At 43.3% G+C, this 122,154-nt stretch overlaps 1 protein-coding gene and 1 pseudogene across 1 annotated transcript; both read right to left on the bottom strand.

The window, feature by feature from the left end:
* Positions 1-17,709: 17,709 nt before the first annotated feature.
* On the bottom strand, positions 17,710-18,948 carry LOC100672539 (UPF0690 protein C1orf52-like; annotated as a pseudogene).
* A 23,079-nt stretch (positions 18,949-42,027) lies between these two features.
* Positions 42,028-101,443, bottom strand: IGF2BP1 (insulin like growth factor 2 mRNA binding protein 1). Its single transcript, XM_003414656.4, has 15 exons — positions 101,204-101,443; positions 99,987-100,047; positions 75,581-75,629; positions 74,997-75,048; positions 70,761-70,824; positions 64,028-64,309; positions 63,030-63,164; positions 61,419-61,541; positions 60,378-60,513; positions 58,797-58,919; positions 58,260-58,379; positions 56,808-56,882; positions 55,900-56,031; positions 55,551-55,664; positions 42,028-48,141 (listed from the first exon to the last, which is right to left on the bottom strand). The coding sequence occupies exons 1-15, from the start codon at positions 101,376-101,378 to the stop codon at positions 48,049-48,051; spliced, it is 1,734 nt and encodes a 577-aa protein (XP_003414704.1). The 5' UTR covers positions 101,379-101,443; the 3' UTR covers positions 42,028-48,048.
* Positions 101,444-122,154: the final 20,711 nt, after the last annotated feature.

Below are 122,154 nucleotides of genomic sequence, written 5' to 3'. Positions count from 1 at the left end.
AATAAAGATGTGGAAAACTTTTCCTGTCTCTAGTGGCCACAATAACTGCAAGCTGTCCGTTTTCATTATATCCTAATGATTTTAGTTATTTTCTGTTGTCTTTTTTTTTATTTTATTAGTTCATTTTCTCCCCATAGGATAAACGTAGTCTGTTGAATCTGCTTGATAGCTGAAGGCACTTTGTGTTTGAACAGTCTATTGAAGGAGAAAGAATTGGAGTAGAATTGATTGTTGAAGGACCTTTTGCAATCCCCACTTTTCTAAAACAGAACATCCTTCTTCCTCAGCTACCATTAAACTTTATTTTAAAAAAAAGAACAGTGTAAATCACAAAACTCAAAATTTATGTTATACGTGGAAGCTGGCTCATAAACAACTTGTCTTTTCACAAAAATATCATTATTCCAAGTGTAAATGAAGTGCCCTGGAACAATTTCAGATTCTTAGTGATGGCCTCTCACTAACCCTAAATCCTTTGTGGTTGTATAACATACTGTTTGTGGTTACCCAGCTCACCTCTGCCTAAATCTTACAGAAGCGTGAGTCACCAACTGCTGAAAGCTTCCCACAAATTTTGGGGTGGGTCAAATAAATGGAATAGATTAAGAAAGAAAGAAATAACAGAGAATGAAACGCAAGAGTGGTCTATAACCTTGGTATAGGTGAGTCCCAAAGTCAGCTTGGAGCTTCTCCGCAGCCAGCAGAAGAGAGAAACCCTGGTGGGGGGGAGCTCTGAAGTAGCAATTGCAGGTACTATTTTTCAGCTCTGTACTGAAACAGCTCTAAAAGGGATGCCATCCTCTCTTTGACATGATTAATCAGTAAATAGTGTACTGACCATCTGCACGTAGTGAAAAGAGAACGTTTATGTAGTACCTCGTTCCTTACAAAGGGCTTTCACACACATTATTTTCCTTAATTCAACCTTCTGCAACACCACTGTGCGCCCCTTCACAGACGTGAAGTCCAAGCCTGTGAGAGATTTCATGACTTGCTCAAACTTTCCTGACAAGTGCTGGAGTTAGGACTTGTACCCAGGAGATCTGTCTCTAAAGCTGGTGCTGGTTCCACTGCACCCCTGCATCAACCAGCTCTGTCTAAGCAGGGTAGCTCTTCCTTCCCCCAGCAGCTCTTCTGGTGACTTGGAAGGGGGCCGATGGGTAATTCAGCCATAACTTCTGCCTCACAGATGTGTATGAACTGTGATTGCGATTCTAAGGCCCGCTCCACAGTGGTTGCTGACTGTCCTTTCCTGCTCTGAAGGTGATTGTCAGGAAATGATTAGCTAAGTAATGGTGTGTTTTTCCTTTTTTAGTTTGATCAGCTAAGAGCTCTCATACCAGTTCTCCATGACAAAGCCAGACTGTGATCCCTGGGTGCCTAGACCCTGAGCCAAGCAGAGTGTCTGCTGCCCTGAGGGGCAGAGAAGAGATGGCTCCTCAAGACCACCTGGAACCCTGACAGCTGCCCAGATACTGTCTGGGGTCAGCTCAAGTGTAGCCTCTCTCAAGGCCTTTCATTGGGGCTGGAACTATTTTACCACAATGGCAGGGCCTTCAACTTTCCCCTAGCTGTGAGACCATTTCTGGGTGTCACCTTTGGCAAATTGGCAAGTTCTTAAGTAACTTGAATCTTCCTTATTTTGTTCATTGCAACCACTTCTAATGCCCAGTGTAGCCACCTCTAACACTTGGTCTTGCTGGGCCAAAGGCCAACCTCTTCTTCTCTGCCAATCAGGCTCCTAATTGTTCCTTGTGAGAGAAGCTTAGAGTGGCCCACAAGGAACTCAGAAAACTGTCACCATAATCAAGATTAGAAAAAAAAAAAAGATGAACTCTGGAGCCCCTGCCTACCTGTTATACCTACCTATACCTTGGGTAAGATCCTTACGCCACAGATGGGTCTTTTGACAGGTATTCTTGAAAAACTGTTTCATCTGTGAATCCTGACCCAATTAAAACAGTATTTTTTGCTAGGAAGCAGGATGCTCAGGGAAGGAGGAAGTAGGGTTGTTTCCATCACCCCACCAAGGTAATGGTACCTGTTAGTAACTTCTTAGCCCCAGAGGACTTTCTTTAATGCTATTTTACTCGCTCCTTTACACCCTTATGTAATTCCATTATAAAATCCATAAACCCATTGTCTTCGAGTCAAATTCTGACTCTCAGCAACATGATGTCTTTAAATTCTCCACTCTCTGCACATCTTTTCTTTCTCTCCAGACCTAAATACATGAGAATGAACCTGCATCTCTTCCAAGGTCTTGTTGGCATGACAGAGCACATTGAAGAAAATCATTTTTCTAGGTTGGGATGAGATGAATGGTTTGAGCAGCAGAGTACAAGAGCTGAGTGGCTCTGAGCTCAATGACACCATCCTACACTTGCCCACTAATGCCTATTTTTAGGTTGCATGAAGCATCATATTTCCGTTTGAAGCAAACACCACCAGTTCTAACCTTGGATCAAAATGCCTGCAATTGTTTGGAATCCTAGTTTGGAATATCCTACTCTTGGGAAATGGATTTGAAACATCAGGATTCAAATGATACTGCTCTCTCTATGCCAAACTCCTCTATGTGGCTTGACCTGGGGCTGAGTCTGGGAAGAAGCTGGGGTGTAGTGTTCAGGGGGCCTTGGGGAAAGATTTCCTTCCAGGTAATAGAGATACATAGGGGGAGGAGCACCTGCCCCACTGCCCACTTTTGGAGCTACCACTGCAGAAAAGAAACACTAGCTAGGACAGTGGAGGGGGAAAATGGCACAAGCTTGGGTCCTCAGTGACACTGGTGAGTCACTAAAACCTCAGAGGAGCAGGGTCCCCTGGCTTCTGGCAAATTGCCTAAGTCATCTTAGTCAGGTGTTACTTGCAGCTGAAAAGATTCTTAACTGATATGAAGCAGGAGTTTATCCAGTTCTTAGATTCACATCTATAGAACACTGAGAAAGGACAAAGAGGCATTTACGGGATTCCACAGTTTCTAATACGGACGATCAGAGGAGGCAGGGTGGAGGTGACAGGGCCCTAAGCCAAGATGTAAGGGACCTGCCTCTGACCCCACTCCATCTGCATCCTTCTCTGTGTGCCCTTGGGCAAGTCACTTCACCTCTCTGGGCCTTAATGTCTACTCTCTCTCCTCACCCTATCTTTTTCCTATAATATGTAGAGACTCTTAAAGTCTCTCTACCTTCTCCTCTCACCAACACCCAGAATTAGGATAGAGATTGAAAAAACCAAACCCACCGCCATTAAGTCGATTCCAACTTGTAGTGGACCCATAGGTTTCCAAGGTTGTAAATCTTTATAGAAGTAGACTGCCAGATCTTTCTCCTGTGGAGTGACTGGTGGATTCGAACTGCTGACCTTTCAGTTAGCAGCCGAGTGCTTTAACCGCTGTGCCACCAGGGCTTCTCTAGGATAAAGATAGGAAGGAGAAATATTAATTTACATATTTATGACATTTTTCAAGTGGCTCGAAGAGATAAAAACTATACTAGATGACAAAAACAAGACCAAAGGAATCTTGACTGTCTAGTAATGACTGAGCTTACTCTGATGAATTTTACAAGGGTAAGAGTACCAAGAGGGAGTCCTTGGGTAGCACACACTGTTAAGCGCTTGACTATTAGCCAAAAGGTTGGTGGTTTGAACTCACCAAGATGCACCTCAGAAGACAGGCCTGGCAATCTGCTTCCAAAAGGTCACAGTCTTGAAAACCCAGTGGAGTAGTTCTATTCTGCACACATGGGGTCACTATGAGTCAGAATGACTCCACGGCAACCAATAGCAACAACAAACTGTCAAGGGGGCCACTCAGATTGAAAACGCTGATGCTCCATTACAGAGAAAGGGCTTCAGAGCGTAGTCGCAGTGGCTGTGAAAAAGGTGGGTGAGTTGATGTCATCTCTAAGTTCATTACTAGTCAAGATAGGACCTCATTGGGGTCCCTTCTCTTCCCTATAGTGCAAGTCTCATCTGTTTCCTGGGTTCTTCCCTGCCTACTTCTTGATCCTCACTCTAGTAATCACTCCCTCTATCTCCTATATCTTCAACTTGCCCCTCTCTACTGGACTCTTATGGGCAATATTTCAACATGCTCAAGTCTATTTTATTAAAAAAGAAAATTCCTCCCCAGTTTTTTCTTCAGCTACTGCTCTCTCTCCTCCACAGCAAGATTTCTCTCAAGAGTTGTCTGTCCTTGTTGCTACCATTCCTCATTCCTCAATCTCCCCAATATGGATTCTACATCCCTGTGTCACAAAAATTGCTTTTGCTAAGGTCACCAGTGACCTTCATGTTGCTAAATCTAACGCACACTTTTCAATCTTCATTTTTCTCAACCTCTCAGCTATCTCTTCCACAATCCCTAGGGTAGATACACTGCCTTGTGGTCACCTGCTAATGAATATACCACATATGATAGATTGCATTATTGTTCTCAATTACTCACTCTTCCTTGTATCTGTGCCCTTTGTGATGTGACTTTGCATTTCCTCCCAGTAGAGATGTAGCATACTTTCCCACTTCTTTGTTGTTGGCCTTGGCCACATGACTTGCTTTGGCCAATGGGGCAGAGGAGGAAGTGATGATGTGACCGAATGAGCCCAGAACTTTGGAGGCACCTCCTGTTTCCACTTGCTTTGCTTACCCTACTACTATCACCTTGAGAAGAAAATGCCTTGGTTCCAGAAGAATGAGAGACACGTGGGCAATGGAGGTGTCCTCCAGAATTCTGTGGATTCTGGGTTGGGACTCCTCAGCCCCATGTTCCAAGCACACTGTTACTGCAACTCTGCTCCCTTGGCTTCGGGCAGCCCTATTCTCCCAGTCCATCAGAGAGGTGACCCATTCTTCTGCCCCTTGGACATAGCAACCCTATCCCCTCAGCTTTGGGGGTTAGCCCCATCATCTTGGCCAAACTGAACGACAGCCCCACACTTCGAATGGGATATGGTGCAGATGTGACTCTCTAAAACGTAGGAGGCTGTGGCTCCACTCTTTGAGATCTAGAAGACCATAGCTCCAGCCTTTGAAACCAAGTCAGTGCTGCTTCCTGTGTTCCTTTCAACCATTCTGTTGATCTCCAACTTCTCCAGGGATGGTCCTTTTCTTTTCTTAAAGGACAACAGATGTAGCTTCTCAGGCACCTATAGAATTCCAAGGGGCAGGTAGCTTTCTTTCCTTTCATCCTGTCTCTGCCCTCTTCAGTCTAAATTGATGGATTTTCTTCTGTGATAGTTGGTTCAGTCCATCAGTCACAGGCTTTATCTCTTTAACTAAAGATTGAGTCACCAACTTCATGGTGAAAATTCTAGAACACACGTCCAGAGTTTGTATGACAGAATTTTCCAAATCTTTAAGTTCTGTTTTCATTTTTCACAGTTCGTTTTTAAGTCCATTTCTTTCCTCTTGCATTTTATTATAAGCAGCAAGGAGAAACTGCATAGCCCCTTTAAGATCTTGCTTAGAGATTTCATCAGCCACATATCTAAGTACATCACTTACAAGTTCTACCTTCCACCAAACATTTGAATATAATCCAGACAAGTTCTTTGCCACTGCATAAAAAGCATGGCCCTTCCTCCATTGTCCAGTCACACGTTCATCATTTTCTTTTAAAGCCTCACCTGAAGCACATTTAACTTTCACATGTCTAACAACATTCTGTTGATGGCACCATATGTGTTCTCTAAGGTGATAGGAAATTTCTCTATGGTTCTCCTCACTTTTCTTCTGAGCCCTCACCAGAATTGCCTTTGACATCCATAATTCTACCAAGGGTCTCTTCGAGGCAATCCAGGCTTTTACTATTAGGCACCCTAAAACTCTTCCAAAACCACTTCCACATTGTAGGCATTTGTTAGAGCAGCACCTCCACTTCTAGGTACCAAATTCCATCTTAGTTATCTAGTGCTGCTTTAACAGAAATACCACAAGCAGGTGGCTTTAACAAACAGAAATTTATTTTCTCACAGTTTTGGAGGCTAGAAGTCCAAAACCAGGCTGCTGGCTCTAGGGAAAGGGTTCTCTTCTGCCACCTCTAAGGGGAAGTCCTTGTCTCTTCAGCTTTTATCCCTTGGCTCCTTGGTGAGCTGCATGTGGCATGGCATCTATCTTCTCTCATCTCTTCTTGCTCACTTGCTTGTTTAATCTTTTATAGCTCAAAAGAGAGTAACTTAAGACACGTTCTACATTAATACTGTCTCATTAACATAACAAAATCCATTCCCAAATGGGATTGTAACCACAGGTATAGGGGTTAGGATTCACAGCACACATTTTGGGGGGACACAATTCAAAGTATAACACTGTGAGTGTCTATAAGGAATTGAGATCTCCTTATCAAGAAACACAGACTCTCAACAATGTGACTTGAACAAATTAGAGGTTTTATCTTGCATAGCAAAAATCCAGAGGAAAATAATTCAGGTCTGGGAAGGTGGCTTTACAATGCCAGGAACTCAGGATGCTTCAGCTCCTCACTCTACTATCCCTAGGGGGAGGTGCCATTCTCATGCTTACATGATGGCTGCTAAAGTTGGAGCCATCACCTCCACATCCCTAGAAACAGGAAGGAGAAAGCGAAAAGGCCAGGTACAAAAGTCTAAGATCACTGGTTGAGTCTACCACTCTTAAATAAGTCAGTGACTTCCACTTACATGTCATTGGCTAGAATTGTGTCACATAATCACCCTTAGCTTCAAGACAGACTGGGAAATGTAGTTTTTTTAACTGGACTCACTGACACCCTGAATAAAATTGAGATTCTCTTACTAAGAAAGAAGGGCAGAATGGATATTGGGAGGCATCAATCAGTCCCTGTCACACCCAGAAAAGACTTTGCCACTTGGGCTTGGGAACATATACAACAAGTAAGAAAGAAGACAATACTAATTCCTCTAGTAGGAGGTATCTATTCTTTGCCCAAGGCAGGGTTTGAATTTGAGCCCTTTTTCTATAAAGCCAACTAAGTAAATTTCTTTAATAACTTGCTATCACAGACTGAGCTTGCACTGCTTACCTGTGGAAAACTTCAACTACCAAGCTAATGTAAAAACTGATTCAGAACACATAGATTCCATATGACTCCAAAAGAGTCAACCAAAAAATGGCACCATAAGGACATATTCACAACCCAGGATATTAATGGGAATCCCAAAAGATAGAATACCCAAAAAGCTACTCCACCAAAGATAAATTCATAAATAAAAATTACAAAGCATATGAAGAAACCCAACACCATAAGAGATAGTTAGCAAATGCAACAAATTGTGAAGTAGAAATAATAAGACAATTTGGTATAGATTTTAAGATGAGTGTGTTTGTGTTTTTCAAAAGATTAAAGAAGAATTTGAATCCATAAGACAAAGGCAGAACATTATGGGAAAAACAACAGGCAGGTTTGAAAAGGTTCAAATAGAAATTCTGTAAGTGAAAAAAAGTCATTAAAATTAAAACCAGTGGACAGATAAAAAAACAAATTGGACTTACCTAAAAAGAGATTCCATGAACTTGAAGATGGAGAGATTTCCTCAGAATGCTGTGAAGAGAATTAAAGATATTGAAAAAAGAAAAAATAGGATAAGAAACATTAAGGTTAAACGAGAAAAAATAGATCCAAAAAATATTTAACAGGAGTTCCAGTAGAAAATAGCAATAATGGAGGGTCACAATATTCAGAGTTAATGGCCAAAAATTTTCCAGAATTAAAGAAAGGGGTATGTACCCTCCATTTGAAAAGAGCATACCAACTTCTGAGCAGAATATAAATAAACCCACATATTGCAGTGAAGCTGTAGAAGATCAAAGATTAAAATGAAAAATTTTAAACTACCAGAGAAAAAAAGGCAAGTACTAATAGACTTATGATTAGGAAATGATACTCAGACTGGCAGCATCCTGTTTATTAGCAACAATAGATGTCAGAAGACAATGGAGTCATATTTTCAAAGAGCTGTGGGAAAATAACTGTCAGCACTTAGAATCTTAAACCTAACTTGAAGCGTGAGGTGAAATAGTCATTTTCAGATCCACAAAGATTAAGAGGGTCTTTGACCCCCAGATTCTCCATGAGACACCTACTAAGGGATGCACTTCAATGAAGAAAAATGAGCCCAGAAATTAGAAAAACAGTAAGCAATCAATAAACAAATATTTATAAATACATGAATTTATATTTGACAATGATTGAATATAAATGAATAATTTGTGTACATTTGAAAACCCAAAACTAAATCTAAAATATGTAAATATTTGTAAGCCTAAATATTAAAACAAGAGCATGAAATACGGAAATTGAAAGTTCAGAGTAAAATTCAAAAGGGTGCTAATATCCTAGTTCAGAAGGAGAAGAGATATTTTGACTCACATTAGATTTTGATGGAAAAATGTAAGGGTACGTACGTATGTGAAAAATGTTAAGAAGAGAGGAGGGGCCAAGATGGCTGACTAGGTAGAGGCTACCTCGGATCCCTCTTGCAACAAAGACTCGGAAAAACAAGTGAATGGATCACATAAATGACAATCTACGAACCCTGACCATTAAACACAGATCTGAAGAGTTGACCTGAGTGACAGAGACTGAGAGCGAACAACCACGGGGAAGCAGCGACTGTTTTCGGAGCCTGGAGCCAGTGTCCCAGTCAGGAAACCTTGGCGCCGGGCTTTGGACTGGATGCAGGGAAGCTGAGCACCGCATCCTGTGACGGCGCAAACACGGGGCACAGCCCTAGCCCCCTGAACTGACCTCGGGGGAAGCCCAGCCAGTGCACGCAGGCAGTGCAATGACGCAGCTGACAGGAGGAGAAGTCACCGGGAGGCAGTGACTGGTTTTGGAGCCGGGAGTGCAGCGCCCCAGCAGGGGAACCTTGGCGCTGGGCTTTAGACTGGGAGCAGAGGAACTAACCACAGCTACACTGGAATTTCCTGAGCCAGAGAGTGAACTGCACTGCAGTTTTTCTTTCCTTTTTTTTTTTTTTTTTTTTGGTCTTTTCCTAACCCATTCTCCTGGCCTGAGAGAAGCAGCTACAAAAAACCCAGGGACCAAAAATCCTTCCCTAATTGGACTAAAAACACAGAACCAGCTCTAGCCAAGCATATGTGATCCACAGTCTTGGGCTTTCATCCCTACAAGGAACAAGGTGGTTATTACAGTGCAAAGGCATTTCTGATAGGGATCTGACTGTAATTGTTTTAGCGGATTACTGGAAAGACAAGTTTCCCAGGTCTGATATCTCTGCGTATTCAGCAGAGCCCTCACTGACCCACAACAGGGAACTGAGGGCTGAAGCTCCCCCCAGACCACCTAGCCTCCTGCCCTAGGGGTCTAAAGAGGGTGACATCTACCAATTTGCAGAGGTACTTGCATTGGGGGCCTAAGGTACAGCTGCAGAGCCCACCACCAAGGTGCTTTAGGAATAGAGACACACTTACCTCACTGACACTTGGGGGAAGCCTGTCAGCATCCTGCCCCCCCGGAGTGTGAACCCCTGCTGCTACTAGAATCTGGTGCACACAACTATCACCACTACTTCTCTAGCTGGATAGGTGACAGTCTGCACCACACACTTGATGACCCAAAATCAGATTCTACTCAAGAATAGTGAATAGACTCAGGCATATATACCTGGCAACAGCCCAAACCAGCTGGTAATAGGACATAAGTGAGTCAAGGGCTATAACAATCAAGACAGCACAATCTAGTAGCCCATCTACGTATATTGAAAGCAAACAAAACAAGATAAGACTCAGTGAGCAAATATAGAATAAATCACTACAATATCTTAGTGATGGCTTGGAGACAGCAGTCGATATCAAACCACATAAAGAAGCAGACCATGATTGCTTCTACAACTCCCCAGACTAAAGAATCAAAATCTTTCCCAAATGAAGATACAATCCTGGAATTGCCAGATACAGAATATAAAAAACTAATTTACAGAATGCTTCAAGACATCAGGGATGACCTCAGAAATGAAATAAAGCAAGCAACAGAAAAAGCCAAGGAACACACTGATAAAGCAGTTGAAGAATTCAAAAAGATTATTCAAGAACATAGTGGAAAAATTAATAAGTTGCAAGAATCCATAGAGAGCATTCAGAAATCCAAAAGATTAACAATAAAATTACAGAATTAGACAACGCAATAGGAAGTCAGAGGAGCAGACTCAAGCAATTAGAATGCAGAGTGGGAGATCTAGAGGACCAGGGAATTGACACCAATATAGCTGAAAAAAAATCAGATAAAAGAATTTAAAAAAATGAAGAATCATGTGGGACTCCATCAAGAAGAATAACTTGCGTGTGATTGGAGTCCCAGAACAGGGAAGGATAACAGAAACACAGAGAGAATAGTTGAATATCTGTTGGCAGAAAACTTCCCTGACATCATGAAAGACGAAAGGATATCTATCCAAGATGCTCATCGAACCCCATTTAAGATTGATCCAAAAAGAAAATCACCAAGACATATTATCAACAAACTTGCCAAAACCAAACATAAAGAGAAAGTTTTAAAAGCAGCCAGGGATAAAAAAAAAAAGGTCTCCTACAAAGGATAATCAATAAGAATAAGCTCAGACTACTCAGCAGAAACCATGCAGTCAAGAAGGCAATGGGATGACATATATAGAGCACTGAAGGAGAAAAACTGCCAGCCAAGGATCATATATCCAGCAAAACTCTCTCTGAAATATGAAGGCGAAATTAAGACATTTACAGATAAACACAAGCTTAGAGAATTTGCAAAAACCAAACCAAAGCTACAAGAAATACTAAAGGAAATTGTTTAGGCAGAAAACCAATAATATCAGATACCAGCACAACACAAGGTAACAGAACAGAGCATCCTGATATCAACTCAAATAGGGAAATCACAAAACAAATTAAGATTAATTAAAAAAAAACAAACGCTAAAACAGGGAATCATTGAAGTCAATATGTAAAAGATCACAATAATCAAAAAGAGGGACTAAATACAGGTGGCATAGAACTGCCATATGGAGAGGGATACAAGGCGATAAAGGACATTACAAGTTAGGTTTTTACTTAGAAAAATAAGGGTAAATATTAAGGTAACCACAAAGAGGTACAACAACTCCATTAACTCAAAATAAAAACCAAGAAAAACATAACAACTCAGCAAACATAATGTTAGTCAAATACTATGAAAATGAGGAACACACAATTTACAAAGAAAAACGTGTCAGCAAAAAAAAAAAAAGTGGAAAAATGAAATTGTCAACAACACACATAAAAAGGCATCAAAATGACAGCACTAAACACATACTTATCTATAATTACTCTGAATGTAAATGGACTAAACGCACCAATAAAGAGAGAGTCTCAGACTGGATAAAGAAACACGATCCGTCTGTATGCTGCCTATAAGAGACACACCTTAGACTTAGAGACACAAACAAACTAAAACTCAAAGGATGGAAAAAAATACATCAAGCGAACAATAAGCAAAAAAGAGCAGGAGTAGCAATATTAATTTCTGACAAAATAGACTTTAAAGTTAAATCCACCACAAAGGATAAAGAAGGACACTACATAATGATAAAAGGGACAATTGACCTGGAAGATATAACCATATTAATTATTTATGCACCCAATGACAGGGCTGCAAGATACATAAACCTTAACAGAACTGAAAAGTGAGATAGACACCTCCACAGTTATAGTAGGAGACTTCAACACACCACTTTCGGAGAAGGACAGGACATCCAGTAAGAAGCTCAACAGAGACATGGAAGACCTAACTGCTACAATCAACCAACTTGACCTCGTTGACTTACACAGAACACTCCACCCAACTGCTGCAAAGTATACTTTTTCTTCTAGCGTACATGGAACATTCTCTAGAATAGACCACATATTAGGTCATAAAACAAACCTTTGCAGAATCCAAAACATCAAAATATTACAAAGCATCTTCTCAGACCACAAGGCCATAAAAGTGGAAATCAATAACAGAAAAATTAGGGAATAGAAATTAAATACTTGGAAACTGAACAATACCCTGCTGAAAAAAGACTGGGTTATAGAAGACATTAAGGAGGGAATAAAGAAATTCATAGAATGCAACAAGAATGAAAATACTTCCTATCAAAACCTCTGAGACACAGCAAAAGCAGTGCTCAGAGGTCAATTTATATCAATAAATGCACACATACAAAAAGAAGAAAGAGCCAAAATCAGAGAACTGTCCCTACAACTTGAACAAATAGAAAGTGAGCAACAAAAGAATCCATCAGGCACCAGAAGAAAACAAATAATAAAAATTAGAGCTGAACTAAATGAATTAGAGAACAGAAAAACAATTGAAAGAATTAACAAAGCCAAAAGCTGGTTCTTTGAAAAAATGGATAAACCATCGGCCAGACTGACTAAAGAAATACAGGAAAGGAAACAAATAACCCGAATAAGAAATGAGATGGGCCACATCACAACAGACCCAACTGAAATTAAAAGAATCATATCAGATTATTACGAAAAATTGTACTCTAACAAATTTGAAAACCCAGAAGAAATGGATGAATTCCTAGAAAAACACTACCTACCTAAACTACCACAATCAGAAGTAGAACAACTAAATAGACCCATAACAAAAAAAGAGATTGAAACGGTAATCAAAAAAACTCCCAACAAAAAAATGCCCTGGCCCAGATGGCTTTACAGCAGAGTTCTACCAAACTATCAGAGAAGAGTTAACACCACTACTACTAAAGGTATTTCAAAGCATAGAAAATGACGGAATACTACCCAACTCATTCTATGAAGCCACCATCTCCCTGACACCAAAACCAGGTAAAGACAACACAAAAAAAGAAAATTACAGACCTATATCCCTCATGAACATAGATGCAAAAATCCTCAACAAAATTCTAGCCAACAGAATTCAACAACATATCAAAAAAATAATCCACCACGACCAAGTGGGATTTATACCAGGTATGCAAGGCTGGTTTAATATTAGAAAAATCATCAATGTAATCCACCATATAAATAAAACAAAAGACAAAAACCACACGATCTTATCAATTGATGCAGAAGAGGCATTTGACAAAGTCCAACACCCATTTATGATTTAAAAAAACTCTCAGCAAAATAGGAATTGAAGGAAAATTCCTCAACATAATAAAGGGCATCTATACAAAGCCAACATAACTAAATGGAGAGAGCCTGAAAGCATTTCCCTTGAGAACGGGAACCAGACAAGGATGCCGTTTATCACCGCTCTTATTCAACATTGTGCTAGAGGTCCTAGCCAGAGCAATTAGGCTAGACAAAGAAATAAAGGGCATCCGGATTGGCAAGGAGGAAGTAAAATTATCTCTATTTGCAGATGACATGATCCTATACACAGAAAACCCTAAGGAATCCTCCAGAAAACTACTGAAACTAATAGAAGAGTTTGGCAGAGTCTCAGGTTATAAGATAAACATACAAAAATCACCTGGATTCCTCTACACCAACAAAAAGAACATCGAAGAGGAAATAACCAAATCAATACCATTCACAGTAGCCCCCAAGAAGATAAAATACTTAGGAATAAATCTTACCAAAGATGTAAAAGACCTATATAAAGAAAACTACAAAGTACTACTACACTAAAAAGGACCTACTTAAGTGGAAAAACATACCTTGCTCATGGATAGGAAGACTTAACATAGTAAAAATGTCTATTCTACCAAAAGCCATCTGTACATACGATGCACTTCCGATCCAAATTCCAATGACATTTTCTAATGTGATGGAGAAACAAATCACCAACTTCATATGGAAGGGGAAGAAGCCTCGGATAAGTAAAGCATTACTGAAAAAGAAGAAGAAAGGGGGAGGCCTCACTCTACCTGATTTTAGAACCTATTATACAGCCACAGTAGTCAAAACAGCCTGGTACTGGTACAACAACAGGCACATAGACCAGTGGAACAGAATTGAGAACCCAGATATAAATCCATCCACATATGAGCAGCTGATATTTGACAAAGGCCCAGTGTCAGTTAATTGGGGAAAAGATACTCTTTTTAACAAATGGTGCTGGCATTACTGGATATCCATTTGCAAAAAAATGAAACAGGACCCATACCTCACACCATACACAAAACTAACTCCAAGTGGATCAAAGAGCTAAATATAAAGACTAAAACGATAAAGATTAGGGAAGAAAAAATAGGGACAATGTTAGGAACCCTAATACAAGGCATAAACAGAATACAAAACATTACCAAAAATGACGAAGAGAAACCAAATAACTGGGAGCTCCTAAAATCAAACACCTATGCTCATCTAAAGACTTCACCAAAAGAGTTAAAAGACCACCTACAGATTGGGAAAGAATTTTCAGCTATGACATCTCCGACCAGCGCCTGATCTCTAAAATCTATATGATTCTGTTAAAACTCAACCACAAAAAGACAAACAACCCAATCAAGAAGTGGGCAAAGGATATGAACACACACTTCACTAAAGAAGATATTCAGGCAGCTAACAGATACATGAGAAAATGCTCTCGATCATTAGCCATTAGAGAAATGCAAATTAAAACAAGATGAGATTCCATCTCACTCCAACAAGGCTGGCATTAATCCAAAAAATACAAAATAATAAATGTTGGAGAGGCCGCAGAGAGATTGGAACTCTCATACACTGCTGGTGGGAATGTAAAATGATACAACCACTTTGGAAATCTATCTGGTGTTTTCTTAAAAAGTTAGAAATAGAACTACCATTCAACCCAGAAATCCCACTCCTCGGAATATACCCTAGAAAAATAAGAGCCTTCACACAAACAGATATATGCACACCCATGTTTATTGCAGCTCTGTTTACAATAGCAAAAAGCTGGAAGCAACCAAGGTATCCATCAACGGATGAATGGATAAATAAATTGTGGTATATTCACACAATGGAATACTACGCATCGATAAAGAACAGTGACGAATCTGTGAAACATTTCATAGCATGGAGGAACCTGGAAGGCATTATGCTGAGCGAAATTAGTCAGAAGCAAAAGGACAAATATTGTGTAAGACCACTATTATAAGATCTTGAGAAATAGTATAAACTGAGAAGAACACATACTTGTGTGGTTATGAGCGGGGGAGGGAGCGAGGGTGGGAGAGGATTATTTACTGATTAGTTAGTAGATAAGAACTACTATAGGTGAAGGGAAGGACAATACTCAATACACAGAAGGTCAGTTCAACTGGACTGGACCAAAAGCAAAGAAGTTTCCTGGATAAACTGAATGCTTCAAAGGTCAGCGGAGCAAGGGCGGGGGTTTGGGGACTATGGCTTAAGGGGACTTCTAAGTCAATTGCCAAAATAATTCTATTATGAAAACATTCTGCATCCCACTTTGAAATGGGGCGTCTGGGGTCTTAAATGCTAACAAGCGGCCATCTAAGATGCATCAATTGGTCTCAACCCACCTGGATCAAAGGAGAATGAAGAACACCAAGGTCACACGACAACTAAGAGCCCAAGAGACAGAAAGGGCCACATGAACCAGAGACTTACATCATCCTGAGACCAGAAGAACTAGATGGTGACCGGCCACAACCGATGACTGCCCTGACAGGGAGCACAACAGAGAACCCCTGAGGGAGCAGGAGATCAGTGGGATGCAGACCCCAAATTCTCATAAAAAGATCAGACTTAATGGTCTGACTGAGACTAGAGGAATCCCGGCGGTCATGGTCCCCAAACCTTCTGTTGGCCCAGGACAGGAACCATTCCCGAAGACAACTCATCAGACATGGAAGGGACTGGACAATGGGTTGGAGAGAGATGCTGATGAAGAGTGAGCTACTTGTATCAGGTGGACACTTGAGACTGTGTTGGCATCTCCTGTCTGGAGGGGAGATAGGAGGGTAGAGAGGGTTAGAAACTGGCAAAATTGTCACGAAAGGAGAGACTGGAAGGGCTGACTCATTAGGGGGAGAGTAGGTGGGAGTATGGAGTAAGGTGTATATAAGCTTATATGTGACAGACTGACTTGATTTGTAAACATTCACTTAAAGCTCAATAAAAATTATTTTAAAAAAATAAATGATTATGCATTATCACAGTTCAGCAATTCTTGGTCATAATCATTTAATTTTTTAAAAGTAAATTTTAAGTCTTTTTGTATATTTTCAACTAGAGAGATATATTTTTAAAACTTTTAAATGTCTTAATTTATAGATACCACTGATAATAAACAGTGTTAATAACCCTTTTTTAAAAAAAGTAAGAAGAATGATTACAATATAGAAATAAGCTGTTTCTCTCCCAAACCAATAGTGAGGGAGGGAAACCAAAAAAACCTTTTTAATGCAACAGAAAAGCAGTAGAGGGCAAAGAGGTAAAAAGTATGGTTATCAGAAAACCCCTGTCTTAGGTCAGGATAGAGGCTTCTCCTGATTCACATAGCTGCAGGGGCTTGCAAACCCAAGATTGGCAGGTGAGAAAGCAAGGCTCTTCCTCACAGGCTGTGAAGACCAACGAACCCCAAGATAAGCAGGCAAGACCACAGGTAAGCTGCTAGCTCAAGTCCCAAGAACCAGAGATCAGACAAACAGGAGCCAGCTGCAAGATTCAGCGACAGCAAAAGCCCACGAGCCTTGCCAGGATGTCCACTTATATTCAATGCAGACCACATGCTCAAGGAAATCCCCTTTCAAATGACTGGCTACTCACATCGGATCCCATCATGAGGGTGATCACATTATATCAAATCTCTACATGGAAGTGATCACATCATACGACTGCCAAACCACTGAGAATCATAAGTTGACACACAGTCTTAACTATCATAACCCCTAATAAGGTGTTAGGAAACCCTGGTGGTGTAGTGGTTAAGTGCTATGGCTGTTAACCAAAAGGTTAGTGGTTTGAATCCAACAGGCACTCCTTGGAAACTCTACGGGGCAGTTCTACCCTGTCCTATAAGGCCATTATCGGCAACGGGTTAATAAGATGTTAGAATTACCCCAAATATATTAGAAATCATGATAACATGAATGGACTAAACTCATGTAAAAGAGTCTGTAAATTAGTATTTTTTAAAAATGGGCTATATGATGTTTGTAAGGCATACTCAAAAACAAAACAAAAAAAAACATCAAAGTCAAATACGAAAGATGGAAAAAAAACTTACTAAGTAAATGAATAACTAAAAGAAATTTGGTAAAGTAATGCTAAAATCTGACAAAATAAAATTTTAGGCAGTGAATATTAACAGGGATAAAGAGTAAATTTTCTTGATTATGAACACTCTGATAAGAATAGAAAACAATCAGGAAATCACCTGTCCTTTTGATATCAAAAAGTGGAAAGAAATAAAGGAAAAATTGACAAATGTCCAATTATAGGCTTTAATATACTTTTTGCAGAAAATGTTCAAGTAGACAAAATTCTAGTGAGGATTTAGAAAAACTGAAAAACACAATTAAAAACCTGATAAAAATGTTTGTGTGTGTGTGTATACACAAATATATATGCTCACACACATATATGTGCCCTAAAGATAAAGAATACATTCGTTTGTTTGTCTTTAATATTGGAGAAGCTACTTGATCTCTTTTTGTTGTAAAAGGAGGACAAGAATACTTACTTTAATAGGTTAAGGAACAGATAAAGCACCTGACCAAAGGAGGCACTCCCTAACGGTAATACTTTTATAAGCTAAAATGTCACCTGGCAAACAGGGTACTTACCACAAGTATTTGAATGTTAATGTTATGCAATCATAGTAATATCAAATAAGTACTTTTATTTCCATGATCTGTTTATACTGTACAAACACTGTTGAAAAGCACTCTACAAGTCCACAGTACATTTTACATTTACTTTAAAAATATATCCCTTTATAAAATATCTGTAGAACATTGGCATATACACACGTAACAAAACTCTCAAAGCACATCACCAATTTTGTGATAACAAGAATGCGTCCAAGTGTCATCAATTCCACAACCACAAGTCACCATTTGAGTTTTAAATGCGTACACAGGTTTCAAATAAAAAACGAATTCTTCAGTGGAAAATTCCTAGGACAATACCTACTAATTAACACACATACTTTCACAGAGATGTTGTGTATCAATTTAATTTGTCCAAAGAAACATTTCGACAATTTTCACAGTCCAGAAATTCTTGTCATTTGTTTTCTACTTTTTTCTTTTTTGCTGGTTCTCCTGATTCCATCTTGCCCCTTTTAGACCTATGCGCTTCTTTTTCATCATCTGATTCCATTGTCCTCTCTCTCTGGTAGAAGCCTGGCTTTCTTAGCATCCTGGGGGGACATCACCATGGTTCTCATATATTGCCACATCCAGCTCTGGAGGTGGTGGTTTCTTCTCAGCAGTGTAGGTCTCCGGAGGTGGTACATAGTTTGACTTCCATATTTTGAATTCTTTTGGAGGCACAAAAGAATCCAGTCTCAGAGACACCACGCCAAGGCTGATCGCTTCAGGAGGCTGCAGCAGACACCGTCCTGGAGGCAGCACCATAGGCGCTTCGGCGTCAAAGGGAAGGGGTCTCGGGGAGAAGCTCCTCCGGCGCCTTGACGACGTGCTCTCCCAGTCTGTCCGCTTGTTGAGCGGACCGCAGAGAAAGGCCGGGCGAGGCGCGCTCCATAGCTGCTCCTCGGGTCCCGCAGCCGCTCCTCCGCCCTGTTGGCACAGCCGCCCGCAGGCTTCGCGGGACTGGGGGCCCTGCGTCTTGTCTCCTCCGGCTCGCTGTCGTCTTCCTCGGACGAGGAGCCTTGAGCTGCTCCTCCTTAAGCCGTGAAATAACTCAAGGGGATCTTCTCTTCAACAGCCACAACTGCGTCGCGCGGTGACCAAGCGAGAACACGTTTTTTTAAATACGCACATGGTGCCTTACCCATTTACCCCTTGCCGTCTAGTCGATTCCAGCTCATAGCGACCCTATAGGACAGAGTAGAACTGCCCCATAGGGTTTCCAAGCAGCGCCTGGTGGATTGGAACTGCCGGTGTTTTGGTTAGCAGCACCATGGAATTCCCACTCACTGTGCTGTCTCAGGTATCCAATGCTGATATAACAGAAATACCACAAGTGGATGACTTTAATGAAGAGGAATTTATTCTCTCACAGCCAGGAGGCTAGAAGTCCGAATTTAGGGTGCCTGCTCCAGGGGAAGTCTTTCTCCCTCTGTCAGATCTGGGAGAAGATCCTTGTCATCAATCTTCCTCGGTGGGGGAGCTTCTCAGCTCAGGGACTTCATGCCACCAAGAAAGAAGAGCCAGGAGAATAGTGTGTCCTTTGGACCCAGGAAGGCAAAAGTCCAAAATGGGTCTCCTACACTCATGTACATTGCAGCATTAATCACAATAGCCAAAAGGTGGAAACAACTCAAATGTCTATCAACAGATGAACGGATAAAAAAAAAAAATCATATATCCATACAATGGAATAGTACTGGGCCGTAAAGACAAATGAAGTTCTGATACATTTTAGGACATGAATGAACCTTATAAACGTTATGCCAGGAGTGAAATAAATCAGACACAAAAGGACACATATTGTATAATCCCACTTACATGAAATATCCAGAATAGACAAATGTATAGAGACAAAAGTTTAATAGGGGTTATTAGGGGTTAGGGTAGGGGGAAGGGGAAAAGATATTACTTAAGGGGTACCGCGTTTCTGTTTAGAGTGATCAAAAGCATTTAAAAATGGAGAGGTGATGGTTGCACAACACGGTAAATGTCACTAATTCACTGAATTATACGCTTAAAAATGGTTACAATGGAAAATAAAATTTTAAAAATTATGGCTGACTCTGGTAATTTGAAAAATATTTCTAATGTTGTAGCATTGGTGAAGAACTTTTGAGGAAGAATGATGAAAGCTGCTGATAGTAGCATTGGTAAGGTACCTCAAGAAGAAATGAGCCTATAAAAGAAACGGCTGGTTTGCAAATAGAGTTGAGGGGAAATAGAGGTGGTGCTGAAATTTTGGGACTTCAGAATGAAAACTGTTTATTCCTACCATATGAAAGGCATGGCCATGAAAACAGCCTCAGGACAAACACCAAATAGCTGATGCTGCCATTAAGACACAGGCTGTATCAGTCACATTTTGCTGCATGACAAATCACCCCAAAACTTAATGGCTTAAAGCAACAAGGATTTTTATTATTTCTCATGATTCTATGGGATGACTGAGCAGCTTTTCTGGTCCAGACTGGCTAGCTGGGCTGGGGCTGAATGATCTAAGAAAGCCTCACTCACCTGTTTGGTAGTTGGCAGACTGAGTGATTTAAGGAGACCACAGCTGAAGCTGCTGGTCTCTGCTCCATGTGGCTACCCTAGGCTTCTTCACATGTGGTAGAAGAGTTTTTTAAGAACAGGAAGAGAAAGTGAACCCTTTTTAGTCTCTGTTTTCATCACTTTGCAAAGAGCAAGTCACCTGGCTAAACCCAGATTGAAAGAGTGAGATGGGAGGACTTGCAAAATCACAATGCAAAGTGGTGTGCATACAGAATTGAAGGAATTTTTGTCTAATTTTGCTATCTACCACACAGCCACACAGCCTTCCAGCATAGACCAGAGCAAGGGTGTGGCTATCACACCCTTTCATTAATACCTCTGAAAGGATTAAGGTGGTGCCTATAGGCCTATTCACCTACACAAAAGGGTTTCTAGAATGATTGAGTGTGGTGCCACAGAAGCCTGATATGTCTGTTAGTAAGTTCCTGTTATTAAGTCTACAGAGAAGTAAGAAAGAATTGTGGGTGTGGCTTTTGGCCCATGAAATTGACTGAAACCAAATACATAGAAACAAATCAGTTTTGAGAGAGCTATTTTGGCAAAGTGCCCCAACCTAGAAGGAAAGACCCCCACTTTCTACAAGTGAGACGGAAACTAAGAAAAAGTCTCTCAGCCAACGCAAAGGTCATATTCTTCAATTTCCACCTTCAGCATCAGCTGAGTGTGGCAAATTTCTCATAAAATCTATTCTCACATCTCTTAGATATGATTTCTTGTGGTCAACCCACATTTACACATCCAGAGTGGACAGACATTGGTGAACAGTCTGGGCTGTCCTGAGAACAATCTGTGATCCCAAAAAGACTCTTTTCTAGGAGTAAGGCCACACTCTAAAAATAAAGGCAAAGCTGAAATTGACCCACCAAAACAAAGCCTAAAATCAAACTTCAACAAGATAGGGCTCTCTATTAGTAATTTAATTGCCTGCCAGAACAAAATATAATATTCTTTATGGGAATATATTATAATTCAGGTCCTGTACAACGTATCACTCAGAATGCCTAACATAAAATTAAAAAATTACTAGACAGGCAAGGAAGCAGAAAAAAAAAGTAGCCAATAATCTAAAGATAAAAGTCCATACAAGCAATTTTTTCCTTTTATTGGTAGCTTCCTCATGCAATTTCTAACTCTGTGATATACTAGAGTTCATTTTTCGCTCTGAGTTACCTAATTAACAACTCTAGGGTTGCTATAGGGTCCCGATGAGTCGAAATCAACTCGATGGGAATGGGTTTTTTTTTTTTTATTGTGCTGTAAGTGAAAGTTTACAAATCACTTTGCTATACACCCCTAATTGCTCTCCCTCTGATGAGGTAGCACAGTTCTTCCCTCCACTCTCTCTCCTCATGTCCATTTGGGTAGCTTCTGGCACCCTCTGCCCTCTCATCTCCCCTCCAGACAGGAGATGCCAACATAGTCTGAAGTGTCCACCTGGTGCAAGTAGCTCACTCATCAGCATCTCTCTCCAACCCATTGTCCAGTCCAATCCATGTCTGACGAGTTGGCTTCAGGAATGGTTCCTGTCTTAGGATAACAGAAGGTCTGGTGACCATGGCTTCCGGGGTCCTTCTAGTTCCCATCTGACCATTAAGTCTGGTCTTTTTACGAGAATTTGGGGTCTGCATCCCACTGCTCTTCTGCTCCCTCAGGGGTTCTCTTTTGGGTTCCCTGTCAGGGCAGTCATCAGTTGTGGCTGGGCACCATCTAGTTCTTCTGGTCTCAGACTGGTGTAGTCTCTTGTTTACGTGATCCTTTCTGTCTCTTAGGTTCATAATTACCTTGTGTCTTTGGTGTTCTTCATTCTTCCTTGCTCCCGGTAGGCTGAGACCAATTGATGAATCTCAGATGGCCGCTTGCTAGCGTTTAAGACCCTAGACGCCACTCTCCAAAGTGGGATGCAGAATGTTTTCTTAATAGATTTTATTATGCCAATTGACTTAGATGTCCCCTGAAACCATGGTCCTCAAACCCCCACCCCTGCTACGCTGGCCTTTGAAGCGTTCAGTTTATTCAGGAAACTTCTTTGCTTTTGGTTTAGTCCAGTTGTGTTGACCTCTCCCATATTGTGTATTGTCTTTCCCTTCACCTAAAATAAAACTTATCTACTATCTAATTAGTACCTCCTCCCTCCTTCCCTCCTTCCCCCCCTCATAACCATCAAAGAATATTTTCCTCTCTGTTTAAATTCTCCAGTTCTTATAATAGTAGTCTTAAACAATATTTGTCCTTTTGCAATTGACTAATTTCACTCAACACAATGTCTTCCAGATTTCTCCATGTTATGAAATGTTTCATGGATTCATCACTGTTCTTTATCAATGCGTAGTATTCCATTGTGTGAATAAACCATGATTTATTTATCCATTCATCCATTGATGGGCACCTTGGTTGCTTCCAACTTTTTGCTATTGTAAACAGTGCTGCAATGAACATGGGTGTGCATATATCTGTTTGTTTAAAGGCTCTTATTTCTCTAGGATATGTTCCAAGGGGTGAGATTGCTGGATTGTATGGTAGTTCTATTTCTAGTTTTTTAAGGAAGGGCCAAATCGATTTCCAAAGTGGTTGTACCATGGGAACGGGTTTTTTTGGTTTATATCCAGATAACAATTCTTTATATCAATTTTTCATATTAAATTCTATCTTTTCAAATAACTAATATGGTTTCTCTCTTCTCACTGGGCCAAGCAAAAAGAATAACAACAGCAATAAATTGAAACATATCAACTATGTTAATATTCGTGAATCCATAATGATACTTTTCAAAAATTTTTGCCCGTAGAGGATGCTTGGAAACCAACTCATTATTCTGAAAACTGGTAAATAAAGGTGCAAAATTCAAGTATTTATGCTATCCTTTCTATATGAACTGTTACTTGTGGTCACTAAATAATTGATGAAAAAATTTCATTATAGAAGGAGTCTAGTTAATAAAGAAGGAATGATAGAATTAGATATCAAAATATTGCAATCCCTAATGAAATAATGAAGATTGTAAGTGGCTCCTAAAACCATCAGGTGAAAAACTAACAGGAAAGTTTATAATTGCTGTTAACACCTGAATCTGCTGATCAATACTAACACTATAAAAAGAAAAACAAGTAGACATTACGTCACCACTGATAGACATACTTAATACCACTTATAAAGAATTTTCACACACACCAAATCCAAACCTCAACCTGACCAACCCAATAAATCTACTACCAATTTATAGGAAATACAAGATGGAAAGGAACTTATTAAACAACAGGAGTGCCACCAGCAAAACCAGAATGTGGGAAATTCTATATAAGTGACCTCATTTCTTCAACAAGAACAACAAAAAATTTTCAAGGAAAAAAAAAAAAGATGGAGGGAAAACATAGATTAATGGAGATTTCAGAAGTATATCAACAAAATGCAATGTATGGACCTTATTAGACCCTGATTTGAACAAAACAATTGTTTTTTTTAAAGGAAAGAAAATCATGAATGAGAATCAGAAAAACGTGAAGTATTGAATATTTGATGCTGTTAAATAACTGTTAATTTCTAAATGATGTAAGGCTATTATGGTTATTTTAAGTTCTTATTTTTTAGAGTTACATAACTGTTAATGGGGTTTGCTCAAAATAATCCAGTGGTAGAGATGGAGGTAGTGGGTAAGGGTATAGATGAAACAAGAATGCCTATGAGCAGATAATTGCTGAAACTGGGTGATGGGTATAATGGGCTCATTATATTCTTTTTTCTTCTTAATATTTGGCATTTGCTATCACAAAATGTTTTAAAAATAAGATAACTTTAAAAAAAAGGGAATGAGGTAAAAGGGGAGTTTGGTGACAAAAATATTTGTTTTTCTGAAATAGGAAAAAATTTTAAAGAAATTTAAAATAACACCATTGTATTAAAATCCATACTAGTTATGGGGTAGCCATGAGTTAGAGCCAACTGAAAGGCAACTAACAACGACACCAATAAAAAAAAAAAAAAAAAAAAAACTGCTGCTTTATATCAGGCTAGAGAGGTCACTGAGTCCTTTCCCTCCTTTTGAGAGTATTATATGAAATTATGAGTTTTCTTCTAGATGGTTTTTTTCTTTACGTTGATAACCCTTTTCATGAATGAAATACCTAACAACAACAAAAAATCAATGTTAGTAACAGTTAAAAAATAAAAGTATCCCCACAGAAAATCTCATCAGTGATGTAGAGGACTAACCTGAAAATTTCTCTGAAAATACTGAGGAAAAAACAGAAATGAAACAATTTGTGAAAAGATATCAGATATTGAGAATAGACAATTGAATTCTGCCTGTCAATAATTGGTGTATTTTTTTTTTTATCAGTAGCCAGTGAGTAAGACACACACTGGTCCAGACATCAGAGAGGCAAAACTTAATCTTCCATTAATAATCTTTTAATAGAAGGTGATTTAGGGCAGCATGATTCTATTTCTTACTCTTCCTCCCTCCCAGGTCTTCAGACTATAAAATATTGCTTGTGAATTTTTTATAACTCTTCACTTCTCAACTTTCACAAATCTCTTAATTTTTTCTGGTCTTGTTTTATGTGGTAGACATTTTTGGTTTGTTCACCCAGTTGTCAAGTCGATTCCGACCCCATGAGTTGGAATTGACTCAACGGCACTGGGTTTGGTTTGGTTTTTTTCACCCAGTCCTTGTCTCTGGGAGAGGTTGTGCCAGACAGAGGTGCCCCAGGCAGTCTGGTAATCTGACACTTCTTCACACCTGTGTTTTTTTAATTTGGTTAAGTGTCTATGTGGTGGGGTTGGATGGGTGCTGTCTACTTTAGAGACATTAGGGAGACCCCTGGGAGGTGAGCAGTTAACTGGGACCTTATTTTCCATTTATTCCAGAGATGTTTTAGCTCTCCTTACAGAGATTCATTAGGATTTTGTTGGATATCCTGGTACCCAGAAGGGATATCCAAGAGACAAGCAAGAGTCCCATTAAATCTCAAGCCACAGCTGCTTCCCAGTCATTTCAGGTTCTTTGTGCCAAGAAACCAGCAGTAAAGGGCTCTTCATCCTTGCCGGTGTAATTGACCCCAAGCATCAGGAGGAAGTCAGCATTTCTTTTCTTCATATTTTAGCCTCTCTGATACCAGAATACCTGTTACAATCACTGGCATGTCTTGAATCATTGTAAGTCCAGTGGCATTTGGGATGTGACTGTCACCACCTAGAGCCTCAAACTTAGTTATTTCTGGGGGCAGGACCAGATAAATACAACTCTTCAACTTTTCAGTCCACAAACCATTTAAGAACCGTTAGACTTCTCTGATGGTTGCCTGAAAACCTTACATCTTCTCCTAGGATCCCTTGTCTGTAACTGGGATTTCTTTTGGGGGTGATGAAAATGTTCTAAAATTAGATCATGGTGTTAGATGCACAACTCTAATATAGAGAAGCCACTGAATTGTACACTTTAAACGGGTAAATTTTATGGTATGTGACTTGTATCTCAAACTGTTACAAAAAAAAAATGAAGGCATTTTTCTCTCATGGCTATATATAAAACAATGTTACATCTAACAATCTATGGCATCTTAGCATTGATTAAATGTGGTAATTTATTTCCTAATTATCACAGCAATCTTGGGTCTTAAGTATTAATATACCAAATTATAGGTATGAGAACAGCCTTTTTCCATCCTGGACTTAAACTTAACTCTGTGTTGTTGTTAGGTGCTGTTGAGTTGCTTTTGACTCAGAGTGACCCCATGTACAACAGAACAAAACACTGCCCAGTCCTCTGCCATCCTCACAGTCGTTGCTATGTTTCAGCCCATTATTGAAGCCGCTGTGTCAATCCATCTTGTTGACGGTCATCCTCTTTTTCACTGACCTTCTACTTTACCAAGCATGATGTCCTTCTCCAGGGACTGGTCCCTTCTGATAACAGGTCCAAAGTATGTGAGACCAAGTCTCACCATCCTGGCTTCTAAGGAGCATTCTGGCTGTGCATCTTCCAAGATGGGTTTGTTCATTCTTTTGGCAGTCCATGGTGTCTTAGGCTGGGTTTTCTACAGAAGCAAAACCAGTAAAGCGTATAAATATATATACAGAGAGAGATTTATATCAAGGAAATGGCTCACACAGTTGTAGAGGCTGGAATGTCCCAAGTCCGTGGGTCAGGAAAGAGGCTTCTCCTGGTTCACGTATCTGCAGGGGCTGGTGCACCCAAGATTGGCAGGCCAGAGCAGGGTTGTTGCTCACAGTCTGTAAAGACTGACAAATCTCAAGACTGGCAGGCAAGATCTCAGGTAAGCTGCTAGCTCAGGTCCAAAGAACTATAGGTCAAATGAACAGGAGCCAGCTGCAGGATCCCCAAGCCCTGCCTGAATATTCATGCACACTCAATCCAGGCCACACGCCCAAGGAGACTCCCCTTCAACTGATTGGCTATTTACAGCAGATACCATCATGACGGTGATGAAATCTCAACCGGCAAGTGATCACAACATTCTACAACTGCCAAAACACTGAGAATCATGGCCCAGCCAAGTTTACATGCAGTCTTAACCACCACACATGTTATATTCAATATTCTTCATTAGTACCATAATTCAAAGGCATCAATCTTCTTCTGTCTTCTTTACTCATTGTCATTGTCCAACTTTCACAAATCAGGCAATTGAAAATACCATGGCTTGGGTCAGGTGCGCCTTAGTCCTCAAGGTGACATCTTTGTTTTTAACACTTTCAAGAGGTCTTCTGCAACAGCTTTGCCCAATACATTGTTTGACTTCGTGACTGCTGCTTCCATGGACATTGATTGTGGGTCCACGTAAAATGAAATTATCGATAACTTCAATATTTTCTCCATCTATTATGATGTCTTTGTTATTGGTCCACTTGTGAAGATTTTTGTTTTCCTTATGCTGAGGTATAATCCACACTGAAGTCTTTGATCTTCATCAGTAAGTTCTTCAAGTCCTCTTCACTTTCAGCAAGCAAGGTTGTGCCATCTGTGTATCACAGGTTGTTAATGAGTCTTCCTCCTGTCCTGATGCCACGTTCTTCTTCATAGGGTCCAGCTGCTCAGATTATTTGCTCAGCATACAGACTGAATAAATATGATGAAACAATACAACCCTGATGCACACCTTTCCTGACTTTAAACCACAAAGCAGCCCCTTGTTGTGTTCAAATGACTGCCTCTTGGTATACGTACATTTTCCACGTGAGCACAAGTAAGTGTTCTGGAATTTCCACTCTTTGCAATTTTACCCATAATTTGTTATGATCCACACAGTCCAATGCCTTTGCATAGTCAATATAACACAGCTAAACATCTTTCTGGTAGTCTTTTGTTTTCAGCCTAGACTCATCTGTCATCAGCAATGATATCCCTCGTTCCACGTCCTCTTCTGAATCCAGCTTGAATTTCTCGCAGTTCCCGGCTGATGTACTGCTGCAACTGCTTTTGAATGATCTTCAGCAAAATTTTACTTTCATGTGATATGAATGACATTGTTCGATAATTTCCGCATTTGGCTGGATCACCTTTCTTGGGAATAGGCATAAACATGGATCTATTCCAGTCAGTTGACCAGGTAGCTGTCTTCCAAATTTCTGTCATAGACGAGTTAGCACTTCTAGCACTGCATCCATTTGTTGAAACATCTCATTTGGTATTCCGTCAATTCCTGGAGCCTTGTTTTTCATCAATATCTTCAGTGTAGCTTGGATTTCTTCCTTCTGTATTATCAGTTCTTGATCATATGCTATCTCCTGAAATGACTGAACATTGACCAATTCTTTTTGGTATAGTGGCTCTGTGTATTCCTTCCATCTTCTTTTGATGCTTCCTGTGCTGTTCAGTATTTTGCCCATAGACTCCTTCAATATTGCAATTCAAAATTGAATTTTTCCTTCTGTTCTTTCAGCTTGAGAAATGCTGGGTGTGTTCTTCCCTTTCATTTTTCTAATTCCAGGTCTTTGCACGTGTCATAATACTTTACACTGTCTCCTTGAGCCACCCTTTGAAATCTTCTGTTCAGCTCTTTTACTTCATCATTTCTTCCATTTGCCTTAGATACTTGACGTTGAAGAGCAAGCTTCAAATTCTCTTCTGACATCCATTTTGGTCTTTTTCTTTCCTGTGTTTTTAATGATCTCTTGCTTTCTTCAGGTATGATATCCTTGATGTCATTTCACAGCTCATCTGGTCTTTGGTCATTAGTGTTCATATTGTCAAATCTATTCTTGAGATGGTCTGTAAATTCAGATGGGATATACTCAAGGTCCTACTTTGGCTCTCATGGACATGTTCTAATTTTCTTCAGCTTCAACTTGAACTTGCATATGAGCAATTGATGGTTTGTTCCACAGTTGGCCCCTGGCCTTCTTCTGGCTGATTATATTGAGCTTTTCCATCATCTCTTTCCACAGATGCAGTCGATTTGATTTCTGTGTATTCCATTTGGCGAGGTCCACATGTATAGTTGCCATTTACGTTGTTGATAGAAGGTATTTGCAATAAAGAAGTCGTTGGTCTTGCAAAATTCTATCGTGTGGTCTCCATTATAAATCCAGGCCAGGGTTACAGTGGCCCTAAGGGAAGTTAGTTTCTCCTATTGTCATCCATGTGTGCCTATCATATCATGGAAACTCCACTCCAGAGGATGCTATTTTGTTGTGGGTGTAAAGATCAATTGCAACAAGCCCTGACTGGTCTTTACCTGTTCTTCTTCCATGCTCATGTCATCAGCCAAGGTGGTCACGACCAGGATGGCTTGAACCAAGGTGTCAGTCATTAGGTAACCAAGTGATTTTCACTTCTTCCCATTCACCACAACTGGCAGGGTACCCTCGCCGGCTAGAGAAGGAGCTAAACCTCTATAGTCTCACTGGGCCTTTGCCCAAAACTATCTCTGATGTTCCTCCTTTCCCACTCATTGTAAGAGTGGACCTCAGTACATTTCTGTAAAAATGATGGCCTTGATCACCATTACTATTTTATCTGTGGTTACAGCCACTGGTTAGAAGAAAGCACAGAAGGGCATGGAATGCTTTTCTTAACTTTATGGGGGCCTCCCCCCTTTATCTGTAACTACCAACACAAACCATCAGGGTGTCAAAGACAACGGTCAGGGACCACTTGACCCCCTTGTCACCAAACACTTCTGTAACCAGGTGCACGACTGTCCACCAGGGTCCTATTCCATACCTGGTCAGCCTGTGGGACCTTGCTTATCTTTCTCCAAAAGGGCATTGTGACCATATCAGCCTCCAGGAACCCCCCCCCCAAAAAAAATCCATTGCCGTCGATTCCGACTCATAGCGACTCTATAGGACAGAGTAGAACTGCCCCATAGGGTTTCCAAGGAGGGCCTGGAGGATTCGAACTGCTGACCTTTTGGTTAGCAGCCAAACTCTTAACCACTGTGCCACCAGGGTTTCCCAACCTCCAGGAGGAAGGGTTAAAAATCCAATGTATGCTGAGTGAATTAAGTCAATCACAAAAGGACAAATATTGTACGAGGCCACTACTGTAAAAACTCATGAAAAGGTTTACATACAAAAAGAAATAATCTTTGATGGTTATGAGGGAGGGGAGGGGTGGGGATGGAAAAAACACTTAATAGACAATAAATAAGTGGAAACTTTAGTGAAGGGTAAGACAGTACACAATACTGGGGAAGCCAGCACAACCTGTACAAGGCAAGGTCATGGTAGCTCCATAGATACACCCAAACTCCCTGAAGGACCAAATCGCTGGGCTGAGGGCTGTGGGAACCATGGTCTCAGGGAATATCTAGCTTAACTGGCATAACATAGCTTATAAAGAATATGCTTTGCATTCTACTTTGGTGAGTACTGTCTGGGGTCTTAAAAGCCTGTGAGCAGCCATCTAGAGTACTGCACCCGTCTCACTCCTTTGGGAGCAAGGAAAACATAGAAAACTAAAGATGCAAGGGAAGGATTAGTCCAAAGGACTAATGGACCACAATTACCATAGCCTCCACCAGGCAGAATCCAATACAATGAGATGGTGCCCAGCTACTACTACTGACTGCTCTGACAGGGATCACAATAGAGGGTTCTGGACAGAGCTGGAGAAAAATGTAGAACAAAAATTCTAATTCAAAAAGAAAGACCAGACTTGCTGGCCTAACAGAGATTGGAGAAACCATGAGAGTATGGCCCCAGGACACCCTTTCAGCTCAGTAATGACGTCACTCCTGAGGTTCACCCTTCAGCCAAAGATTGAATAGACCCATGAAAAAAACAAGACTAAAGGGGCACACCAGCCCTGGGGCGGGGACTAGAAAGCAGGAGGGGACAAAAAAACTGGTAATAGGGAACCCAGGATTAAGAAGGGAGAGTGTTGACATGCCATGGGGTTGTTAACCAGAGTCATAGAACAATGTGTGTACTAACTGTTTAATGAGAAACTAGTTTGTTCTGTAAACCTTCATCTGATGTACAATAAAATAATAAAAATCCAATGCAGTCAATCTGTCAGGAGTAGTTGGGGTCAAAGTTCCATGTAATGTGGCCCCTTTTACAGCAAGACAAATGGACCAACCTTTGCCAACTTCTGCAAGCAGTGTAAGTTTTCTATCAGGAACATAGAGTTTCTACTTTGTAAAAGGCAGCTCTTTCTCCTTCACTGCCAGAGAAATTCAGAGTTGTGAATCCACTCACATGGTTTTAAGACACTCTACTTTGACAAACAGGCCCTGAATTTTGGTGGGGCTTCTCAGGCAGCCCTGCTGGCTGGCAACCGAAGACACTAAGAACATGACCTTTAACTCACTATTCAACAAGACATCACTATACAGTGAAAATTCTGGACATCAGAGGTATTTTCTAACACTTTATAAACATTCACAGTTCAAACATGTAACACATTTTAGTATCAGTTACACATTTTTACAACAATGCATGGGGAATTAGCTACAGCCTCACTTGTGAAGTTACTTTAGCTTTTTTTTTCTCCTCTCTTCATTGTAAGTTTTTTGCCCAAACTTCTTTAGGCACTTCCTTACAGAGACACAGACCAAAGAATTTTAACACAGGCAGCTACACAGTAGCTGGAAGCTCAGGGAAGACGGTGAGGAGGATGCAGAGGGAGCCACTTGTACTAGGAAGCACAGTTTTACACTCACTTTTCGTTTTTGTGGCCATTCACTCGGCCTCAAATGCCCTTTTAACAACTTAAGGTACCAAACAACCAGCTGGCTTCAATCCTACCTCTACTGTTGGACCGCCAAACTTTTACCAACAGATAAGCATAATGCTATCAGATCCCAGGAGTCCTATCCCCTAACTCAGCCTGCATAGCCCCTGAATAGGTAGGACAGTTGGAGGATTCTACTCCTCCCCTGCCGTCCTCCCCTTAGGTGAGGGCTGCACTCCCAGGCCTTGGAGAATGTATATTATCCCCTTGTGGTGAGCACAGATGAAAAATGGGCTTGTTGAGGACCGTATCTCCCAGTAATTAATTGCTCTTATCCAGTGATGAGATCACAAACTCTTATTTACTTTCACGGCAGATAGGATAAACATGAATAGAGTAAGATTCATCGTGGGGTCAGTCTCTCTCAGACCTTCATCCCAGGGGTAGCTGACACAGGAAATCTCTTCTGCATACATAAGGCTCCGAGTTTATGTTGCAGGTGAAAGACCATGAGACAAAGGGGTTTTATACTTCACAGTGCATGGAAACAAGCAAATGGGTAAGACGAAAGGGCCTTGTTCAGGTGTACCTGGCCTGACCATCCTGTTGCCAAGCTTTGTTCAAATTTAAACAGCCTGGTAATGCTGTGTTCATCGGTGCGTGACTAGAAAGAACAACTTTTCCCCTACTCGTTACAGGATTAAATTACTTTAGTACAATTAAGCAATCATAGGTTGTCTTAGAGAAATTTATTCTGAGTTCAGAACAAAGAGGAAGCTTTTCCTGACAAGCAGAGAAGACTAGGAGAGAGACCCAATTCAAGCTTCCTTATCAGATCGTGCTCTGAGCCCAAGGCCTCAGCTTAGGCAGGCTGGATAGGAATCGTAAAAACAGACCACTCTCCCAATACCCCTAAACCTGGCCCACGCAGCTCGAGTCTTCTTTTAAGGGCACTGTAACTTTATGCGCCCGGTGTTGGGTGTCAAATTTGTCAAGTTCACACACTCAAGGTAAAACAAGACCAAGACCAAGGTCTGATTGACTTGATCAATAAAGATACGACAAACCATTCTTAGATTTAGAAAGTTTATTACTGACATAACCCATTGCCATTGAATGGATTCTGACTCAGGGCAACCGCATATGTTAGAGAGTAGAATTGCTCCATAGGAGTTTCTTGGCTGTAATCTTTACAGAAGCAGATTGCCAGACCTTTCTTCTCTGGTACCCCTGGCTAAGTTCAAACCACCAAACTTTAGTCTACTAGTCAAGCACAAACTGCATCACCCAGGGACCTTACTCATATACCTTACATAGACAACCAAAAGAATAAGCCAAAGGTTCTCAGCAATCCTGCTCTTCCACACCAAAAAAGGATGACACTGAAGCAAAAGGGGCCCAAAAGTTGCAACATGAGTTGTGGGATACCTGTTGCTTAGGTGCCAATTCTAGACTCCAGCTAAGCAATTTTATATACTGCAGCTCTGTTCTGAGGGGGACACAGCGTAGAGCCTCATGCCTCATCAGAACATAGAAGGGGATGAGAAACTCTCCCTCTCAGGAAAGAGAGGGATGAAGGTAGCAGATGACCTCCCTCTGGGAGTCACAAGGCATTCTGCCAAGACTCAGCTAATCTGAAGTTCAAGCCTTCACATGTATAAAAACCCACTGCCGTTGAGCCGATTCCGACTCATAGCGACCCTATAGGACAGAGTAGAACTGCCCCATAGGGTTTCCAAGGAGGGCCTGGAGGATTCGAACTGCTGACCTTTTGGTTAGCAGCCATACTCTTAACCACTGTGCCACCAGGGTTTCCCAACCTCCAGGAGGAAGGGTTAAAAATCCAATGTATGCTGAGTGAATTAAGTCAATCACAAAAGGACAAATATTGTACGAGGCCACTACTGTAAAAACTCATGAAAAGGTTTACATACAAAAAGAAATAATCTTTGATGGTTATGAGGGAGGGGAGGGGTGGGGATGGAAAAAACACTTAATAGACAATAAATAAGTGGAAACTTTAGTGAAGGGTAAGACAGTACACAATACTGGGGAAGCCAGCACAACCTGTACAAGGCAAGGTCATGGTAGCTCCATAGATACACCCAAACTCCCTGAAGGACCAAATCGCTGGGCTGAGGGCTGTGGGAACCATGGTCTCAGGGAATATCTAGCTTAACTGGCATAACATAGCTTATAAAGAATATGCTTTGCATTCTACTTTGGTGAGTACTGTCTGGGGTCTTAAAAGCCTGTGAGCAGCCATCTAGAGTACTGCACCCGTCTCACTCCTTTGGGAGCAAGGAAAACATAGAAAACTAAAGATACAAGGGAAGGATTAGTCCAAAGGACTAATGGACCACAACTACCATAGCCTCCACCAGGCAGAATCCAGTACAATGAGATGGTGCCCAGCTACTACTACTGACTGCTCTGACAGGGATCACAATAGAGGGTTCTGGACAGAGCTGGAGAAAAATGTAGAACAAAAATTCTAATTCAAAAAGAAAGTCCAGACTTGCTGGCCTAACAGAGATTGGAGAAACCATGAGAGTATGGCCCCAGGACACCCTTTCAGCTCAGTAATGACGTCACTCCTGAGGTTCACCCTTCAGCCAAAGATTGAATAGACCCATGAAAAAAACAAGACTAAAGGGGCACACCAGCCCTGGGGCGGGGACTAGAAAGCAGGAGGGGACAAAAAAACTGGTAATAGGGAACCCAGGATTAAGAAGGGAGAGTGTTGACATGCCATGGGGTTGTTAACCAGAGTCATAGAACAATGTATGTACTAACTGTTTAATGAGAAACTAGTTTGTTCTGTAAACCTTCATCTGATGTACAATAAAATAATAAAAATCCAATGCAGTCAATCTGTCAGGAGTAGTTGGGGTCAAAGTTCCATGTAATGTGGCCCCTTTTACAGCAAGACAAATGGACCAACCTTTGCCAACTTCTGCAAGCAGTGTAAGTTTTCTATCAGGAACATAGAGTTTCTACTTTGTAAAAGGCAGCTCTTTCTCCTTCACTGCCAGAGAAATTCAGAGTTGTGAATCCACTCACATGGTTTTAAGACACTCTACTTTGACAAACAGGTCCTGAATTTTGGTGGGGCTTCTCAGGCAGCCCTGCTGGCTGGCAACCGAAGACACTAAGAACATGACCTTTAACTCACTATTCAACAAGACATCACTATACAGTGAAAATTCTGGACATCAGAGGTATTTTCTAACACTTTATAAACATTCACAGTTCAAACATGTAACACATTTTAGTATCAGTTACACATTTTTACAACAATACATAGTGAATTAGCTGGAGCCTCACCTGTAAAGTTACTTTAGCTTTTTTTTTTTTCTCCTCTCTTCATTGTAAGTTTTTTGCCCAAACTTCTTTAGGCACTTCCTTACAGAAACACAGACCAAAGAATTTTAACACTGGCAGCTACACAGTAGCTGGAAGCTCAGGGAAGACGGTGAGGAGGATGCAGAGGGAGCCACTTGTACTAGGAAGCACAGTTTTACACTCACTTTTCGTTTTTGTGGCCATTCACTCGGCCTCAAATGCCCTTTTAACAACTTAAGGTACCAAACAACCAGCTGGCTTCAATCCTACCTCTACTGTTGGACCGCCAAACTTTTACCAACAGATAAGCATAATGCTATCAGATCCCAGGAGTCCTATCCCCTAACTCAGCCTGCATAGCCCCTGAATAGGTAGGACAGTTGGAGGATTCTACTCCTCCCCTGCCGTCCTCCCCTTAGGTGAGGGCTGCACTCCCAGGCCTTGGAGAATGTATATTATCCCCTTGTGGTGAGCACAGATGAAAAATGGGCTTGTTGAGGACCGTATCTCCCAGTAATTAATTGATCTTATCCAGTGATGAGATCACAAACTCTTATTTACTTACACAGCAGATAGGATAAACATGAATAGAGTAAGATTCATCGTGGGGTCAGTCTCCCTCAGACCTTCATCCCAGGGGTAGCTGACACAGGAAATCTCTTCTGCATACATAAGGCTCCGAGTTTATGTTGCAGGTGAAAGACCATGAGACAAAGCGGTTTTATACTTCACAGTGCATGGAAACAAGCAAATGGGTAAGACGAAAGGGCCTTGTTCAGGTGTACCTGGCCTGACCATCCTGTTGCCAAGCTTTGTTCAAATTTAAACAGCCTGGTAATGCTGTGTTCATCGGTGCATGACTAGGAAGAACAACTTTTCCCCTACTCGTTACAGGATTAAATTACTTTAGTACAATTAAGCAATCATAGGTTGTCTTAGAGAAATTTATTTTGAGTTCAGAACAAGGAGGAAGCTTTTCCTGACAAGCAGAGAAGACTAGGAGAGAGACCCAATTCAAGCTTCCTTATCAGATCGTGCTCTGAGCCCAAGGCCTCAGCTTAGGCAGGCTGGATAGGAATCGTAAAAACAGACCACTCTCCCAATACCCCTAAACCTGGCCCACGCAGCTCGAGTCTTCTTTTAAGGGCACTGTAACTTTATGCGCCCGGTGTTGGGTGTCAAATTTGTCAAGTTCACACACTCAAGGTAAAACAAGACCAAGACCAAGGTCTGATTGACTTGATCAATAAAGATACGACAAACCATTCTTAGATTTAGAAAGTTTATTACTGACATAACCCATTGCCATTGAATGGATTCTGACTCAGGGCAACCGCATATGTTAGAGAGTAGAATTGCTCCATAGGAGTTTCTTGGCTGTAATCTTTACAGAAGCAGATTGCCAGACCCTTCTTCTCTGGTACCACTGGCTAAGTTCAAACCACCAAACTTTAGTCTACTAGTCAAGCACAAACTGCATCACCCAGGGACCTTACTCATATACCTTACATAGACAACCAAAAGAATAAGCCAAAGGTTCTCAGCAATCCTGCTCTTCCACACCAAAAAAGGATGACACTGAAGCAAAAGGGGCCCAAAAGTTGCAACATGAGTTGTGGGATACCTGTTGCTTAGGTGCCAATTCTAGACTCCAGCTAAGCAATTTTATATACTGCAGCTCTGTTCTGAGGGGGACACAGCGTAGAGCCTCATGCCTCATCAGAACATAGAAGGGGATGAGAAACTCTCCCTCTCAGGAAAGAGAGGGATGAAGGTAGCAGATGACCTCCCTCTCTGGGAGTCACAAGGCATTCTGCCAAGACTCAGCTAATCTGAAGTTCGAGCCTTCACCTGTATAAAGACCCGCTGCCGTTGAGTCGATTCCGACTCATAGCGACCCTATAGGACAGAGTAGCTTTTGGTTAGCAGCTGTAGCACTTACCTACTACGCCACCAGGATTTCCTTCACCTGTATAGATGTATAGATACATGCAAAGTCACCATGGCACCATGACAGGGATATAGAAATGAACAAAACAAAGATCCTTACTTGCATGGAGCTTAGTTTCTAGTGAGGGATGGAGGAAACAAGTTAGAAGCCAGAATGGTGGACGAAGGAGGAGGTGTAATTGGAACACAGCATGAGGGGGATTTGTGGGTAGCTGGTAATGTCCTTTTTCTTGACCTGGTATTGGTTACATGAGTGGATTTACTTTGTAATAATTCATTGATTAATTCACTTACGATTTATGTACTTTTCTGTGTTTGTGAAGTTTGGGAGTCCCCAAGACCATTCTCACTTCTGACACCAACTGCAAGTTCAGAGGTCCCCAAGACCACCGTCAGGTTCAATAATTCACAGAACTCACTGAAAGCTGTTACACTCACGGTTATAGTTTATTACAGCAAAGGGATACAGATTAAAACCAGTCAAGAGGTGCATGGGGCAGAGACCAGGAGAGTTCCAAGCGCAAAGCTTCCAGTTGTCCTCTCCCAGTAGAATGAATCATGGACAACGCCAACTTCTCCCAGCAATGCTGTGTGACAATACGCACATGGAAATGCCAACCAAGGAAGTGCACCCAAGCCATGGTGTCCAGAGTTTTTTACTGGGGCTCAGTCACAGAGACATGGTTGACTGACCATGTCGTTTATCTTAGTTTTCAGCCTCTACATAGGTCGAACTGATAGCACTTGACCCAAAACCCCCGCCACAAATCACATTGTTAGCATAGACTATCTGCCATGGCTTAATGTCCCCCGATAAACATACTTTCATGGGGCAGGACATCCCAAGGGTTTAGATATTAATCCCCCAGGAGCAGAGGGCAAAGGCCAAGTCTCTCATTGTGCAAAGTTAACTCTTTACCGAACAGTGTCATGCTTAAATAAAACAGTAAAAGTAAAATATATAAATTAGCATATAATATAGTGTATATGTACGTGTGTACGTGTGTGTATATATATATATACAGACATAGTATGTCGGACAGTGGTAAATGCTGGAGACAAAATTCAAACTGAGAGAGGGAACAAGCATGTTAAGTTTGGGAAAGGAGCTGCAGTTTTAAGTAGTGTGGTCAGGGAAGGCCTCTCAGAGGGTGGAATTTCCAGAAAGGCCTAACAATGATAATCTTGCCCTACCTACCATCACCAGCTTTCAGCTCAGGCCTCTTGCTGCCATCTCCCTTGCTTTTTCTCTCCATTTTTTTTTTTAATCACTTTTTAAAAATTAGTATCTATATATAGTCTCATCATAAGCATGCTCACACATTCCTCAGCTGCCTCCCCCAACCCTAACATGTTTTAATTCTGGGTTATCATAGATATAATTTCTTTTTCTTTGGTCTTATTTTTGTTAAGACAGCAAACTCTCATGTATCTCTTGCAGTTAAATCTCCTGGATTTGTCTCTCCTCTTATTTAAGTATTTCACTCAAAACTATTTTCATTTTTGGCAAGCTATGTCTGGATGTTAGCCTAGTGTCTGAATGCTAGCACATCTATATCTATCCTCTATCTCCGTGTTTCTTTTCTACTTTATATCACTTTCTTCCTTTTTTTTTTCTTTTTCCACTCTGAAGATTTCATCACTGAGGTCCTCTGATTCTCTAATTCAGTCTCTGGCTATATTCATTCTGCTACTTAGTCCATTATTCCATCTATTATGTTCTTCTCTCAGCTATATTTCCAAACCTAGTATTTCTTTTTCTGTTTGTTTTCTTCTTAAAGGCTCATGATTTTGATGTGTTTATTAGGCTAATATTTTAATTATTAGGTGTGCATTCTAATATTTGTCATCCCAGTGCAATTTGTAATTCAGTATGATTTTTTAAAAATAGTTCTACTCATTAAATCTTTTTTAGCCTGTGAGTTCATTTTCCCCTGGGTATTGGGCTACTGTGGTAGGCAATGCATGTGGCGGTAGGCCAGGCCCTAGTCCGTGCAGGTGATTGAGCCCTACTAGGGTGGACAGCCACAGGCAGCAAACACCAGTCAATCCTCCCCAGCCCACAGAACTCCTCGGCAAAAACCTTCCTGGAAAGGTAGCTGGGATGAGATGATCATCCTCAGGTCTTTGCTGAAATTCCACCCTCTGATGCCTTTCATGACCACCCTATTCAAAACTGTAGCTCCTTCCCCACCTCTGCAGGTTTCACCCGTTTGGAAGGGGACGAGTGGGCCATCTATATAATTATGTAACTTCAAATTGAGGAAGAATAGCCATTTTGACAATATTTTTTCATTCTAAATTATTACTCAATTTTTTTTAATCTTTGAGGATTTCAATTTTTCCTCAATGTAACCCATACCAATTTCTCCCTAAGATTATTCCTGGGTTATTTAATAATTTTTGTTAGTACCGTGAATGGAATGTCTTTTAAATTTTTACTTGCAACTTCGTTTTGTGTTTTTCCTTAGGATATTTATATTTAAATGTCCCTTCACTGAACTGATTTCTTCATTACTACTGTTTATCAATGAACTGTTTTTGGATTTCCTGAAAAATGCAATCATTTTAGTTGCGTACTGCTTGCTGGCAGTGTTGTGCTCTGATGTCAAAGTGGATCAATGGCATGAAGTGCTGGCTACAGATCCTGAAGAGGGAGCCCCGCATAAAACACAGCACTTCTTCCAGAACCAGAAACAAGTTGCCACTGAGCCGATTCCGACTCATAGTGACCCTGTAAGACAGAGTAGAACTGCCCCATAGGGTTTCCAAAGAGCGCCTGGTGGATTCGAACTGCTGACCTTTTGGTTAGCAGCCAAGCTCTTAACCACTGCACCACCAGGGCTCCTCTTCCAGAACAGATGCCACCATTTCCCGACCAGGTTCAAGTTGGCTCTCCATTTCAAGGGTCACGTCATATGCTACCCCCTACCTGAAGGACTGAAAATCTTGGAATGGACAGTTGTTCAGCCCCAGGGATTAGCTTAGGCTCTGCAAACAATATGAAATGGATCTCTGTGAAGTGGCAATGTGTAGAATGGCAAAATGTTGCTCAGGGCTGGGAAAACAGGCCAATGAGTGGAAGCAACAATGGGGAACAAATCAAAGACTCACCTGGGCATCTTGGAATGGTCCAGTTATGAGTGACAGAATGAACAGCAAATCCTTCAGGAAGTGGTGATATTGGCTAGATGCAAAGCAATGGAAAAGTGGTCAATGGGTAGATTCGGTTGTAACTGGAATGTGGCCATCAGAAGCTGGGGCCCAGAGGAAATCACACTCACCAGTGGGGCAAGGGATGCGGGAAGGTCCCACAGTGGGCCATAGGAAGATTCTTCACCAGAGGAGACCTTCAGTAACAGATTCAAGTGCAAAGAGGTGAGGGGTCAGCAATGCAAACTGGGAAATCTGGATCAGAATCACAGGCTTGGAAGGGAGCATTCAGAGAGGACAGGAGTGGAGAGCCAGAGGGCAAATGCATGGTATACATCTGTCCCTAACCCCAGAACTCTTCTAGCCAGGTGCCAGAAGCTATGTCTTGGGACCACCTTCTCCTTCCCCACTGACCAGAACCTTTATAATCATCATCGTGATGACTGAATTAGGGTTAGAAATGGTGTTGATCTTCCTCACGAAGGACTGTTGCATTGCCTCCAATATAAGTGCAAACACCTGTGCTGTTGGCTATATCTTTATTCAGCCGAATAAAGCTGGGTGAGGGGGGACTCTGTGGCTGAAATCGGAGTCTTAATCTTTTCTCAACATGAAGGTTTTTTTTTGTTTGTTTTGCAAAGATTTTCATTAGCTGTATTGTTAACAGTACAGATTCTGGAACAAAATGGTCAATGTAACTTTGGTAGCATAACCTCTCTGATCCTCAGTTCCTTCATCTATTAATGGGAATAATTAAAAATTTGTTTCAGGACTGTTGTGAGGATTAAATAAATAATCCATCAAATAAAGCCTTTAATGCATTGTAAGCTCTCAATAAATATTGGCCATTATCAGAAATAGACATCCATGGAGTTCCATTCCCATTGTTAGCCATCTAAGTATTTCTGCAACAAGGCAGGGAACAAAGAAATATACACTTCAGATACAAAGCTTCCACCGACTAGAAAGGCAGCTCCCAACACTGATCGAATGGTTTGGGAAGGTATAATTAATTTCACCACCAAGTGTAGTCCAGTGACCTTAAGCCATTCAGATTCACATTTAAACTTTTCAAACAAGATTGGGTTAAGTAGGAAAGAAAAAGAAAGGAAGTGGGGAAGAGGGTGGGAAGGAGGAAGAAAAGGAGAGCTACCAGGTTAGAGCAGGTGTCATGAAGACTGACACACCTTCATCACCTCCGGTGCAGCTATTGCTCTGAATAGTGATTTTGTGACCTTTTAATGGTGGAGAGGCCTTATTCCAAACACCTAACCCCCTGCCCCCAATACGCAAAGCACAATAAGAGCAGGGCACCATTTAAAAACCACTGCTGTATTGCTGTCCTGTAAATGCAAGAAAAGTATCTACTTTGTGCTTGAGTGACTTGGGTCCATGGGAACCAGGGCTCTTGCGCTGAAATCGAACCCTGAAGATCCAAGCATCTCAGCTCCCAGACCCAGAAAACCCTCCCCGAGACACAGACACACTCAGCTTTCAATATGTTTCCTTTTATTCTGAAATTTAAACAGTAGAATAAAGTGGTTTGTGATTGAAACAACCTTCACGGAAAGGAACACTGGAGTGCTCGACCGTCCATCAAAAGAATAAATTCCAAAAGTCTGAACCAGTTGCCCCACCTCCCAGGGACAAAGTAAAGAACAGATGAAACGGTGGGAGGAAGGGTACAATCAAAATCCAGGTGGTGGTGGCTGGTAGATTTCCAGAAAAGTACAATATTCAAAGTCGCCGCAATTACAGAATAGGGTAGCACTTATTTTTAAAAAACAATCACAAGCAGGAGTACCCCCCTCCAGCCCTCACCCTGATTCACATTCACAAAAAAAAAACTGTTCTCTGAGTAAATAGACACCAATTCACTTCATCTCAGGGGAGGGTGCTCTTTTGGCTTACTCTGGGGTTCCTAGGACCAGGATCAAGATTGTAGAGAAAGGGGGACCACAGGGGTGGCAGAGGATATTATTCACTATGCGAACTCATTACCTGCTGAAATTCATTTTGAACACCTTTACATAGCAGTGAGTTATATAAATTTTGCACAGAAAGGTTACAAATGACCCCCCAAACCCCACTGGGGGAAATGGTGAGTAAAGACTTAGCCCAATACACACAAAGTCTTAGTTCTTTGTGGGGGGAACTGAAGTCACCTGGCTGGAAGGAGGAACGGTGAGAAGCACAGGTAGGACTCATTGGCAGACACAGGGTGGGGGGTGAGGCAGGCCAGGGGGCAGACTGTGAAAGCTGTACCTGTTAGAAGAGCACATTATCTTAAACAAGTGAAGAAAATCACCAAAGAGTGAAACTTATTCACGGGGGAAAAAGAGGAAAGCTTGGGGGAATTAAAATAATCCAGTGGTCACTGGAAAATGTCTCCCTTTTTTTTTTTTAATTTTTTTACCTTTTTTTTGTTTAGTTTTTTTATTTTATTTTTTGGAAAGTATTTTTAAGGTAATATTTTTTTTTCCTTTGGAAAAAGAAATCTTTTTCCCCCCTAACCTAAGCAAGTGGAGTTGCCACTACCTAATTTATCTCTATTGTTTAGCTAAGAGGTAGATAAAACAAAAGTGAAATGGGACTTCTATGAGGAGGTCCATTAGAAGGTGGGGAGGGGCTGGGATGGCCCACTGGAGCTTCCCGACTACAAACACAGCCTGAGCAGGTCCAGAGGACCAGGTCCCGGACTCTCACGGCAAAGGGTCCTGCACCACCTCTTCTCCTACCAGAGCCCACTGTCCCCTTGAAGACTAAGAAGGCGGGGGGGGGGGGGAGCTGTGCAGGTGGAGCATCTCAGAGAGACCCTGTTCAAGAGGTCTTAGATCTGGCTTCCCCAGGCTTCCTGACTTTGGGGCTAAGTGGTGAGTTCGAGGCCAAGCCCCAGCTCTCACTCCAACTAGCCCCCTCTGGTGGAAGGGAGGGGGCAATTCCTTTCCTCACCATCTGGTCCAACAGAGCTATAGCAGGTGACAGAGGGACAAGCTGGAGGGAAAGGAGTGAAAAATGGGACCCCAGGGCAAGGATAGGGAGAAAAGGGGAGACTTGATGGCCAGCCCTCCCAACCCATTCGGTATGAGTGGGGGAATCCTGGCAGGCCTGCCTGTTCCCCAAGGACAAACCTTTCATGGCACAAGCCTCAACTCACTTCTCCTGGCTGGGATTCATTCTATAGGATTCATACCCTTATGCCTGAGTCCCTGCCCTTGGCTCCGATCTTACTGTAAGGATTGAGGTAGTTAATCCATTTATACTCGTAGTATCCATCACCTGTGGTTACTCAAAACACATGCTCCCAAGGAGCTTCCTGCTATTTCATTTAAGAAAAAAAAATTCTTTTGTCAGTCCAGATTCAACCATCCTAAGGCGCCAGTCATGGCATTATCAGACTGTGCCCCAGTGAGGTGCACAGGTCAGGGTCAGGGCTCTTGCCCTCACCCACTCAACCACCTTCAGTCATGAGGCCTCCTCCCTGCCCTGCACCCCATAGAGAAGCCTGATGTATCCGAAGGAAAGACACTGAAGTTTTTTAGCTGGTGTTACTCTAAGCCTGAATTCAAGAGAAATGTTCTGCATCTAAATCATTGAGATACTTGGAAGAAAAATGGCTTTTATGTCCCCTGGCATTGCTGAGGATTTTTCTTCAATCTTCCTGTAAGTACTGTGTCAGGCTGGGCTGTTTTCCTTCTACCAGTTTTCAGCGAACAGGCAAACCAGTTGTATGGCTTGAATGTCAAAGCCACTAGGATCTCCTCATAAACACTTCAGGGGAAAAAAAGGAAGAGATCCCCCATCTCTGGATGAGAGATGGAAGGCAAGCGTTGTCTAGAGGTGCCAGCTTCTTTTGTGAAGCAGGAAGGCTCAAGTGGTTCCCCAGGGGCTCTGTGAGGTAGTTATATAGCACTGCTGTTTCTCCATTTGGCAGAGGGTATGTCTGGGGTGGGAGGAGGGGAAGGCACCCTTGAGAGCTAACTGATGCCCCTCCTCACTGCCAGTCTGCCAGGCCTGAAGGGAACCTGCGGTGCTATCTCTACAGTGGGGGCGGGGGATTGAGGGCAATCCCACAAGGAGGAGCTTGACTATGTGGAGCCCCAAACTTCCCCTCTTTCCCCAAAGTGCAACCAGGACCCCTTTCTTAGCTCCCTACCCCTTGGCAAGTATCCCTCCCAAGTCCCTCAGGAGACTCAGAAGGAAAGGGACTTGTCTTTAGCTTGCTCTGCTTCCAGGAGCCCTCCCCTCTCAGGCAGCCCAGGTACATGTTGAAAGATGGCTATTGCTTTGATATCAGAAACGGCCTCTCTCAGCCTCTGTCTGTCTGTCTTTGGCACAGAGGAAAACGGACACATAGAATCAACTGGAGTATTTTCCTCCAGTGTTCTCTGGGTTTTACATGGGGTCTTTTCTGCCAATCGTGAGGCATAAATAAGAGAATAGCTCCCAACTGCCCCTGGAAGCGGAGAGCTTAGGGAAAAAAAAAAGATTCCTAAAGACTGGGAGGAGGGGAGGAAAGAGCAGAAGGGTGATAAAACTCCCTGTCCCTAAAAATGGCTATCTCCTACCCAGACCCCTTGACAGGAGCTGAGTCCACAACCCAAACCAAAAAAGGCAAACAGACCCTCAAGGGGATTAAAGCCATTAGGTGTAACTGGCAGATGCAGCTTCAAAGCAAGTTAGTGATCAAACCATTTTGGTTTTTTATGTGTTTCAAAGGAAAAAAAAAAAATCCTAAAGAGATGGTCCTTTCTTAAAAAATATGTATGTAGCACATATATATATACATATCTTAAGAGTACAGAAGTGTTTTTTTTTTTTTCCAAAGCCACTTTTCTCAAATTATATCATTCAAATCTCCCAAGTGCTTTTCGCTACAGCTTGTGATCTCACTAAGGAAATGGAGGTGCTGTGCAGGAGGGCAAGGAGTTGCCCCAAGACCTTGCCTGTGGGTCAAAGGAGGACCCACAGAAACAGGCCCTTCATCCTGCTAAACCTTAACCACCAAATCATACTCCTTTTGCTTCCTGGTAGTGTAACTTCCCCGATTTTCCTGCTGGGCAAAGAAAAACGATGAGTGAAGCCTTGCCTAATCCAATTAAGTTTTATAGTTCCGTGCCACGCTTCCTTAAAGCTGGTCTCTTCTGGGAGTGGGATCAGCCAAAGGATAAAGCGAGCTTAAGGTGTGAAGGGAGCAGGATCCCAAGGAAACTGAACACTGCAACAATCACATTTCAGGTACTGTGGGAATTTCTCTCTCTCTTTTTTTCTTCTGATGATCATTTGAACCAGATTATCAAAGCATGCTTGCTGCTGGAACTTCACTTTAAATCACTAAACGGCCGACGTCTGAATGTTTGTTCTCTGCTTTATTCTGAGATAAAGCATAGAGAGCCAGAGATGGAAAGTAACTGGGAGACCCTTTCTGAGGTTAGAACAGATGGGAAGCGTAATTATACTGGCCTGATATTATCCCTAAATGCTTTCCTGCTTCCTCCTTTCTTTGGGGTAGACCGTTCTGGGCACTACAAAGGAATGGCATGGGGAGAAGGCAATTAGACCACGCACGAGGCAGGAACCTGTCCTCGGTCATGATGTAACAGCCTGCCCCCTCTTGCCACCCACCACCCTAAATCAAGAATTCCCTACATTTGATCCACTTTTAGGATCAATCAGATCAACTGAAAGAAGATAGGGAGATGGGGGGAGGGAGGCAGTTGTCTATCTGTTTGCCCACTGGTCTATGGATATAAACCAAGAAGAACAGCAAGATGGGATTGAAGTGAAACAAGCAAAAATGAAAAGCATTCCAATGACAAACCAGATGGACCTCTCGGAAAGTGAGAGGGTGGCCTTGTCTTTCTTCCATGAATGGAATTTTGGCTCCCATATTTTTGGACAGAGAAATATAGATTTTTTTAAGGGTATATTTTTAGTTATTATTTCTCTCCTCGATAAAACGGAGGCAATATTTTTAAAATATCTCGACAGCACCTCTGGTGGGAAAGACTGGCTGGGATGTCCTTTAACCAAAGCGGGAGAGAGGGAAGAAGGTTAAGGGCCTATTGTTGGGCACTGTTGTTTTGCCCTTGGGGGCCCCGCAGCTCTGCTAGGCCTTCTAATCCTATCAAGTAGGATTTTCCAGCAGGGGCCAGCAGTTTGGGGCTCTAGAAGCCAGAGGTCAGAGCCTGGCAAGGCAGCCCTGCCCCTCTAGGCCTTCTTTCTCAGCCCCAGTCTTTCCCAGGGTGCCAGTCCCTGCTACCTTTCCCACTGGAACTCTTCTCCATAGAGTTCCTAAAGGGTTACTGGCTCATGTTGTAAGAAATTATGAAACATAACTTTCTCATTTTTTCTTTTCATTAAAAAAATAAAATATTCAAGACTATCAGCTTCTCTTTTGCTTTGTTTTTCTCTTTTATATAAAATATCAGCAAGCCGCAAAGAAAAAAAAAAAAGATCAAAAAATTAAAAAAAAAGGGGGGGGACAAAAAGGAAAATAATTGCTGAGGTAACTTCATACCTTGAGGTAGTTTACTTCACGCACAGCATTGCCTGACTCCGCCCACACGTCATGGTTTTCCTGTTGTTACTGTTGTTGTTGCAATGTCAGGAGGAAGGGAACTCCATGCATGGGCTTCTCCACATGCAGAGGTCTTCCTCCCTTCCCAGCACACTTGATAGCATTTTCCAGGGTAGCTAAAATGCATCACTTGGCTAACATTCACCGAAAATCAGTATATTAGGAGGGCAGGCCTAACCTCATTTAACTTATGGCTCTTGTCCTCCACAGGGCTAAACTTCACATGGGATCTTACTGAACCTAGTAAATTAATAAATTAAGCTCATTAACCCCTTCACGCATAAAGTTGCTGGTATTTTGAATTTTGTTTTTCAGGCACACATTTCATCATGCCAACAATGCTTTCTGGAGGCAGAAGCCATCTGTTAAATATGCCTCTAGGATAAAAACAGAGAAGCAAGCACTCTCCAAATTACTGAATATTCAAAATATTTGCCAGATGATGGACTTTAGCTTTCTCGGGAGCTCAGGGTTGGGTTCCAAGTCCCGCCACCACCAAGGGAACAGTGCCGTGGGGGGGAGTGCCCCGCAACCCCTGCCTCTGGGAACCAGCCCTAATGGGAGCACATGGGCTGGGCTGAGGGCACCATGGCAGCTTTTGGGGCCACTCAAGTCCTCCATGGAACTGAGACTTTATCAAGGGGAATTAGCATCCCCTTCCCAGTGCTCGTATCCAATCATTAAAATAGACTTTAAAAAAATATAAAATCCGCCTGAGAATAATGGGAATCAGAGACAATCATCAGCCCCACCCCATTGCACATTTGGTACCACCCATGTGAACCTGGACATGATATGCGACCCATATGGTGAGAGGAAAGTGAGTGGGGCAGGGACCTTGGGGTGGAGAGGACTCCAACAGAGTGAGGGAAATTTAATTGTGCCAATTTTTCAGGACAGTGATTTAGAACAGATCAGCCACAAGGGCACTCCTTTTAAACGTGGATTACTATATATTTTAATCATCTTTTTCTCCCATTCTTTATTCCTTGCTGTCCCTTGGTTGGACAGGAAAAGACTGGGATTGAACTATTGCCACTGGCACCTCCTCTCCCTTTAAGTCTGTATTATAAGCAAAGTAATGCAACAGTTCCCATTTTTCCCATTAGCAGTAAAGATAAAGCAATTAGTATGAGCATAGAGAAGGGCGTGTCAGGACATGAGAACGGAAGTATTTTAATCATACAAACCAAGTAAAAGGAGAAGAGCAGAAAGACTTTAGGGGCAAGAAGCAAACCATCCTTTGTATCTTTTAAAAGACTGAAGGAAATTTTATTTCATTTCCCAGTGGGGTCTGACCTATCCTCTCAGTGGGGCCTGGAGAACTCACCTAATCCACGTTTAAAAGCACCCTGAGATAGAATTTCAGTGGTGACACCCTGAAAGGTAGGCAGTGTTAGGTCAACTGGCTGGGTGTTTGGAGTCAAGATCAGGGTTCCTCACTGGAACATCTTTCTCAAGCCAAGTGGGCAAACCTGATCTACAGTCGGGCTTCCATATCCCTGATTCCCACTCATTCTCAGGCCTACATTGAACGTGCACTCTCGACTTCCATTTGTTGTCCTGGATTTGCTGGGATGGGAAATGGCTGGTCACTTCCTCCGTACCTGGGCCTGGTTACTCTGTCCCTTCTGGTGCTGCTGCTTAACTTGAGCCAGGATGTCTCGGATCTTCCGCTGAGCCATCTGCACAATAATCAAGAAAGAGGGAGGGAGGGAGTGAGGACCTCCATAGGCAAGTAGACATACTTATATGGGGAGCAAGGCCATCGGAATCCAAAGGCAGCACATGGGACTCAGCAGAGAGGTATGGAGGAGACTGGAGGTTAGGGAGACCCTGAGCACGAACTTGATAATACAGCAAATACCGGAAGCAGGGTGGAGGAGAAATAGTAGTATAAATCCATTCATCTGAACTGTAAAATTGGTGTGGCAGGGGCATCTGACCTCCTCTAACCTCACAAGGGGGAAAGATAATCAAGATCAACAACCCAAGGCTGAAGCCTATGATACATACTTCCCCTTTCCAACCCTTGTACCAATTTTGACACCACCCAGCCCTCTCACAGCACTCTCCACTTCCTCTGCTGGGTCTGATAATTTGTTGCAATGGCCACACAGAACTCACAGACAATACTCATGAATATGGGGATTTTTAGGGAAAGTAAGAGGTTACAACTCAGGATCAGGATTGGCTCAGGACACAGTTCTCTGCTCAGGACAGTTTCTTAACCATGCCCACAGGCAGGCCTCTTCCTGGCCCTCAGACTCTCAATGCTAGGATCTCTTGGGCTGGCCCGGCCTCTGCCCAGCTCAGGCAAGTGTTACGAAGCTCTTTAGCTCCACTGATAAGGGCCCAGAGACACCCCACTCTGCCAGTAAGCCTCAGCTGAAGGCGCTCAGCTCTTTTGCTCTGTTCCATCAGTCAGTGAGCTCAACTTTGTCGAGAAGTGTCTGGAGGCATCCACTTGGCCAGCGAGCCTCCTTCCTGAGGGTGCTCAGCTTTCTCGCTCTATGGGCCAGGGAGCCCAATGCACCGCTTCCTGTCAGTCTCCTGGTTCTGCTGCTGCTAGTCCTCTGCCACACTTGCCACCACTTCTTGCCGTCATATGCTATCTCTGGTGTTACAATTCTCAGTCTCCTGGGTCTAGGAGTTTCTCAGCACAGGGACCCCAGTTCAAAAGATGCACTCTGTCCCTAGTTCTTTTTTGGTGGTGACAAGCCCCACCCGCCCACACTCTGGGATTGGCTCTCTTTTAAGCCTAACTGGGATGGCAAAACTGACCAATCCCCTCGTTACAGTTCCATATAGCTTATTTGCATGGTTCCACTCCCACAAGGGTGCTATGCACCTTATTTGCATTACTAGCAAGTTTTTCAATCCCCTCGGTAGCCAACAAGCACCTTATGTGCATAGTCCCACCCAAACATTTGGTGGGAGTTACAAGACGATGGCTAGAAAGGCCAGAGAAAAGAGATTCATCACATTGCACACCAAATCTGGCCTTTTCTAATCATGGTTCTTTCGTACTTGGAGGATAACATCCCCCTCCAATCATTTTACCAGTCCAAAACAATCATTAACAATTAGACCTTCAGTAGGGCAAAGAGTCTTCAGGGTGAGGTTACTCAGATACCAGCCATTCAGGTCTGCTGCAGGTGTCCATCTGGTCAGCTTCTTCAAAAGTCATCTCAGCTTCACCTTTCCTGGCCTCTGATAAAATTTAACTGAGGGATGATTATTCCCTTGCTCTGAGCCTCAGGAGGTATCAGCATAGCAAAATCTTTAAAGGACTTTAGTTTAGGCCACTGTACTCCAGTCAAGCTGTGCCCTCCCCCTTAGTCCACTCTTTCAGTCAACTGCTTCTACAATTACAGTTTTTACAATCACAATTAACCCTGTTAACAATCAACACTCACAACTGAATCATATAATCCTATCAGCATCTTCCCCTACCCTCTCTTCCCCCAGGCTCATCAGGAAAAGAGAAATCTATTCAGTGGGGATCCTCCCTCCTCCCCCTCATTTAATGTAAGCACACTCACGAAAGTGTGTAAGCCAGCCACTTCATGCCTTTATTTCCTCCACCCCCCATTTTAGATAGACAAAGTTTAAATTGCCCATCCCTACCAAACCATCCCTATCAAACATTGATATCCTAGGCATTAGTGAGCTGAAATAGACTGGTATTGGCCATTTTGAATTGGACAATCATATAGTCTACTATGCTGGAAATGACAGCTCAAAGAGGAATGGTGTTGCATTCATTGTCAAAAAGAACGTTTCGAGATCTATCCTGAAGTACAACGCTATCAGTGATAGGATAATATTCATATGCCTACAAGGAGGACCAGTTAATACAACTATTATTCAAATTTATGCGCCAACCACTAGGGCCAAAGATGAAGAAATAGAAGATTTTTATCAGCTACTGCAGTCTGCAATTGATTGAACATGCAATCAAGATGCATTGATAATTACTGGCGATTGGAATGCAAAAGTTGGAAACCAAGAAGAAGGATCAGTAGTTGGAAAATACGGCCTTGGTGATAGAAACAATGTCAGAGATAGAATGGTAGAATTTTGCAAGACCAATGATTTCTTCATTGCAAATACCTTTCTTCACCAACATAAACGGCGACTATACACGTGGACCTCGCCAGATGCAACACACAGAAATCAAATTGACTACATCTGTGGAAATGGACGTTGGAAAAGCTCAATATCCTCAGTTAGAACAAGGCCAGGGGCCGACTGTGGAACAGACCATCAATTGCTCATAAGCAAGTTAAAGCTGAAACTGAAGAAAATCACAGCAAGTCCACGAGAGCCAAAATACGACCTTGAGTTATGTCCCACCTGAATTTAGAGACCATCTCAAGAACAGATTTGATGCATTGAACACTAGTGACCAAAAACCAGACGAGTTGTGGAAGGACATCATCCATGAAGAAAGCAAGAGGTCACTGAAAAGACAGGAAACAAAGAAAAGACCAAGAAGGATGTCAGAGGAGACTCTAAAACTTGCTCTTGAGCATTGAGCAGCTAAAGCAAAAGAAGAACTGATGAAATAAAAGAATTGAACAGAAGATTTCAAAGGGCCTCTTGAGAAGACAAAGTGAGTGCTATAATGACATGTGCAAAGAGCTGGAGATGGAAAACCACAAGGGAGGAACATGCTCGGCATTTCTCAAGCTGAAAGAACTGAAGAAAAAATTCAAGCCTCAAGTTGCATAGTGAAGGATTCCACTGGGAAAATATTAAACGATGCAGAAAGCATCAAAAGAAGATGGAAGGAATACACCGAGTCATTATACCAAAAAGAATTAGTCGATATTCAACCATTTCAAGAGGTGGCATATGATCAGGAACCAATGGTACTGAAGGAAGAAGTCTAAGCTGCTCTGATAGCATTGGCGAAAAACAAGGCTCCAGGAATTGATGGAATATCAATTGAGATGTTTCAACAAACAGATGCAGTGCTGGAGGTGCTCACTTGTCTATGCCAGGAAATATGGAAGACAGCGTCCTGGCCATCTGACTGGAAGAGATCCATATTTATGCCTATTCCCAAGAAAGGTGATCCAGCCGAATGTGGAAATTATACAACAATATCATTAATATCACACACAAGCAAAATTCTGCTGAAGATCATCCAAACATGGCTGCAGCGATGTAAGTATATCGACAGGGAACTGCCAGAAATTCAGGCCAGTTTCAGAAGAGGACGTGGAACCAGGGATATCATTGCTGATGTCAGATGGATCCTGGCTGAAAGCAGAGAATACCAGAGGGATGTTTACCTGTGTCTGACTATGCAAAGGCATTCGACTGTGTGGATCATAACAAACTATGGATAACACTGGGAAGAATGGGAATTCCAGAACACTTAATTGTGCTCATGAAGAACCTTTACATAGCTCAAGAGGCAGTTGTTCAGACAGAACAAGGGATACTGATTGGTTTAAAGTCAGGAAAGGTGTGCATCAGGGTTGTATTCTTTCACCATACCTATTTAATCTGTATGCTGAACAAATAATATGAGAAGCTGGACTATATTAAGAAGAACGGGGCATCGGGATTGGAGGAAGACTCATTAACAACCTCTGTTATGCAGATAACACAACCTTGCTTGCTGAAAGTGAAGAGGACTTGAAGCACTCAAAGACCACAGCCTTCAGTATGGATTACACCTCAACATAGAGAAAACAAAAATCCTCACAACTGGACCAGTGAGCAACATCACGATAAACAGAGAAAAGACTGAAGTTGTCAAGGATTTCATTTTACTGGGATCCACAATCAACAACCATGGAAGCAGCAGTCAAGAAATCAAAAGATGCATTGCATTGGGCAAATCTGCTGCAAAGGACCTCTTCAAAGTGTTGAAGGACAAAGATGTCACCCTGAAGACTAAGGTGCGCCTGACCCAAGCCATGGTATTTTCAATTGCATCATATGCATGTGAAAGCTGCACAATGAATAAGGAAGACCAAAGAAGAGTTGACGTCTTTGAATTGTGGTGTTGGCAAAGAATATTGAATATACCATGGACTGCCAAGAGAACGAACAAATCTGACTTGGAAGAAGTGCGGCCAGAATGCTCCTTAGAGGCAAGGATGACGAGGCTGCGTCTTATGTACTTTGGACATGTTGCCAGGAGGGATTAGTCCCTGGAGAAGGACACCATGCTTGGCAGAGTACAGGGTCAGCAGAAAAGAGGAAGACCCTCAACGAGGTGGATTGACACAGTGGCTGCAACAATGAGCTCAAGCAAAACAACGATTTTAAGGATGGTGCAGTGTTTCGTTCTGTTGTGCACAGGGTTGCTATGAGTCGGAACTGACTCAACGGCACCTAACAACAACATCAAACCAGTACTTTAAGGAGACTACGAGCATGTTCCTTGACCTGAAGAATCTTCTGTTCTGGTTGGAATTTTGCGCATCTACATCCACAAGCAAAGTCCAGTCCAGAGCAAGCCAACGAATTGCAACAATCTACGCCAGTTCACCGTGTCAAATACCTTTTCTTCATTCAATAGTTTTCATTAGCTCACCCCCAGACTTCCAAGCTAGGTCACAATGGGTACCCATCATAGGCTTAGCAGTTCACACACACCTCCCAGTACTTCAGAGCAGCCAGCCCCTTCTCTCTCTCTGTCTCTCATCTCTAGCCCTCATGGGCTACTTCAACAGGTACCAATGGAACATGTCCAAACCCAGCCCATCACTTTATTGCTGTACCTCCCCTACTTCCACTCATCAAGTGGAACACAAATGAGGATACCAAGCTGTCTACTCTCTGGCTCCCTTTAACTTCTAGTCCTGGAAAGGGGCTCTTCTGAGGGGCACTGACTTTTCCTGCCTCTACAGCAGACAACAGCAAAGTCTTCTCAAGTTCAAAAAGCAAAAGTCATTTTTTTCCCCTGTAGTTCTTCTTTCATATGCAAATCTCCTGCTGTCTCAGCAATTCTGGTAGGTCTGCCTGTCTTTTCAAATGCAACTTTTCTGTCTCAGTGGGGCTCAGGTTTTTGACCTAACCCCCCAACACTCTATACACAGAGCTAGTACACTGAAGTCAACAGTCTGTGTTTTTTTGGGCAAGTTCTAGTTCCTTTTAGCATATTCAGTCAAGTACTGACTGAAGACAGAGTTACACACTCTCTCTGTAACACCAAATATTGATCTGCATCATACATGTAGGTCTGTTTTACAACACTAGGTAGGAGAAACAATAACCACAGTACATTCAAATAAACATATAACCTCTTTTAGAACATTCCAGTTTCATCTAATCTTCTCCACTCTTTGACTATCTACCCATTCACATGCATATAGTCTTGTGCCTCTGGCTGGGTGGAACCAGAAGACCTTGGCCTCCTATCAATCATCTTGTTTAATTGGCCTGGCTTCTGCCCCAAGCCGCTCCAGATGTGGCTTTTCACCCCTGCAGGTGCAATTAGAAAACCCGGGTGGCGCAGTGGTTAAGCGGTTGAGTGCTAGGGCTGCTAACCAAAAGGTCAGCAGTTCAAATCCACCAGGTGCTCCTTGGAAACTCTATGGGGCAGTTCTACTCTGTCCTATAGGGTTGCGAGATGGCGTGGACAGAGAAAGCTGAGTGCCTCTGGGCCCCTTTGTTCTTTCTCTAACATAGTCCCATGCTTCTGAGTCTGAAACCCACTTCTGAAACCAACTGGTATTGAGGTTCCCCCCTGCTCTGGGATTGGGTCTTTTCTAAGACCAGTGGAATGGCAAAACTGACCAATCACCTCATTAAGGTTCCACAGACCTTATCTACATGGTCCCACTCCTCTTATTTGCATTATTAGCAAGCCGTCTAATCCCTTTGGTGGGCCACAAGCATCTTATTTGCATAGTGCCACCCAATCCTTTGGTGGGAGTCACAAGACCACGGCTAGAAGGGCCATGTAAAAAGGATCCATTGCACCACAAGAACTTAAACCTTGACAAAATTTAAAAATTAGTAAGTTGACATACGAATGTTACTGAACCTAAAGTGGAACTCATGGAGTTTCAAGGCAGAAGTATATTATGTGTTGTCAAAAGGTCATAAATCAGGAAGCACATCACAAATCTACTACCCATATAAATATCCCCAAGAAAGAGAGTAGGACGCCTGGATATGGGTTAACAAACTGGTGACATGAATAAGATTCATTGTGCAAATGGATGAAATATCAAAGGATCAGTATTTTTACTCTTCTTACAATTTTCTTTTCTAGAATAGTTTTATAGGGCAAATCAACTACAAAATGGGACTCACTTCATAGAAAGTTACCAGAATGGCTCTTTCCCACAAATGGAGTGTTTGGTTTCTTGATTTTAGACAAAGTTGGACTAGAATGGGGAAAGGACATGGAATCAATTACTCTACCCACCCCATGCTTGATGCTTTACATAGGGACGGTACTTTGAAAAATGCAACCCAGGGTATTATTACTACAGTTATTATGATTACTCCATGAACAAGACTGAGTGATAGATCATACCAGAAGAATTCAATTTCCTTTTTTATCCAGTACAAAAGGAGTTACGGAAGGACTAAAGTTAGACAACAGGAAAGGCTTCTGATATATAATGAGTAACATATACTATAGATAACTAAAAAACCAAACCATCAGTTGATGCTGACTCATAGCAACCCTGTACAACTGAGGAGGACTGCCCCATAGAGTTTCCAAGGAGAGCTAGTGGAATCGAACTGCTGACCTTTTGGTTAGCAGCCATAGTTCTTAACCACTACACCAGCAGGTTTCCACGTACACATTTAGATACATACATACATATATACACACACGTGCATGTATATATACATGTACACACATACATATATACATATATATACGTAATACATATGAAAGTTGTCAAATCACTTTCCCAAAAAGTCTTAAGAGGGCATAAAACATCTTCGCACCACAGCCTTACACTTGGAAGAGGGGAATGATCCAGCCCAGAGGCAGGCAGATGAAGTTGAGGCCAAGGGACTTGTCAAGGTCATGAAGGTCAATCTCTGGCATCTCTGCTCCCTGGGCTTCTGTGGTCCTCCCAAGATGGGGGAGCACCATACATACCTGGCTGGCATAGAAATGCCCGATGATCTTGACAATAACCTGGTCATTCTCATCAGGAGTCTGGTCTCTTGGCACCACCACCTCAGCTGCTGTCAAATTCTGCAACTCGTTCACCTGACAGGGAGCAGAGAGGAGCTCAGGGTGCCATCGAGAAAGCATGAGTGGGGCTGGAAGGAGGGGCACAGGGCAGGTGACTCAGTGGGTAGAAACTGGAGGAGTCAGGAGCTTGGGGAATAAAATCAAGTAAAGGTATAAACTGGGGAATCCTGAGGTTGATCAAGACAAGGGGCAAAAGGCCAGGGCAGAGCTGTTGGGTTTGGAGACTGAGGCTCAGAGCCTCATGGCTCACCGTTTTGCCACCTTTGCCAATGACCCGGCCAGCTGCTGATGCGGGCACACGGATGTGGGTCTCCAATTTTACTTCTTCCTTCGGACCAAAGAAGTTCTCTTCCTTGAGTTTGCCATAGATTCTTCCCTGAGCCTAGGAAGACAAAGTGATTGTTAATCAGATAGCCATCTATACTGACAAAAGGGGAAGACGATCGATGTGAAGCACAGCTCTCAAGCTCCGCCCAACCCTGTTCTGGCTCCTAGGCCACCCCACTCTAGGTGGATTAACCATCTAAGCTAGGTGACAGGCAAGAGTCAGCAGGATAGAGAGTATTACAAGTTATAAGTAACCGATTATTTGCCAAAGGACAATTATGAGTAAGTCCTTTGGGGTCGGGGATGTTTGCGTTTATTTGAGCATGGCAATGACAAGAATTCAAGTGCTGAATGAGAAATAATCAAGTCACTCAGAGGACAGGCCTGACATTGCACAACAGCCTGGAGAGCTGCCCTGTTTCTCTATCCTCACCTAGGTTGAGTTAAGCTATTAGCTCTTTGGCTGTCTGACCAGGAGGAACTAAAGATGCAGTAGGGACGTAATGAAGATGAGGGGATTTGGCATGAAAGGCCTTCATTAGTAACTAAGGAGGAGTAAAGGCAGAAGCCCTCAGACTTCCTTCTTTCCCACGTTCCTGTTGAGCTTCAGGAAGTTAAGAGAGAAGTAGAAGTCAACAGAAACCAAGTTTGATGCCAATGTGAAAGCAGCCTTATGGCACTGTATGCAACGGCCCTGTATCCTGCAAGGAAAGCTTAATGATGTGACATGGATTTGACAGTAATGGGAAGTTGTCCCAACCTTTTTCAGACACTCCCACCCTGAAGTCCCCACCCTCAAGTACCCAGCTTAGAAAACAATAAAATCGAAACCTTGAATTGGGCCTCTGGGGGTCCAGTGATGATGACCATTCGAACTTTGGAGTCAGGAGTTTCAGGAGGGGCAATCTACAAAGCAAACAGCTGGTCAAATAGGTACCCTCTACAGGAAGACCCCACTCATCTCCACCTCCTCTAGGCTCCCTACCATCGCCCCCACTTCCACTACCCATTTCTGAGGACCAGGGGAAGGAAGAACCATAGACCCTGAATCCCAAGGTCACTGCCCCTTGTTATGGACTGAATTGTGTCCACCAAAAATATGTGTTGTAAATCCTAGCCTCTATGTCTGTGGTTATAATCCATTTGGCAATGGGTTCTTTGTTATGTTAATGAGACAGGAATAATGTAGGGTGTATCTTAGAGTTAGTCTCTTCTGAGATATAGAAGAGATTAAATGAGCAAGCTAGAGAAGCACAGATGGGGGAAGACTGATGCCAAGCCACATGGAGATCTCTAAGAAACCAGGAAGGATGCTGAAAAAACAAGGACCTTCCCTCAGAGCCAAGAGAGAGACAGGGAGAGCTTTCCCCTAGAGCCAGCACCCTGAATTGGGGGTTCTAGCCTCCTAAACTGTGACAAAGTGAATTTACGTTTGTTAAAACCACCCACCTGTGGTATTTACTGCCACAGCGGCACTAGATAACTAAGACACCTCTGCATACGGAAACTGTTATAAGAGCACAGGAGGTCGGTGAGGAAGGACTCCCCATCCCCATCCCTCTCACTCTTTTGGGGGGAGGGGATTTCGATGGAGTCCTGCGGAGAGGCAAGGACACAAATAAGATGGCCAACTGGGAGAGGGGCGGAGACTGTACCTTCAATGAAGAAAAATCAGTGCTTTTGCCCAAAGCTTTTAAGGCCACGAAAACAAATGGACAAAGGTTTGTGAATTTAACAGTTCCTCTGCTCTGTCTCACTATGCCAGATTCTCCCTTCTCTCTCCCCTGGACCTCAGCCAAGGAAGATAAAAAAGACAACTAACACTTACTGAGCAACTCCTGTGTTCCAGGCACTGACTGAGCCGGGGACTTTGGGACTTTAGCTGCATTATTTCCCAACATTATGACAACCATTGTATTGACAAGGAAACTGAGGCTCTGATTACACAGCTTATGGCCGGGAGGGGTGCGTGAGAGGGTGGGGCTGGGATTCAAACCCAAGTTGGTGTGTGGCAGAACCTATATTCTCTTTCTAAGCCACATCACTTCCTCATTCCTAGCCTGAAAACACATGACCCAGAGCACTGAAGTCACTCCACCAAAGAGCAGGCAAGGTCAAGAGTAAAGGGGACTACGGCTGTACAAGGGGAGAGGTACCTAACATGATACACAAAAATCCTCCTGGAATTCTCAAAAGAATGTGGGGATTGTGAGAACAAATATAAGGATGATAGAAACATAGCATTCTCCCATCCCAGGAACTGAGGCCCACAGGGCAGATCACCTTGATGGAGGCGCTGGCAAACCGGGAGAGCTGTTTGATGTGCTGGCCCTTCTTCCCAATGATGGCGCCTACCGCCTGGGCAGGAATGAACACCTGCACCATCTCCTGCTCTGGAGCCTGCTGCCAAGACAGGATGTGTTACCAAGGGGCCCTGTGGGCAGAGCCAAGCCTGGGCAGAACCTGGGAGTCCCCACTCCCCTGCCTTGTACTCTCAAAGAGAAAGGGGTGCAGGGACTGGCAAAGGACAGGGCTAAAGGAAAGAAGCCAGGCAAGGGCAAGGGGAAAGAAAGAGTAAGGTAAGAGTGCCGCCAGCATCCAGGCCAGCACCCTGGGCTGCCCCCCGCCCTTCCCAGGGTTGGCATTCTGAAGAGTCAGTGCCAGTGGCTAGGAGCAATGCAGGGGAGGGGTGACTCCTCAGGCCTCCCCTTCCCTGTCCCTGCAAACTTGCCATGCATCAGACTCCCACAGGGAGTTGGACACATTAAGACAGACCATAGATGGGCCTAGGCGTCCCCTGTAATAAGACTTTCCACCTACCATAAAGGAGCTATAGGGGGCGGCACCAGTGACGCTGCTGGGCGGTGGTGGGACCGCACTGGATGAGGCTGGGAAAAGGCCCACAGCAGCCAGGTTCAGGCCAGGGATCAGGTGAGACTGCAGCTGAGGAAAAAGAGGAGGAACAGGTCAGCTCACCTGACAGAGCCTGGCCATCCCTCGTTGGCATGTGGCCCTGGCTGAACCAGGAGGGCAAGCACCCTCAGGGAGAGTGGGCCAAAAGCAGGACAACTACGTGTTTTGCATAAAAACCTACCTGACTTTGTGGTTGTCACACAAACACTCACATGCACACTTACCGTGTGAAGTACTAAGTGATGAGGTATTCTCACTGGGCTAAGAATGAATAACTCCAACCAGAACAGCCAATCACAGTTTTGTACCCTTAGAAATCCTTCGTCTCTGACTGTTTACTCGACTTTGATAGAGACAACGATAGAATCATAACCCTGTATCGTAACATTCTTGTGGTTGGAAGAAGAGGCAGGGACAGATCCCCATTTGACTTCTGGGACTCAGTGGTTCTTAACTTTTTTGGTTGTGGACCCCACTTCTCCCTGCCTTTAAAACTTACAGACCCTTCTCCCCATTAAAAAACACAGAAGCACAAACTTTACACATAATTATAGGAACAACGCAGGCCTCAGACGCCCAAGCTTGGCCCCTCGCTCTCATCACAAGAATCTGTGACGCTCAGATGAAGAAAGCCTATTCCTTAAATAAAATTTAAAAGCCTGTTTCTGATGAATTGAGGTCCAAAAGTACAGTTGACTCTCATTATTCACAGTAGCTCTGTTCTATAGAGTCACAGCGAACACTGAATTAGGAGATAATGAACCATCACTCCTAAGGGAAACACAGTTAGGTTCCTGCAAGACTCTCATCACAACATTTTTGTCAACCAATCGACCCATTATCTTGTTTTATCTGTATTTCTTATTTAATATGTATCGTTGATTCATTAGCATTGAACTCACGTCCAAAGCCATTCATGCCTGAACGCAGCTAGTCTAACGCTTGCATTCTCTCTGTAGGGCACATGATGCACTTCTCGAGCTTAGGAAAACTAGACAGCACTTCAGCACTATGATGAAATCACCAAAGAGAAGCACAAAAATGTGAAAAATGTAGCACTAGACGAGTGCAAAAAGGACACTTGTTTACAGTATGCAAGCTGAAACATGAAGGCACCATGTCGCCTTGTTAAACCTTAGCTAAGAGCATATGCGTCAAGCAACTCAAATTTTTTGCCATTCTCTGCATGCCTGTGAATGCCCATGAAAGCAACACATGTATTTGAGTTTACAAATAAATTTCAGTAAGTAAGCCAATTTGTAAATACAGAATCTGTGAATAATGAGAATCAACTGTGTCCAGCATGTTCCCCAAGGCTACATAGCACACACAGCATGCACGTCCGTCACATTGCCCACCCACTTCCACTTGTCTGTGGAAATGGAAGCCTTCAGCCCTCAGCCTTCAAACTGAAGGAAAACCCAAAGCCCTGAGATTCAGGGAAGTTTGAGTAGAGGTGCCATCTCCTCAGTACCACACAACACTTACACTCATGGCAGCCACATCATTTTCATAGGCCTCTCGAACTTTCTTCATGATTTCCTGCTCGGCCCTGCAGCAGTTCTCAATGGCCCCCTTCACAGTGATAGTCCTCTCAGGGTTATATAGGGTGAGGTCCTGCAACCTGGGCAGGCAGAGAAGAGCAGTCAGTCTTCCCCTGACAGCCAGGACTAAGCCTGGGCTGAGGACAAGAACCTACCATGGCACAACTCAATTTGGGGGCTGTTTACCTTCTGGCAAATAGCTCTCTTGTCTCTGGCCTTTGGGTTCCCAGTTTGTTACTGGGGGCAGGGGGTAAGGTGGAGGGAGATAAGACTACCCAACCGAAAACCCTTAATTTTCAATGAACCCCCTCACAGACAGGTTTTCATCACTGGTCAAGCAGGAAGGAGGCTCAGGACGAAGTTTCCCCAGTGGCTCCAGGTAACCCATTTTCCCCACCATTTTGGACCACAGCAGTTACTTTCCCCACGGATAAGTCTCTGATGAAATGAAGAGACACAGTTCTTGCAAAGGGGCTAACTCACTCCCTTAATTTCCATTATTCCCGGAGAGGCAGCCCACCACATAGATGAAGGCATACACTCTTCTCAGCAAAGGACCACATTCTCATGTCCTTTTTTATGATTCTCAAAGATCTGCTTCTTATCGTGGCAGAGAGGCCTGAAACCCCCGAGTCCCAGCTCTTTCCTACAAGCTCTTTCCTTGAGATACAGAGAAAGAGAAGAAACTATAAAATGGGGAGGGAAGAGAACTCAGAATTCCAACAACAGGCAGCACCCTCACAACTACCCCCCCGACACACACAAGGCAATGGTGGTGGGCCAGCTCCAGCCCTTCTATATACGTAAGAAAAATGTATATTTTTCTTTGATTTGCCAACTTCTTTGATTATTCTCTTCAATAGACAGAAAGTACATTCAATTTAAGGGGGCAAGTGTTAAGGCTCAATAATGGAATGCTGCCAACCCCAGCCCTATGGGTCTGCACGCATCCCACTTGTATGCATGGAAACAGAGAAAGCCTTACGAGGAGATAGTGATTTTCGTCTCTGTGTCCTGCTCCACCTTCTTCAGGTTACGCCCTTCCTTGCCAATGAGACGCCCCACAAAGTTATTATGGGCCAAGATCTTCAGGGGAACCTCATCAGCCCTTAAAAAGACAGGACAAGAAGCAGAGAGATAAGAACTTCTTAAGTGTTAGGGCAACACTGAGACCAACCGTCATGCCATCCCAGACTTGGGGTTTTCAGGATAAGCCACAGGACAAAAGAAAGTGTTAAAAAGATTACAAAAATCAAATGAGTGGTTGCTTAGGAATAGTGCGGTGGGAAAGGAACAGTGGATTAGCCGACAAAGGGAAATAAGGGAACTTTTGAAGGTAATAATTTTTTTTTATCATGGTAAAAATATATGTAACATTTGCCATTGCAATATTTTTACATGTACAATTCAGTGACAATAATTATGTTCACCATGCTGTGGGAGTAATGAGTCTTAATCATTATCTTAATCATGGTATTTTCACAGTTATATACGTATAAAAGGTATCAGGTGCCCAGCTACCATTACTGAACATATTGATGAAAGATTCTATAGAAGAATCCTGATCAAAAGGGGGAAATGCAGAACAGAACTTCAAATTTGCATGGAATCCAGGCTTCCTGGAGCCACAGAGGCTGGGTGAACCTTCCAACTATTGCCCTAAGGTAATTTTTAAACCTTAAACCAAAAATATCCCCTGAAAACTTCTTTAAATCGAATAATAATTTAGTTTAGTAAAGAACGTCTTCCCTGAGCACTGTGCTGTTTTAAGAACTAATTATATGAGATCAGATTGACAAGAGAAACTAGAAAGATTAGATATGAAACTTAGGGGGAAGTTTATGTTAACGGGGGAGAAATAATTTGGAAAAGGTGGGCGAGGATGGCTGCACAACTTGAAGAATGTAATCAATGCCACTGAATTGTACACGCAGAAATCGCTGAGTTGCTGTATGTTCTGCTGTGAATATTCTCAACAAGAACAACACAAATAAAATAAACTCTTAAAAAAATCAAACGTTATATTTTAAAAATGTGTGTAGTTTATGGCTTGTCAATTATACCCCAATAAGGCTGTAAAAAGACAATAAGGCTGTAAAAATAAGATGATAAGACAATATGGCTGTAAAAATATGGGCCAGTTCTACTCTGTCCTATAGGGTCGGAACATGTGTGTGTGGGTAGATTCCTCACAACTTTGTTTCACAATAAGGAAAACTTTAAAACAATCCAAACACCCACCAAGAAACAGGGAATTGGCTAAATGACTATGGCTAACCATACCATGGAATTCCATGCAGCTACACAGAGAATGAAATATGTTATTAAGTACTGACACAGAAAATGAAAAAGCAAATGAAAGAACAGCACGTTCGGTATGCTCCTAACGCACACACCTACATACACATCCTTGCACATGTACAGAATTTTCAGGATGGTATACAGGGTGTTACACGGGGAGTAAGAAGGAAGATTTTATTTTTTCAGCTTAGCTCCTTTTGTGTAATTTTTAACTATGTCTCTGTATTATTGCTATTAAAAAGCGGGAGGGGGCACTTTGTAGTCCCTGAAGTTCCAAGAACAGACGAAACCTTACGTTTTGGTGTCCTTTGCCTCTTTATGCATAATCTCTAAGATCATCTTACAGGCGGAGGAGCAGCCCTCAGGGGTCGAGTGGACGCTGATGGCCTTCTCGGCCGCACCTGCATTCTCCTTCCTGTGTACGTCTATCCTAAGGACCACAGGAAAAAGCTTGTCAGTGATTCCCAGTGCAACTCAAGGTCTTCTGGCTCCCCCACTTCTCCTCAACTGAAGGCACAGAATCTGCTCTCCTTGGAACGAGGCCCATTAAGTACAGAATCAGGAAGTCAGAGAATAGGGCAGTGAAATAGGACCAGTTTTGCTATCCTGGATTCTGTCTCAGATCTGCAATTTCTCAAGCAGGAGGTGGCTGGGAATGAGAACTCAGTCCTGCAGGTACCACATGAATCTAACGGTGGGGATGACCAGCCCACAGCTCCAGGGCTGCAACTCCCCTTGTATCCTGTATGTTCCCACTGACACAAATGTGAAGGAAAGGAAGATATACCATCCCGAACTAAAAGTAAAACTTGCGTGACCTGTTCTTTTTCACTGTGCTAACAGCTATATTAATTGGTTACACTAATCCATGAAACTACTCAGTTATAAAGGTTAGAGAAAACGAATAATTGGCCAGCCCTGTTGCCACCAAGAAACGGTCATGAAATCACAGTGTTAAGATGGGCTGACTCACCTACACTGTGTTTGGCTGGTAAGGCTGAGAAATAATAGAACACTTTTTTGCTAACGGTAGTACCTGGACCCAGCCAATGTCACCAAATGGTGCACCCCAGGCCCATTCTACCTCCCCACCGGCCTGCCCTAACACAGGGAGGATGGGATTAAAATCAGTGACCCCTGAATGAGAAGAGAAGAGAACAAGTTTCAAGCAACAGTTCCTAAGAGGTCAATGTTGACAGCCCTTGGAGTATCCCCAGGAGGTACCTTGCCTCCCCAGTACCAGCCACTGTTCTCTAGCACCCAGTTTCCATTCCTCAGCAGGGGAAGACTCACTTGGACTGGGTCTGTTTTGTGATGTTGCGGATGGTGGCACCCTCCTTGCCAATGATAGCGCCTACATACTGGGTGGGCACCAGGAGCCGCAAGGGGATGTCCACTTGTTGCTGCTTGGCTGGGGCCCCTGCTGCCACAGGTGAGCCTTGCCGGGGCTGACCCCGGGAGCCAAAGCCTCCTCGGCGCCCATTCTCAGGACCCTGTGCTACCTGCTCATCAGGAATGTAAGAGACCTTCAAGGCGTGGTTCTCCAGCTGGTGGCCATTCAGCTTCATGATGGCTCTGGGGACAGAGGAATACACAGATCACTCTAATCCATCCTAATGACACAAAATACCTTCCATGTGCAAGCCATTCGACTGGGGTACAGTGTGGAACACACTAAAGAAAGAGAGATAACCACCATGTCACCTCAGGGAATCTTCTAGTCTAAGTGGCATAAAAAACCAAAAGGAAAAATAAATACGTTATTACACTGTGATTCCTAATGTTTGGCTGGACCCCTGGAGGTGTAGCGGTTAAAGGCTACAGCTACTAACCAAAAGGTTGGCAGTTCAAATCTACCAGCTACTCCTTGGAAAACCTATTGGGTAGTTCTACTCTGTCCTGTAGGGTCACCATGAGTCAGAATCTACTTGATTGCAATGCTTTTTTTTTTTTTTTTTTTTAATATTTGGTTGGGGCTTTATGGTTAACAAAGGCCTTCCACATAGATTATCAGAAAAGCAGGCTTCTGATCCAAGCGGGAACATACAGTCCTCCCTGTCTAAAAGGAAGACCCAGGCATAGATCTCAAGCATCTCCCATGTCTAAGCTACCACACATCTGAAATAGCTCGAAAAAGTGGTCACACAGACTTTCTGGATTGGGGAATCTTAAGAAAGGGTGAGGAGACCAAGCACTAACGACTGCAAATTCACAATATTATAGATAATTAAACTAAGTCAAAGAAGGTCGAAATGTATGCACATAGAATCCAAATGTCACCCCTGCCCTAGAAGATGGCGGAGTAGTCAGATGCTTCAAGTGGTCCCTCTTACAACAAGGACCTGAAAAAACAAGTGACTCAATTATATATGTCAATCTAGGAGCCCTGAACATCAAAAGCAAAGTTGAGGAATTGGACCTGAGCGGCAGGGGAAGGAGAGATAGTTCAGAAGCAGCGAGGAGTTGCCAGACCTAACCCAGCAGGAACCAGCACCTTACAGACTGGAGCCACTGGAGCAAGCTCAGTGAGACAAGCAGTGGCATTCAGGGTGCATTTTCCACATCAAGAGAGACCAAGTGGTTCACTCACGCCTCCAGTGTCAGCGAAAAGGAGCTCTTTAGGCATAAGATAAGTACTTGCATCTAATCTATCTGGTGGACCAAAAAACAGCCCTTTGGAAAAAACTCTCTCCCATTTAACTGACCCTTCCCCACTCTACCCCAGGTCCCAAGCCAACTTCAGTGATATTCGCTTTCCCTGGGCTGGAAGTAAGACCTGCTGAGCACCCTGAGCCATCTTATCAGCCCTGGAGAACAAACAAATTAGCAAACGGGGAATAAAATAATCTGCCAGCTCCTGTAAGCTGGGAACTCAGGGCAGAAACAGCTCCTTTGCCTAGGCATAGGCATAAGCAGTCCATGGACTTTGACCGTCTTTCACCCCTGCATAGACCTATGTGGACCCACTTCGACAGTGTAGGCCCTCATTACCACAGTACAACAGGGTATATACCTGAAGTCTAACTTCAACTGTTTCAGCTATATGGTGGAGACGCAAGTTCGTGATGTTTGACGCCACTCTGCCTATTAAGCAGGGTCCTCACCTACCCACATAAGGGGCCTGAGGACTGGTGGTTTCACCCATGCCACCCAGCCACCCTCAACAGGAGTCCAAGGACAAGTGGTGCCTCCCAGTCCTTACAGCCAACAGCACTGGGTGCCCATAATCCAGCTGCAAAACCCACCCGGCCAGGCACTCCAGAGAATAAGGGCACACTTTCTTCACAGACACTCAGAGGTGGTTGTCACTCCCGTCTTGCTCAGCAAATGACCCCCTGATGCAACTAGATACTTGTGCCGATACCAATCACCCCACTCTTCTAAGCCTGTAGGTGAGAACCTGCATCACACGCTTGGTGACTGACTACCTGGACACCTGAGCTGAATCCATACAAGAATAGTAAATGACCTCCTGAGCTCATACCTAGTAACCGTTCTACCCACCTGGTGACAGGACATTAGAGCTTCGAAGGCACCAATAATGAAACTAGCTCATTCAAGCAGCCTATTTGGGCATATCAAAACAAAACAAGAAGCTAAGACACAGTAAGAAAACATAAAATAAATAAATACAATAAATTATTGATGGCTTGGAGACAACAGTCAGTATCAAATCATATAAAGAGGCAGACCATGATGGCTTCAGCATGCTCCCAAAACAAATAATCAAGAGATCTTCCAGATGAAGAGAACTTCCTGGAACCACCAAAGGTAGAATACAAAAGATTAATATACAGAACTCCTCAAGACATCCGGAAGGAGTTCAGGCAAAAGGTAGAACAAGCCAAGGAATGCACGGCCTTAGCATCAGAGGAACTTAAGAAGATTGGAGAAGAGCATAAGGACAAATTTAATAGGCTGCAAAAATCCATAGAGAGACAGCAAACAGAATTCAGAAGATTAACAGTAAAATTTCAGAATGAGACAACTCAATAGAAAGCCACAGGAGCAGAATTAAGGCAATGGAAGTCAAAATTAGTGAGACTGAAGATAAAGCACTTGACACCAACACATTTGAGGGAAAATCAGATTAAAAAAATTTAAAAAATGACGACACCTTAAGAAATATGTGGGACTATCAAGAGGAATAACCTACAAGTGACTGGAGTACCAGAATGCAGGGTACAACAGAAAATACAGACAGAATTGTTGAAGATTTGTTGGCAGAAAACTTCCCTGATATTGTGAAAGATCAGAAGATATCTATCCAAGATGCTCATCGAGCCCCACACAAGGCAGACTCCAAAAGAAAGTCACCAAGACACATTATAATCAAACTTGCCAAAACCAAAAATAAAGACAGAATTTTAAGAGCGGCTAGGGATAAACGAAAAGTCACCTACAAAGGAGAGCCAATAAGAATAAGCTCGGACTACTCAGCAGAAACCATTCAGGCAAGAAGGGAATGGGATAACATATATACAGCCTTGAAGGAAAAAACTGCTAGCCAACAATTATATATCCAGCAAAACTGTCTCTCAAATATGAAGGCAAAATTAAGGCATTTCCAGATAAACAGAAGTTTAGAGAATTTGGAAAAACCAAACCAAAACTACAAGAAATACTAAAGGGAGTCCTTCAGTTAGAAAATCAGTAACATCAGATAACAACCCAAGACTACAACACAGGACAGAGCAACCAGGTATCAACCCAGATAGGGAAATCACAAAAATAAACCAAAGCCAAAATGCTCCAAACGGGGAAACAGAGACGTCACTATGTAAAATCTGACAATATTACATCAAAAAAGTGGGACTAAAAAATGTAGTCATAGATCTTTCATATGGAGAGGAAGTCAAGGTGATACAAAGAAATAAAATTTTGCTTTAAACTTAGAAAAACAGGGGTAAATATTAAGGTAACCACAAAGGAAACTAACAATCCTATGCATCAAAATAAAAAACACAGACTCAGCAAATACAAAAGCAACAACAATGAAAAAGAGAAAAGGACAATACATAAAGAAAAACTACTCAGCACAGAAAATTAAATGGAAAAAAGAAACTGTCAACAACACACACAAAAAAAGACATCAAAATGACAGCACTGAACTCATACCTGTCAATAATTACACTGAACATAAATGGACTAAATGCACCAATAAAGGAACAGAGAGCGGCAGAATGGATAAAACAACATGATCCGTCTATATGCTGCCTACAAGAGACACACCTTAGACTTAAAGACACAAAAGTAAAACTCAAAGGACGGAAAATATATATCAAGCAAACAAAACAAGCTTTACAGTAAAATCGACCACAAAGGATAAGGAAGAACACTATGTAATGATTAAAGCGTCAATAAACCAGGAAGATATAGCCATAATAAATATTTACACACCCAAAAACAGGGCTCCAAAATACATAAAACAAACTCTAACAGCGTTGAAAAGAGAGGTAGATAGCTTCACAATTATAGCAGGAGACTCCAACACACCACTTTCAGTGAAGGACACAGAACATCCGGAAAGCAGCTCAATAAAGACACGGAAGATCTAAATGCCACAATTAACCAACCTGACCTCGCAGGCATATACAGAACACTCCACCCAACAGCAGCCACGTATACTTTCTTTTCCAACACACACGGAAACATTCTCCAGAATAGCTCCACATATTAGATCATAAAGCTGCCGTAATAGGCTCCAAAACATCCATATATTACAAAGCATCTTTTCTGACCATAAAGCCATAAAATAGAAATCAATAACAGAAAAAGCAAGGAAAAAAAGAACCAAACACATGGAAACTGAACAACACCTTGTGCAAAAACTACTGGGTTATATTAAGGACAGAACAAAGACATTTATAGAAATCAAATGAGTATATGAAAACACTTCCAGAACCTTTGGGACACAGCAAAAGCAGTGTTAGGAGGTCAATTTATAGCAATGAGTGCACGCATCCAAAAAGAAGGGCCAAAAATCAAAGAATTATCCCTACAACTTGAACAAATAGAAAGAGAGCAGCAAAAGAAGACCTCAGGCACCAGAAAAAATCAAATAATAAAAATTAAAGCAGAATTAAATGAAACAGAGAACAGAAATACAATTGAAAGAGTTAATAAAACCCTGCCCTAGCATACCCTAGGAAACACTGGTGGCATAGTGGTTAAGTGCTACAGCTGCTAACCAAGAGGTTGGCAGTTCAAATCCGCCAGGCACTCCTTGGAAAACTCTATGGGGTGGTTCTATTCTGTCCTATAGGGTCACTATGAGTCAGAATCAACTTGACGGCAGTGGGTTTGGTTTTTGGGTGGAGCATACCCTAATGAAATGTGGGACAAAGGACACCAGTATTGAATCTTGGTTCCACGGCTCAGTTATGTGAGCTGGGTGACTGACAACCACTCTAAGTCTAGAGCCAAGTTTCATCATCTGTAAAGCAGGAAATCCATACCTGCCCTGCCTATTGTACAGCTCTTGCATTTCGGTCTGTGATTCACTTTGAACTATTTTTTGTGTCTCATATAAGGTTGGGGCTGGCGTAGTTGTTAAGTGCTATTAAGTGCTATGGCAGCTAACCAAAGGGTTGGCAGTGTGAATCCACCAGGCGCTCCTTGGAAACTCTATAGGGCAGTTCTACTCTGTCCTACAGGGTCGCTATGAGTCAGAATCGACTCGACGGCACTGGGTCTGGGTGGGCATAAGGTAGGCGTCTAAATTCTTCTTTTTGCACATGGATATCAAATTGTCCCGGTACCATTTATCGAAGACTCTTTCCCACTAGATTTTCTTAGCATGTTTGTCAAAAATCAGTGGGCCATAAAAATGTAAAAAATATGCTTATTTCTGGACCCTCAGTTCTAGTCTATCGGTTTTATGTCTGTCTTTATACCAGCACCACACTCTCTTGATTACCGTAGCTTTGAAATAAGTTCTAAAATCAGGAAATTTAAGTTCTCTAACTCTACTGTTCTTTTTCAAGATTGTTTGGCTCTTCTAGGTCCCTTGCATTTCTACCGAATTTTAGGATCAACTTGTCAATTTTTGCAAAACAAAACTACTGCCTATCTTGCAGGAGTCATGTGAAGTTCAAATACAACTGATATATGAAAGGAAGTAATGAGTTTAAGTATTACCAGGGGTGGCTACAAAGAGGCTGAATGAGATTGATGGGAGGGGACAAGCCACCATCCACGCACAACACACCAGCAGGTAGTGGGCAATGAGCGAGCGTTGATATGATTTTTAAAGCCAGGCAAAGGAGCCTAGACTGGCCACAAGGGGCAGTAGAAACCTCCAGAAAATTCTGAGCCCAGGAGATATCTACAAGAAAATGGTAGGGATTTGAAGTGGTGAGATATAAAGTATCACTAGATTGATGTTAACAGAAGGAATAGAGGCAGCACATTGGGGGGATAAAAGCAAGAACACCATCAAAGGCAAAATGTGGGAAAAGGCCTAAAATGGGATCGTATATGAATAAATGCTTGAAATATACAGAGTGTCTGTACTAGCGGATGAAAAGTGTAACTGTTCAACTAAAGGGCTAAGGAGTTAGAATAGAGGCTGAGATGGCACTGAGAGGACCCCATGCAAGCATAAAATACAGGCATGATGATCAATGGAATAAAATGTCTGCTCCCCTATGGGGACATTAGCAAATCCTTTTTTATTCCTGTGGTTTCCTCTCATCATCACTAGATGGCGCCATCAACACAGCAAAGAATCCTGCAATCCCTGGGCAACCAGAGACCTATCAGAAGTCAATCTTTTCTCCACATAGGATTTCCCACCTTCCCTTGGGAGGTCTTTGGGTCCCTCCCTTCAATGGAGTTGCTATCAATCCTGATAAGTTTCTGGACCTTTGAAATCACTAGACCAAAGGACAAGGAGACACACACCCTGAAAACACCTTTTATGAGGGGGTCTGGGTGTTGGCTGCGCCAGTATCAGAGACCAGGCTGTGCCCCTCCCCAACACCCTACACAGAACCCTCACAGCCCCACTTTTCAGCTCACTCACTGCCTGGTCTGCTCGCGGTTGGAATAGGTGACATTCACCACTGCTGTCTCGCTCTCGGTGTTCACTGGGAAGCAAAACAGAGGCCAGGGTTAGATACAGCAGTGAAACCTAGAGGCCCTACCGATGACTCCTGCAAGGAGTTTTAAAGCTTTCATTTCCAACCTCAGTTTTCTATGCTGTCAGGTCAAGAAGGCATCTAGCAAACTATCCAAGAGTTTTCAAAATGCTTGAATGAAAAGACTCAACATTTCCCTTTTGGGTCCCTTTCACCAGAGCTACTGGAAAAGTCAAGTTAACCTTCTTTTATTTTCCTTTCCTTGTTTTCTTTGCATTTTCCCACCTAGCTCTCTAAAGAGCTGGATATACAAAAGGGTGTGGTCACCATATCACCAGTTCTGTCCCCTACCTGGGAGATAAACTTACCGTTGGAAAGTTAAACTAGTTAAAAATCAACAAACACTAGCTGAGATTAACAATCTGTAGAGGTAAACACCCCAAGAAATAGTTTGGGTAGATATGGCTGGAGAGACTTGGGGAACACCCAAATCTATTCTAGGGGACTAGTGTATCCTCGGAGCCCTGGTGGCGCAGTGGTTAAAAGCTTGGCTGCGAACCAAAAAGTCGGCAGTTTGAATTCTGCTGCTTGGAAACCCTATGGGGCAGCTCTACTCTGTCCTATAGTGTTGCTATCAGTCAAAATCGACTTGACAGCAATAGTGTACCCTCAAGGAATGCAACCACAGAAGTGTATGTAAGTGTATTATGACCTAAAAAATGGGCTGTCAGGAGAGTGGCTGTTGTGGAGTTTGGAGGGGGAAAAAATACCCAAACAAGGATTATGTCTGCGTAAGTATATCTAAACCTTTTCAGGGAAAAGGATTTCCTGACATGCATATTCCAAACATCACAGCCATGGAGACAGACATATTGGGCCATCATAATTTCATAACACCTGCCATTGATTCCACCAAAGCTGCTGGCTGTGATTATGAGCAATCTTTTGATTTTCAACTGGATTCCCCACATACTCTTTCCTACAGGGAGGAGAATATGTTGGCCAGCTAACAATGAGGCAATCTGGACACGTATCTCTTACTCTAAATTAATGAAATTAACCTTCTGTCTTATGCATCAGGGTCTCGTGAATTTGGATCTCCGGGCCTGGTCAACCCTTGGGTGGGACGCACTGACAAAAAAACAAGCTTCTGTTGCCACAACACTGAGGAAAAGGCACTTGGCCACAAAATCTCAGTGCAAATTGCTGAGCTTGAGCCCCCTGGCATTCATCAGTATTTTTGTGACTGGAAGTACAACAGTGAATGAACCAACACCACTGTCTTCATGAGGCTTACATTCTATTAAGAGAAGAAACGAATAAACATAATAAATAGGCAAATTATAAAGAAAATTAGAAGGTCATGGGTGCTATGAAGAAAAATTGGTGGGAGGGAGGGGTGAGAGTAATTTTAAATAGGGAGGACAAAGTGCACCTTGCTGAGAAAGCGACATTTGAGCAGATTTGAAAACTCTGCCCAATGTCCAACAAATCAAATGTTTCCCATCCTGATTTCTCCACGTAGCAGATACATAGTGCGTTTTAGCTCCCTGGCGAGCCTTGGATCCATTTAAACTAGTGTTGACTCCTGCTCGGGCTCCCAGTGAAGCTCAGCATAGGCTCCCACACACTTCTCCATCTTGCCCTTCATTTGTCCAAGTGTAATTCAGTCGTTAGTGTAAGCTGCGCACAGCACTGTACAATGGCTATCAGTGAATCACTTGCATCCTAGCATTTATAACAAGCTACAGGATTAGGGCAGGATAGAACCCGTTTGATTGGTTCAGCACTTTACCTTTGAGCAGGTGAATTTTTTTTTTTGTTGTACTTTAGATGAAGGTTTACAAACTAGTTTCTCATTAAACAATACACACAGTTTTGTGACATTAGTTGCCAAGCCCATGACACGTCAATACTCTTCTCTCTACCTTGGGTTCCCAGTTACCAGCTTTCCTGTCCTCTCCTGCCTTCTCATCCCCGTCCCTGAGCCGGTGTGCCCATTTAGTCTTGTTTTGTTTTAAGGGCCTGTCTAATCTTTGGCTGAAGGGTGAACCTCAGGAGTGACTTCAGTACTGAGTTAAAAGGGTGTCCAAGAGCCATATTCTTGGGGTTTCTCCAGTCTCTGTCAGGCTAGTAAGTCTGGTCTTTTTTTGTGAGTTAGAATTTTATTCTACATTTTTCTCCAGCTCTGTCTGGGGCCCTCTATTGTGATCCCTGTTAGAGCAGTTGGTGGTGGTAGCCAGGCACCATCTGGTTGTGCTGGGTTCGGTCTGGTGGAGGCTGTAGTACTTGGGGACTATCAGTCATTCGGACTAATCTCTCCTTTGTATCTTTGGTTTTCTCCATTCTCCCTTGCTCCGGATGGGGTGAGATCAGTAGAGTATCTCAGATGGCTGCTCACAAGCTTTTAAGACCCCAAATACTACTCACCAATGTTTAATCATAGTAATACCTATCTCATGAGATTCTGAAGATTAAACAATACATGTGTTTAGAAGCATGTCTGATATATAGTTAACTGTCCATAAATGTTTATTTTTCCTCACCTTCAAGGCAAGTCTCCATTACCCTAGGGCTGATCCTTTTCTTTTTGTGTGTGTTTGCTTTTTTTTTTTTTAATTAATTTTTACTGTGCTTTAAGTGAAAGTTTACAAATCAAGTCAGTCTCTCATATAAAAATTTATATACACCCTGCTATACTCTCCTAATTGCTCTCCCCCTAATTAAACAGCACTCTCCTTGCCTCCACTCTCTCTCCTCATGTCCATCTGGGCAGCTTCTGGGTCCCTCTACCCTCTCATCTCCCCTCCAGGGAGGAGATACCAACATAGTTTCATGTGTCTACTTGATCCAAGAAGCCCATTCTTCACGAGCATCCCTCTCCAACCCATTGTCCAGTCCAATCCCTGTCTGAAGAGTTGGCTTTGGGAATGGTTCCTGTCCTGGGCCAACAGAAGGTCTGGGGGCCATGACCACCAGGGTCCTTCTAGTCTCAGTCAGACCATTAAGTCTGGTCTTTTTATGAGAATTTGGGGTCTGCATTCCACTGCTCTCCTGCTCCCTCAGGGGTTCTCTGTTGTGCTCCCTGTCAGGGCACTCATCAGTTGTGGCCAGGCACCATCTAGTTTTTCTGGTCTCAGGCTGATGTAGTCTCTGGTTTATGTGGTCCTTTCTGTCTTGTAGGCTCATAGTTACCTTGTGTCTTTCATGTTCTTCATTCATCCTTGCTCCGGGTCAGTTGAGACCAATTAATGCATCTTAGATGGCCGCTTGCTAGCATTTAAGACCCCAGATGCCACTCTCCAAAGTGGGATGCAGAATGTTTTCTTAATAGATTTTATTAGGGCAGGTGAATATTTTGATCAATTTTAATCACTGGCAAGCTTGCCCCTTTCCACAAGAATTTGGAGATGAACATTTAAATCTTTGGCAAGGTAGTTATCTATTCATTTATTGAAGATCTCAAAAATGGAACTAATATTTTGTCTACCCAAAGACCAAGCTCTATCTTATGTCCAACCAAAATCACTCCATATTTCATTTAAATTCAAATCCTCTGAAAAGAACTTGTAATTCTAGCAAAATGGAGAAACCTCAAAAATTATAGCAAAATTTTTTATGACCTAGAGCTCCTTTTTTTTCCCCTTATGTGGGCCCACTCTTATAAGATTTTGCCTGTACACCAAACTGTATTAACTACGTAATAAACCCTCTCCCTATTTTTTTTAATTGACCAAAGGCATGTATGTAGGGGCCAATCAGAATTTTCAACAAGAAAGAGATGACCAGTTGCTTACGCCAGCTAAAAACTAAGAAATAAGAAGCTGTTTAAAGTTACTCATCAACTTATTTAGGCTGAATGTATAATTTCCACTCTTAAACTATTTCTAAGATCTTGGGCTTTCTATTTCTACCTTGATTGGACCCCTAGGAGCCTGGGGACTCCACAATGGAAAGGAGTGACTTTGCTCAATCCTCTCATTAAACAGAAGAGAAACCTGGTTCCAGAGAAGAGCAGCAAAATTAGAATCAGGTGTCTGGGTCCCCCATCCAATTTATCTCCCTCCATACCACATCCTGACTTTCTTCTTTGGGTCTTCCAATTAGATTTGGTGATGGACAGGAAAGCAGAGCAGATCCCCCAAACTCTTCCAGCCCGCCACCTCCACTCCCTGTCTTACCTTGCTCGCAGTTCTCTACTGTACCATATTGAGCCAGCAGACTGTCTAGTACCTACAGGGGCAGAGGGAAAGGAGGAAGGTTACTCTGAGCATCCCAGGAGCTGTCACAAAACCAGCCACTGAGCACCTCTCACTCGGAGAACTGCAGCACAGGCAGAGCCTTAGGTGGTGGTTGGGCCTGCTCAGTTTGTCCATTCTGGGGTACTAATCCTGATGGCAACATCAATCAAGGGGTATCTTCACAGGAATATACTCAAGTTCCACAGTAAAGACCTTTTGGAAGCAGACTTAGGCCACCTGAGTCCCTAAATCAACTTATGCCATCACCAAGTTTGGGACTCTGGGAACACCCTTCCTGTATCCCTAGTGCCTCTCACCACAGGGACAGACCAAAGGGCTAACAATGGTGGAGAGTCTGGGGTAGAAGATGACACCCAACCAACCTCAGCACTATTATCTTCGCACAGCCTGGTTGCACAGTACTGAAGACCTCCAATGTCTCATCTCTCCAACTCAGGCTGATCCAGACTCACCTTCCAGTCTCCACTCCCCAACCCCATTTAGAGTTCTTCCCGAACACTTACCTCCCATCGGAGCTGGGGTGGAATATTTCGAATCTGAATTTTTCGACTCCTAAAATAAACAGAGAACAGGGTTAGAGAAAGCTCTGGATACTTTAGGGCTCTACAGCCTTGAGGAAATCCTGGTGGCGTAGTGGTTAAGAGCTACAGCTAACCAAAAGATCAGCAGTTCAAATCTACCAGGTGTTCCTAGGACACCATAAGGGTCAGTTCTACTCTGTCCCATAGGGTCACTATGAGTCAGAATCGACTCAATGGCAATGGGTTTGTTTTTGTTGCTGTTATTATTAATAGCCTTAAAGTTTCTCATCCTTGTTCCCAGTCTTTATCACTCTGCTTTCTGGTCACCAACAGCAGTCTTAGAAGCCAAGAATGGTAACGTTCTGGGAATGGAGATGTGGGACAGGGGTGACTTGCCTTAGAGAGTAAAATTATTCAACAACGCTGCCATAGATAGGAATGTGGAATCAGATGCTCTGAGGACCTGGGTAACATAATTTCCTAAAATTCCTAACTGCTTTTGTCTCACTGCTGTCCTCATTAGCTTAGCTTTCTCACTCATTCCTTTATTCAGTAAGCACTGACAATACAAAGCTAAATATGACACTAGTAAATTCATTTATCAACTATTTAATTGGGACCTATTGGCTATGTCATCGTGGATGTTGTCCTAGGTGCTGGGGACACAGCAATAAACAAAATGCCTGGGCTCAAGACGGTCACAATTTATTAGGAGAGGAATGTATGAAAATAAATTACAGTCGGATAGTACAGCAGTTAAGAAGCCTGCAGATATGGGCTTAAACCTATGCTCCACTTACAAGCACAGATCTTAAAATGTTATTTAACTTTTCTGAGGCCTAATTTCCTCCTTCGTAAAACAGCCATAACACCTATACACAGATGGTAGAGGATGATGTTAGATAATATTTATAAAGAGCTTTAGAGCAAAGGGCTTGGAATAAGCGCTTAAATAAAGTATAATAATAACTCCACCTTAAAGATATTAAAGTGAGAGTGATTAACACAAACACACACACAACCTAGCATCCTGTCCAACCCTCCCCCCACTACCAACTTCTCCCTCCCATCTTTAAAATGCCTCTTAGAATCGTAATCTTCCCTGAGGAAGGCTTTTAGTGTTGCCTCCAGGGCAATCGGCTCACTACCCAAATCCAAATGATGTCCTAATCCCTAGATTTAAAACATGTAAATTAACTTGATCTGTGTTGGTCAATTATCATTTATGTCTTTGTAAATCCTCAATCAAACTTTTAGGCCAGGGACATACATGGTCCATCCAATTTTCAGTGGCACTGTTGTTGTTACCAGTTGTGACTCATAGCGACCTAGTGATTGAGGGCATGGAAATCCAGCTCCAGCCCCTAAACTATCTCTGATGGAGAGTTAGTCTGTTAAGCCACTTAAAACTTCAGCCTCAGTCTCCCTATCTGACATGCAATTGGGATCATGTCAGGTCTTGCCAGGCTCCCAGGGACCAGGGGAAGGGATGGTAAACTTAACTATAAATGTTTCAATCTTGGCTCTGTCCTGACCCAGCTAACTTTTCTCTGACCTCAGTGTCTCCAGCTGTGAAATGAAAACCAAAGGGTATCTAAGACTCCTCCCTACTCTCCAATTCTATGAGTCTTTAAAATTCTATGGAGTCTTTAGCAATGAAATATATTAAGGAAATTGGAATGAAATAACCAGGGGAGAAAGATGGACACATGTTGAACAGAACTTTTGTTTCTCTTTGACTTTCTACATTGGTCGGTGTATAAACATGACTTAGGATGACAGCTGGGCAAAATAGTTAAGGATCAAAAACAAATTTAGTTCCAGGTCCTTGGATCCCACCAGGTCACCTTCTTGTGACTCAAAATTTATTGACCAAGAGGAAACTCCACAGCATCTGCCCTGGTGAGGGATTTCCTGTACAACTCATTTGGTGACCAAGTGAACAGAAAGAAACCCTCACGATGGAGATCAAACAGTTGAGAACTCGGGAATAAAGGTGTCTACACCACTAGAAGATTGAGAACACTGACCTAGCTTAACACTGATAACCAAACCAAACCCAATGCTGTCGACTCGATTCTGACTCATAGCAACCCTATGGGACAGAACAGAACTGCCCCATAGGGCTTCCAAGGCGGTACATCTTTATGGAAGCAGACTGCTACATCATTCTCCCGCAGAGTGGCTGGTGGGTTTGAACCCTGGGCCTTTTGGATAGCGAGTGCTTTAACCACTGCGCCACCAGAGTTCCTTTAACACTGATAACAGGGGTCACCCAAACCCAGAACCTCTCCTAGGCAAACCCTTTAGGCTGACGAAGTTCTCTGGGAGTTCAAGCCAATAAAGGCCTAAAGCAACTGTAGTGCAGCCCAGTTTGATGCTTGCTCTTTCAAGATGGTCCGTTAGTATCACCTAAGGTCAAAGGTCAAAAATTCCCACCTCCAACTTTAAACTCTCAGTTTTAGGGGCTTTTTTTTTCAGGAGGGTTAGGGGTTAGGTGGCAGTGATGAAATCAAATCTCTGCTTGGGAAGTTAATCCATATCCTGAAAGCAATGGCAGGCAGATGTCTGGAATGTCAGGAATGTTCCAGGAAAGGAGGCGGGAAGGGCCACCCAACGAATGAAAAAAAGACATCCTGGCCACCCCACCCCCACCCCCAACAGAGACTCACCCACCCCTCTAGGGCCACACACCCCGTGCCAGGAACCTACTCCAGGCCCCTCCATGCCTCCAAAGCCCCCTGCCCTGACTAGAATTCAACATGGAGGGCATGAAAGAACAGAGTCCATGAAGAACCTTTTTCTTTTAAGTCTTTGGCCTGGTTTCTATTAAGTGTGGTGCCACCTAATTTCTTTCAGACCCAAAGCATATGTATGGGGCAATGTTGGGAACTGTAACCAGTATTCCCCCTCCTCAGGACCCCCGGGTAACTCATTTATTCCACAAACATTTACAGAAGGCCCAGCATGGGCTGAGCAAGCTTGGGAGATGCAGACTATAGCTAAGAGCACCCTGACAGGTTACTCCTTAGCTCTGTAACTCAGTTTCCTCCTGTGAAAAATTGATAGGGTTTGTGTAAGGGCCCAAAGAGATAAAGGAGCCTCAGAATGGTACAAATGGTTAACGCACTCAATTGCTAACCAAAAGATTGGAGGTTCCAGTCCATCCAGATGTACCTGGGAGGAAAGAGCTGACAATCTACTTCCAAAAAAATCAGCCACGGAAAACCCTACAGAGCGCAGTCCTACTCAGACACACATGGAGTCACCACTGAGTTGGAACAGACTTGGTGAACTGGTTTTCAGAACATAAGGCATGTGAAGGATAGCACCCACCATACAGTAAGCCCAGTCCCCAGGAGCCTGCAGGTGTCCAGACAAGCATAAAAGAGGCAGGCAGGCAGGCAGGCAGGCAGGCAGGCAGGGCTGACAGTGAGCTGCTAAGCACCAGAGTGGTGGTAATAGTTGTTAAAATATTAAAGACTTCTAGGCTGGTGGGAAAATAGCCAATATCACTGCCTAGAGCGCAATTCCTACAACCTACTTCTCCAAGATCTTGCAACTAAAGGGTTATGGTCTGGCCTGGGGACCCTCTCCAGCACTGTATTAGGCCAGCTTTCATTAGGGTTGAGTAGCCTTTTGCCCATGGGAATGGCTATCTTCTAAGCACTTTCTTTTTGTGTGGAGCTCCTAAACCCCAACACTCAGCAAAGGAAAGAGACTCCCAGAGGTCTATTAACCCCACAGCTGATAAACCTGTTCAATGAAACTGCCAGCCTCTGGCAATAAAGGCAGTGGTTATACCTGTGTAATTATTTCCTTGGATGCCAACACTCTGTGGTTTCTGGCGCTCTCTGCCTGTCCTGACCCACAGAGCAGCTGGGGTAGCTCAGCAGAAAGAGCAGCTACCGCTGGGGATCAACCAAACACTACAGGGCCAAGGAGGATAATTCAAGGCCACGAGGACTGGGACCATTCTCCCCAAGCCCAAGAGAGATTCCAGGAGAAAAGTGGCTATATCATTCGTGCACCCAGGTGAGGGTTAAGCAGAAAAAAGAGATTCAGGAGCTGAACCCTGGGATGGGGAGAAGGTTGGGAGTTCTCCTTGGCAGGAAGCTCGCTCATCCTTTTCACACTCAAGAGTTCAGAGAAGCCTCAGAGACCTAGACTGGTGGCATAAAGACAAAAAGGCTTTGCCAAAGTACAGTATTGTTGGACTTGAGGGCACATTAATATTCCTATTAAGAATTTATAAAAAAAAATATTTAAGAATTATTACATGAATTCATATTAAGAATTCATACAACCACACATAGTGAACGGTGGGCCGGCCATGAGGGTGTTGCTCTCCAGTAAGTCCAAACACCCCACCTGTTATTCCTTAAACTATTAACTTCATCTTCCAATTGTATCTTTCCATATTTTTTTAATACTGTTGTTGTTATTAGTTGCCTCCGAGTCGGTTCCGGCTCATAGCCACCCTATGCACAACAGAACGAGACACTGCCTGGTCCTGCGCCATCCTTACAATCCTTGTTATGCTTGAACTCATTGTTGCAGCCACTGTGTCAATCCACCTCATTGAGGGTCTTCCTCTTTTGCACTTTCCCTCTACTCTGCCAAGCATGATGTCCTTCTCCAGGGACTGATGCCTCCTGACAACATGCCCAAAGCATGTAAGACGCAGTCTCGCCAGCCTTGCTTCTAAGGAGCGTTCTGGTTGTATTTCTTCTAAGACAGATTTGTTCGTTCTTTTGGCAGTCCATGGTATATTCAATATTCTTTGCCATCCATAGTTCGGTGAAATATCATCCTGTGGAATACTGAACACTGAACTAGGTATTTGGTGATGTTAAGCAACTATTGTTAATGGTTTATTTAATCATATTGTGATTTTTAAAGTTCTTTTATTTTAGAATACATGCCAACATATTTACAGGTAAAATGACATGTCTAGGATTTGGTTCAAAATAATCAGGGAGTGGGGGAAAAATGAAAACAGATTGGATGTATGTAAAAATGGCCTGGCGGAGAACCGGATGGTGCCCGGCTACAACTGATAACTGCCCTGACAGGGACCACAACAGAGAACCCCTGAGGGAGCAGAAGAGTAGTGGGATGCAGACCCCAAATTCTCATAAGACCAGACTTAATGGTCTGACTGAGACTAGAAGGACCCTGGTGGTCATGGCCCCCAGACCTTCCGTTGGCCCAGGACAGGAACCATTCCCAAAGCCAACTCTTCAGACATGGATTGGGCTGGACAATGGGTTGGAGAGGGATGCTGGTGAGGAGTGAGCTTCTTGGATCAGGTGGACACTTGAGACTATGTTGGCATCTCCTTCCTGGAGGGCAGATAAGAGGATGGAGGGGGTTAGAAGCTGGCAAAATGGACACGGAAAGAGAGAGTGGAGGGAGAGAGCAGGCTGTCTCATTAGGGGGAGAGTAATTGGGTGTGTGTAGCAAGGTGTATGTGGGTTTTTGTGTGAGAGACTGACTTGATTTGTAAACTTTCACTTAAAGCACAATTTAAAAAAAAAAAAAGGCCTGGTGGCAGTGTCTAACACCCCCTAACTTCACAAGGGTGAGAGAGAATCGAGATCAACATCAACAGCCCAAGACATACCTGCTCTGTCTAACCTTTTTACCAATTTTGACACCAGCCTTCCCTCCCACGGCACTCTCTACTTCTCTGCTGGATTAGGTAATTTGTTGCAATGGCCTCAAGTAACTCACAGACAGTACTCAGGATTATGGGTTTTATTACGGAAGCAACAGGTTACAATTTAGGATCAGGATTGACTCAGGATACAATTCTTCCACCAGGACAGCCTCTTCTCAGCCATGCCTGCAACCAAGTCTCTCTCCGGACTCTCTCTCTCTCCCTGCCCTGCTCAGGCAAGTGTTACAAAGCCCTTCAGCTTCACCGATAAATGCTCAGAGGCACCCCACTCTGTCAATAAGCCTCGGCCCAACGGTGCTCAGCTCTCTTGCTTCATGAGTCAGCAAGCCTAGCTCCACCAACAAGTGCCCAGAGGTACCCCATTCCACCAGTAAGCCTCCTGCCTGGATGTGTTCAGCTTTCTCCCTCTGCGGGCTGGGTAGCCCACCACGTCATCTCCTGCCAATCCCCTAGTTCTGCTGCTTTTACTGCCATTTCTCTGCTGCTGCTTCTCACCATCTCTCGCCATTTCCAGTGTTAGAGCTCTCTCTGTCTCCTGGGTCTAGGAGGTTCTCAACGCAGGGACCTTGGGTCCAAAGATCTGCCCCCAGCTCTTCTTTTTTGGTGGTAGTGAGGCCCCTATTTCCATCTCTGGAATGACTCATTTGGATGGCAAAACTGACCAATCCCTCGTTAGGGTTCCAAATACCTTATCTGCATGGTCCCACTCCGACAAGGGTGCCATGCACTCTATTTGCATTATTAGCAAGCTATCCAATCCCCTGGGTGGGCCATAAGCACCTTATTTGCAAAGTCCAACCCAGTCATTTGGTGGGAGTTATAAGACCATGGTGAGAAAGGCCATATAAAAGTGATCCTTCACACCCCGATATAAGATATTGTTAAAGCTAGGTTATACATACATGGAAGATTTATTACATTATCCTCTTTATTTTTATATATGTTTATTTTTTTCCATAATAAAAACATTTAGGAAAAAAAAAAAAGACAGGTTATTCTAGCTCACCCAGTTTTGAAATCATCACAAATTAATGAATGTAAACTAATCTGGTTTTTCTATTGGTTTATTAGCACAAATCCAGGCCCTGGAAAGGAGCTTGCTGGGGGCAGGAAACAGGTGTATGCCTGGGTTCAGTAGAAGGAGGAGCAGGCACACAAGACGGGACCCTTCTCAGAACAGGGCCTCCCCAAGGGCAGAGTGCACACTGAGAACAGGAGAAGAGGGACTCGACTTCAGGGAGGGAGGCTAACTGTGGGATTTTTCCAATTTAAATAAATCTGCTCCTTTCTCTTCTTCTACCACCATGCCTGGAGGGGAGGGTGCCATCTTCAATCCTGCTGATAGCCTCACCCCTCCCCAGAGTTCAGAGTTCCTTTAAACCAGGGCGGGGCCAGCCAGCTGAAGGTGGGGAAGAGGTCGACAGCAGTAGGCTTTGGAACCTCCTCCAGCTTGTGACCCCAATCCCCAGAGGCCCCTGTCATAAGTCAAACCTGGACTTTCCTCTCCAGCAGGAAACTAGGATTCAACCGGGATCTTCAGATTAGATTCGCACCTCCACCCACTCCCTGAGGCCATGCTTCTGTTCGACTAGCTGGCTCCCTGTGTGGTCCTGGGCAAGCCTTCTATTCTCTGGACTTCTGTTTCTTACATTTGGAAACATGGAATAAGATCAGTCCAACTCTGGTCAAACTGAAGGGAGCCTGGCCCTACTGACCAGGCACTTACAGTGTCTTGTGTCTGCAGACAGGCTCAACCCGTCTACCTGTGGTGCAACTAGTTAATGCACTCAACCGCTAGCCGAAAGGTTGCTGATTCTACCCAGAGGTGCCTGAGAACAAAGGCCTGGTGATCAGCCATTGGAAATCCTATGCAGCACAGTTCTACTGACACATGGGGTCACCATGAGTTCAAGTCAACTTGAAGGCAACTGGTTTAATGGTCTAAATAAATAGTTTTGTTTTTTTTGGTTTTTTTTTTGGGAGACTTCATTCCCATTGGAAATATAATGACAGTTAAGAACACTCTCCCCTAGAGGAAGTATAACCATTTTTCACACAATTTCAAGATTTCAGAGGTTCATGGAGACTTTGGAATCCACCCATCAACCTAATTAAGACCCCCTTCTTTCTTTCTCCTACATATCTACACATTTAACCTTATCCCAGTGAGACCACGTCTTCAGTCAAGTCTGAAGGTATCTTCTCAAAATGTTGGCAAGAAATTGGTCCATGGCATTTATAAAACAGTTGCGGGAGGGGGAGGAGTCATGCTGGAAAAAATATGCAACAAAGATGCTTCAAACCTGCAGAAACACACCATTTTCAATCTAACAGGTAAAAACTTCTAATCAGCCATCAAGACTTTGCTCAAGGTTTATTACCAGGACTTTGCTCAAGGTTTGAATCCAGCTGCTGGAGTCATCCATGCCAGATGTTTTCTTAAAAAAAAAAAAAATCCACTGCCATCGAGTCAATTCTGATTCAATTCCGACTCACAGCAACCCTACGGAACAGAAGCGAATTGCCCCATAGGGTTTCCAAGGAGCGCCTGGTGGATTCAAACTGCCGACCTTTTTGGTTAGCAGCTGTCGTTCTTAACCACTATGCCAACAGGGTTTCCGATGTTTTCTTAGCACCTACTATATGCTGGGCCTGAGCTGTCCACAGGTGGCTACTGAGCACTTGAATTGAGGCTAGAGCAACCAAATTCTTAATTTTATCTAATTATTTATATAATTTAAACTTTGCAACCACAAGTTTTATGATATCTAGATACAGATCAATTGTTGCCAATCAAAAATTTAGCAACTGAGTTGGGATGGGCTATAAGTGTAAAATACATTCCAGATTGTCTAACAGTAAAAACAAACAACAAAAAATCTCATTATTAACTATACTGACTACACACTGAAATTATAATCTTTTGATATATTGGGTTAAACACATTTTTAAAATCTATTTCACCTGTTTCTTTTTGCTTTTTTAATGTGACTACTAGAAAATGTATGTGGCTAATACTGCATTTCTGCAAGACCATGCTGGGCACGGAGATAAGACAGGCATGGCTCCTGCAAAGGGGCTGACAGTCCAGCAGGCTACCAAGATTGGGTTTAGGATGGAAGAAGGGAATGAAGGTTACAAGAGGACTGGAGGAAGGCTGGCCACTAGAGCCCCTCAGAAGTGGGTGAATCTGCCGACTCCTCAGCAAGAGGGTCCTACATGGAGTGCTCTCCCAAAGCAGCCCTCTGCCAGTTGTTTCTCCCGGCCAGAAGTCTAAAGGGCATAAAAGAAGCCTTCAGGTGCCAATCTCTGCCTTTTTCAGAAGATCACCACTCGCCTAGGCCTTCCTCCCTATCCCGCCTGCTTGTCCCTAGAGGGTGGAGAGGTGAAGAAAAAAAAAATGTCCTGGACAACTTAACAGGGCGGACCTGGCACGCTTCAGGCAGGGCAGTAGCTGAGAAAAGGGGCGGGGCTGGCAGGGGAGGAGGAGCTGGCCCAATGCCCAGGGCTCCATGCCAGGGTGATCCAAAGGCAGGGCAGCCAGACAGACAGGCAGGCGAGCGGGTGGGCAGGCAGCCGGCAGGCAGGGGTGGGGGCTGCAAGGAACTGGCCCACTGAGGGGTGCAGGACCAGGCATGGGGAGGCAGAGCAGATGCCACCACCAGAGAAAATGCCAGAGTATGGAGGGACTGAGTGGCAGAGACAGCACTGGAATGCATCTGTGACCCCATGCACGTGTTCTTTTAAACACATGTGGCACACAAGCACTACTGTCCCATGTGTCCCAACTCCTGCACTAACATTGGGGACAAGCAGGAGCTCCTCTGGGCTGAACCCTTAGTAGTCCCTCTTCCACTGATTTCTTTGGAGGGCTCTTATATCCATGTTTAATACCATGCTCCTAGCCTACCTGGAGTCAGGAAAGAGGATAGGGGATCACTAGACTTCTTACATGACCACTCACACACCCTGACCTGTCACAAGCAGTGCCAGTGAAGGAAATCAGATTCACGTGCTGAGGCAGGAAGAAAAGAGGTGAGCCTCTCAAGTCTGACAGGATCTTCAACAGTCACCCTCATTTCATAGATGCAGAAATGGAAGCTGAGACAAGGAAAGAGACTTGCCAACTTCAAAGCAAGACTAGAACTCAGCTCTCCTCCTCAGATGGTTTATGCTCGTTTCACCAAACTTTGCTGCTTTCTCTTTGAAGAAAAGTGCTAACAGCCAGAACTAGTATAGCACTGATATCAGGAACAGGAAAAATGCCCATATTCTGCATGGTTAAGTACGTGCCAACTGGCTTAGACTGAATGTGGCTCTAATTTGGGGCACAGGATTTAACTTGCAGAAGAGCTAACTACGCTATAACACGATTGGATAGTTGTCAGTGAGATTTGGTAGCACGGTAAAAAGGCTCTGATTGACCCTGGATAGTCATCAAAAGTTCTTTTCTTGCAAAATGTCATCTAGATTTAGGGGCGGGCAAGGAAGTAAAAGGTTAATGTTGACACCAAGTGGGAAGGTATTAACTGATGGTGGAGAGAAAATAAACATTGCCGATGAATATTTTGTTCAATTCACTCACCTCAAAAATAGAAAGCCCCACACATTTTTCTTCTTGCCCATTTGGGCAGCACCAGAGGAAGCCAAAACAGAAGCTCTGGGATAGCAGAGCTCTTCCCAGACAAATTCCAAGTTTGCCCCAGGCCAACTGTGGTTCATCCTCCCACCCCCACCCCAGATTCTTGCTCTCCAACCTCAAGAGGTTCCTGGAGAGGGAGCTGGCCATGTGGAGCTGTACAGTGTGGTGTGGAAGGAAAGAATATAGAGGGTGGGGAGGTATGGAGACGAAACCCCAAGTGTGGCAACAAAGGGAAGAGACCCAAAGGTGACCCAATCTGAGCAGTACAGCCAAGCCTTCCTGGCGGAGGCAGAGATGGTGTGGGGAAGATCCTAACCATTGGAGGCACTGCTCACCATTCTACTCAGGCAGTAGAATGCACTTCTAAAATCTTCCTGGGGTGGAGGTGTTAAGGTGCTCTGAACACAGGGATAGGCAGGAGGGGCTAGAAAGACCATTTTCACTGGACATGTTGGTTTAGCTCTCACCCCTCAGTGGAGATACCAACACCTCTCCAGAAAGCTTAAAAGCCAAAAAGGTCTAGCACTCTGGGGCCCTGAGAGTGGAGCTGGCACTCTGGAGGCATCATGGGGGAGAGGCACCATGGGGGATGTCTTGGATACAAAGAGGTCGCACCTCTCCTCAAGAGAATGGCAAGCTTGGAGAGCCCAATTCAAGACAAAGACTGTGAGATGGGGTGATCAGAAAGAAGGAAAAGGAAATGAGACCAGCCTTAAAAGAAATCAGTCTTCTACAACTCACAGCTTAGACTGCAAAAAGACCCTATGGGAGTCAAGAGTAATTCTTGGAATCCACGTGGTCCGTGTGAGGATAAGAAAGTATCCCGGGATATATTAATCTCCTGAAAGCAGCTCTGGTGTATCCCTCCAAAATGAAGTTAACAACCTCAAGGGACTTACTGTCTTCCCTCCCAGTTGCCAACAAAGACCTGTTGGTGGTCGGGACCTTCAGGAAGCTCAGTGTTCATTTCTTCCCAGTGGGGTAATTCTTAATCAGAATAATTCTCCTCTGACAGGGATGCCACCCTCAGTTCTGCCCAGGCTTAGGACAGGAGCAAAATGTCTTCTCAGGGGAGATCTTTCTCCCCAGCCCAGGGATTCTGTCCTGGAGGGTTAACACTCGCTTCCAAGATGGCTCTCACCCATCCCTAGCTAGGAGGAGGGGGCAAAGTCTCTAACAGCCAGGGGACCTAGGGTCCTGGACATAGAGTTTCACTGTGGGGAATGGAAAGGGGGAGCAGTCAGAGCAACTCAGAAGGAGAGGTGCCTGGGAAGGGTGGCAGCAGCTGAGGGTGGAGGGAGGGCTGGCAGCAGCTGGGGGGAGGGAGGGGAGTCCACATGAACAGGCAATTGAGAAGGTCTGAGCAGCTGAGAGGCAGGGGCTGGCGTCTGCCCGGCCTGTGCCCCTTCCCCCAGCCGCTCTCACCTAACCCAGGGAAAGCTGAGCACTGCCCTCCCACCCCAGCCGCTGGGTGGGCTGAGCCTGCAGAGCACAAGGAGGAGGGCAGAGGACGTCCCCAGAGCCCTCTTGTGCTGCAAGGCTCGGCACAGTCTAGAATATTCTGCCACCAAAGCTCCCTCCGTACTCACTCCCAGCCTGTCTTGCCCCGCCCGGTGGGCCCTCAGCTACCGGTGGAGGGCCCGGATGGGGAGGGGACATGCGTCAGGGGCTGTGGGGTGGGGGTGGGGACCAGGACTTTGCCCTTTGTCTCTCTCTCCTGAGCCACCGGCCGAAACCCGACCCCATCAGCAAGCCAGGCAGCCAGAGAGGAGCAGGCTCCCCCTCCAGGGTCCTTTAGTAAATCCAGACCCGACCTCCCTGTGGTCAGGGCTGTGACTGAGGTGGTCCTGTGGGGGAGGGGGCTTCCCGCCAGCAAACAGGCCTGCAAGCATTTAAGTGGGAACGGGTTGGGGGTAGGGGACCGGGAAGGGGCTGGAGTGGGGCGGCAGAAGCTGGAGGGGAGAAAATGGCCCGGGAGGCAGCATTCCTTAGAGACCTAGGCCGGGCTGCGGCTGAACGCAGCACTGGGCTGGGAGGCCTCCCACTGAGAAGGCAGGAACTGAGGCTTGCGAGTCCGGTGGGGTGGGGTGGGGGGGGAGGCCCTGGAGAGAAAGGAATCCTCTTCCCAGGCAGGTACCCACGGTGTTTTTGAAGGTTAAGGAAAAGCTGTAACAGAAACGTCCTATCACTCCCATGTAGAGTAGGGCATTTGTCTGGGGGTGAGAATGACCTTCTTTGTCCTTTTTGGGTACAAAGTGGGAGACAAAAGGCTGGGGGCACTGGGCCCTGTAGCCAGCCTTCTGGGGGTTGTCCCCAACCCCCCCATCAATTAATGATAGTATTTTATTAACAACTCACATTTCATAGTACTTTGTTGTTGTCTACCGTCGTGTCCATTTCGACTCACAGAGAACTACCCCATAGCGTTTCCAAGGAGCAGCTGGTGGATTCAAACTGATGACCTTTTGGTTAGCAGCTGAGCTGCTAACCACTGTGCCAGTTTACAAAGCACTTTTTTTTATAGCCACACTTCCCTATGAATCTCGAACAACCACAAGGTTGATCTGAACCTCAAAACAACCATAGGAGATTGATGGTATTTTTATTTCCATTCTACAGGTCAACATAACAGGCTCAGAGAGATTAAGTGACTAACCCAAGATGACAGTAGCCAGCAAGTTCTTATACGCCAGGAAAAGGAGCTGGCTAGGTTCTTGCTCCTTAAAAACTAACATGTATGAGCCATGAATTATGATTCTGTATGCATGTAAAAAAGGTCAAGTCTTTATCCGCTGGAGGAAGGGGAATGGGCGGGGGGGGCGGGTGGCTCAATCCCTGCCCTTCTCCCCAACCCCCATTTTCCCCGAGTTGAACCTAAACAAAAGGAAAGGCGGGGGAGGTCAACCAAAAGCTCCAGTGCTGGTGGCTCCACTCCTGGTGCCTACCCTGAAGTCCAAAGGATGGGGGTTCTTAGAACTCAAAACACTAATCCAGCTTTATTTCACGGTGTTTTTAAGACAGGGAGGATTCAGATGAAGAAACAGTCCAGGAAAAGAGGTATTGGCTCCATAACCCAAGGCTTACACATCTGGGGAAAAGACAGGATGAGGTTTACACCTGAATTCTAACCCCACTCAAGTCCTTCTCTACTTCATTCAGCTCCCTCTCCAACTCCACTATTTCATTTCAAGAGAATTCTCATTTCCCATTTTAACTGCCAAGACAAGGGGAGAAAGTTTGGACCCATCCATCTCAATTGCTTTCAGCCCCACAAGATTGCCTCAAGATTCCAATGCAGCAGAGGGAAATACAACACAAAGCAGCCATGAAACACGTGGGAGGAGAAAATAGGCTCAGATCTGAGAGAAATTAATGTTGGGCATGTTTTTATCTACCAAGTTTATGCACCCCGTAAAAAGCTCAGAAAAGATTCAACTTTTCTGGGTGTTCAAGGATCACCTGTTCTAGCTTCTAAGACACCCTTAGAGGCAAAGACACTTGCGTTTGGATTTCAGTTCTACTACCGTGCTTACTGAAGACACGATGGTGGCTAAGTTACCTTACCACTCGGAGCTCTAGTTTCTTCTTCTGTAAAATGAAGATAAAACCTGTAGGGTTCGTATAAGAATTCAGTGAGGTTTAACAGCACCTAACTCTGAGTAGATACTCAATTGTAAATACTATAATAGAACAGGGATGTCTGCTCTCCCTACCTCAGGGCCTCATTTCTGTAACCTCTCCCACTGGAATGTTGCCCCCCCTTTTCTAGATGGAACTGTCTTCCCACAAGCCTCTCCCTGTTAGTCCACGATGTTCTCCTTAATCTACTCCTTTTTTTCTGCCTATCCTCTCAAACCCAGTTTAGCACAAAGCTTTCCTCATCTATTTTAGTTCCTGAGGTTGTGGGTCTCCCATTTTAGTACATAATCTCTTGGCCTCTTATGCTGTCCCACAGCTTTTCCTGGCTCTAAAATAAAAATGCTGGAGGGCAGGAATACTGTCTTATACGTCTTTAATGCGGCTCCCTCTCTCTATCAGTCTCCCCTCCCCACCCTGAAAAGAAGACCCAATAATGCAAAATAAAAACTCAAAAATTAATATTTAATACATGGAGGGGTCAGACAAAGGATATGTGGGATTTATATAGGATGAAGAGGTGACCACCATGTGGAAAAAAGCAAAACTAGCAGTGGTTTAAAAATGGCAATGGCTAGGGGGCACTGATCCCACTGCCACCCCCGTAAGGTTGCTGGTAATGAGAGTTTTGAAGAGGAGAACAAAGGAGCCTGAGTCTAGACAAACTCCATTCATCTTCCAGTCAGAAGTTTAAAGAAAATAGTTCATTCAAGACGACCAGGTATAAGAAAATGAAACAAAGATTAACAACTCACAGAGGTACATGAGGTTTATGAAGCTCATCCTATTCCATGCCCTGCCAACTCCAGCTCATCTGGACAGGTATCTTTCTACCCTAACCCAAAACACCAGCAGTGGCCCATCCACTGCCGGTTGAGTCGATTCCAACTCATAGCGACCCTATAGGACAGAGTAGAACTGCCCCCATAGAGTTGCCAAGGAGCACCCGGTGGATTCGAACTGCCGACCCTTTGATTAGCAGCCGTAGCACTTAACCACTATGCCACCAGCAGTGGCAGCATCTCTGAATGGTGATAAACCTCTGAAGGAAGACCCTGTAGATAACTAGTCAGCTAGATCTTCTCTTCCTCTTTTACACTAAAAGTTGCTGCAGTAGACACTGAACAAGATGAGCGAAGAAAATATTCTTCTGAACCCTGCTGCCTCCCCAGCCAACATCTCATCGCATCTAGTCCTTGCTCACCCGGAATACATTGACTGTAGCCACTAACAGCTGCATCTCGCTCTGTGAAGGATCATTTTTGCCCTTTAATTTAGGGTTCCACCTCCAAATCCTGCCAAAGCAACTGGTCTCCATTACAGTTGGACTTTTCTGCCCAACCAACTTAGAGACCTCAGAGAGGAAGCAGAATATATATTTCTAACTCTGAATAGACATCCTCAACAAGTTTACTCCACCCAACAGCCCCCACTTCAGTTCTTGTGCTCCCTCATTTTCTTCCTCCTCAGAGTCCCTAGTGGAAAGTTGACGAGCCCCAAGCAATCCCAAATGCCACTCCAGAAAGAGATGACACACATCATTCTGCGTAAACTAATTGCAAAACCTTTATAGTAACTGATTAAAGTCAAAACCCTGTTAAATGGCTAAAAACCACATCTGGATTAGAAGCCCTTCCCTTCCCCACCCTAGTTAATAGAAGGTTCAATCCTCATTCCCGGGTCAGACATCTCGAAAGAGGCTGTGTGGTGTGTGTGTGTGTGTGTGTGTGTGTGTGTGATCTCATGTGCACACATAGCGTGGCATGTACCCTTTGCGCAGGGAGGGCTTAAGACAGGAAGCAGGCATGAAGGTGGGTTCTGAGCACATCTACAGGGACCGTTTCCAGGCCAGGGAACCAGGGAGAAGATGGAAGGCCAGTTTGGTTTTGTCACCCACAAGCGCAGAGGAAGGAGACCAATGAAGGCAATCACTTCCTGGACATCCACGGATGCCCAAAATCCTGAATGCCTACTTTGTTAGCTCACCAAGAGCAGCATATTAAGACAAAGATGTCTGTCTCCCACCAGTTGGGGGAAGCTACTCTCATTTCTCCCTTTCTCAGACCCCCAAAGAGGATTCATATCATTCCCTTCATCCTGGATTCCTACAACACTTCCCTCATTTGCAGAATTAGCGTGATTCCCCTCCAACCAATGTCTCTACCCTACATGCACCTTTGACAATGGCCCTAAAGTGTGAAATTTCAGCTAGGTGCCTGGCATGAGTTCAGGATATCAACAATAGAACGAACGACCCATTTCCCCTAATGAACACTCGGTAGCATTCTCTACCATCCTTGCCCCCCACCTCTCCAAGCCTTTTGTCTAAGAGGATGGTGCAGAGATGTGGTGGTGGGGTCCATAGTCTGGGGACTCTAGGGTTTTGCCCTAATGAACTTCATCTCCCTCTCCCAAAAACTAGCTTTTCCTTTTAGCACACAGGTAATTATCAAAGCATCCTATACACAGACCCCCTTCAACTTGCCTATCCATATAAAATGCACGTCAAAACCACATAAGTATACTGAAACACATCAACCCACTACTTAGATATACGCCCCAAGCCGCCACACACAGTCGCACAGGCAAAACCTCTCATGGATACATTTTGCAAACATCTACACACTTGATCGGTTCTGATTCTCTCTGGGAGCTAACTAACCACAGCTGTAAGGAGCAGGGTAGGGTAGGGCAGAGAACCATAAAGCTTAAAAGAAGGACAAAGAATGACCATGACAGAAAGCAGAAAGGTACTAGTATCAGTGCAATATTACAGTTAAAAAAAATTGAGGCTTAAGGAGGTAAAGTAACTTTTCCAGGATCTACCAGTTAATACCTGACCCCAAACCTCACGCTTTTAAACAATTAAACCTCTTGACAGGGAGACCTTTCCTCCAGACCCCTGTAGAGGATAAGTGAGGGAACCAGGGTGCATCATATGACTATGACCAAACAGAGCTTCCCCCCTCCTTGAGACTCAAAAATTTTAAATTATTCCTACTCCCACCCCATTTCCTCTTGCCAAGAACTTAGACCTCACAAACAACTTTTACATATAAGAATGATTTTTTTTAAATTCTGAATTCTGATTCAAACTGCTCTTAAAGAGTCTAAATATTGTCATATGTCGATTAATGTCCACAACATGTTCTGTGAAATAGGATGTTTCGTGATTTGGATGTTTTGCAAACACCATATTATATGCTGCTTCTGCTTAGGAGTCGAAGCATACATTGTTATACGGTAAACTTATTTTTAAGGAGGGAAAGTTCACATTAAAAAAATGATAGAAAGCATGGTACAGTACATGCATAAGCCAGTAACACAGGCATTTATTATGAGTATCAAGACATATGTACTATAGATCATATATGTACTATACCATTATAAGCCTGGCAGCATAACTGCTTTGTATACAAGAGACATAAGATACATGTGCTGTGTGTGGGAAGCTGTTTCATTCCTTAGCTATGTCCCGTTCTCTGACCAAGATTTCTGAACTCTGTTATAACCTTACGGGACCATAGACATACATGCAGTCAGACATTGCCCGAAGTGACATGCAGTGTATGGCTGTACAACCAATCAACTAAACTATCCAATCGAATTTCACTCAGACTTAATGTTTTCAATTCCAAGTGGCCAAAAACATTTGGATGAATGACTACTTTTTTAACTGAAATCAACTCGAAATGGAAAAAAAAAAAATCAAAATGCTCTTTAACCCTAAGGAAATAGAGGACTGACTAGAATCCACAGAAGAGACGTGGGGAGAGGGAAAGAGAGACTGAAGAGGAGAAATCCTCCACCTTTCCTGACTCTTCTATAAGAGCAATTTGCTCCACAACCCTCTCCAAGACTAGGGGCAAAATTCCCACCCAGGCCAAATCAGAGATTCCCTATATACCTTCCAGCCACCAAAATGCCATTTGTCTAATAATTAGAGCTCTCCTGAGGGATTTTGAAAATATCTGGATAGTCGAATCAAATTTTTTTTTCAATCATCCAGTTCTTTGCTCTGTATTTCATTCAAAAGCAGTTTACTGATGGCCAGCCATGCTCAGCGCTCCCTGCTACGTGACCAGAACATCACATCCTGGGAGTCTGGATTTCTGCAACAATAAGACTGCATCTCTGATTGTGTCTGTTCTATATGAAGTTACGTTCCAGTGTACTGCAATCAGGTTTTCTCCAATTATGAAAATTATTAAGTCCAGACCTATTTTTCTTCTGTGATTTACCTGTAACCAGCACACATTTTATTTCAGAGTTCAGAGTGAAAGCTTGTTCCAGCCTGTTGTCTCTTCATTTGTCAACTATTCACTACAAACCTACTGTGCTGCAAAGTAGGAAGCAACTCTTGCAAGTTGGCGCCGCAATAACTGTCAGTACTAGAATGACCCCTTCCAAACCTCTCTGAACAAAATCTGGGGGCTATGCATGCTCTCCTACTAGAATGGAGTTGCCAAACTAAGAGCTGAGCATCTTCCCACTGGCTATACACTTCCTTCTGATGGTGTGTTATTACCACAGGAGCTTCTCTGTATAATTAAACTTTTATCAATAACCAAAGGAGCACTTTCGCAGGGCCTTTTTTTTTTTTTAGAAGAGCCTTTTTTTCTGTTTTTATTTTGTCAGGCATTCTTAAAGGGATGTGGGGAAGGGGAGGAAAGGAGATGTGCTCAGCAAAGGTGGAACGGCACAAAAGTTTTGTTGCTAACACATGGAGTCAAACACTAGCTAAGACCCTGAGAAAGACCCTCCAAGCCTAGCCAGTGGCCAACTGGAGGACCTAGGGCCTATCTTTTGTAACATAAAGTCCATCCATAGAACCCCTGAGTACTATGATTCTCTTTGTTATTGCTTCAGTCAGCCTTTGGGACATGGGGACAGAAAGTGCATTTTCTAAAGATTATGGATTATGTGACACTGTTAACTCTTCAAAGTTCTATTTGCCATCGCCAAGGGGCCCCAGCTACCAGGAGAGGGCAACAGCCGGCGTGTTACTCACCCCTCCATTTTCTCTCCACCTCTCTCATCCTCTTATTTTCCCCTTGCCCACTCTCCTCCTCTCTCCTCGGACTCTTTTCACTTTACATTTACCCACTGGTCTTTTGCCTTTGCCTCAGAAAGGAAAACTCTTAAAGAGAGCCCGGCCGCTGAAAAGGTCCGGGGTCCGTAGTGGGCTGGAGCCGGCAGAACCCTTCATATGGGGAAGGCTGGGGAAGCTAGGTTTAGGATCTGGGGGCTCTAAGCACTAAGACGAGCCTGTTTGCTGGTGCGCTGCAGCCTGGGTTCTTGGACCCTCAGAAAGGAGGTCCTTGGAGACCCAGGCATGCGGAGTGTTCTCTGTCGGGGGCTTGTTAAAAAGGAAAGCAGGCGGACCCACCGCAGAGCCGACCGCGATTGCGAGGCCGAGGCCGAGGCCGGGGCCGGGGCCGGGGCCGGCAGGGAAGGGTTAGGGCAGCAGGGCGGCTGCGAGCTCTCCAGGAAGCGCCTCCAGTGCTGCCGCGACTTTTTTTTTTTTTTTTTTGAAAAGGGGAAGAAAAGGCAGGCAAGTTAAAAAGGAAAAAACATGCCATGCTCTTCCCTGAATCTACCACCCCTCTTCTAAACCTCGTATCCTCGACCCCCTTCCTCCTCCCTTGGGTGGCTGGGAGTCTCCAGCCGCTCCTCTTTAAAAGGGAAGCGGGAAATCAACCCCAACCCCCATCTCTCTCTCTTTTTTCCCCCGTCTGGAATTTCCAACCCAGGACTAACTCGTCTGATTTCTCAAGTCTCCCCTGCTGCTTTTTTCCTCCCCTTTTCTCTCCCTAACACTCCCATTTCAAAATCTTAGCAGCACTTTCTGGAAGACATTAGCCACATTTAAAAAAAAGTCTTTTAAAAGGATGGTTAGCGAACAAAACTGAATTTAAATTCTAACAGCTGGGAAAATGTCTGTTCTTCAAACGCCTTTGGTTCATATATTTATTCCAAAGAAACCATCGCCACCACTACTACCCCCCCCCACAAAAAAACACAAAAACACCAACAGAGGTATAGCCAACAAATATCTTTTCAACACAAAGTCTCTGAACTTCAACCAATAGCACTTGTTGGTCTCCCACTCTTTCCACTCAACTAAACCAGATTTGAAATGCTTTAAAAAAAAAAAAAAAAGTTCTAAAATTGTATACTCACTAGCCTATCTCAATGGTATTTTTGTCAACTGACTGTTACACATTAAAGTATAGGATAAATAAACTCTTTAAAAAATAAACGTTAAAAGTGCTCCCACACAAAAAAATATTCAAATGATATATATTAAGGTAATTTAAAAGATTAGAAGCTCAGAACCTTTGCATCGAGATTCTTCCAACTGCTAATGTCATGTACTCCATCTCTAAAACATAATTATAAGTAAGAATGTTTTGCTCTTTTTCCACCAAAAGCTATGCCATTAAAACTTTGTTTTTGGAACAGTTAACTGTACTTTGAATAAATTAGTGATGGAAATTACAATTTTTCCTTTTCCTTACTGAGAAGTTCTCCATCTGAGAAACCATTAGAGTAAAATGTCATCTGTCTACTTTGGGCCAGAGAAAAAGGGGGATCTGGAAACCTACAATTCTTCCAAGGGAAATTTCATCTTGAAATACAGACCACCAAATGATTATCTGTTAAGGATTTATTTCTCTAGCAGTGAAGTAAGAAAATTTAATTCTAAATTCAATTCTATGTGGAAATTAAAAATAGGGAGAGAAAACCCAGACTTTCGCCTTTCCTCCAAATAGGGCTGAAAAATTTAAGATTCACCCACTGAAAAAAAAACTTAAAGCCAAGTATTACTAAGAAACCCCTTTTACTAAAAATGACAAACTGTTTCTACTTTGAACGTATTGTTAAATACCTGTCAGATGTATCTTTCACCTTCTTTTTGAATTGGAAACTAATCCATAACTACAAGCCCAAAAGAAAAAGTGACTGAAAATGCCCCCCAACTCTAGAGCTTTTCACTGTTCTTAAAATCTCCTACATTCACTTGCAACCCCTAACTTTATATATATATATTTTTTTTACTAAAGGCAAAACCATTTCTGAAGGCAATTTTTTTAACTAGTTCTGAAAACATTTAGTGAACAAACTATTTCTTCTATGCTTCCACAAATCACTTTTTAAAATAAAATTAAGAATATTTTTTGCCAAAACAAGACATGCCTTTACAGAGATTTTTAAAGCTGCAAACTTCAGCAAAAGATAAACTCTAAAATAGGAATCAAGTTTAAACAATTTACTCTTTTGAGAGTTCTCACTTACATGAATGGTTATGAGGTGAATTTTAGGATGTTTTAAAAAAAAATAGAGAGAGAGAGAGATGGAAATTTGGGGGGAGGGAATGTTAATCCATCTCATTTTAAGTCAACTTAGAGAAAAGAACAACCAGCCATTAACCTACCTAAACAAATGGCCAAACTTAAAACTCTTAAACACATTTCACTTAAGATGCAATGCATCTCTCATTTTTTTCTTAATTAACAGCAACACCTTTTATTTTGGTGACACCAGTTGACAGTAAGGATGCTATCTTTAGGTCACATTCCTCTTGAAAAAGGCACACAGTGACAAATGTAACGAAAGTTAAATTCCCTTAAAAAGCAAGTCATTTCCCAAAGTAAACAAGTCTCAGTAAGATGCTACACCTTTACCTTAACTACTCTTAAGCTTCTCAAAATAAAACATATATAGGAAGCCTTCCCACCACTGTTTTCGAAATGCTTTTGGTTCTTCTCCTGTGTCCCAATAACTGGCAATAAATGTATACCATTTCTCAATTAAAAAGCCCAAATCATTAATCAAAATCCCAAAACTGACTAAGAGGAGGTTTAGGGAAAGGATCTCAGAGAAATTTAATTTCACCCATTAAAAAAACTTCAAATTAATTATTGTTTTCAGATTAAATGTATAGTGTTTGGTCTCCTGAGTTCTCAAAAAAAAATACAAATTATATTTATCAAATAGAAACAAAGTTAGGATTAAATATATTAATACTTCAACATGAATCCTGCACAGAGGAAACCGCTGTAATAACGTATCTTTTGTTTGATTCCTCCTCCTATTAAAAAAAAACAAACAGGAGCTTTTAGATTGTTGGGGTTTTTATGAAGCTCTTAGGAATTTTTTAAATCATAATTCATTTGGAACTGAGTGCATCTATCATAGTTCTCTTCTACTTTAAACAGTGAGTTTACTCCTTTTAGAAAAACACAAAGTATATGTGCATACTGGTTCATTTTGCTTAGAATATATTAGTCATAGTTAATTAAACTCGTTCCTCTTCTATACATTCACAAGGCTGAAAAAGCCAGCAACAAACCAACTGAAGACATACTTTTTAGACGCAGGCTGAAAACACACCATACCACATGGCTTCCTCAAAGAACACAAATGATAGAGCAAACTGACTTAATGAAAACAAACTCTCTTTTTAAATCCCAGGACTTAAAAAATTGATTCATTCTAGAAAAATGTCTCACCACCACCCCAAAAAAGAAAATAAAATACAACACAGCTAACTCAATGTTTGGTCTCAAAAATTACCCCAGCAAGGGAGGAACACACAAAAGATCTACTTTAATATGGGTGTGGAGAGGGAGATTTTTTTTTTTTTACCCAGTCTTCTCACAAGCCCCCACCCCATTCCAACTCAAAAAAGAGCCCTCAGTAAGGCATTTTGTAGGGAACAAGGAGCCTAGAAATGGCTTGAAAGCAAGCAGATGGCTTAGGGAACAAGATCCATAAATACACCCTACCATGAAAATTAAAATATAAATGTTTTGAGTTCCATTTCATCACATTTTAGTATTTCTATTGCTTTTTCTACTTCATTCCCTTTAAAATGTAAGCCATCCTCGAGAGCAAAAGAAAAAAATTTCCACATCTATCAGAATTCCAGTTATTCTGGATATTTCTCATCAACATATGTCAAACACTCAGCTTTCAAATACCCACAATTCGAATATCCACAATCTTAATAAATCTACTGGTATTGGTGTATGCATGTATTTCTTATTCCTCTCTCCAGGAAATGTTTCAAGAAATAGGTAAGACTTCTTTTCTTCCTTCCAATTTTATTGCCTCTTTACTCCTAACTCTAATTGTCTTTCCAATAACAGAGTTATTTCAGGCACTTGAGGCTAAATCTCAAATGCTATAAACACAGTAATAAGCCATATTGATCATCTATTGATACAATAGTCCCAAGTTCCTTAAGTACATCAAGCTAAACCACTGAACAGATTTTTGGCTGAAGCTGAACTTTCTAGCTCCTCTTAAGCCCCCAAAAGCCTAGGCACTCACCCCCACCTCTCCACTCAGACAAGGCCAGGAGAAATGAGGGGAGGGGGGAGGGAGAAAATCAAAGATTTACTGGGGGCTGCTTCCAACTGGCAACATGCTACAAAACTCTCTGCACTGTCAGCGTGTTTAAAAGTCTTATTTGAGAAAGTCAAAAGGCTCTGCCCTTATACTTTCCCAGCCACAGTTCAGTGAAGATTTGGAATCCAACATGAATCAGATTTGGGGAAAACATGACGAAAGTACCCCACCTTGCTGATGAGAGGATGGGGGTATTGTAACATGCACTAGCACACATGCACACACAGGCGCTCACAGACCATTCATCCAGGGAGTTCTAGGCCCTCCAAAGAGCCCCAGCTCACAGCCTGAACACAAAGCTCTCACCCCAGATGGTCCCCTTGTAACAATGGACTGAAGGAGGGGGGGGCGGGGGCCTCGAAGAGGACAGTACAGCCAAAGCATATTCTTTGGAAAATCCGGGGGCGGAGGGTGGTGTGAGCGACTAGGAGTAGGGGTCTGTGGAAAAAAAAGGCCTTGCCTGTTGCAGAAATATAAAGCAGGGGCATAAGGAGATTCTTGGGGGGCGGGGGCCAGGAAGCTCATTCCACTTCCTAAAGAGTATAAGGGGGTCTCCCCCCTAAAACCACTTAAGAATTATGGTGAGCAGGAATGGGGGAAGGGGGAGAAAAGGGGAGAAAATGAGGCCTGCTAAGAAACTGCTTTGCATCTGAACTCTTCCAAGAATTTTATACTTCCCCACAAAAAGTGGTTCCACACCTTGAGCAAACTCCACAAGGTTTCTTCTTTTTATTTTTTTCTTTTTTGGCCCCTTTGATTCCCCAAGTAACATCTTTATTATTCCCCAAGTAACATCTTTTAGCCCACCCCAGGCCCAACTCATTTTTTACAAGCTGTAAACCACCCATTCAACAAGATCTTGGCCAATCTTCCCTCCCAGCCCCCAACATCCGGAGTCAGCGGTGGTAAGGCCAGTAATGAGCTTCTTCCACTGGAGATGCTAGGGACCCCCAAACACCACTTCTCAGCCCCCCAGGTCTCCCTTCCCCTTGAGAAGAGCTCTTCCCTACCTTTGTTTTTTGGGGACCGAGTGCTCAATCTCTAGGCGTTTTCCTTGCAGTTCTACTTTTCCTTTAAAAAGGAAAAAGAAAGACAACATGAAGCTTGAACAGAGATGAGGGTGGGAAGAGGAAAGAAAAGACACTAGGGTTATTCAGGAGTTACTGGGATTTGAGATCTTCCTAGGAATCCAGGCTGTGGGTTCCACAGCCAGTTGGGAAAGGTCGCTCTGGGAATGTGAAATCTACAAATTCGCTATTATATTTTCTCAACTCGTGTTTTGTTTGTTTTCTCACTGAGGCTAGTTGAGTTGTGGATCGCTCTGGGGCCGGATTTGGGAAGGTGCGAGGGTGTTTGCGCGTGGGCGCGTTATGAACCCCCAGATGTAGAAAGAAGAGATCAGGAAAAAAAGGTCTCCTCGTTTCTCGGAAAGTGTGTGAGTGAAAGGTGCAGAATGAAACTTTGTTTTTCTGTTGAGCCAAAGGGAGGGCTTGAGGCGGCGGGGCAGTCACCTGTCGGAGCTCTTCTGAAAGGATACGACCCGGAGGAGCAGAGCGGGGCCCCGCGAGGAGGGTCCCTGGCGGCGGTGGCGCGCGCCTCACGGCCCAGCCTCGGTGTCTCGGGAAGCAGCATGGCGACCCGGCGCCGCCGCCGCCGCGCCACCCTGCTCACGCCCCACTTTCAAATCAAAATGGCTCAAGCCCCAGGCCCTGGGCGGGAGGCGGGACCCCCTTCCTCCTAGGCCCTGTCTGAAGGCCGCAGTCCCCACAGAAACCCGGAAGACCGGAGATGGTGGGGGGGGATCCCTTCGCCGCCTGGAAAGGCCTAGGACGTTGGAGAAGTGGGGGTGTGCAAAGTGGAGGATTGTCCAGCGGCGTGTAGGGAAGGCTGGGCGTGGAAATAACTCCCAGACAGGGGTGTTCGGTGCCTTTAAACCAGCCCCCCATTACTGCCAAAGGGAGGCTCCCGCCCCGTCGTTGGAGGGGGGGAAATCCCTTTACTAGAACCTCAGCTTATGTCGTACTACAGGGTCAGGAAATCCCGACCCGAAATGTCTTGTTGGGGGAGGTGAGGGCGTCGAAGGAGGTGGGTCAGGGATTGGTACCGAGGCTGAATCCCGCAGGCAGGAGGAACAGAGGAGTTGGCGGGCAAGGAAAGAGAAAGCACAGGTCTTCTCGATGGGGGGTGTCGGCGCTAGGTTTTTCCTGGGCAGTGGGCCCGCTCTTACCGGAGAAAGTTTCGATGGCCTTCATGGCCCAGTGCTCGTCTGGGCAGTCCACGAAGGCATAGCCGGATTTGACCAAGAACTGGCCGCTGTAGGAGATCTTGTGTTCCGCAAACACTTTCTCCAAGTCCGCGGGGGTCACGCTCTCGTTGAGGTTGCCGATGTACAGCTTGTTCATGGTGGCGGTCTCCGGGCAGGACGCGGTCCCCGGCGAGGCCGAACCGAGCGGGCGCGCGTGCGGGCCGCGAGCCTCCTAGGCCGAGAAAAGGGGAGGCGGCGACAGGAGCGCAAACTTTCTTTCCACCCACCCCAGGAGTTGTCCGAAGCCCCGGGCGGGAGGGCGGCCTGCGGGCGGGCGGCGGTTGCAGAGAGTTCGGGGAGGGGCCGGGAGAAGTGCCCGCGGCGCGCTGGGAGGCGGAGGACGCGGGAGCGGCTCCTTCCCTTCGGTCCGAAACCCCTCGGAGCGGGCTGGTGTGTCACGTTTCTCCGCGGCCGCCCTGGCGCCGCCTCTAAATAAAATCGACTTGAAAAAAAAATGGAGCGGAAAAAAAAAAAAAAGGGCGAAGCCACGTGGTGAAAGCCCCCACCCACCCTGCCGGGGAAGACCCCCGACGCCACAGGGCCCCTAGGCCCTCCAGTCCAGCTGGGCTCGCCAATTCTCGCCTGGGGGGCTCTCGGCCCACCCCCAGGGCAAACTGGGGCGGTGGGGGCTGCGACCCCGAAGCTCTACTTGCCCCCTCCCCCTTTGCAAGGACCTGGCCCCTAGGGAGGCGCCCCGCCCCCACCTTCCCCTCCCCCGATCCGAGCTGGGGGAGGGTGCTCTGGGCCGCAATCTCCCCTGTGGTTAAGGGTAAAATGTAGGATTGTGTTTTATTTGTTGGGGAGGTGGTGTTACCCACCCCACCCCGATTAACTGCTCGCGACTGACGGGCGGGGGAACATTCGAGAGAGACAAAGAGAAGCCGAGGACTCTGGGGTCTTCAGGAGAGGGTCGCAAGACCCGGCGATTTAAAAAGAAAGGCGTCTTTTCCCTAGCTTTTGAGTAGGGGTCTCCATCTTCCCCGCCCCACCCCACGACTTCTCCGCCTCGGGGTATCGGGGACCAGTGGGCCCTGCGAGCGCGGGCCGGGAAGTGGGAATACCGTGAGTCTCTGCTGGGAACGAGAGACCCGCAGAAAATCACGCTTCGGGACTCCCACGGGAGAAAGGGTGGCTCGCATCGGGGATCTGACTGTTGAGTGAGAACGCATCGGAGCTCCTGAGGGAGCGCGCGGTTCCGACCCAAAATGACCCCTGGAGAAGAAGGGTGGGAGCAAAGGCAGAGGGGTGGTATCTCGGGCAAACCCCGGCCCACCGAAAGGGGAGGTCGCAGGGAAGGAGGGACCGGGCGAAGATCGGAAAGGTCTCCTGTTCCCTCCCTGGCGCGGGGGCGGACAGGTGTAGTCCCCTCCGCCTGCTCCCCCGGAGACCCAGACTGGAGCGCTCCAGCGGCTGGCTATGGGCTGGGAACTTTGTTTGGGGCGCAAGATTCGGATCCCGGCGGGAAGGCGGGAGAGGGGCCGGGCGCGGGGGGGGGGGCGCCGAGCGTGAGGCCCCGCCCACGTCCCTAGGTCAGGCCCGCGGGGGGGAGGGGGCGATTTCCGCTCGGCGCCAGGGGAAGCAAGGGCGGGGGCTGCGGGGCTGCCCCTCCCCCGCCGCTCCTGGGGAGGGGGAAGCGGATCCGCCCAAGTCCCTTCCCTGGGCTTTGACCAACTCGTTCCGGATCCTCCGGCCCCGGGAGCCCGAGGGACCGACCAGACTGGGCGAGGGGCGACACGTGGGCGGTCGCACCCCCGTCTCGGCGGTGGGGGGGGCCTTCACCGCGCGATTCGGAGTCCCGGATACGCGGCGGAGAGCGGGACGCGCGGGCCACGCGCAGAACCGGGATCCCGGGCCAGGGGCGAGGCCAACGAGTTCCCGGCGGCGGGGGCTGGGATGGCGCCAGGGGGTGGTGGAGAGCACGGCCCCGGGACCCCAGAGGCTCCCCGGTCAGGGAACCGGGGCGGGGGGGAGAGTGGGGGCCGACACCAGGAAAGCCAGAGTCACCCTGAACTGGGCGGAAACTCGGGTCTTGCTCTGGCTGCTGCAGGAGGGAGACGATTCTGTCGGGGGCCCACGTGCTGCGAGGGCAGGTGAGGAAGGGGGTCAACTCTCCCCTTCCCCCCGTCCCGACCCCATTGTCTCAGTCGCCTGCGGCCCGGGCCCAGCCCCGCAACACGTGTTGCCTACACCGATATGAATGCCTTGAATTTTTTATTGTTATTATTTTTCGTTTGCAATCAGTGAGCGGACTCCGACTTCGGCTCACCGCTCTTCTGCCGGATGATTTTATACGGTTCAAAAAGTCGGGAGTTAAAAGATAACGTGCAGCACCTTTATCCCCCCCACCCGTTTTCCTGGCGCGCTGAAAAGAAACGGGCAGGGACCGGCTTGGGGATGAGGTGGGGGCTTCCAATTCGGTTTTGCTATCTCCACCACCACCTTCAAGAACCACCCTCCAAATCAGCGTTTTGTTCTAGCCTGCCACGTGTTTCTCGAATTTTCGTTTTTGTGATGTCTTTCTTTCCATGGGGCAACTGAAATTAAAAATACTATAAGCTATTAGTTGCTGAGCAGAAAAAGAATGTTTTCTGCCCTAGGAAGTGGGAGACATTTGTGTCCCAGTCCACCCCCCACACCTCTCCCTACCCTCTTCACTTTCTCTGATAACAAACATTAACTTGAAAATAAACCAACGAGCTGGGAAGCAGTGCCTGCCGCATAGTAGGCACGCAATAAACATTTTTAAAGTGAAAAAGAAGCTCATACAAACTGCAGAGCATATAGAATGCAGAGGAAAATTAAAAGTCCAGAAAAGAGAATTTATCTTGGCCAATGTGAAGGCCTCTTTGCCCAGGGACTTTTCTTGGAGATGTGTGTGTGAACTTTTGAAAAGGCTAAAAGATGGTCTGAGAAAGGCTGGTGTGTTCTTTGGCCTTTCCCTAGATAGGAGCCCAGATTTCTTTAAATCTTTTCTGTTATACTGGGGAACAAGGAAGAAAGCACTAGACATGGCATCCCAGTTTCAAGAAAGTTTGACTGCTGTTCCCTTCATTTAATTTAGATCATTAAGTATTAATGGCAGCACCTCTCAACTTTTCTCCCCCGGGGCTCTATCTCCTTAGCCCCAAAACAAAAGCAAGTTACACCACACAAGCCTCTCCTTCCTGGCCTTGAATTAAACTGTAAAATGCAGCCCACCCTTTTACACTCCTAGATTCAAAGGGAAACAAGAATTTTTAAAGTAATCATTGAATTTAGTGCCCTTTTAGGTTGATTTTTTTTTTCCATTTAAAAAATACAATAGAAATCTAAATGTTAGCAGAAATAAGTTTTTAAAATGTATTTGAAATGAATCACAGTAAAGGAGAAAATATAAATTTACTGAAAGCCTGCTATTTAAAAATCTTAAAGTATTAAATTAAAAATTTACCAATGATTGCTAAATTGAAATTGAGTATTCCTTTAAAAAAAAAATCAGCTGTTTCACTGAATTCTAATCCTTCTCTCCACCCCCACCCCCCCCTCCAAAAAATGGTTTCTGTGTGTATAATCAGAGGCTGCAAGAACACAAGGGAGAGGAGACAGCTGGAGTGAGATACAGACCCTTTTAACCCCCAAATCAGTTTTGCCTCAGTGACCTGGCTATTTTAGGCTGGTGGGGGGAGGGGGGGCCACTGAATGATGCTAATTGGTGCCTCATCTCTCCCTCTGAGTGAGCCCAGCACTAAAATTAACCTGAAAGAAGGGTTCTCTCTTGGCAAGATTCAGATCCCTAGGCTCTGGACAGGACTGAGCAGACTTGGGGTGCTAAGATTTATTATCTTCCTTTTTTTTTTTTTTAAGAGGCAACTAGCAAATGTTGTGTTTATTTTCATTTTTTTTCCCATACAGCTTCTTTGACAAAGATTAAATTTGGAGTTAAATTTGGTTTGTGAGAGAATTAAAAATATAGCTGCAGGATACATTTTTTTTTCCTTTAATAATATCAATAATTCCTCCTCCTCCTCCTCAACCCTCTGAATTCAGAAACATTGAAACTTGACTCCATTTTAAAGATGGGATTCTGATCCGTTTTCCTCCAATGTGAGCATACAAATACATGGAAAAAGGAAAAAGATTTTTAAGAGAATAAAACAACTCTTTAAAAATTGGAAGTAGGTGAAAAAAATCAGCAACACCATTGTCATGCAAAATTATTTTAAAATTTTCCAGTATTTGCCAATATTTTACAAATACCAATATTATAATATTTTTACATTTTGTAATCTTATTTTTATATCCTAATTTTTTATTTACTGTTGTACCATAAGTATTTCCCATGCTGCCTCAAAGTTTTCATAACTATCATTTTTAGTGAACACATATATTCAATTCAGTAGATGTATGGAAGTTATTAACCACTATTTTTTAGATATAAAAGCTGCATCAAATTTTTTACTTTTGTAAATAATGCTGCAGTCGACACTTTCCACATATAACTTTTTCCTCTTTTGGATTAGTTCCTTTGTCTTAATCCTCAGAATATATTTAAAAAAAAAAAAAATTTTTATACTTCACTTAAAATCTCACATTTATCAGTGACTTCGATTTTAAAAGTTTACTGTGTTTTACAAAAGAGAACACAAAAAAACTGCGAAGCAGTTAGGAGGGAAATACATTATAAGTTTTTTAAATTTTTTATTTTCTAATGAGTAATAATCAGTTTGAAATTATAGTTGCTATGAAATCTCAAAAAAGGAAAATAAACATTTCCTGACATAAGGCTACTTTGATTTTAAAGTTTGCAAAGGAATTTTTTTGTTTGTTTATTTTTTTATTTTGTTCTTATTGTTGTTGTTTGCTTGTTTCTTCATTGTTACTGACTTGGGACATTTTGTTTCTTCCTGCAACTTGAAATATTAGTGTGTTTCTTTTAAATGCCTTCAAACTTTGAAAAAGTGTAAATTAGTCCCAGTTTAAAAGCACATGCAGCATTTTCTCCTGTCACGTAAATGAGGATGATTGTGTGTTTAGGATATCTCATAAAATGTAAGAGAACTCTGTGCAGAAAAGAAAATTTTTCACTTTCAAATTTTCATTCAAAAGTGTCCAGTATTTAAAAACCTTGGAAAGAAATGTGTATTTACTCAAGATAAAAGGGAATCAAAGGGAGAAAAGAGCTTTAAGGACAATCATTTTTTTTCTGTGGGTCACACAGTGTGTGTGACAAAAATGCTCAGTTTTGTTGTTGTTTTGGTTCAATTTGCAATGCAGAAACTTTTGGGTAAGAAAAGGAATAATTTATTTTATTAACCTACTTTTTAAATGGATGTTTCCAAATTCAATTTGTTAGTAAATTAAACTGCTCCACTCCAACCCCTATTGACACATGTACAAAAAAATGGATTAATGTCACTAAATTGTACACATAGAAACTGTAGAACTGGTATATGTTCTGCTGTGCACATTCTCAACAACAACAAAATAAGTAAAATTTAGGAAAAAATGGTCAATAACATTCCTTACGATATACTATCACTGCCTTTTGCATGTTTTACTCCAGAAATCATTTGGTTAAAAAGATAATGAACAACAACAAAAAAGGTAAGGAACAACTTTGTTCAATTTCTTCAGCACAAAATACAAAATAGATCACAGGTTCATTTGGGGAAATTGTACAACTCAAGAAAAGATGAGGAAATAATGTTATTTTTCAAAATAAAACAAAAATTTAAAAGCAAAAAAACAGAAGGGATTCATACCTAAATATAATTAAGGTGGAAATAGTAATAAGACAAATTTTTACTTGAAATTCATATCATCTAATATTTAAATATTTAATGTGTAAATGGTTTTAATTCAAAATGAATCAATTACAACATCAAACAGCAGGAAGTTAATTTGATTTTAGCTACGTAGCACCTATGTTTTTTTAAGACTAAAAACTTTTCTAGCTGGAAAGCAAATTATTTTTGTTTGCTTTTAAAAATTTCATTCTTGATGATAAGACTAGTTGATTTTACTCCTGTTTCTACTTACGGTGTTTTTGTTTTTGTTTTCAGAAGCTGCCTCAAATATTTCAGAGTTCTTAAGGAGAATGTGGCTATAGTTTTTTGTTTGTTTCTAATTCATACCTATATTATTTCACTAATATTCTCCTAATATTTCACCAGCAAGATAGTCATTAAAAACACTTCAATTTGTCTTCACATACAAACCAATTTTACAGAGAAAAGAGACCCAGCCTAAGTAACCCATATGCTATTTTTAAAAAAACTGGTTCTTTAACTAACTGAGATACAATTCTAGAAATGGCTTCTGGTTTTCATGGATTAACACCCTAGAAAGAGTCTTGATCCACCCACCTTTCCCATAAAACCCCCCTAAAAATTTTTAAGAATTATAGTTAAGACAACTTAATTGCTGTTCTTAAACATAACATGAAAATATTTGGTCAGCATTTATGTGATAAAATATGGAATGAGTGTTTATACCTTTTTAAATTTCTAAAGTGTATTTTAAAAACGTGTAAGAAACAAATATTAGAGCTATTTCTAAATTGCTTTGAAATGAGGCTCATGATCCCCTCTCTTTTCCTACCTTCCTCTTCCTCCCTGCCCCTCCCCCACCCTCCCTTTCTCTTCCTCGTTTCCCTCCTTTTGTTCCTCCATTCTTCCTACTCCCGACACTGTCAATTCCTTTCCTCCTCCCCCTTTCCCTTTACCCTCTTTTCGATTTTTCTTTTTTCTTTGTTGCTTCTCTTTTCTCTTTTATTATTCTCTTGCACCTCTGCCCCACAACGTATTTCTTTCCTCTTTTTAATCAATATACCTATCCAGAACTTTGTATCCTTTTCTTCCTTTCCTTCACTTGTTTTCCTTTTCCTTCTCCCCCCGTTGCCACTAACCTGTTATCATTCAAACTTTTGCCTGGTAAAGTGGAAGGACACTGAGATGCTTTAAGTATTTTACACACCCAAACGGGAAACTCCTTACATTTTTAGGAACAGCGCAGGGTAATTGACACCTGAGAGTTCCTCCACCCCTGAAATCCCAGCATTTATTGTTTGAACATTCTTTGGACACTTTTACCTCTTTGTATCATTTCTGTCTTACGTTGCTACTTAATTGTGTTATTAGCATTTTATGTATCAAATTCTCCAGGGCGAAAACTATACATGTATCACACAGGGAGTCTAACATAGTGCTAATAGGTATTCAATAAAAATATATTGAGTAAGTATCTTTTGATAGGATCTGAAAAAAGACATGGTCAGCGTGATCAGATAAGCACTATTTTCATTTAGTGGGTGCTATTTTTTTTCCTCTTGGGTAAATGTAATACACCATAATCATCAAATGAAATACAAAAAAAAACAAAAAACAAACCCAGTGCCATAGAGTCGACTCTGACTCATAGTGACCCTATAGGACAGAGTAGAACTGCCCCATAGAGTTTCCAAGGAGCGCCTAGGAGAATTCGAACTGCCAACCCTTTGGTTAGCAGCCGTAGCACTTAACCTCTACGCCACCAGGGTACAGCTCCGTCAAAAGTCTGATTGGTCTCCATAAAGAGCAGCGGCCAACAATCCTAGGTGTATACCCAGGAAGTGAAGGCAGGAATACAAACAGAAATCCATACACCATGTTCATTGCAGCACTTTTCACAATAGCCAAAAGGTACAAACAACAGAAACATCCATCAACAGATGAATGGATAAACAAAATGTGGTATATCCATACAATAGAATATTATTCAGCCACAGAGCGAAATGAAGTTCTGATGCATGCCACAACACGGATGAATCTTGAAAACATGTGGAGCAAAATAGATTCCTCACAAAAGGATAAATACTGTACGATCTCATTTCTATGAAATAAACAGATAGAAACCAAAGATTATGAGTGGCTACCAGAGGTGGGAGGGAGGGGGAAACGGGAAGTTTTTGCTTAGGGGGCATTAAGTTGCAGCCCTGATGGTGTAGTGGTTAAGAGCTCAGCTGCTAACCAAAAGGTCAGTAGTTCATATTCACCAGCAACTCCTAGAAAACCCTATGGGACTGTTCTACTTTGTCCTATAGGATCTTTATGAGTCAGAAGTGACTCCATAACACACAACAACAAGTTTATATTAATGGTGGTAGATTGATTTGGAAAAGGATAGAGAGAATGGGTGCACAACTTGAAGAATGTAATCAATGTCACTAAATTATACATGTAGAAATTGTTGAGATGGCATATGTTTTGTTATCTATATTTTAACTACTATTTAAAAAAAAAAGCAACAAGGGGCATCTCTAGGCTTGTCACTCCCCATCCTGTCCTGTGTCCATGAGAGAAGAGTTAACTGATCAGCACCCTCTTTCCCCTGTATCTGGTCAGATAGCCTTAGAATTCTCAACACAGAGCTTCAGGCAGTCATTGCCAACCACCAGTCGCTGGCACATCCCTTTGGCATTCTGGTCTCCCCTGCTGCCAGCCACACAGCAAGGATGACAGTATCAAGAAGGCAGCCCACATGTACCTCCTGCTAAGAGCTCTCTTGGGTTCTTACTTCTAGAAATGTAGCTTGTGCCCCACTAACCAGGTAAAGATTTATTTTGTGTGTCGTTTAAGGTAAAATGTCAACCCAAGAAAGTCTTCCCTCTGAGTGAGTCCCATATCGTTGGGTACAGCATCCAGCTCGTAGCAGATGCTTACTGAATGTTCTAGCTATCAATACAACTATGGACACTAGAAGAGAAGGCAAATCAAGATTTAAAAATTGTTTTGTTGTGGTAAAAAAAAAAAGTATATATACATATAAAATGACATTTTTCCAGGTACAATTCAGTGTCATCGATTACGTTCATCATGAGATGCAACCATCACCACCATTCATTTCCAAATCAGCCAATCCGATTTTTATAGCAAGCTAAATTAAAACAAAAATTAACCAGGTTATCAAAATTACAAAATGTTTAAAAACTTATAATACTCATTGCTAGCAAGAATGTAAAGAAATAAAACATTCCCATGAGAGAATAATTCCACTGGGAGAACAATTTTAAGGCAACAAGAGCCTTAAAAATATTCATACTGTTTGACTTAGAAATTGGACTTTTGGGTAACTTTTCTGCCAAAAATCCAATATATAAAAGAGTTATAAATCCAATATATAAAAAAATTCAACAGAGATGTGTTTATATCTATCAAGAGAAAACATTAACATTATGAATGCTCAAAAATAGAGGAATATTCAGTAATTTCTAACACAGCCACTTGATGAAATATTATGTATCCATTAAAAATGGTATTCAAAACTGTTTAGAATGATTTGGGGATAATTCTATGCAATAAGGTAAAAAAAGTACAACACTAAATTGAGTGGCTATGATTAGAACCATCTTTAAAAAATAAAAAAAAAAAAAACTACCTACGTATAAAAGACTAGAAATAAGCCCATGAGTAATTTCTTGCACATGGGTACCAGGAAACATGTACAAGAATATACAATAGCAGCATTGCTTATAATAACAAAAACCTAAAAACCATACAAACGTCTATCAACAGGAAGATGGATAAATAAATGCTGGTAAACCATGCAATGAAATACTAGTGAGCAGTGACAATGAATGAACTTCAGCAATAAACTTTCAACATGGATAAATCTCACGATGTTGATTTTTTTAAAAACCTAGTAGCAGAAATATGTATATGTATGTCTGTATAATAGTTCCGTTTGCGGGATATAAGTTCAAAAATATGCAAAAGTTAAGCAATACGTTGTTTAGAGATAAATCCATAAGATGTAAAACTTTAAAGAAAAGCAAGAGAATGATAAATGCAAATGTTTAGAATGTCATTAATTTTATGATAAAAATTAATTAAAATGATAAAAAGTCTAGAAAGAAACTGTTCACAGGGCTCTTTTGGTAGTTGAGAATATTAGTAACTCTCCCTCCTTTTCTATATTTTCCAACATTTCCAGAGTCTATTACATTTTTATAACAAAATTTTAAGAAGTCAAATAAATATCCAGCTGTATAAATCATCCCAGAATATCTTTACAAACCAAACAGGGTTTAGTTTTGGATCTTGAGCTGTTCCAAGATTTGATGCCACCAGAAATTCTCCTTCCATTAGCAACCAGAGTTGAGGGTTAACTGGAACTCATCCTGATCAATCACGGATGTGGCTTGACTTTAGCTAAAGGTCTAATTAATTATACATGTGGTCATAATAAACTGAGACAGTATGTGCTAAAACTTAGGGCCAGAATGATAAACACCAGGAAGCAAGCACACAGACTCACACCTGCCCAGCCAGTTCTGGATCCTGCAGACATATTACACCTTTGGACTCCCACTCTTTGAGGCATTTCCATTTGCATTCACTGCAGTCCTCCAAGGGTGAAGCCCACTTCTCCCTCATCAGTCCAGGAAGTCCATACTGCGGGAGCACACCTTCCATCACACTGGAAACCACAGGGTAAGATCCATGTTGCTTTCTTTCTCTAAGTGAGTGGTGGTTTCCATTATTTTCACCACCTAAAACCTTCCTTATTATTTCTCCATGACCCTAATGTTTTGAAAGATGTTGCCTATCAACAAATTCCTTTGATCAAGTAATAACAAATTGTTTTCATACTGAGTGACGAGCAGAGCTTCTGCTCTGTACAAAACACAGGACATTATATTAATTCTACCAAAAGCAAAGGGATTTGGCATTTGAATTTGCCAGTATTTGTATTATATTCACCTGGAGCAATTGATTTGTGTTAGATGCCCTAACTGGCTAAAAATAGCTCATGGATACCATGCATCTTGCTTCCTTCTTAGAGCCATGAATATAAGAACCTTGCAGATTGAGAAACAGTACTCAAGATTAGCTTTCCCAGTTCTAGCACTTTCCCCAGAAGAGAGTGGAGGAGGGAAGGAGAGACACAGAGAGCGAGCACTGTAAAACGTGGCTAATACTCTGATGTGGGTGGTATCATTGTTTCTTCTTTATAGGTCAACTGTGCCTCAGATAGGTGGCAAGACCAGAATTTTAACACAGGTGTGCCTGGAACCCAAGTTCTTGCTTTTGTCTTTATACCAATGCTTTCAATCTTGGGAGCATTTAAAAACCCCAGTGCAACCCACACATTTATCACAGCTTATTTTCAACAAAGTGCAAAAGCAACTCAATGAAGAAATGAGAGTCTTTTCAACAAACTGTGCTGGAACAATTGGATATCTATGTGCCAAAAAATTAAATAAATAAACTTCTATCCATACCTTGCTCCATATACAAAAATTAACTCAAAATCGATCATATACCTAAATGTAAAATGTAAAGCTATAAAACTTCTAGAAGAAAATCTTTGGAACGTTTGGTTAAGCAAAGATATCTTAGATGTGACACCAAAAGCATTATAAAAGGCCAAACTGATAAACTGAACTTTATTTAAAAAATTTTTTTAAGTTTCTGCTGTTTAAAAGAAACTGTTAATAAAAACACAAGCCACAAACTGAGAGAAATTATTGCAAATCATATGTCTGATAAAGGACTTGTATATAGAATGTACAAAGGACTTTCAAAACTCAATAATAAGAACACACACATACCACCACCCCCAGGAAACGGGCAAATTGTTTGAACAGACACTTCACTGAAGAAGCTACACAGATGGCAAATAAGCACGTGAAAAGTTGCTCAACATCATTAGTCATCAGAGCAATGCAAATTAAAATCGCAATCAGACACCACTCCACACCTCTTAAAAACCAAAACAAACCAAACCCAGTGTCGTGAGTCGATTCCGACTCATAGAGACCCTATAGGACAGAGTAGAACTGCCCCATAGTTTCCAAGGAGCGCCTGGCAGATTGAAACTGCCAACCCTTTGGCTAGCAGCAGCAGCACTTAACCACTATGCCACCAGGGTTTCCTCCACACCTCTTAAAAAAAAAAAAAAATTTAGAATAGCTAAAATGTAAAAGACAGACCATAACCAGTGTTGATAATCAACTATGGAGGAACTAGAACTCTCATACACAGCTAGTGGGAACATAAGAGGTTACAGCCACTTCAGAAAACAGCTTGGCAGTTACTTAAAAATTAAATATAACCCACTCCTAGATATTTACCCAAGAGAAAAAAAAAGTGTATGCCTATACTAAGACTTGTACACAAATGTTTATAGCAGCTTTCTTTGTAATAGCCCAAAACAGAAACAGTCCAAATGTCCATCAACGGGTGAATGGATAAACAAACCATGATATATACGTAAAATCAAAGGATAAACCAAAGACCAAACCCATTGCCGTCGAGTTGATTCCGACTCATAGCGACCCTGTAGGACAGAGGAGAACTGCTTGATAGGGTTTCCAAGGAGAGCCTGGTGGATTCGAACTGCTGACCTTTTGGTTAGCAGACATAGCTCTTAAAAAAGAATGGACTATTGATCATGCTACAACATAGATGAATCTCAAAATAAGTGCGCAGAGTGAAAGAAGCCAAACAAAAAACAGTACATACTGTATGATTCTACTTGCATAAAACTCTAGAAAATGCAAACTAATCTGTAGTGACAGAAAGCAGATCAGTGGTTGCAGGGAGGGAGCTTATAGGGGCTTAAGGAAATTTTTGGGAGTGGTAGCTATGTTCACTATCTTGAGTGTAGTGATAGTTTCATGGAAGAAGCTATATATCAAAACATAAAGTTGTACACTTCAAACTAAATATATGTGACTAATTGTGTCAATTATACCTCAATAACATTGTTTAATAAGCCCCCAAACTGTGAAGCGAATGATAAGCTTAGAAAGTTACTGTTTTCCAGCACCATAGTAAAAATTGGTTCAAGCAAAGATGGCTGCTAAATCTATCGGTAAAGCCTGAGGAGGAACAGATACTTATATCTAATAAGCCATCTTCAAGAAGACACTGTAAGTGCTTGGTCTTAAAGTGTCTCCCTGTAGATTGCTTATTAGATATAAGTATAAAATAGTAACTATACAGTGGAGAAATGAGACAAGACCTTGACGGTATTCAAAATTATCACCAGTAAGGGGCAGACGGATGTCTTTTTCCTCCAGGTGCCGTACCCTGAAAAGGACACATCTTCATTTTTCCAGGATGCGTAACCTGAATCTCATCTGATGGAAACATCAGCCCAATCCAAATCAAGAAACATTCTACGAAATAATTGGTCTGTACTGTTTAAAAATGTCAATATCATGAAAGACAAAGAAAGGTTGAGGAACTGATTAAAGGAGACTAAAGAGGCATGGGAAACCCTGGTGGTGTCGTGGTTAAGAACTGCAGCTGCTAACCAAAAGGCCAGCAGTTTGAATCCACCAGGCACTCCTTGGAAACTCTATGGGGCAGTTTTACTCTGTCCTATAGGGTCACTATGAGTCGGAATCAACTTGACAGGAACTGGGTAAAGAGGCATGACAGTTAGATGCAATATGGGATTCTGGACTGGATCTAATAATGAAGGGGAAAATGCCCAAGTGAACATTTTTGGGACAATTGAAAAGCTGGAATATGGACTTTAAGCTTTATAAAAATAAAAAAAAAAGCTTTATATCTGTGTTAAATTTCTTTATATCAACGTTAAATTTAATAACTGTACTTATTGTGGTTACATGAGTGACTATCCTTGTTCTTAGAAAATATCCATGGAAATAGTGGACAGTAAAAGAAAATGATGTATGAAACCTACTCTCAAATGTTTAGAAAATAGATAGTGTCATGGACTGAACTGTGTTCCCCAAAGATATGTGTCAACTTGGTTAGGCCATGATCCCCAGTATTATGTGGTTGTCCTCCATTTTGTTATTGATGTAATTTTCCTATGTGTTGTAAATCCTAATCTCTGCCTGGGGTTAATGAGGCAAGATTAGATTATATTAAAGAGGATCAGGGTGGGATGTAACACCCTTACTCAGGTCACATCCCTGATTCAAGGTACATGGAGTTTCCCTGAGGTGTGGCCTGCATCACTTTTTATCTTACAAGAGATAAAAGGAAAGGGAAGCAAGCAGAGAGTTGGGGACCTCATACCACCAAGAAACAAGAGCCAGGAGAAGAGGGTGTCCTTTGGACCTGATGTTCCTCTGCTAAGAAATACCTCGACCAGGGGATGATTGATGACAAGGACCCTCCTCCAGAGCCAACAGAAAGAAAACCTTCCCCTGGAACTGACACTCTGAATTTGGGCTTGTAGCCTACTAGACTGTAAGAGAATAAATTTTCTTTGTTATAACCATCTATCTACTTGGGGCATTTCTCTTATAGCAACTGTAGATGACTAAGACAGACAGATGGACGGATGGACGGGCAGATGGACAGACAAACAGATAAAGCGATACAACAAATGTGGCAAAATGTTAAAAGTAAATCTAGGTAGGGGATATATTGGAATTCTCTGTATTATTCTTGCAACTTTCCTGTAAATTTGAAATTACTTCCAAATAAAGTCTTTGAAAATCCCTGACCAATTACATCAGAATGTCTGGGAATGGCACTGAGGCACTGAGATTTTTAAATAGTGTTCCAGATAGAGTTGCCAGATTTAGCAAATAAAAATAGAGGAGGCCCAGTTAAATTTGAATTTCAGATAAAGAGTAAAAAAAAAAAAATTAGTACAAGTGTGTCCCATGCAATATTTAATACATACTTATACCAAAAAATTACTCATTGTTTACCTGGAATTCAAATTTAACTGGATATCCTGCAGTTATCTGGCAGCCCTATTCCCCGGTTGCAATGTGCAACCAGGGATGAGAACTTCTTGATATCAAGGTGACTTCCCAGGTTGGCCCATCGGTTGGGAAAAGCATGATTTCCCCAGACTCACTGTTATAAATTCATTCTCAGTCCGGGACCCACTCAAGTATACTCTACCTTCTCCCAACACCCCCATACAACCAGCTCTAAGTAGGTATCCCCAACAGCAAGTACCCTCTTGGAATGCAACTCAAGCGCCCGTTCTCATTCTGATATCTATACTCTGCTAGTTTTTGTGGACTATCAGAGAAATTACTCACTTCATCTGCCCTCAGTACCTCAAATCATCTCAATTCTCAGAGAGAAGAGAAGTCAGATAGATAGATATAAAACACCCAGAGTTTATGATGATGAAAAGAAATGTTTAACAAATCAAGTATCTCCTAAAATAATAACAATGCTGGCCAACTTTTTTTAGGGCTGATGATTATTTATGGATTGTGTATTTGCAAAATCACCTACTCGCTAAAAATTATTTGTAACCCCAAAATCAATGCTTGTGGCACTTCTGTGGTCATTCACAGACATGCAGAATGGCAAGAAACTTGAGTCACCTGATGCGCACATTCCCAGCCAAGGATGTTATAGCCTTCCTGTTTCAGCTGTAAACACATGTCCTTTTTGCAGGCTATCTAGTGCCACATTTTTCACATTTTTGTGCTTCTTGTTGGTGATTTTGTTGTTTAGAATGGCCCACAAGCATAACATTAAAGTGCTATCTAGGGCTCCTATGCACAAGAAGGCTGTGATGTGCCTTGTGGAAAAAGTACATGTGTTGTTAGATAAGCTTCATTCAGGCATGAGTCACACTGCTGTTGGCCATGAGTTCAATGCTAATGGATCAACAATATATATTAAATAAGGTTTCTTTAAACAGTTTTTAAACAGAAACACGCATAAAGCAAGGTTATGTATTGTTCAGTATACAAAAATGTTGAGACCAGAGGCTCACAGGAACTTAACCTTATATTTCCCCTGGGAGCAATGGCTCAGTATGTGCTAATACAGTGTTTGTGGCAACTCTATAGAACATAACTACCGAAAATAAAGAGAATCGCCTGTATGTGGTAGTCAGCCTTCAGGATGGTCCCCAGTGATGCCTGCCTCCTGGTACTACCCTTGTGTAGTCCCCTTCCTCACTTCACCAGGCTCGGTCTGTGCGGCCAATAGCACATAGCAGAAGTTATGGCATGACACCTCCAGGACTAGGTTTTACAGGATTTTGTGGCTCACTCTGGGGGAAGAAGCCATGCCAGAAACAGCCCTATGGAGAGGCCCACATGGTGAGGAACTGAGGCTTTCTGCCAACAGTCACGTGAGGGTGCCTGGAGGCAAATCCTACAGCCCAGCCAACTCTTCAGAGACCACAGCCTCAGCCGACAGCTGGTCTGGGACCTCATAAGGGATGCTGTGCCAAAATCACCCAGCTAAGCCACTCTGGGATTCCTGATTCTCAGAAACTGTGTGAAGTAACAAGTGTTTGTAGTTTTAAACTGCTGAGATTTGGTGTACTTTGTTACATAAAAAAAAAAAAAATTTTTAACATAGCAAAAGAAAAACTAATATAGCAAGCACTGTTCTAGGTATTTCACACGAGTCTCAAATCAATACTATGAGGTATAGGAACTCTTCCATCCCCATTTTCCCGAATGGCAAACTGAAGCACAAAAAGGGCAGGTTGCTCTAAATTGTCCTACTAGTAGGCATAGGTGAGTCTATCTCCAAAGCCCTGGCTCCTAATATGGAATTACATGGCTTTCCATGTCCCAGCTGCTGGACTAAGTCAGTCCAGATTTATTACCTCATCTTTTTTAATTCTCACTATAGAGTGAAAACGAGTGTCTGTGTGATGCAAACATTAAACACTCAACTGCTAACTGAAAGGTTGTTGGTTCAAAACCACCCAGAGGTGCTTCGGAAGGCAGGGTTGGTGATCTGCTTCTGAAAAGCCACACAGTCTTGAAAACCCTATGGAGCAATTCTGCTCTGCACACATGGAGTCACTATGAATCTCAACTTTTTTTTTTTTTTTTTTACTAGAGTAAGACAGGGGAGGTCATTCTAGAAAATACTACCAGTCAACACTTGCAGGATGCCTTCAAGTTAATAAACACTAACTTTGCACTTACCTATGAATCAGGGCAGGTTTTGTTGTCTTAGGACTCTGGAAACTGCTCCATCCTTCATAAGCCCATGCAAAGATAAGGCAAAGAAGAAATCCCTCCCTTTTTACTCCTTCCTATCTTCCCCTGGGATGGTGTTCCCACCAGGAGACCGAGGGGCTCAGGAATGCTGCTCTCTCTGGGAGGTCCAACCCTTTGGTCTTTTATCCTAAATGCACAAGGAATTCCTTCCCTCTTTTTAGCAGGGCTCCCTGGGAAATGACAACCCTGTTCTAACCCCTTCCCAGTTCTAACTCTTCACTGCAATCTTCCTCCCATGGATTAGGCTTACTAGTAGCTTGAGGTATTTTCCTGACAAACAAAAGCAGTCAATGTAGACTTTTATAATAGCAAGAGGGATTGCGGTTAGAACTAAGAGGGGACTTCTAAACAGAAACCTTGTAGCAGATAGCCAGCCAAAGGTGTAGGTAGTATATATATTCTTTCTTTGAAGATCTTTCTGGAAAGTATATATCTTGACCTGCGTGGTGCTGGAGGGTGATATGGACAAAAATGTTTGGAATTGGGACTGTTTGTTATGTGATTGGGAAAGAAAACTGGAGGTATTCTTTCTAGGAATCAGGATGGACCAGATGACAGCAATGTTTGTCAAGCATCATGCCCCCTTTTGTCTCCTTTACAGGAGGGCAAGGAGAATAAATCTCCCGCCTTGTGTAAGAGGGGTTAGAGAGGGACGTCTACTTTCTGAGTCAGCCAGTGAGCTTGAAGACCAAGTGGACTTCAAAAGCGGAGTCCATGGTGGGGAGGCTGCAGCCAGTCCTCTGAGTCACCCTGGCCTGGCTGCCAAGCCCACCCTGGAATGTCTCCTGTGGACCTGCAGGGCCCTGGAAGGGGGAGGGGAGGAGATGAGTCACTGTGAACTGGAAATGCTCTTCTGCTAGTCCAGTTCTCATTCCTGGGTCCCTGACTCAGTACCCAGGAGGGGCTGGAAGAGTACCCTGGGTTCTCTTGCAACAGGACTGCACATCACTCCCTGCCCACACTTTACCCTCTGATTCCCTGACTTCCATGCCTCCTCAGACACCCCAACCCTGCACACTCTCTACCTGTCTGGTCCCTCAGCCTTTGTATCTGGGCTTTAGACCTGTCGGGGCTTCCTCCTGCCTCCCCATCCCCAGTGTCCTCTCCAATCCTCAGATCCTGAAAATTCCGTGAAGCGGAACTGGAGCCCGGTGGCATGTCTCATCATGGCTTGGACAGGCTGAGTGGGCTGTCAGTTGGATTTATTAACTCTTTTGACCAAGTCCAGCAGGTCTTTCTAACCCTCAGAAGCTTCCCAAGGTCTTTTTTCCATTCCCTTGCCTTCCAACATGCATGCCCTGAGGGGAAGGGAAGGGTCGTGGGCACCCCTGAGAATGTGGCTTCTCTGATATTCTCCCCTGGATCTCCCCACACTGCTCCATTGATCCTGGGGTGTGTAGAACTTGCAGACTTGAACAGGAACTTTGGGCTAAGCGGCCATTCTCACATCCCTTCCCCCAGCCACCCCTGCCCCTCCCCCAGGCGCATTCTTCTCTTGTGTGTCCTCAGCAGGGCATGAGGGCCAAAGGTCAAAGGATAACTGGAAGTGGGGGGTGCTGCAGAAAAGTCCCCTGCAAGAAGGGGTGGAGTAGGGGCTTCAAACACGACTGGCCTTCAGAGCAGCCCATCCCCCAGAACAAATCCACAGGTTACCAGGGCAAGGGCTCAGAGCTGCTGCGACTCATCTCAGAACCTTCCTTGAAGGTTCTGGCATCACCAGAAGGTTCTGGTTTGGCATCACTTAGGGGTTCCAAGGAACTCTGTCCACTTCTTTTTGGATATCTTCTGCCTCTAGGCACGGATGGATGCCCAGGTTGGGGGGCTGAAGACTTTTGACACAAACTCTCTGAGCCCATGAACCTGTGTTGCTCAACAGGAAGCAGGATCCCAGCAGCCCCACCTCCCTTTTGGAGATCAAATCTGAATTGATGTCTCAGCTCTGCCCCGTTTGTAGCTGGGATACGGAATTTAGAGAGCTTGCCCAGGGAGAAATTTTTCTGGATGGAGAGAAATGGGTGGATAGGTGGGAGGAGGTTTCTAGGAAGCAGAGGTGAGTTACCCTCCTAGTCCAGTTACCTCTTATCCCACACAGGCACTTAATTTCATGCTGGATCTGCTCCCAGGCTGGGGAGTTCACCTGGAAGGGAAAGTGGCAGGTATTAAGCCCTAGAGCTAATAGGCAGGGCATGAGCTCAGTTGTTCATGGTTCAGTGGTACCCATTGTGAGTGGAGAAGGGTGGGCTGCCAAACATGCAGTCTATGTCCTGTCCCTCCTAGACGGATAGCCTCTGTGGACGGAGCCATGTGGTAAGTACTTGGGCAAAGGCAACGGGAGTACCTCAGGAAGTCTTCAGTCTGAGAGGGGAGATCCAGCCCTTAGCCTTAGGAAGCCCCAGGGTGATGCGGAGAATATAACCCTGGCTGACATCGCTGCCCTCAGAGAGCCCCCAGTCTGATCAAGGAGATATAACTTCTGTCTTGGAGAGCCCACCAATCTGATAGTGAGGTACAGTACCACCTCACCTCAGGGGTCCCCAGTATGATGGAGGAGACAGGACCACATACTTTCCTCATATAGAAGAGCAGGGCGTTAAAGGAGGAATTGAGTCTTAAAAATGTTATCTTTACCGATAGGTCAAGTAGCTGCCTCCATCTTTCTCCAAGTTCTCAAGGTATGAATGTGCCTGTTCTCTATTCTGTCCTGCCCAAAGCAGGAAGACAGCTTGAGTATAAGTTCTCAGTTCACCCATCTACCACCAGGAAACCCCCAGCTTTCATGTTCCCTTGACCTCTGTCCTCTGATTCTCCAGTTCCTTTTCCCAGCCACCTAGGACCTTGCCCCAGATGGAGACATTGCTACAATGCCAAACCCATGGGCCCTTGTCCAGACCCAGGGCTCAGACTACTGTGGCCCCACTTCTTCCCACCCAGAAGTAGACTTCCTAACTTGTAGGAGTGCCCCCCGGCTAGTGCCCACTCCACCCCAAGCCAGCCCTCAGCAAGTAAGCCCTTTCTAACTAAGGGCATCTATAAATGAAGTGGGGGGCGGGGGGTGGGGGTGTGTGTGTACTGGGCCCTGTGCCCAGAACGGAGGAGAGGGAAGGAGTAAGGGAGCACTTAGGGTACCCTACTCCTGGGCAGGCCGCAGACAGCAGTTGGAGATACCCAAAATGTTAATCACCAATTAGTGCAGTTCAGGTGGAAAGGACAACTTTATTATGTGTAAAATGGACTTAATGTGGCAGGAGCTGTGGGTTTAATTTCTTGAGATAAGATGCTTTTAGGCTAATCAGCTGGTCTCGGATGCCTGGATATAAAAGAGCTGAAGTAGGCTTTCTTGACGCAGCTCTAAAGAGCCAGAAGGTAGGAGGAAGAGACCCTCGCCCTTTCCTTCTCCTGGAAGAGCCAGAAAGGAAGTCTGGTAAGAGAAAAGCTGGGAGAGGGGATGGATCGGATGACCTGGAGAGGAGGTGGAGGGGGACCTTGGTAACCCTGAGATGCTCAGCCTCCTAACATTTCACTTTCTCTTCCTCTGTATAAGAAATAAGAAGTTCTCTTTGATGGTTTCTTTAACATTCAGGTAGCCAAGGCGGGAAGATGGGGTCCTGCAGCTCACAAATCTCTAAGTCTAGCTTAGGAGGGAAGTTCTCCATTGTACTTTATCTCTACTGAAAACCCATGGATGAAATGGGTCAAGCCCAAGGTGGGAAGGTATAGCTCAGACTGCAGGAAGAACAACCCTGATGGTTAAGCCTGAGAAGGGGAGACTGGGATGATTCTATGTGTAGTTTTCATTTAGGGCAAGAGGGTTACAGTGATTTAAACGGCAGCCAATTTGAGAGTAGGAAGGCTGGTTGATACGAACCTCGAAGGGCTCTAAGGAGATAATCTTGCCAAACCACATGCCTATGAAGTTCAGTCCCAGAGC

Source organism: Loxodonta africana, chromosome 18, assembly GCF_030014295.1.
Source record: "Loxodonta africana isolate mLoxAfr1 chromosome 18, mLoxAfr1.hap2, whole genome shotgun sequence".
NCBI lineage: Eukaryota > Metazoa > Chordata > Mammalia > Proboscidea > Elephantidae > Loxodonta > Loxodonta africana.
This window is presented reverse-complemented; position numbering and strand designations above follow the sequence as displayed.

Excerpts from the sequence above, each read along its gene's own strand:
- IGF2BP1 (XM_003414656.4), bottom strand. The coding sequence starts at position 101,378 with ATGAACAAGCTGTACATCGGCAACCTCAACGAGAGCGTGACCCCCGCG. Across the intron at positions 100,048-101,203 it reads GGCCATCGAAACTTTCTCCG|GAAAAGTAGAACTGCAAGGA; the intron begins GTAAGAGCGGGC and ends TCCTTTTTAAAG. Across the intron at positions 48,142-55,550 it reads GGCATTTCTATGCCAGCCAG|ATGGCTCAGCGGAAGATCCG; the intron begins GTATGTATGGTG and ends ATTATTGTGCAG.